This window comes from Macaca nemestrina, chromosome 15, assembly GCF_043159975.1.
Source record: "Macaca nemestrina isolate mMacNem1 chromosome 15, mMacNem.hap1, whole genome shotgun sequence".
Lineage (NCBI taxonomy): Eukaryota > Metazoa > Chordata > Mammalia > Primates > Cercopithecidae > Macaca > Macaca nemestrina.
In genome coordinates, this window is record NC_092139.1 from 106,467,145 (window position 1) to 106,595,174 (window position 128,030).

At 49.2% G+C, this 128,030-nt stretch overlaps 2 protein-coding genes and 1 long non-coding RNA gene across 4 annotated transcripts; 1 reads left to right on the forward strand and 2 right to left on the reverse strand.

Moving 5' to 3' along the window:
- Positions 1-333: 333 nt before the first annotated feature.
- On the reverse strand, positions 334-35,809 carry LOC105464551 (neuronal pentraxin receptor). The gene is made up of 8 exons (XM_071078932.1): positions 35,770-35,809; positions 32,623-32,763; positions 27,596-27,689; positions 26,396-27,413; positions 10,849-11,074; positions 9,031-9,278; positions 4,964-5,143; positions 334-4,714 (listed from the first exon to the last, which is right to left on the reverse strand). The coding sequence occupies exons 1-8, from the start codon at positions 35,807-35,809 to the stop codon at positions 4,490-4,492; spliced, it is 2,172 nt and encodes a 723-aa protein (XP_070935033.1). The 3' UTR covers positions 334-4,489.
- Positions 35,810-45,034: 9,225 nt separating this feature from the next.
- On the reverse strand, positions 45,035-55,843 carry LOC105464435 (chromobox 6). Of its 2 annotated transcripts, none has more exons than XM_011712341.2 (5): positions 55,675-55,843; positions 55,455-55,498; positions 55,237-55,302; positions 55,025-55,091; positions 45,035-50,708 (listed from the first exon to the last, which is right to left on the reverse strand). In XM_011712341.2, the coding sequence occupies exons 1-5, from the start codon at positions 55,741-55,743 to the stop codon at positions 49,749-49,751; spliced, it is 1,206 nt and encodes a 401-aa protein (XP_011710643.2). In that variant the 5' UTR covers positions 55,744-55,843; the 3' UTR covers positions 45,035-49,748. The 2 variants fall into 2 exon arrangements, with proteins under 2 accessions (XP_011710643.2, XP_011710642.2); XM_011712340.2 differs by having other exon boundaries at positions 45,035-50,762; positions 55,675-55,841.
- Positions 55,844-70,642: 14,799 nt separating this feature from the next.
- Positions 70,643-92,485, forward strand: LOC105464434 (uncharacterized). The gene is made up of 6 exons (XR_976823.2): positions 70,643-70,812; positions 85,034-85,191; positions 87,295-87,391; positions 88,953-89,084; positions 89,640-89,699; positions 91,377-92,485. It is a non-coding gene; the product is annotated as an uncharacterized lncRNA (long non-coding RNA).
- The last annotated feature ends 35,545 nt before the right edge of the window (positions 92,486-128,030 follow it).

The following is a 128,030-nucleotide window of genomic DNA, read 5'->3' on the forward strand; positions in this document are numbered from 1 at the left end:
AAACAAGTCAGGGGCCCGGATCCCAGAACTAGAGCACAAGATGTGGACGGGGTATTGGGAATGAGGCCAAAGCCCAGTTATCAGAACTGGGACACGTTCCATGTGGGACTTGGGTTCTTTACATCCTTCCTGCATAAATTCTGGGAAATGGGGTGTGTCTAAGCCTGAAACAGGGAGAACTTGACAGCTGGGGGGCATATTTAGGGACACGTGTGGCCTTGGGGCAGTTCAGGATCAGGCATCTCCTCTGCCTTTCCCTGCTGCCCTGTCCAAAGCAGCCCCCTCCTTCCTGCCCAGCACCTCCCAGGGCAGCCCCATCCCAAAAGAAGAGCATCAGAGTAAACAGCATGTTTATTTTGAACATTCAAGTTTACAAAACAAAAAGGTAACAAAACCATGACACAGATCACACACATACACACACACACGCACACACACGCACACATGTTGCAGCTCATGTCAATTTATGTACAAAACAGGGAGAGGAGAAAGGGGTGAGGCTGGGGAGGGGTTGTCAGTAGGGTGCACTAATGTCACAGTGTCAGACAACTTGACATGCTCACTCACACTCAGCCTGGGCCCACGTGAGCCCCTTCCCCACCCAGGGGTCGGAGGTCAGGGTGGGAGGTGGGGTCTGGGGTGGCAGGCAGCTGGAATAAAGGGTGAAGAGAGGAATCCCATCTCTGGGAGGGAGCCCCTTTCCACATTTACTCAGGCCAAGGGTGCTGGGACACACAGAGGAGGGGGGACTCAGTGCTTGGGAGAGGCTGCTGTGTTCTAGAGAGGGCTGAACGCAGTCAGAAGGCTGGGCTCAAGTCTCCCGTGTCCAGCTGGGTGGCCTTGAGGGTTGTTCCCCTCCCCGGGCTTCAGCTTCCTCATCTGTAAAATGAGGGCTTTGGCCTCCTCTCAGAGCCCTTCCTGCCCAAATCTGTGGTCCCAGGTGATGCAGAGTGGTGGCAAGGGGATCGGTCCCCTTGGGATGTCGGTGGGGGCACCACGTGCCACAAGATGGGAAGATCTGGCAGATAACAGCTGGGAAGCACCTGGTTTAGGGCTTGGCCCCAAGCAGGAGTTGGAGGAAGAGCAAGTTCCCTCCCATTCCCTGCCAAGGACTCTTGGGAGATGCTCAGTTTCCTCTTCTTTTTCAGCTCTCCTCTGAACTCCAGCTGAGCTAGAGAAGGGCTAAAGCTCTGGCCCATGGTGGAAGGGACACATTCCCTAAAGCAGCTGAGCCCCATGGCATAGCTTCACCAAGGGGACCCTGGCCCTAGGGCTGGCCCACTCTCTGCCTCTGTTCCTTCACTTCAAGCCCTGTGGGCTGGGGAATGGTGTCAGAACACATCTGGAGCAATGGTGCCCAGATGACACTCTACACAGTGAGTGGGTACTCGGCCCCTGGAGGTAACCCCCTTTGGTTTGAAATCTGGGCTCCATCACTTGCTAGCTGATTGACACCAGGCAGATGACATCACCTCTCTGTGCCCCAATTTCCTCACCTGTCTAACGGAGCCAAGAACGTCCTAACTTAGAACTGTGTTGTGAGGATCAACAGGACCGTGCCAGTGCCACTCTCAATGCAGTGCTGGACGGCAGGACAAACACGGGCTCCATTGTGGTTATCAGCCAGGGAGCAGCTTAGGATGTGACTGGGCCATGTCTGACTCCTCTTTCCCTGTCTGCTTGGATGTGCTCAGGGGCAGCAGAAGATAGGAAAAGTGGGACCCAAATAGTGGCGCTGGGGAAATTTGTTCCTGTTCTCTTTGGAAGGCTGAGTGGGTGAGGCGGCACGGGAACAAGGCTTGGACATCAGAGGTCTCATCTTCACTGGGACAAAGCATAAAGGACTCGAGGTCATGTGTCTGGGTGGGCTCAAGTGACCAAGCAAGTGCTGTCACCTCCTTCCTAAGACCTCATCCCTCTCCCAAGTCCTCCACAAGAGCTACCTTCTTCAAAACAACAGCAACAGATCAAGCTTGGCGTCACTGAAATCGAAGTTCTGAATTCTGCCGTCACCCCAGCAACAGTGCCATTATGATGAGACACTTGACACAGCCCTTGGGTTGATGTCATTGGCTGTTACCGTGGCAACCTAGGTCTCAGCGAGTCTGGCTGAAGTCCGCCATTGCCTTTTCTTCCAGTGGGATTGTACTGGAGGGGCTGGGCAATCTATTTATGTTCTTGAAATGGAAAGAAGGATCTGGGTGCTGGAGTCTATGCGTCTTGGAGGAGCTTCCATGGCACGGAGCTCCCTGGCCTGCAGCTCTTGCATCATGTCTCAGGCTAAGTGGCCTCAGGGAGTGGAGACAGACAGGGAACAAAAAGGCAGACAAAAGGTACAATGCCCACTTGAGCCAGGGAGCCTGCAGCTGCTCAGACACCTGGTAGGTGACTAGCAGGGGAGGGACACCTCAGCTCTCCATTCTGCCGAAGCGCCCAGGGATCACAACCCCCTCCCTGCACTTCCTGGGGGGGGGGACGCCAAGATGTTTGGGTGTTATGTAAAGGAAGATGTTCCAGGTGTCATATGGGAAAGTATCTGACCTCTCAGATGTCCACCTGCTTAGGTGTAGACTGAACTCAAAGGCCTTCAAGGGCAGGCAGCATGGAAGGAGAAGAGCACTGAAGAGGGAGTCAGATGCCCTGAGCTCTAGTCCTGGCTCTGCCCCATCGTGCTCTGTGATCCTGTGCAGGTCACGGGTCCTCCCTGAACTCTTCCCCATTTCTCACAAGCAAGATGCAGATGTGGTGCCAGATGGGGTGGCTTTTCTCATCTCTAAGATTATTATTATTACTTTCTGAGACGGAGTCTTGCTGTGTTGCCCAGGCTGGAGTGCAATGGTGTGATCTCGGCTCACTGCAACCTCCACCTCCTCAGTTCAAGAGATTCTCCTGCCTCAGCCTCCCGAGTAGCTGGGACTACAGGTGTGCACCACCACATCGGCTATTTTTTGTATTTTTAGTGGAGATGGGATTTCACTATGTTGGCCAGGCTGACCTTGAACTCCTGACTGCAAGTGATCTGCCCGTCTTGGCCTCCCAAAGTGCTGGGATTACAGGCATGAGCCACCATGCCCAGCCTCTCAGCTCTTAAGATTCTGACACTCTCTTGGAGAAGCTGGTGACGACTCAAGGGGACCAGGAAGCATCAGCCCTTTGAGATACTCTCAGACAGGCAAGGGTGCCAGGCTGGGGTGATCCAGAGGGAGCTGGTTTTTTACAATCCATGCATGAGGTTAGTCTGCCTTGAACCTTGCCCTCGATTCTGAGTCTCTGCTGACCCTAACCCATGACTGGCTTCATCCCATCTACTGCCGAGTACTGGGACCTACCCCTGCTAAGCCCAGGGTCACCAGTGCTTTCCCCACATATCCACCTGGAATCACAGAGAAGCTCACACCCAATCTGGAGAGCAAATGACCAAACTGAGGGCCTCAGCTCACGAATGAGGAACGCCAAGCCCAGAGAGGGCAGGGACTTATAGGAGGCCACACAGGACATTAGCAGGGCTGGCTAGGAACCAAGGGCTCCTCCCTCTCACCCAGTGCTCTGCCCACTGTTTCATGCTTCTCCCCTCCTTCTCAGCTTCTTCCTTCCTGCCCCAGGACCATGCACAGGGTAGGTAATGTGGCTCTGCCAAAGTCAGGGTCTCCTGAGCCATGAGGCCTCTGCCTTAGGGCTGCTGCCGCCCAGGCTGAAGTGGCCCAAGTCCTGTCCTTGGCATGGAGGGAGAGGGATGACTATCCCCGTGGCCATTGCTATGGGTGAGCACAAGGGGTGACTGCAGCCCTTTGGCCTCCCGGGGTCTTTGTTCCCTTCCCTCCAGGCTGGAGCCAGGAAAGGAATGTCCTGGAGACTGAGGTGGGGCTGGGCCAGGCATGGAACCAACATTCAAACCACTACACACAAAGAGAGGAGGAAAGAGGAGGAAGAGGGAGGCATGGGTAGGGTGAGGGAGGCTCCACTGAGATCCCACTGCCCTTGACTGGCAGCTGGTGGAAAGTGGGAGGAGGATAAGTCTAACCTCCGATGTCCTCATTATCCCCTTCTACAGCCTGTTGTGGCCCTGAAGGGGAAGCCACTGGGCCTGTTGCATGGGGTACAAGGGAGTGGGTGGCCACCCCCACCACTGAGATAGTGGGGTCCCTCTCATACGCAACCCTACCCTACTGAGGGTGCTGTGAAAATTAGTGAAATCAGATGCAATCGATGGGCAGGGAGGGGTGGGGTAAGAGACAACTCCAGTGCAATGCCAGGCGGGCAGGCTCCCACTGTTCACTTGAGATGCTCCTCCCCACCCGGGTGGGGACAGGGGACACACTCACAGGGCGGGTGTTCTGGAGGTGTGGGTACAGGTGAGGGGAAACGGGAGGCACAGCCAGGAGTGGGGCGGGAGGGAAGGCCAGTGCGTGGGCAGGCTGAGGAGGGAATATGACCCCCCTCAAGTCCCCAAAGTGGCAGGCAAAGGAGGGGTCCTGGATAAGGTGGCCCCTCATGCCTTGGCTCTCCCCTTGCAGACATCGAAGGCAGCCTTTGTTGCGCCCCCGAAGGCCTCCACCAGCTTGTCTTCCCAGGGAAGGATGTTGCCCAGCAGTGGCGCAGTGCAGTTGGCAATGCCCAGAACCTGGGCTGGTGTCAGGGCGTGGTCCCACAGATTAAACTGGGCAATGTCACCAACAAAGGCCTGGGTGGCATCAAACCGGCCACCCAGGGTATCCTGGGCCAAGACAGCAGCAGAGAAAGGAGAGATGTGGAATGAGGGAGCAGAAAAGACAGGCAGGCTGACTCAGTCAGCCTCTTGTCCCCGAGGAAGCCCCACCTTCGTCCCCACTGAAGCCCCGCCCCCAAAGCTTTAGCCCCACCTCCAAGATTCTAGCTCCTTGGGCATGTCTCTGATCTCTCTGGCCCTCAGTCTGCCCATCTGCACAATGGGGAGGTCCAGCCCCAATACCAGCCTGAGCCTTACCTGCTCCTGGCCCAAGATAAGGATCCCATGAGGCTTGATGGGGTGCCAGGCAGCCAGGTTCTCACCGGAGCCCTGCAGCTCCCCGTCCTGGTAGGCAGACCATAGGCCATCCCTTGTGGTCCAGGCGACGCAGATGTGGTGCCAGTCATTGTCTTTCAGGCTCAGGGGCAGCTGGGCCACCTGGACACAGGTCCCCCAACCCCAGGTCAGAGGTGCCCCAAGGCCCAAGGCCCATGGCTGAGGAAGCGGGGTGGGGCTGGGGAGACCCATGTCCATCCTTCCAGGGCCCAACCCCAGGCCCGATCCTCTCCATCCTCCTGCCCAGTGTCTTTCCCTGACTCCTCTCTCCTCTTTCTTCAAAGATCAAACCAGATCACAAGGGACTCTCTGGTTTTGGTTTTCAGTTGTCACGAGGTAGTTCACTCACTCTCCAACCTATTAAGGTCTATAAAAGTGGCCTGTTAAGGTCACTTAGGGTGGAAGGGATGTCTCATAATCCCAACTTCCCCTGAACACCTCACACAGCACTCAGCACACAGCTGGGGCTCAAGAAGTACTGGCAGGGGGCCGGGCGCGGTGGCTCATGCCTGTAATCCCAGCACTTTGGGAGGCTGAGGCGGGCAGATCACAAGTTCAGGAGATCGAGACCATGGTGAAACCCCGTCTCTACTAAAAATACAAAAAATTAGCCAGGTGCGGTGGCGGGAGCCTGTAGTCCCAGCTACTCAGGAGGCTGAAGCAGGAGAATGGCGTTAACCTGGGAGGCGGAGCTTGCAGTGAGCCGAGATTGCACCACTGCACTCCAGCCTGGGCAACAGAGCGAGACTTTGTCTCAAAAAAAAAAAAAAAAAAAAAAAAAGAAGTACTGGCAGGGATAGAATGAGCCTTGGACTCAGAGGCCAGGCTCCTTGGAGCCCTGGCTCTGCCACCACCCCCTGTGTGATCTGGGGAGGCTGCTCCTTCCTCCCTGGACCTCAGTTTCCTTATCTGTAAAGGGAGGTCAGACAAGGGATGGCAAATCTACAGCTGCTGCCTCTTCTCCACCCAGGGCAGACATAGCCAATCAATCACGAGCCTCGATTTAGCTCAGATCCTTCAACACAGTGCTCTGGGAAGTCACTGCTGATGGGTTAGAGCTGGCCTTTAAGATGAAAGGTGCTTGCTGTCTATGGATTTGGTGCTCCCAAAGGGCTCCCTCGTCTGGGAGAGATCTGATTTTTTTTTTTTTTTTTGAGATCACATTTTTTTTTTTTTTTTTTTTTTTTTGAGACGGAGTCTCGCTCTGTCGCCCAGGCTGGAGTGCAGTGGCCGGATCTCAGCTCACTGCAAGCTCCACCTCCCGGGTTCACGCCATTCTCCTGCCTCAGCCTCCCGAGTAGCTGGGACTACAGGCGCCCGCCACCTCGCCCGGCTAGTTTTTTGTGTTTTTTAGTAGAGACGGGGTTTCACCGTGTTAGCCAGGATGGTCTTGATCTCCTGACCTCGTGATCCGCCTGTCTCGGCCTCCCAAAGTGCTGGGATTACAGGCTTGAGCCACCGCGCCCGGCCCACATTTTTTTTTTTTTTGAGACGGAATTTCACTCTGTTGCCCAGGATGGAGAGCAGTGGTGTGATCTCAGCTCACTGCAACCTCCATCTCCCGGTTCAAGCAATTCTCCTCCCTCAGCCTCCCGAGTAGCTGGGATTACAGGCATGCACCACCACATCCAGCTAATTTTTTTTTTTTTTTTTTTTTTTTTTAGTAGAAAGGGGATTTCACCATATTGGCCAGCCTGGTCTTGAACTCCTGACCTCAGGTGATCCACCTGTCTCGGCTTCTCAGAGTGCTGGGATTACAGACATAAGCCATCTCGCCCGGCCTGTGATCACAATTTAATGTAACATTCTCTGAGGCTGACGTGGTGCCTGGTCTTGTTGTGGACACTGGGGATGTGGAGCTGGTCTGCCTTAAATGAGCTGAGTCTGCAGGAGGGGAAGGACTTTGTGGCAATGCTATAAGACAAAATAACGGAGGGCATATGGGAGGTACAGAGGCTGCGAGGCCCAGAGGTAGAGGGGATATGGGAACAGAAGCCACGTCGAAACCCATCGGGAAGGACAATGGATCCACCATTCCATTGCTAGGCAAACCAAGTGGTGGGCACAGTAGGAGTAAAGGCTTAGAGGCTGGAAAAAAACGGGAACAGTGAGCAGTCTGTGAGGCTGGCTCTCAAAAGGACTCCAGAGTATCCCAGAACAGGGCTGCGCGATGCCCTGTCCAGGGTGCTGAATTCCTTCTAATGAGAACTGAGTGCTGAACTTGGGCCAGGCCAAGGACGGCAGCCAGGGGGTGATGAAGGGCACCAGGCAGCAGGATCTAGATGTGATCCAGCCACCCCAGTGGTCGTAGGGTTTATTGGGCCACAAGGGAAAGTCACTGGTCCCTGGACTTATCTCCTCCCTCCTCCTCCTCCCCCTCCAGAATGCCATGAAATGCACCTTCTCCTCAGCTGGGTTCTGATGGGTGTCAATCACTCGTAGTGGCTCTATGTGTTGTGTGCTGGTCACAGGTGGGTACGATGTGTGGTATCTGCATTTCCAGGGGGTCTCAATAGACCACCATGGCTGCAAGGCCCAAAGCAATGTGGTAGGCGGGGGAGGAGCTTTAGGAGTGGATGACAGTGATAAGATACTCCCCCTCCTCTCCCCTCAATCACCGTGCTCCTGCCACACATCATTCTTCCTGCCTTGTCCTTGTCCTGCCTCCCAGCCAGGCTGAAGGAGGGGCATTGGGGAGGGAGGCCTGGGCGTGAGGAAGATGGGTGGCCCAAGGGCAGAACAGGGGAGGGGTTAAGAGGTGGTTTCTGGAGCCCAAGACCCTGAATCACATCACACCCCAGCAGCTGTGTGGCCAGGGTGCATTATTTCCCCTCTCTGAGCCTCAGTTTCTACATCTGCAAAATGGCAATAATGAGGGTACCTACTTCCCAGTGCTGTTGGGAAGATCAAGGGTAATAATGTGAGTAAACTGCTTATTAGCACAGTGCCCAGTATAATAAAAATAGCTCACAGTTATTGATGTCTGCTAAACACTAGGCTTTGCTCAAAGCCCTCTACGTGCATTTAAGCCACTTCTCACTACAACCCTAAGAGGCAAGAGTTCTTATCATTCCTGCTTTAGAGATAAGAAAACTGAGACACAGGGCAGGTAGATGGCTAGTCTGAGGTCACACAGTGGTGAAGATGCAGAACCAAGACTCAAACCAGCATTTGGGCCCCAGAGCCTGAGCACACCTTTCTACTCTCCATAGCGGGGAGGGCCCGAGGGGCTGGCTCCAGGGAAGTAGAAGGAACTAGGAGGCCATGAGCACTCCCTTCCTCCCTCCATCCCCAGGTAGGTCTGTGCACCTCCCTTCTCTCTCTCTCTCCCCTTTTTTTTTTTTTTTTTGGACACGGAGTCTCACTGTCACCCAGGCTGGAGTGCAGTGGCGTGATCTTGGCTCACTGCAAGCTCTGCCTCCCAGGTTCTGGCCATTCTCCTGCCGCAGCCTCCCGAGTAGCTGGGACTACAGGCACCCACCACAACACCCAGCTAATTTTTTTTGTATTTTTAGTAAAGACGGGGTTTCACCGTGTTAGCCAGGATGGTCTCGATCTCCTGACCTCATGATCTGCCCGCCTCGGCCTCCCAAAGTGCTGGGATTACAGGCATGAGCCACTGCACCAGGCCACCTCCCTTCTCTTTAAGTCCAGGAGGATGAGCAGGGCCCTGGGGGCAGACACCTCAACCCTGTCCCATAGCTGGGTCACTGGGGAAGTCACTGGATTTCCAAGAGCTTCACTTGCCTCCTCTGTAAAATGGAACAACACTTAGAGCCTCCATTAGACACAGCCTCTCTTCCGGCAGCCCCATGTCTGGCTTGTCTTTATATTCCCAGAGCCCAGCCTGGCACACAGTAGGCATTTAATGTGTGCTGAATATGCAGAGCAGAAGAATGAGCAGGAGAATGAAAGAGCCCAGTGTGGAGTGGGAGCTCCTGGAAGGGTCGCCGTCCCCACTACCAGCCCTCCCCGCCAGCCCTGCCCACCTTGTCGTTGATCAGCAGCTCCATGGGCTCATGGCCCGCCTCTAGCAGTACAATCTCGTTGGCCTGCCCAGGCACCGAGTAGGAGAAGGGGGTGCCCTGGCCGGTGCCGCTGGACCTGGACCGCAGCCACATGCAGGCAGTGAATGCGTAGAGCTCGGGCAACACCTTCCGCACGCGGGCGTACATGTAGTTGTTACGGATGGGGATGCTGATCTTGAAGGCGTCTGGGGGACTGTAGGCTGAGGACCCTGAGGGTGGGCAAGGCAGATGTGGTGGAGGTCGGTGGACACCGAAAAGGGTGGGGTGGACAGAGCACACTTCAGAAAGAAGGCTAACAGCTCCCAGGCACCTGCTGCATGCCCAGTGCCTTCGGGGCCCTCTCTGCTCCACCTCTGTGTTGAGGGGCATGATTAAAGTGCAGGGGTTCTGGACCTCAGATGTCCTGAGACCAAATCTCGCCTCCCCCACTTCCCAGCCACGTGACCTTCAACAAATTAAACTTGTCTCCCCTGACCCCTTGGGAGACTTGGGGTAGACAGATCAGAGGCAGGGCTGAGGAGGGCTGGAGGTTGTTTCTCCTGTCCCTGTGCCCCAGCCAGGATGCTGGCCCTGAGCCACCAGACCTGTCACTCCCCTGCAGCTGAGTCCCTGCAATGGCCCCTCCATTCTGAAATTTGCTCCCCACCTCTGTTTTCAAGAAGTAGCTTGAGGGCTGCCTCCTCCAGGAAGCAGCTTGGATTTTCTTTCTTTCTTTCTTTTTTCTTTTCTTTTCTTTTTTTTTTTTTGAGACAGTTTCCCTCTGTTGCCCGGGCTGGAGTGTGGTGGTGCAATCTCAGCTCACTGCGACCTCCACCTCCCAGGCTCAAGCAATTCTCTCACCTCAGCCTCCCGAGTAGCTGGGATTATAGGCATGCACCACCACACCCAGCTAATTTTTGTATTTTTAGTAGAAATGGGGTTTTGCCATGATGGCTAGGCTGGCCTTGAACTCCTGACTTCAGGAGATCCGCCCACCTCAGCCTCCCAAAGTGTTGGGATAACAGGCATGAGCCACCATGCCCAGCCCTGTATTTTCTTCTCCTGAACCCCTGTTCCCCATGTAAGCTTGTCCTAGCTAACTGCTCATCATTTCCCCTGTAAGGGGAAATTTTCTGTAAGCCTCTTAAGGGTGGTCTTCACAGGACTTCAAAGCTGAAAGGTCCTTGAGAGCTCATGAGTCCTAAACCCCCATTTTTCAGATGAGGAAAACTGAGGCCTGGGGAAGGAAATGAACTTCTGAGGTCACAGAGCAAGCCAGAGACAGATATGCAACCAGGAGCCAGGTCTCCTTATGCTCATACCTGTACCCTGCCCATTATGTTCCTCTGACCCTTGGCAGTGCCAGGCACAGGTGTTAAACAAAATTCTGACTGATTCATTGAAATTGCTATTTTGTGGGTGGTTAAATGTATGACTGTGGAGTCAGACCTTGTTTGAGGTCTAGACCCACTACTTTTGTCTGTGTGACCTTGAGCATGTCACTTGACTTCTCTGAGTTTCGGTTTTCTCATCTGTGAAAACTGTGAAGATTAAATCAGCTGATGTATCAAGTACTTCACCCTCTCCCAGGACACAGTAAGTGCCAGAAAATGAGACCTGTTAATAATGTTGATAATGATAATAATATCCCCCAATGATTCTCTCCATTGTGTGTTCCACAGCCTTCTCCCCACCCTCCCGTCTGTCCATGTTAGCCTCTGGGGAGCATGGATATATTTTTTGAGTGGCTCTGTCACCCTGAGGACCCCTCCAATGCCCTCTGCAGGACCCAGGACCCACCATGCTCCAGCTCAGCCACACGACCCTGCAGGACGTCCAACTCCTTTTCCACTTCCTGCCTCTGCCGGCGGCTGCTGTGGCTGAGGGCTGCACGCTCCTTCTCCAGTGCCAGCACCTGGGCCAGCAGCTGCCCTTCCAGCTGGTCCATCTTGGAGTGCAGGCCGGTGGGCACAGCAGAGACTGGGGCTGGGGCAGCTGAGAGGTTCACACGGGCTGGAAGCTCCTGCTGTTCACAGAGCAGAGAAAGATAAGTCAATTGAGGGGAGGAAGGAAAGGCTTGGAACACTCAGATGCCTACCACACCTGCTCAGTGACCCCAGGGGAGCATCAGCTTCTCCAATATGCAAAATGGGAATGACAATGCCAACAGCAGGCAACAGATGCATCCCGGGTCCCTGGCAGGCTCTGTTCCTGGTGCTGGCGCATGACGGTGAGCAGCAGTCAGAGCTGGCCCCGGCCCTTGAGGACAGCTCAGCCCGTGGTGGGGGTGTGGGGCCTGGCCGTGAGTACTGTGAAGGTCCCCCAGGTGGTTTCAGGGTACACTCGGGGCTGAGCACCCCACCCTAGTCCTTCGTAGCAGCAAGGCTAGACACTGATGGGCTGGTAAAGGTGCGGACTGTTTCATTCCCTTACTCAGCAAGCTTCTCTAGAATGGTCCTTGGCAAAAGGCTCTGTGTGGCCATTGGGCCCACCCAGGGAGTGAAGCAGGGCCCTGGTGGCTTGACCATACCAGGGTGGCAGGTGGTTAAAATCACATACTTTCCAGTCGGACAGCTCAGGGTTCAAAACCAGCTCGGGAACCAATCTGCTATGTGACTCTGAGAAAATATCTTGACTTCTCTGGACTTGTTTACTCAAAAGAGAACTGCACCTATTTGGAGAGTTGTGGGGAGGACTAAGGATTAAATATCAATAAACAGAGCCACTTATTGCAATTGCTGTCTAGGGCAGAGTGTTCCAGGGTAGGCTCTGACATCCCCCATCCAGCTCAGGATGAGGTCTAAGTGTTTAGAGTTCCTACCACATGCCTGTCTTATCTTAAGACCCCATGGGCAGCAGAACTGGGACAGGAGCTGGGAGGGTTTCCTTCCCCTTCTCATGCTGGTAGAAGTTCCTTCTGGGGTGGAGGAAGGCAGGTGAGGCCACGGGTCCAGACTCTTGGAGGGGACAATCTGTGACAGACATGTCACAGAAATGTCAGTAGGAGATTAATAATTCAAAGAGCTGCTAGGAGCTAAATTAAACCTTCACCATCCTCCACCATCCTCCTGGTTTCCCCCCCGCCACGGTTCCTGCTACCAGGCCCGATGCTTGTGAACTTCCCAGGGGCCTGGAAGGTTTTTGCTCAGTCAGTTCCTTGCTCCCAGGCTTAGGCCCCAGACATGAACCCATTGCATTCTGTGATTCAGTCACTGAGCAAACATTCAGAAGGCAGCTCCATTGTGCTGGGCACTGCCCCAGGTGCTGAAGTTGTGGCTGGAGGCAAAACAGAAAACCAAGAACCCCACCTTTCCTCAGTTTCCTAAGCTGCGAGGGGATGGCCTTGCAGCTTGGGACAAGTACAGAATCCCTTGCCCAGCCTCACTGGCCCAGCCAATGGCCTTCTCAGTCATTGGCTGGGTGACAGGACACTGCTGGCGGCTGCTGTGACTGAGGGCTGCGTGTTCCTTCTGAGCTGCATACTCTTCCTTAACTTCTGTGAGATTGTCTTCTAGCCATGGGACAAGGGGAGAAGTGTGCCCCCTGCGTCAGAGTGCTGGGGGCAAAGGACCACTGCCATACTCAGTGCCTGAGACTTGGGAGCTGCCAGTGTGGACAGCAACATGACCTGGCTTTGAGGAGTTGCAGGAACCAGCCTCGGCTCTGCCACTTCCCCGTGAGAGTAGGGGCAGGCGGGCTAACACTCCGGGATCATTTTTCCCCTTCTATAAGATGGGCACTTGGAATGCTCAGCCTCCAGGGCTGGTCAGCATTCAACGATGGCAGGTAAGGGAAGTGCCTAGAGCCTGGCCCGCAGTGGGTGCCAAGGGCATGGTTTTGGGTGCGTGGGGTAGGTGGGAAGACTGAATGGCAAGCTGTTGTTGCCGGCTGAGCCCCAGCAGACACCTTGCAAACATTCCCTCTCTGAATCCACTTAACAGTATCCCCATTTCAGGGGCAGGAAAACTGGGGTGAGTTAACCAAGATCACACCAGGAGCAGTAGCAGAGCTGGGAGCTGAGCCTAGCAGTCTGGCTCGTCCACCCCCTCTGCATCACTCACCACACAGCCTCTCTTGGCATCTGCCAGGCAGCCTCTCCAGAAGCCCTATTCCTTCTCTGTCCCACTTGTCCCTTGGCTCCCATGGGAAAGGTGAGGTTGCTTCACAGGGCAGGGGGTCTGGTGCCACTCACACTCAGCAACCCCCCTCTTCTGCTGGCAGTGGGGAGGGGCTAAGGATCAACCTCTCCATGACACAAGTCACTGAGGTCATCCAGGCTGGTTCTGGAAAGGGACCCATGAAAGCAGCGGGAGAGGGGGGACTCTGGCCACCATTATCCCCCCTACCCACCTCTTGTGTAAGAGGTCACGGCCGCCTATCCACGCAGATGCCTACTTGGCCCACCAGGCTGGGGTGGAGGCCAGGTGAAGGTGGGCATGGGATGGGCATAGGAGCCTTACAGTGCACTCCCCCCTTACATTCATCTTGGCTTTCCCGAGGGCTCCTTCTGTCAAGGTGCCTACAAACCCTGGCTCTGGTGCAGACTAACCACAAAGCCTTGGTTTTCCTTCCTCTAAAATGGGAACAGGCTGGGCACGTGGCTCATGTGTGTAATTTCAGCACTTTGGGAGGCCAAGATGGGCGCTTGAGCCCTGGAGTTCGAGACTAGCCTGGGTAACATGGTGAAACTTCATCTCCACAAGAAATACAAAGATTAGCCAGGCATGGTGGTGCATGCCTGTAGCCCCAGCTACTTGGGTGGCTGAGGCAGGAGGATTGCTTAAGCCTGGGAGGTTGAGGCTGCGGTGAGTCATGATCATACCACTGCACACCAGCCTGAGCAACAGAGCGAGACTCAAAAAAAAGTGTGTGGGGGGTGAAACAGGCTTCCTCTTGTCCATTCCCAGGACAGATGGAAGGATGGGAGGACAAGTGACAGGCCCTCATGGACTATAAAAGCATAATGCCAACTGCGGGGCTTGACTACATTAGCTGATGGGGCGCACATTACCTCCAGAGCCTTCAAGTGACCTTGGATGGCCCACAGGGTGACAGGTTCAGCCACCCACTGCATTTGAGATGGCTGGACTTCCAGGAAGCCTTGGACTGAGGCAATCAGCTCACGGGATGCATTTCATATCAGGGCTGGAAGGGCTGGGGCAGGGTCTCCCCAGTCCCAGGCGCTGTTCTGTCCTCAGTTCCCCACCCCCTCTGTGCCAAGCTTGAGGCCAGAGGGGCATGCATGGAATGAGGCTGTGCACCAGGCCCATCATTGGCACTTGGCATGTGTTTACTCATGAATCCTCGCAACCACTTGCTGAGAGGCTGGCACTTTTCCTATCCCCATTTCACAGATGGGAAACCGAGGCAGGAGTCCTTTTGAATTGTCTATAGCAATGGGGCTGGGCCAAGCTGATATCCCTGGAGCCAGCATCTCCTCTCTCCAGCAAAGGGAGAGAGGGGGGAAGACTTGCCAGGAAGAACAGAGGGAGGAAGACCTGCCAGCAAGAACAGCGTGTCGAGGCTATTTAAACAGACGCAGTTTGGAGGAGAAAACGTGCGGGCTGAGGGGGTGTGCGCTCAAGCTGTTCTTTTGTCAGAGCCACTGGCTCTGCAGCGGCCAGGAAGGCCATGGAGGAGGTGGGCTCGCTTGATCGTGTGTGAGTCCTTCCTTGTCCCAGTGTCTGAATCAGAAGAACACGACTCCCGCACCCCCACTTCCCATCTGCTGTGGGCGAATGCTGTGCCGCGTGGGCTCCCGGCCTGATGCCAAGTGGGCCCCTCACCTAAGATGATGGAGGGAATAATGACGCCAGCACCCCCACTCAGCTCCTGCTGGGGCAGGAAGGTGGAGGCTGAGAACCCATGGCCTGTCCCGCTGGGAGTGCAGGGTGGGGTTTGGCGTAAGTGTGCTGGGCCTAGAGCCAGAGCCCCTTGTTCTAGGCCCAGCTCAGCCACTAATGTGCTGGGCTCATTAGCACTCAATCAGAATGCTAACGGCAGCAGCTGTCTCCATCGAGCACTCTGCTGCATGCCAGGCCCCGCACTAGGGAAGCTCTGTGCAAACAGTTCTAGGCTGCTCTCAACAGCCTGGGTAAGTAGGGAGGCCCACTTGGAGATGAGGGAACTGAGGCTCGGTGCCTGCCTAAGGTCACATACCTGTGATGCTGCAGAGCCAGCACTCCAGCCTGGCCTTCCTGATCCTGAAATCTCTGCTCATTCCTCAGGCTTATACTGATGGTCTGGGTCTGTTTGTTGATCTGCCAAGTGGGCACAGTGCAGGTTGCCCTGCCTAACTCGAAGGCAAAGGAGGAGAGGTACTAATGGCCACGGGAAGTCTAGAAGGTCCAGAAGGTTGTGTGAGACCATGGCGCAGGGCAGCTTTGCAAAGGGAGACTGATGAAACTGATTGGAGGGTCCGCGGGGTGGCTGAGGCTGGGATGATGCAGGGCAGCCCCACCACCTTGACCCCACCCGGGGTCTCTTCCCTTGCTGCAGGGAGCAGAAGGCAGGTGCAGGACTCCAGAGCCAGGGCCCCATCCTCTGCACAGCCCACAGACTGTGCTCATTCCTCAGGCCTACACTGCTGGTCTGGGTCTGTTGAGGGTCAGAGTCCCACCCTCTGCACAGCCGCCCCTGCCCAGGATCACCCAGGCAGTGGTACTCCCAGCTGGCCGAGAGGCCATTCTGGGATGGCCAGACCACCAGGTTTTGCCAGGGCAGGAGTTTGGGGTCAAGAAGCTTTCTCAGAGAAACCCCATCCTGCCACCCCACCTCCCTCTCCAGGGGCAGATTGCAGGGGCAGCAGGACCAGGTGGAAAGTGAGCAGCCTTCAGGGGGAGCAGTGTGGACCATGGCCCCTCACCTCCCCCATCCAACCATCCCCTGAGTTCTGAGTCCTGCTGGGGCTCACACCTGGGCTCCATCAGTGGAGTGGCCTTGCTATGTAAGGGTGCCGTGCCTCAGTTTCCCCATTGGCCCCAAAGGGTAAAATAATAAATCTCATAGCATTGTGGTGAGGATTGACCAAGTCCATAGATAGAAAGCGCTTAGTGTGCAGTAGGCATAGGAAGCATCACAGGCGTGTCTACTATTAATGTCACGACTAACAATTTTTTTTTGTGTGTGACGCAGTTTCTTTTGCCCAGGCTGGAGTGAAGTGGTGTGATCTCGGCTCACTGCAACCTCCACCCCCCAGGTTCAAGTGATTCTCCTGCCTCAGCCTCCAGAATAGAGGCGATTATAAGTGCCTGCCACCACACCCGGCTAATTTTTGTATTTTTAGTAGAGACGGGATTTCGCCATGTTTGCCAGGCTGGTCTCAAACTCCTGACCTCAGGTGATCTGCCTGCCTCGGCCTCCCAAAGTGCTGGGATTACAAGCGTGAGCCACCACGCCCGGCAGTGACTAACATTCTTTAAAGAGTTCTTGAAGGGCTTCACCTTTCTCCATCTCCAGCCCGAAATGTTTTTGTTGCATAATTATATTGAGAGAAAAGGCAAGTTACAGAGCAGCTGGATATCACCGATATAAAGTTGTAAAACATTCAACTCGATGTGCTGTGTGGTTAAAAGGCACATGACTAGGTGCTAAACGCATGAGAAATGCGTGGGAGTGGTCAACACTCATTCGGGACCGTGGTGGCCATTTGGGGGTGTGTGATTGTGGCTGGCACTGGGGAGGCTCTGGATGGGGATCAGATGATTGGAAATGTTTGGTTCTTGAGCCTGGGCAGGGACCTAGGTAGTAGTATTTATATCTTGTTGCCCATCTGAAACACTTGACAATGATTTTCTTTTAAAAACAAGAAAACAATCCTAAAGTGGCATCTCTCCTGGTTGAATCTAACCCCGCATCTTACCCAGAGCTTTATAAAGTGGTGTCTCTCATGGTTGAATCTAACCCTGCGTCTCACCCAGAGCTTCACTCAGCTCCTAGGCTTCTCCCTAGTCCTGGCTACTGTCCGCTGGACTGGGTCACAGCTTCCACTCCCACCCTCCACACAGCAGCCAGAGGCAAATCCAGCCACGTTGCTCTCCTGCTTAAAATCCTTCCACAGCCCCCTCTCCCTGCCAATAAAGTCCCTGTCCTCCTGGCTTCAGCCTTCCCCCAGACAGAACCTAGGCCACGCCCACTGAAAGTCCTCTGCTGCTCAACTGCCCCAAACTCCTTCTCACCCTAAGGCCTCCACACATGCTGTTTCTTCTCCAAGAACATTCCTCCCGCCCCCACCCCTCCTCTGCCCAGTGCCTGCTCACCCTCCAGATGGCAGCTTCCCTGATGCCTGAACTGAGATGCTCTATATAGAGAGAAGAGGGCCCTGAGAGTTTCTCTGGCAGGGCTGCAGAGCACTCATCCATCCATCCATCCATCCATCCATCCATCCATCCATCCATCATCCATCCATCCATCATCCATCCATCCATCCATGTGTGCTGCAGCGACATGGCGTCCGTCGTGGTTGTGGACATGAACTCTCACGTTAGACAGGCCAGCGTCATTTTCAGCTCTTCGCTTACTAGATCTGTGGCCTTGGGCAAGTTGCTTAACTCCTCTGGCCCTCAGTTATCTGTAAAATGGGTGTAATAATAGTACTACATTTGGGGATATAAATAATGATAAAATGAAAGAACAGATATGAAGTGTGGCCAACCATAAGAGGCAGTATGTGGTTGTCACCATTACTATTATCCTTTGCTATTGTTGAGAGGCAGGAGAGTATAGTGCATCATGGTGCAGGCCCTGGAGCCAGACTGCCTGGGTGGAAATGCCAGCTGAGTGAGCTGGGCAAGCTTCTGAACTTTTCTCAGCCTCAGTTTCCTCATCTGTAAAACAGAGATAGTAATAGTCCCATAGTTCTTGTGGGATTCAATTGTAAGGTCCTTGACAGGCCTGGTGCAGAGGGTGAGCTCACCCCTGCTACCTCTTGCCAAGTGCCAGGTGCTGTGGCCCCAAAGGCAAATATGGCCCCATGGTTCCGCCGGTGGCAGTGCTCCCAGCTGGCGGTGAGGCAGAGGCTGTTCTGGGATGGCCAGGCCACCAGGTCTTGCCAGGGTGGAAGTTTGGGGTCAGGAAGCCTTCTCAGAGAAACCCCATGCTGTCACCCTGCCTTCCTCTCCAGGGACAGGCCCAGCAGGTGACTCCACCTCCTCCCACCCAGGCGGGGAGCAGGTGAGTGGTGGGCAAAGGACAGGGTGGTTTTGATCATCCTGGTCTCCTAATGACACTTTGAAGCTGAAGAAAAGAAGATGAACGGGGAGGAGGATGAGGAAGAGGGAGCACGGATGGGGTTGGCCGTGTACCTCCCAGGTCCGAGACCCCAGACCCTGTCTAAAGACCCCTCTGGCCCCAGGCCCCTTGCTCCTCCCTTCAAAAGTCCCTCCTGTCAGGCTGCTGCTTCCAGAAGCCCAGCTGGGAGTTCTGCTGAGGTCCTGCCTGCCCACACGCCTTCTAGGCCCCAGCCAAAATCCTCAGCAGATGGAGGTCCCCCACCCATAGCCCACTTCAGTGAGAAATCCTGGCTTGGTCTTGACTCAGCCTCTGTGGCTGTGGGCAGGTCCCTCAGCCTCTCTGAGCTTCAGCTTCCCCTGGAGTAAAACAAGGGCTGTGGAAGCACCTAAGTGCTCCCACCTTGGGTTGGTTGCTTGTATCCCTGTCCCCAGAGTTCCACGGGGATGATGTGCCCAAGACTGTCCTGGGGAGAGGCCCCCCCGCCACCGGCCCCGTGCCCCACCTTCTTCACTCTGTGAGGAGCACCGACCTCTGAGTTCATTCCACCTCCTACAGGCAAAGATTTACCAAATGGCCAATAAACATAAGAAAAGGTGCTCGGCCGGGCGCGGTGGCTCAAGCCTGTAATCCCAGCACTTTGGGAGGCCGAGACGGGCGGATCACGAGGTCAGGAGATCGAGACCATCCTGGCTAACACGGTGAAACCCCGTCTCTACTAAAAAATACAAAAAACTAGCCGGGCGCGGTGGCGGGCGCCTGTAGTCCCAGCTACTTGGGAGGCTGAGGCAGGAGAATGGCGTGAACCCGGGAGGCGGAGCTTGCAGTGAGCTGAGATCCGGCCACTGCACTCCAGCCTGGGCGGTAGAGCGAGACTCCGTCTCAAAAAAAAAAAAAAAAAAAAGAAAAGGTGCTCAACATCATGAATCATCAGAGCAATACAAATTAAAACCACAGTGAGTGCACTACACGCCCACCGAAACGGGAATGTTTTTAAAATGACCATACCGAGTTTGGCGAGGTTTACACGCGGGTGGGCGTGTAAACTCTCCCAGCCACCGTGGGGAAATGTTTGGCTGTACCTTCCGACGCTAAATATATGCCCCTCTTGCAACCCACTCCCGTGGCTCGATCCAGGGAGAAATGAGGGCTGACGGCCGCCAACAGAGATCTTAAGAATGTTTACAGCAGTCTTATTTGTAAATCAGAAACAACCCACAGGCCCATCCACAGAAAAACGGGTAAAGGAATGAAGGCTCGTCTGCACAACGGAACACCACACGGCAAGGAAAACGGCAATCCTCCGTGGGTACATGCAACAAGGCTGGATGCTACAGACGTGACACTGAATGAAAAATCACCAGATGCAAGGGTGCACAGCTGTCTGCGTCCATTTGCACGAAGTCCAAACACAGGCCAAACTGACTGTGGTGACAGGAGACAGAATAGCCGTTGCCTTGGAAGGCCAATGTCTTTGGGGGAACCAGGGAGCCTTCTGGGGGTGCTGAAAGTGTTCCAATTCCTGATCTGGCTGGCATTTTCACAGGTGTATCCATCCATACATTTTCATTGAGCTGTCCACTTACGATTTGTGTCTGTTTAAGTGACATCTGTGACCTCTCATGTATCTTGAATGTAAGATAAACCTCAAAATAAACAAGTCCCACAGGCTTTTTTATTTTTATTTTTATTTATTTTTTGAGATGGAGTCTCGCTCTGTTGCCCAGGCTGGAGTGCAGTGGTGCTCACTGCAACCTCCACCTCCCGGGTTCACGCCATTCTGCCTCAGCCTCCCGAGTAGCTGGGACTACAGGCACCCACCACCACGCTCTGCTAATCTTTTGTATTTTTAGTAGAGACAGGGTTTCACCGTGTTAGCCAGGATGGTCTCGATCTCCTGACCTCATGATCCACCCGCCTCAGCTTCTCAAAGTGCTGGGATTACAGGCATGAGCCACTGCGCCCGGCCCAACAGGTTTTCAAATCTCCATTTCAGACAGGAAACTGAGGCTGAGAAAGTTAAGCACCTTGCCTAAGGTCACAGAACTCTCAAGTGACTGAGCTGGAATTTGCACCCTGGTGATCTGGCCCTGGAGTCTGTACCAGGAACACATTCCACGTTCCACACTGCAGCTCTCTCGGGGCTGGAAGGGGCACTGTGGGGGAGGGAGGACATTGTGGGTCCACATCCTCCAACCAAAGCCCAATAGCAAAAGCCCTCTCTCCACATTCCGCAGCCCCCAGCCACTCCCTTCTCCCAAGTCCTCTTCACTGCCAAAGAGGCAGGGTCAGGGGAACCAGTGCCCACTGGGCAGAAGCTTCTAGAATGGGCAGCAAAGTCAGAGAAAAGCAAAGACAACCAATGGAATTTAGAGAAGACACCAAGAGATCCTCGAAGTCGCTGTTTATCTGCAGATTTCCCGGAGAAACATAGTTCTGGGAGTGGGTGGAAGGGGCTTGAGGGCGGCACACACATGTAACCCCCATAAACATACGCCGCACACAATCTCTGTTTAGAAACCATCTGCCCAAGAACTCAGAATGTAGAGCCTAAGGGGGCTGGTACTTAGCTCTTCCTCCTGCCTGTTTTACAGATAAGAAAACCAAGGCACTGAGAGGGAATGTGATTAGTTTAAAGTCACAAGCAAGAACTCAAGCCTGTGCCTCCCAGCCTTTCTATTTCAGAGACTATTTTATTTTTTTTTATTTTATTTATTTTATTTTATTTTATTTTTTGAGACAGAGTTTTGCTCTGTTGCCCAGGCTGGAGTGCAGTGGCACCGCCTCGGCTCACTGCAACCTCCGCCTCCTGGGTTCAAGCAACTCTCCTGCCTCAGCTTCCCAAGCAGCTGGGACCACAAGCACGTGCCACCATAATTGGCTAATTTTTATATTTTTTAGTGGAGACAGGGTTTTGCCATGTTGGCCAGGTTGGTCTTGAACTCCTGACCTCAAGTGATCTGCCGGCCTCGGCCTTCCAAAGTGCTGGGATTACAGGTGTGAACCACCGTGCCTGACCTATTTCAGAGACTTTTTAGAGCTGGAAGTGTGTTTAGGGAGTATCTGGCCTGCTGCATCATTCATTGTACGGAGGGGAAAACCGAAGTTGGTGGGGGCGGGGCAGGGATTTGCCTGGGTCTGTGTCCTTCACTCTCTCTGAGCTTCTATTTGCTCATCTGTAAGATGGGAATGCGTACAGCCTCCATCATAGGACTGAAGACTGAATAAGCTAATATGTATCTAGTAAGTGTCTAATAAGTATTAGTTATTAGCAGCAGCAGCAGCAGTAGCAGTGAAGGTCTGGCAGCAAGTCTCCTGGCTATCTAGCCAGTCAGCAGGGCAAGTCTTAAGGACTGGCCTCCACGCCTCTCACTCTGGGGTTCCGAGGCAGAAATGGTCCAGGACAGTGACTAGCACAGGTACCGCCCTCACCTGTCAATTTTTTTTTTTTTTTTGAGACGGAGTCTCACTCTGTCGCCCAGGCTGGAGTGCAGTGGCGCAATCTCGGCTCACTGCAAGCTCCGCCTCCCTGGTTCACACCATTCTCCTGCCTCAGCCTCCTGAGTAGCTGGGACTACAGGTGCCCGCCACCACGCCCGGCTAATTTTTTGTATTTTTAGTAGAGACAGGGTTTCACTGTGTTAGCCAGGATGGTCTCAATCTCCTGACCTCGTGATCCGCCCGCCTCGGCCTCCCAAAGTGCTGGGATTACAGGTGTGAGCCACTGAGCCCGGCTCACCTGTCTTTCTCATGCTCCCGAAGGTGGGTGATGTCTGACCCCTCCAGATGGGTCTAGAGTTGATGATGAAGAACAAGGGCTCTAGAGCCAGACACTGGGCACCACTGCTGACTTGGGGCCAGTTCCTTAACCTCTCTGAACCTTGGTTTCTTTGTACCTCCCCCATAGAGATTTTAGGAGGATTAAATGAGATAATTCGCAGGGCCTGCCGCATAGTAAGTGCTCAGTAAGCGTTCGCTATGATGGTTATTTGGCTCCCGCTCCAGGCTGGGCGGAGGCAATCAGCTTGCCAGGCTGGGTTAAGGATGTGGTTTATGCCAAAGAAATGCTGTTGAAATTAATCTTGAAGTTCTGTTGTATATATACATTAAATTAACACAAAAATGGAACAGGGAACATGCATGCATGGCCTGTAGCCGCATCAATGGGCCAACTCTTGGAAAGTGGCTCCTGGCCTCAGCCATAAAAAGTCAATATTGGCCAGGCGCAGTGGCTCACGCCTGTAATCCCAGCACTTTGGGAGGCTGAGGCGGGCGGATTACCTGAGGTCAGGAGTTTGAGACTGGCCTGGCCAACATGGTAAAACCCCGTCTCTACTAAAAAAACAAGAATTAGCTGGGCGTGATGGTGGCACATGCCTGTAGTCCCAGCTACTCAGGAGGCTGAGGCAGGAGAATTGCTTGAACATGGGAGGTGGAGGTTGCAGTGAGCCAAGACTGCGCCACTGCACTCCAGCCTGGGCGACAGAGCTAGACTCTGTCTTTAAAAAAAAAAAAAAGTCGATATCCTCTGACCCAGTACCCAGTAATACCACTCCTGGGAATTCAGCCTAAAGAAATCAACAGACTCAAAAATAAACAAACAAACAGCTCTCTGCATGAAACGGATCCTGCAATGAACATCTGGAAGAAAAATAATTTAGAAACAACCTACATCTCCAGTAACAGGAGCTGGTCAAGTGACTGATGGATGCGGAGCTGCAGATGAATCCCAGGATATTATGGCGTCATTAAAATGGTAATTACACAGCAGCTCTCAAACAATGGCTGCATATGGATAAGGACCGAAAGGGGGCTGCAAAAAGGGAGAAAATGACGCAATCGAATGCAGTATTCTCCCCAAAACCTTTTGACTTATTTCAATGAACAACAATAACAACACAAGTAAAAATGGAAAAGAAGACATTTCCCCTAAGCCCTTAAATGTGGCTCCCACTTGAGGCTTTGGGGAGAGGACATGCCAATCAGACCTTCCCTTCCCTTTTGTAGGAGGGAGGTGATGCACGGATGTGCCTGGTGGGGCCAGCAGGGAAGTGTGACGTGCCTGGTGGGGCCAGCAGGGAAGTGTGACGATTATGGAAGCCCAGGTGGGGATAGGAAGGGGACAGAGTGTGAACAGGGATGGCTCCTGAGAGGAGGTGTCCTTGGAGTGGACTCTGAAATGAGGAGCAGGAATGTGCTGGGGGTGATCCAGGCAGAGGCAGGAATGAACTGAGAGAGGGGTCAGGAGGGGGGACGACATCCGAAGTGGTAGCTTAGGAGTGGACTGAGGAGCTTGCACCCTAGGAGAGCCCCATGGTGGGCTTAAGGAAGACCCTTGGGGCTGCCTGGAGAAGGATGGACGGAAGCGTGTGCCGGAAGTCATGAGACCAGAGATAAGGCAGCTGCGAGCGTGCAGAGATGAGGCCAGTAAGAACTGGGGGGAGAGGGAGGGGCCAAGGATGGTTTCTCAGGGCACGTGGAGGTACCCGGTTCAAGCTGAAACACAGTGTGGTTAGGGGGCTGATGGGACAACCAGAGGGAGATGCTCAGGAGGCTGATGTGTCGATGCCAAATCTGGAGCTTGGGAAGGAAACCTGGGCTGGACACTGAGTTTTGGTTTGGGGCCCCTCCGTGGAATGGGTGTGGGAAGCCTCAGGGCATGGCTGAGTGCACCCAGGGAAAGTGAGGGCCAAGAGGGGCATACCCCTTAAAGGAGGAGGACCCTGCAGGGAGACAGAGGCAGCAGACAGAGGGAGGAGGAGGGGTGCTGAGAGAGGCGGCTGGAAGCCCAGGTCATGGAGACCTGCAAGAGGGGATGATAGGCAGGGTCAGGTGTCAGAGAGGGTTCCACCAAGATAAGGACTGAGAAGTCCTCATTTATCATCTTGGGGACATTAGCAAGAGCACTTTCAGTGTATCCTGGGAGGGAAAGGAGACCCTGAAAATCTGAGGACTTTGAGGTTACTGAATGAGAAGAGAGGGGAGAGATTGGACAGTGGCTAATGGGTGCATGTGACTCCGCTGAGCCAATTGGTCTCACCCTGTGTCTGCTGGGCTCCAGCTCCAGCCCCAGACCCTCCTAGAGGCCCCCAAAAGACTAGCTGTGGCTGTTGCCACACTCAGAAGGCAGACGTGGTGGCCAAGCAGGCCCCTGCCCTTCTCTGTCTGTGGCTGCTGCACTCAGAAAAGAGGAGAAAGTATCCATGGGGAAGCCAGGGCTCCCCCAGCCTGGAAGGCTGACCTCTTGCCAAATCCCAGCGCCCAGGATCCCCCCAACCTCAGCGGGCTAACCGGAAGGGAGGCCACCCTGCCAAGTGCTGCAGGTGCTGGGGGCACAGCTCCAAGGCAGGTCCAAGCCTGCCAGCCCCAGACGTGGGAGGAGCCACCTGTGCCATCTGGGCGTGGGGAGAGGGGCTATGGCAGGCACGAGGAAGTTTATTTAATGAAAGTCAAAAATTGTTTTTTACATGACTAAAACCTGTTGCCTAAAACCTGTTTGCTCCTATTTTGAGTTTTGACTGTATTTTTAAAATGAGTAATATTATAGCTTAATGATAAAAATAGCAATCACTCAAATTGACTGAACATACCTGTGTCCCAGACACTATTCTTGGCCTTTCATATAAAGTACTTAATCCTCCTAATATCCCAATGAGGTAGGTGCTATTACTATCCCCATTTTACAGGTGAGAAAACTAAGACTTCCCTTCATTGCATACTTTCAGCTTTTTCCTGATTATTTTCAGGCTCTTGGTTCTCTTATCCTAGAAATCCACCAGAGCTGGAGTCGGGGAAGAGGTGGGTATGGGCCCGGCTTTTCTCCTGCTTCTGCCAGACCTCTTAGGACGTTTCTGAGCTGAGTTTTCTCATCTGTAAGGTGAGGGGTTGGCTGCAATGGCTGCCTGGCTGCACTCTGACACCCTGTAGGGAGAGTGCTGACACCAGTACAGGCATCTTTGAGGGCTGTCGGACCACAACATCCTCAGCCTTGCGAGTGGGCATCACCTGTGCTGGTTGCCCAGGATTTAACTTAAACAGCCCCGGGGGTAAGGGGTCCTTGCATTTACTCCCTGCCTCTCTCCTCCCTCCAACTTGCCTGATTCACTCCACCTGGGTGGAGGTAGCAGAGGGGGCAGCGCCGGCTTTGGCCTCTTTCTCCCTCTTCCTTCCACAGATCTGATTTTTTTGCTTAACCCCCTTCCTTGTGGTCTGGAAGTCAGTCCATGGCTGGGGTGGTGAATGTGTCCCGGATGTTTGTCCTGCCCAGTCTGTCTGCCTTGCACTTCTGGGAATCCCAAATTCATTCTTACAGGGAGGAAGGTGGCCATGGGACTCCAGGGGGGAAATGACTGGCCCAGGGTCACATGACAGCCAAGAGTGGGTTCCCCCATGCTGGACTCCTTATGTCTGAGCCCCAAGCCTGAGTCAGGAAAGCCTGGAAAAGGTGACTGGAGGAGGAGGAGCTCGGTGAGGCCTTGTTCGCCATTCAGCCCCCACCCAAGAGCTGTGGGCTTCCAGGTGTGTGAGGCTGGGTGCCTGGCACCTGAGCTCCTGCGGTTTGGGTCGTAGTCTGAGCCAGAGGGGGAGATTCAGGGTAGGGAAGTGATGAGGGGCACCCAGGTTTGTCTTATGGGGCACTCTGTTCCCGGCTCTGTGTAATGAGGGGAGGACCCCGAGTCCCTTGGACAGCGCTTCCATCTCCTGGCCAGAGTGTGAGGGTGGAGCTGGTGCTGATTTGGGGGTGTCCGAAAGAAGGGACATTTAATGAGGTCCTAGTACGTGCCAAGCATTTTCACACCCCTACATTTGATTCCATTTCCACTACAGGTGGACACTGTTATACCTATTTTACAGACACAGAAACGGAAGCTCAGAGAGGTGCCTGGAGAGGGAAAAGGGTGGGGAGCGAATCTTTCTGGCGCGTCCCCTGTGCCTCAGTCACCGTGCCAGACGCCTGCCCGCGTTCCCTATCGGAATCCCCCCGCCTTGCCAGCGAGGAAGGCGCGATCGTCCCCGGAATACAGACGGGAGACCGGAGACTCGGGGACCGCGGGGCGACCGCGGCGGGGCGGCCCCTCACACCACCCGGGCGGCTCCCCCGACGGCGCGCGGCGCTCACCTCCAGGCGGTCGATGCGGTCCCGCAGGGCGCGCACGGCGTCCTCCAGCTCCAGGATGAGCGCAGGAGAGTCCCAGGGCCCGTCGGCCATGGTGTCGCGGCGGGGTCCGGCACCCTGGAGGCCGCGCGGCAGGCCGCTCTCGCAGCGGCCCAGCTTGCCGGTGAGCTCACGGATGGTGTCCTGGTCGGCGCGGATGCGCGCCTCCTGCTGCAGCGCCGTCTGGCGCAGCTGCTCGGCCGTGTTCTGCAGCAGCAGCAGCTCTTCGCGCTCACCCGGCGCAGCGCCCGCCGCGTCCCCCTGCTGGGCCCCCGACGGGCAGGCGGCCGCCAGCGGCGTGCACAAGAAGCGGCTGAACAGGGGCCCGGGCGGCAGCGGGTGCGCGCTGGCCGCGGGTGCCCCGGGCAGCGCGGGGGGCCCGGCTGAGCCACCCGCGCCGTGCAGCGCGCTCAGGCTCCGCTGCGGGCCCGGGGACGCGGCGGCGCCCGAGGCGACCGAGGCGTTGTCGGCGCCGCCGGGCAGCGCCCGCGCTGGGCTGGCCGCCAGGGGCACGCTGGCGATGATGCAGATGACGGCACCGAGGAACGCCAGCATGCCCGCGGCCAGCAGCACGGCCAGGAACTTCAGCGTGAGGCGGGCGGCGGGGGAGCCCGAGGCCCCCGGCAGGCGCGGCGGCGGGGTTGGGGCGCGGAGCCCTGGCGCGCTGGGCCGAGCGGGGCAGGCGCTGGAGCCGGAGCCGGAGCCGGAGCTGTCGCCGCGGCCGCTGCTGCCGCCGCTCTGAGCCCGGGCGGCGGGAGGAGGAGAAGGCGGCAGGCGGCGGGGAGGGGGAGCGGGCGCGGCGGCCCCGCCCCACTCGCTCCCCCGGGCCGGCCCTGGCCCAGCCCCGCACCCGTTCCGTGCCGGGCGCCGGGCTGGGGGCGCCGCCGGGGATGCGGCGAGGAGCGAGGGCAGCACCTGGGACCTTATCTTGTCGCGGTCACAGCGCAGGGGGCGGCGACCCGAGGGCCGCGCGGCGGGGCTCCTGGGTGACCCCCATCCCAACCCTCCGGTGCTCTGGCCCCCTCCCCAAGCCGGTTATGCTCACAGCCACCCAGGAGGGAGCTCTCCTCCGGGAGGGGCTCTGCGCTGGGGGCGCCACAAGCTCGGTCGCAACTGAGCTTCGCCCTGGACAGGCTCACAATAGAAATAAGGAAACTGAGGCACCGGAGGTCAGGCCGCTGTCCAAGGTCACCAGGTGGCTGCGTTGGAGCCGCCTGCGAGCTCAGGCACGTTTCACTGGACCAGACTGTGGATGGGGCTGGAGTGGGAGCGGTTAGAGGAGAAGAGGCCAGTTTTGGGGGTTGGGGGAGGCGCGGATTTTGACCTAAGTTACTGACCTAACTTACTGAGATACTGTGGCCATCTGCCCATCACCCCCACCTCCAACGTTCTGAAGGAGCAGAGTTCACTCCCCACCACCCTCATTACAAAATCTTCCTGTGATCTCAGAGGCTGATGGAAATTCTCTCCTCTGAATCCTTGGGGGCTTAGAGCATCACAGGTCCAGAGAACGCCTCCCCGCCCCCCACTGCAGTCTGCCTTCGTTGGCAAGCGATGCCACGTGCCTGGTGGGCATGTGGACCAGGCCCAGAAGGAACAGCAGGAATGGGAGTGGGCTGTGCTGTGGGGGTGGCGGAGGAGCGTTTTACTTTCTCCTGTCAAAAATGTCTATATATATTTTGTTGAAAATTAACTTTGCAATTAAAAACTTAAAAACAATCCTACTATCCTCCACAATTTATCTCCAGCTCCAATTTTCCATGAGGCCTTTCCTGACCAATATGGATTCCCAGGGCTGGAAGGGCGCTGGGAGGGCTGTGATTATTCCCAGCCCTGTCTCTCTTCCAAGCCTGCATTTTTGACTTGAAGGGAAGGAGCAAACCAGGATCTCTGGTCCACCACGGCTACCACTGTGGTTTCGAGTGGACTTCACATAGCACTGGTGGTGCGGAGAGACCAGAATGTTTCCCAGGAGGCCACAGCCCTGGGGGACACTCTGCAGCCACTGAGATTTTGTCCAGTGTTCCCAGGCACACGTGCTCCACCTCCCTCCACACACGTTAGGATGGTGTCCACTCTGCTCACCCATCTCTAGGAGCCAGGGATTTTCATCCATACCTGAGTTGTGAAAGAGGAGCGAAGCAAACACAAGCGCTGCATGCCAGGAACCCGAGTGCTGTGTGTGCGTGGATGTGTGCTGGCACTCACTGAAGCTGTGACCTCAAAACCCAGTGCAGGCAGCTGGGCTTGGAGGAAGCGTCTTATGGACAGAGAAATGGGCTGGGCTCTTGGAAGGTAAAGGCCAGCGGTAGGCCCTGCTAAAGTCCTGGGGATGCATGAGGCATCGGGACTCCTGGTATATCTACACGTGTGCTGTGAAGACAGAAGCACAGAGATAGCATCTCCAGGAGAAACTGTCATAGGAAGTCCAGGGAAGGACAGGAGATGCCAAGAGAGAGGGCTGCTGCCAAGAGCAGCAGAGCCACTGTGACTGGGGCACCAAATGGTGCTACCTTTACCTGAGCTGCCCCCTGAGACTTTGGGGACAGTTTGGATAAATGGGTCCAGAGGCTGGAGTCAAATCTTGTTTAAACTGGTCTGTTGATCCCCTAGAATGACTTTATTTATTTTTATTTTTTTGAGACAGAGTCTCGCTCTGTCACCCAGGCTGCAGTGCAGTGGCATGATCTTGGTTCACTGGAACCTCTGCCTCGCAGGTTGAAGCGATTCTCTTGCCTCAGCCTCCCAAGTAGCTGGGACTACAGGTGCACACCACCACGCCCAGCTAATTTTTGTATTTTTAGTAGAGATGGAGTTTCAACATGTTGGCCAGGCTGGTCTCGAACTCCTGACCTCAGGTGATCCACCTGCCTTGGCCTCCCAAAGTGTTGGGATTACAGGCGTGAGCCATGGCGCCCGGCCTCTCCCTTCTTCCTTGACCCATCTCTATCCCCAGCACTAAGCATGAAGCCTGCTCAGGGAAGCTTCTCGGTGAATGTTTGCTGAACTAGTTTCCTGATGCCGCTGCTGCAGGCAGAGGAAGGAGGAGAGGACAGAGAGGTCCCAAAGCCCATTTCTCCTAGGTCTTGGGAGAGACCCCCCCTTAATCCTAACACAGGATTCCTCAAGGGATGGTCAGAGAAGTATTCTCGGGGGAACTTCCCTAAAACTGGAATAGTTCCTATATTTTCCCTCTGAATTGTCATGACTCCTAGTTTTTTTTTTTTTTTAATTTCTTCACTTTCATTCCATTCTTAGGCTAAGGGAATTCTGCCATATATAACAAATATAGGAATTCATTTTAGAAAATATGTTTTGAGACCTACATTGTGCCAGGCATAGTGCCAAGCCTGGGGAAAGCTGGGAACTAGACAAGCTCACACAGTTTATATTCCAGTGGGGAGGCAGGCAGTAAACAAATGAATAGCTAAGTAAACAAGTTAATTTCCAATAATGATGAGAATGACAAAGAAAAGTCTTAAAGTGATGTTATAGAAAGTTACAGGAAGTGGGAAGCGGGGAATTGGGAAGTGGGCAGTATTTATAAGGTGGTCAGACCTAAATGACCCGGGAAAACAGCCATGCAGAAGTCTGGGGGAAAGATGGTGTATTCCAGGCAGAGGGAACAGCCAGTGCAAAGGCCCTGGGGCAGAAAGAAGCGTGGTATGTTTCAGAAACAGAAGGAACAGAGTGGGGCTAGAGCAGAGTGAGATGTAGGGGAGGGAGGAAGCTGGGCAGGAAGGTGGGGGCCGTGTAGAGATTTACAGGCTCTGGGAAGGGAGTGGGTCTGATTCCTTTACCTGAGCTGCCCCCTGAGACTCTGGGGACAGTTTGGATAAATGGGTCCAGAGGCTGGAGTCAAATCTTGTTTAAATTGGTCTGTTGATCCCCTAGTATGATTTTATTTTTTATTTTTGAGACAGAATCTCGCTCTGTCACCCAGGCTGCAGTGCAGTGGCGTGATCTCGGCTCACTGGAACCTCTGCCTCGCAGGTTGAAGCGATTCTCTTGCCTCAGCCTCCCAAGTAGCTGGGACTACAGGTGCACACCACCATGCCCAGCTAATTTTTGTATTTTTAGTAGAGATAGAGTTTCAACATGTTGGCCAGGCTGGTCTCGAACTGCCAGAGTGGTCTTTTAAAAACACAAAGCAGGTGATATCACTTCTCTACTTCAGCCCTCCAGCTGAGTTACAAAGAGATAAGAGAGGGTTGGGAGCGTTGGCTCACGCCTGTAATCCCAGCACTTTGGGAGGCCAAGGTCAGGAGTTCTAGACCAGCCTGGCCAACATGGTGAAACGCCATCTCTACTAAAAATACAAAAATGAGCCAGCTGGTAGTGGTGCATGCCTGTAATCCCAGCTACTCGGGAGGCTGGGGCAAGAGAATCATTAGAGCCTGGGAGGCAGAGGTTGCAGTGAGCCGAGATCACGCCACTGCACTCCAGTCTGGGTGACAGAGACCCTGTCTCAAAAATGAAAACAAAAAAACAAGAGGAAATGTGGGAGGGGGGTGGACAATTGGAGGGCTATGCCTCCATCCAGGTGCTTCTCCAAGTAATGGCAACTTGGAGTTGTCAGTGGTAGAAAGATGTGGATGGATTGCAGATTTGTTTTACAGGTAGCGTTTATCAGTTGGACTCTCCAGGAAGCAAACACTGAGATGGGGCCAGAAACAGAATCGGGCAGGGAGAGTCTCCGACTTCAGTGCTGATCTAAGAAAGTGTTGGCCACCCCAGTAGGGAGCTCTGGGGCTGAGATTGCCCAGGAGGGAGTTTTTGCATCAGGCACAAGTGGCTTGTCTCTGTGGTGCCCTTTTCACCCTGAGTCATTGGCTGGAAGCTTCCCCAGAAGAGCAAGGCTTCAGCTCAGAAGCTGAGGTGGATCACAAAGTTGGAGAGCATCTGCTAACTGCCCCATCTGCTGCTGAGTGGCAAATTTGTGGTTAAATGGAGAGCTGAGGGGGCCCCTCCCTGGCTGCCATGGTCCATTCCTTACACCAAGGTCCAGTTCTCCATACACGGTCAGGAGTAGTCCCTCCAAGGTCCCCGTGGCCTCTCTTCCTGAGGGACATCTGGAAGGGGGAGGTTAGTGGGAAGAACACCAGCCTCCGCTGCTGCAGTTGGTTTCAGTCTGCAAGAGGCATCATGGATTCCTCCCCTGTCCATCTAATCATTCTCCCAGTCATTGACTCTGCTGATAAAAGGGGCAAGAACATTCTTTCATTCCCCAGAGCCTAGGAAAGTCTACGGTACAACATATTTTCTCAATAAATGTTTTTTGAGGCCAGGCATGGTGGCTCATGCCTGTAATCCCAGCACTTTGGGAGGCGAAGGCAGGAGAACGTCTTGAGTCCAGGAGTTCAAGACTAGCCTGGGCAACATGGTGAAACCCTGTCTCTGCAAAAAATACAAAAATTACCCGGGCATGGTGGCACGCACCTGTCGTCCCAGCTACTTGAGGGGCTGAGGCAAGAGGATCTCTTTAGTCCAAGACGTCGGGGCTGCAGTAAGCTGTGCTTGTGCCACTGCACTCCAGCCTGGGTGACACAGCGAGACACTATCTCAATACAAAAATAAAAATAAAAGTTTTTTGAACTGAGATACACTTTTAAAAGAGGGGAAGAGAGAGAAAGAGGAATTGCACAGGAAAGGCCTTTAGACTGTAATCAAGTCATTTCTAAAAGATGGGTGATGGGATGCTAATTAGGTAACTGGTGGTTTCACCAGGCACATGGCAGAGCCAGGATTTGAACACAGGCTTTAGGTGATGAACTCATCCCAGCTGGCCTGGAATTTTCCCAGTGTCAGCACTGAAATGCTTGCATCCTGAGAAACCTCTCAGTCCTGGGCAAACACGGACAGTTGGTCACCCTGGCTATCTTCAAACCCATTCTCCCACCACACTCTCTCAGTGCTGGTATATATCACCTAGCAATGAAACACACACATCTTTCTCTTCCCTCGACCCCCATCCTTCCCTCTCCTCTAGCATCTGCCTCTTTCCCTGCTGCCTGCAGACTGTGAGCTCCTTGAGGGCAGGGACCAGCTGCAGCACCCTCCTCTCTGTGACTCCAGGGCTGGCACTCGCGGGTGCTCAAACTCCCAGTGAAGGAGTTTGGGGAGACTGGTGGGATTACGGATGTGAACCACCACGCCTGGCCTCAAAAAACATTTATTGAGAAAACATGTACCTCTTGGGGTGTACTTGTGAACAAAGGGTCCTTTTCCCCAGGGGGTGGTAAAGAGGTTGGGGACAAAGAGAGTGTCTGTGTCCGTCCTGAAGTCTCCAACTAGGTCCGGTCTCAAGACCTGAGCTGCCTCAGTCTCCTCATCTGTAAGGTAGAGCCAGTGGTACCTATGTGTAGGATTATAATGGGAAGGAAATGAGGCCAGGTGAGACGTGTGTATAATCTCTCCCAGGGACTCAAGGCAGTGACCATTTCCTACCATACTGCTGTGTATTACCGGTGCAAGGCTCAGTACTTGCTATACCTTCCTTATTTATTCCTAGCATATATTAGGTGCTCAATAAATGTTCATTCCCTTCTTGATGTCTTTGCCTTTGATTGCCCAGGCTTAGTCCCTAGTTGCTCTGCCCTTTCTTGGTTCTCCTCCCGCCCCCGTTCTGAGCAGAGGTGGGGAATCATTCAGATGAAGGATCGTACGTATATTCAATCAACACACGCCAGTCTGAGGGCTTCCAAGTGGGGTGCAGGGTTCAGCTGGGGCCCAGAAGTGTTCACACATCAGTAGTGGATGCTGATATTGGGAACCCAGACCAGAGAGGAGGGCAGAAGCCAGGAAAAAGAGAGCTTTCCTCTCCAGGGAAGCCCAGAGATTTCCATCCAGAGTTTCTGCCTCCCTGGAAGCAGCAAAAGGAGCCAATCCAGCTCGCAGATTTGGGCAGGAAACAAGGACATCTGTTCCCACACAGGCTCAGGAGGGGCCGAGAACCGAGGAGGAAACGTGTGTCCACCTTGTGGGGGGCCCTCGGTGTTGGCTGGAAAGTGCGTGCCTGAGTCCAGGCCCGGGAAAGAAAGACCAGGAGGAGTGGCCGGCCAAGGATGCTGTAGGGGTGGGGTGGGGGTGCCCCTCACTGTCTCAAGGGCCTCCTGCAGCCCCTGCTTGCTGGTCTGTTCCTCCTGCCACTTTTTACTGTACTGGGCTCTCGCCTGTGGCAGCCCTGGAACTCTACAGTATAATCTTTCCACGTCACAGATGAGAAAATCAAAGCTCAGAGACATTCAGTCATTTGCCCTGAGGCCCCTGGTCTGTGGGGGTACTGCTGGCATTTGAACCCAGAAGTTGTCAGACTCAGGTTCCCCAGCTCACGTTCTGACACTCCCCTTCAAAATGTCTGTGGACTGGTCCCTGCTGGGTGAGGAGGCAGCCAAGTCCATCCTGGGAAGCCCCGTCCTCCCTTTACTCTCCCCCTTCCCCTCTGGAGCACGTCTCAAAACAGCCACCATGGCCCCCCGCTTGGCTCACCAGTGGTCCCAGCACCAGTTTCTGTTGCACTATCTGTAATGTGTTTCCCCGACGAGGCTGTGGACTCCTCAAGGCCTCAAACCTTATGTTCTCCATATGTGGGTCACTGGCACCCAGGGCATGTCCAGGGTACATTTGATTCCTGCCCAATGGACCCTAAGGAGTGGTGGCCACCTCTGCAGCTCCTCTAGGAAAGGCATTTTCCGGTGGCCCCCAGGGTTCTGCAGCCACTGCACTCGGAGGCAGGGAAGCTGAGTCCTTGGGCTCCGGGAAACTTCCTTTCCTCATATGTAAAATAGGTACGCATAAACCTAACCGGCGTATGGTGAGGTGGAGGCACCTGAGATCTCACCTGGGTGGCCATTTGTGTGTGTCCAGCGAGGAACCAAGGGTACCTGGCAGCTCCTCCTCAAATACCATCTGTCTCCCGATCTAGCTTAAGTATCCAAGGCGAGCCCTAGAAGTGGGGGGTAGGTTGAGAGATTCTGCAGGCTGGAAGAAGGGACTACACATGAAGCCAGGGTGGGGTGGGCAGTGCTGCCAGCCGGGCCCCTCCCTGCTCCTGCCCCTCGACCTTGCCAGCCCACAGGCCCATCTTGGGCTGGGTCCAGGCTTGGCTCTTTCTCTTCTCTGAAATTTGCCTGCCACCAGCACTAGCCACAGCCACTTACAAAGACACCTCCCTCTCCAGCCTCCCACCACACACGTGGCTCCCTAGCCACTCAGCCTTGAAGGGGTGAGGGACCAGGAGCATTTTTTTTTCTCAGCCCCTTTGCAATGCTACACTTTGGAATGGGTACTTGGTCTCCATTGTCCTCAGCTTTGGGGGTCTAGGCTGGAGGGGGACAGCAGGGTTGGAGAGGAAGGAACGGATCCGAGTGACATTTCCATTAAGGGGTCAGTTAGTCACAAACGCTGGTGGCTGGCTGGAAAGGAATGAGTCAAACACAAGGCCTGGGGTTCAGGTCCCATCGGGGAAGCAGATGAGTAAGGCAGCCTGTCGGGGGGTGCACTTTGCAGTCGGGTTTTAAATGTGGAGTCTGAGGGCATTGCATCAACGTGGAGTGGAGTAATTGAAATATGGACTTTGAAGTCAAGGAGTTGGATTTTAATCCCAGCTGCACAACTTACTAATAGAGTCACCTGGAGCAAGTGACTCAGCCACTCTCTCCGGTTTCCTTGGCTGCACCATGGGAGGATTTATGCAAGAGTGAAATGCGAGTGTGCAGCTCAGAGCCCGGCTCGTGGAGCGCTCAGCAGAGCCCCCTGCAATTTCAAAAGGAAGGGGTATTATGATCCTTTCTCATTTCATATATGGGGAAACTAAGGCATGGAACAAATATGCACATATTCCCAGGGCCCTGTACAGCCAGGCTGTCCAGCCCCAATGACTGTGCCCTTAACCATAGTGCTATGCACAGAACAGTGTTGGTGTGGTGGTTAAGGATGATGGCATGGGGTCAAATCCTGGCTCTGTCTCTCCAGAATTTCTAAGCAAGTAATCACATTTCGGAGCCTCAGTTCCCTTATCTGTATATTGTGTGTACTGTGCTCTCTGGTGCTATGGTTAGAATATTTGTTCCATCCAACACTCATGTTGAAGTTTAATCGCTAATGTGGGGGTATTGAGAAACAGGGCTCTTAAGAGACGATTGGGTCTTGAGGGCTCCGCTTTCATGAATGGGTTAATCCATTCATAGATTAGTGGATTAAGGGGTTACCATGGGAATGGGGCTGTGGAGAAGCTGGCAGGAGGGAGACATGAGGTAGTCCTCTCAGCCCCCTCACCCTGTGATGCCCTGTGCCATCTCAGGACTCTGTAGAGTCCCCACCAGCAAGAAGGCCCTCACCAGACACAGCCCCATTGACCTTGAGCTTCTTAGCCTCCATAACTGTAAGAAATAAGTTCCTTTCCTTTACAAATTACCCAGTATCAGATATTCTGTTTTAAGCAACAGAAAACAAAACAGACAAAGACATCTGGGTTGTGGGGATTTAATGAATCGGTTAGTGTAAAGTCCACTCAGAACGTATTAGCTATCCTTAGAGTAATTCTGAGTTCAAAAGGATAATTAGAGGGAGCCCCCTCCCCCATTTTACAGGAGATGATACAGAGACCAGAAAGGGTGATTGACCAGGCTGAGGTCACACAGCTGGAAGAGCTAGGACTCAAGCCACTGTTTTCCTACTCGCCTCAAGCTGTTACATGGGAGGAGGACACCGAGAATTGGTGAGCAGATAGCTGGGATGCCAGACTGGAAGTCAGAGTTGTGGTCACGTCTGGACAGAGATCTAGAAGGTGTGTCTTCTTACTCACCACCTCCTTTAATCCAAATAAACCTGCCAAGTAGGGGGTCCTAGTCTCCTTCCCAGCTGAGGAGCACTGAGGCCTGGAGAGGAGAAGTGACCGAGAGGCTTCAAACCAGGCCACCTGTCTCATGGACGAGGGTCTCTTTATGGTGCCTGAGTTTGAAAGGCAGGCAGGCAGGCAGATGAGCTCCCCGGAGGGAACCAGAGATGATAAGAGCAGAAGCCTTCCACAAGGGCACCAGAGCACACAGACCAAACCGTGTGTGCTGGCAGAGACTGCCAAGGGAGCTAGCGAGTGACGATCATTTTAATGAGTCCCCTTGGGGGACAGGGTCCACATTTGCCTTTTCCAAAGTGTGTCCTGTTTCCTTGCTCACGGCTGGGAGTATCTGAGCCTTTACCGAGAACTCCTAGGGATATCCAGATCTCCTCTGAAAGAGCCTGTTGCTGGCGCTGCAGTTTCAAACCCTGAGGCGTGATAGGCAGGAGAAGCTGGTGGGGGGCTTGTCCTTATTTCACAGGACTGAGGACCCCTGCCACCCGGCTTTGTTCTGTTTCCATCAGCCCACCCTGGCTCTGCACCAATGTTTCTCAGGCCCTTGTGTTCATAAAGGCTGATTGCTGGCGGCTGTCATTTAAATGGAGGCTCATGTCTTTGTCAAGCTCTGAGCTCACTCATCCTTTGGAAAAGACAGAAAAGACTTTGGTGCCAATTTGTTCTAATGAAGGCCACATCCTTTCTAGAGGGATCAGAGGGATCTGTTCTCATCCAGCTTTAAGTCAGATTGACTGTGCGCCCCTGCGTGTCTGCCCGCTATTAGGAATGTTCACATTCATCCTTGAATCTCACTGTCCTAAAGATTTCAGAAGGTTGGGGAGGGAGCAAGATGCAGGGGAGACAGCTCTGGGTTACTGTCCAGATAGATGAAGTTTTGGGTTTTAGTTACTTTTTTGCTATTGATTTTGTTTTGTTTTTCAATTTTTTAATCATAGTAAAATATGTTACAATAACAAAATTTACCATCTTAACCACTCTTTATTTTTTAGAGGCAGGGTCTTGCTCTGTCACCCAGGCTAGGGTGCAGTGTTACGATCATGACTCATCGCAGCCTTGACATCCTAGGGTCAAGTGATCCTCCCACTTCAGCCTCCTGAGTAGCTGGGACTACAGGCACGCACCACTATGCCCGGCTAATTTTTCTATTTTTTGTAGAGATGGGGTTTTGCCATGTCGCCCAGGGTGGTATCAGACTCCAGGCCTCAAGGGATCCACATCTCAACCTCCCAAAGTGCTGGGATTACAGGCATGAGTCACTGCGCTCAGCTCCATCTTAACCATTTTTTAAAAATTTTAAGTTCTGGGATATATGTACAGAATGTGCAGGCTTGTTACATAGGTATACATGTGCCATGGTGGTTTGCTGCATCTATCGACCCCTCATCTAAATTTTAAGCCCCGCATGCATTAGCTATTTGTCCTGATGCTCTCCCTCCCCTCCCCACCTCCACCCCTTGACGGGCCCGGTGTGTGTGGTTCCCCTCCCTGTGTCCATGTGTTCTCATTGTTCAACTCTCACTTATAAGTAAGAACATACAGTGTTTGGTTTTATGCTCCCATGTTAGTTTGCTGAGGATGATGGTTTCCAGCTTCATCCATGTCCCTGCAAAGGCCATGATCTCATTTCTTTTTATCACTGCGTTAACCATTCTTAAGGGTATAGTGGAGTGGCATTACACACATTCACATTGTTGTGCAACCATCACCACCATCCATCCCAGAAATCTTTTTGTCTTGTAAAACTGAAATTTCAGACCAGGCACAGTGGCTCACGCCTGTAATCCTAGCACTTTGGGAGGCCGAGGCAGGTGGATCATGAGGTCAGGAGTTCGAGACCATCCTGGCCAACATGGTGAAGCCCTAGCTCTACTAAAAATACAAAAATTAGCCGGTCATGGTGGCATGCGCCTGTAGTCCCAGCTACTTGGGAGGCTGACGCAGGAGAACGGCGTGAACCCAGGAGGCGGAGCTTGCAGTGAGCCAAGATCACGCCATTGCACTCCAGCCTGGGTGACAGCGAGACTCCATCTCAAAACAATAAATAAATAATAAATAAATAAAAACAAATAATAAATGTAAAAATAAATACATAAATACAACTGAAACTTCATACCCATTAAACACTAACTCCACATCCTCCCTCCTCCTAAGCTCCGGACAACCACCATTCTACTATCTCTGTATGATTTTGGCTACTCTAAATATCTCATGTAGGTGGAATCATACAGTATATGTCTTTCTTATGACTGGCTTACTTGACTTCGCATCATAGCCTCAAGGTTTATTCACATTGTAGCATGTCAGAATTGCCTGTCTTTTTGTGTATGTGTATTGCCTTTCTTGTATGTGTATGTCACCTTTTGCTTCTCCATTCTTCCACTGATGGACACTTGAGTTCCTTCCACATTTAGCTATTGTGAGTAATGCTTCTATGAACATGGGTATACAAATATCTTCTCCAGACTCTGCATTCAATGCTTTTGGGTATATATCCAGGAATGCAATTGCTGGATCACATGGCATTTTTAATGTTTTGAGGAACTGCTATACCACAGCAGCTATTCTATTTTATATTCCTACCAACAGTGCACAAGGGTTCCAAGTTATCCACATTCTTGCCAACATTTTTTTTTAAATAGTAGCCATCTTAATAGGTATGAGTTAGCCGGGAGCGGTGGCTCATGCCTGTAATCCCAGCACTTTGGGAGGCTGAGGTGGGTGGATCACTTAAGGTCAGGAGTTTGAGACCAGCCTGGCCAACCTGGTGAAACAGCATCTCTACTAAAAATACAAAAATTATTTGGGCGTGGTGGTGTGCGCCCGTAATCCCAGCTACTTGGGAGGCTGAGGCAGAAGAATCACTTGAACCTGGGAGGCGGAGGTTGCAGTGAGCCAAGATCACGCCACTGCACTCCAGCCTGGGCAACAGAGTAAAGATTCTGTCTCAAAAAAAAAAAAAAAAAGGTATGAGTTGACATGTCATTGTAGTTTTGATGTACATTTCCCTAATGGTTAGTGATGTTGAGCATCTTTTCATGTGACCTTTGACTATTTGTATATCCTATTTGGAGAACTGTCTATTCAAGTTCTTTGCCTATTTTGAATCAGGCTTTGGTTTTTGTTGTTGTTGTTGCTGCGTTTTAATTCTCTACATATTCCGGTATCAATCCCTTATCAGATACATGATTGGCAAATATTTTCTCCCATACTGTGGGTTGACTTTTTACCCTGTTAATAGTCTCTTAATGCATAGAAATTTTAAAATTTTCATGAAGTCCAACTTATCTACTTTTTTCTTTAGTTTCCTACGTCTTTGGAGTCATATCCAAGAAATCTTTGCCAAATCCAGTGTCGTGAAGCTTTTGCCCTATATTTTCTTCTCAAAGTTTTTTAAGGTCTTACATTTCAGTCTTTGATTCATTTTAAGTTTTGTATATGGCATTAGGTAAGGATACGACTTCCTCCTTTTGTATGTGGATATCCAGTTTTCCTAGCACTGAAAAGACTGTCCTTTCACCACTGAATGGTTTTGGCACCCTTGTCAAAAATCACCTGACCACACATGTGAAGGTTTATGGTGGGGTCTCTTTTCTATTCCTTCGGTCTATAAGCCCATCTTTACGCCAGTACAACACTGTTTAGAGTCCTGTTTCCTATTGATTTTTAACTAATTATACATGATCTGAGATGCCAATTTCTTGAAAATTATTGAGACTTGCTTCATCTCCTGCCACATGATATACACGATAATTTTAGAAATTTTTTGTTTGTTTTGTTTTTCCCTGAGACGAAGTCTCACTCTGTCTTCCAGGGTGGAGTACAGTGGCACAATCTCGGCTCACTGCAACCTCTGCCTCCTGAGTTCAAGTGATTCTCCTGCCTCAGCCTCCCGAGTAGCTAGGATTACAGGCATGTGCCTCCATGCCCAGCTAATTTTTGTATTTTTAGTAGGATGGCATTTTGCCATGTTGGCCAGGCTGATCTCGAACTCCTGACCTCAGGTGATCTGCCCACCTCGGCCTCCCGAAGTGCTGGGATTACAGGCATGAGCCACTGTGCCTGGCAGTTTTAGGAAATCTTCAATGCATGTTTGAAAATAATGTGTTGGGTGCAGGATTCTGTATGTACTGTTGGCTGTTTTGCTATTTGTCTTTGTGGCTTGTGTGTTTTGTAATTTTGGATAGTGAGCTCACATTTACAACGGTTTTATCTGTGAGAATCCTGTGTGGCCTTTACTGTGGGTAGGGCCATCCACAGAGGCTTGCATTTGCTACTAGTAGTCACATGTCTGTGATGTAACTCACCCCAGGGTTTTTTTTAATATTAATTTCTATACTTGGGAGTCCTGGGACCATGTGGGTAATACAAATTCAAACCTTAAATTCGTGTTAGTGAAGGTCTAGAGTTAAAATTTCTCAAGAGATCATTCTTTTTAAATTTTTTCCAGCAGAGCCAGAAACAAGACTACAACTTTTTCCTCTTCTCCCTTTGTGACAGGCTGATCTTTCCCCACCATTTGCTTTTTCATTGAGGATATGGGTCCAGTTTTATTCTGGTTCCAGATTTCTGTTGGCAAGAGTCCCAGGCCTTGTCTCCTATCCCTCCCTCCACAGGTGTAAAATCCAAGCTCCTTTGGTTACCAACATTAGCAAAAGCCACCACCTCCCACGCCCATCTCCTGCCTCCCTTTGCCACCCATAGGCTCACCCTGCAGGACAGCCAAAGAATAAACATCTGCCTGTCACTCTGATTTTTGGCTTTTGTCTTTGTTTTTGGTACCTGGGGATTTTTTTTTTTTTAATCTTGGAAACTCAGTTGGGTATTTGAAAGAATGTTTATGTTTTATCCAGTCTTTAAGTATAGACAGAAAGTTAGCAGGACAGAAGGTTCTATCTTTTCATGCCTCAGACCTGGGTTCCATTCTCTCTGCCTCTGAGTGATTTTGCGGAGCATCGCCACCCCACAACTCTCAGGCCTCGCCTTGCACCTATCCGATGGGATTAATCATTCCCCAGCCTCACCTCATGGTGATGCTCATGGAGATAAAAGGCATGAGATTGAGGAGGTAGAGGCGGGAGGCAAGGGGCTGGACATTATCCCCTGGAATTTCCAGTGGCATCCAGAGCTAAGCACCTATGTCCCTGGCGGTGCTTCCAGGATGGCTGGTGATCAGTCATCTCAGAGCTGAGGTGCACTAAGGGACAAAGACCCTTCAACAAACTTCTCCAGCAGTGCCTATATGGGCAGGAGCTCGCTCTGAGCCTCGAATCTATAGATAAAAATCCCTCCAGGACCCTATGGCTGATTTACTCCCAACGTGTCCCAAACCGAACTCATCTTCCCTGCAAGCTGTGTCCTCCACCAGCTTCTCCACCTGAGAAGAGTGCACCCACTCACTCCTCTGCCTATACCACATACCCAGGTGCTTCTTCAAAAAGGCAGTCCCTCGGCCGGGCGCGGTCGCTCACGCTTGTAATCCCAGCACTTTGGGAGCCCGAGACAGGCGGATCACAATGTCAGAAGATCGAGACCATGGTGAAACCCCGACTCTACTAAAAATACAAAAAATTAGCCTGGCGCAGTGGCAGGCGCCTGTAGTCCCAGCTACTCAGGAGGCTGAGGCAGGAGAATGGCGTGAACCCGGGAGGTGGAGCTTGCAGTGAGCCGAGATCGCGCCACTGCACTCCAGCCTGGGGGACAGAGCGAGACTCTGAGATTCCGTCTCAAAAAAAAAAAAAAAGGCAGTCCCTCACCAAATCCTAAATATTCCAAACAGCCCTCCACTCTGACCATTTCCTGTTGTCCCCACCCACCACCTCAGGCCTCATTATCCTCACCAGGGTCATTTCAAGTCTCGCCCTAGAGTGGCCTCTGTTCCTCCTGGGACTCCCTCCTGAGCTCACAGCTTCCCTGGCTGATGCTCAGAGAATGTGGATGTCTGGAGGCCAGGACGGCGCCTCTCCCCTGCCGCTTCCTTTGTGACCCACCACTGTGGATCAGGTGTCCTTGTGCTCGGCCTCTGCAGGCCACCAGGCCTTTTTGAAGTCTGTCCTCTCAGAAGTCAGCAGCCTGAACAAAGAGCGCGCAGAATCAGCTCACAAGCTTGTTAGCTGGCTTGGGAGGGTGCTGGGCAATTTGATGTGGCCTCTGTCACCTCCTTATTCACTCCAGGCACAGCTTGACATGAACCAAAAAATTTCAACTTTTAGCTTTTAAAAAGCCACCAAGGGTCGGGCATGGTGGTTCACGCCTGTAATCCCAGCACTTTGGGAGGCTGAGGCAGGCGGATCATGAGGTCAGGAGTTCAAGACCAGCCTGGCCAACATGGTGAAATCCCGTCTCTACTAAAAATACAAAAATTAGCTGGGCATGGCGGCATGTGCTTGTAATTCCAGCTACTTGGGAGACTGAGACAGGAGAATTGCTTGAACCTGGACCCGGGAGGCAGAGGTTGCAGTGAGCCCAGATTGTGCCACTGCACTCCAGCCTGGACTATAGAGCAAGACTCTGTCTCAAAACAAACAAACAAACCAACCAACCAACCAACGTAACCAAGTAATTTTGCAAAAATAGTCATCCTCATCTCATCCCATTCCACCCCCCACTTCTTAGCTTGCCACAGCCCTGAGCTTCACCCCACTGCTGACCCTTAGCCCTGGGAGGAGGTCCGGGAATAGGACAAGGAAGGGGTGGGAGCCAGGCAGGCACCCCCCCTCTCTAAGCCCAGTCAGCTCGCTCTTGGGCAATTGCTTGGTCTTGCCCAGTCCTCATCACAAACCATTCAATTCCTTGAGAAGTTGCTACGGCCTCCTCACTCATTAACCTTCAACTAATAAGGAGACTTACCTGCTTAGCAATGGCAGGACTTGTGACCAGGAACATGGTGACTAATTTCGGCATGAACTTACCTCACACGGCCTGCCCCATGTCCTCATTCCCAAGAGCTTGGGATTCAGGGGCAAACAGATGGGGCTGGGGTGAATGTCGACTCCCCTTCTTCAAGTGTGCCCCCTTGGGCAAATGAACAAGTTGATGACTTCGCCTCTCTGGCCTCTTCCTCCCCGTGACATTCGCTCATAACTCATGGGCTTGCTGGGCATGGGTGAGGGACATGGGCTAGGGCCAGTGATGTGCTCACCAGGGCTTGGCCGAAAGTAGGTGCACTGATAATTCGGGGTTTAAAAAAAAAGTACAAATGAGGGCTTTCTGGGAGCAGAACACCAAGACAGGTGTTCAAGATGACGAGGAGGTGGCCGTGAAGTGCAGCAGTGGCACTGAGCAGGACCAACCCTGGCTTACTGGCTGCCCTGTTGGTGCTTCACTGTGGGTCCCTTCCCACCCACCTGCCCAGTGGCATCCCCGTATCTGGGACAGGGACACACTCCCATTTGTACTGCTGGCTTCTGCCTGGCCTGGGCCAGGCCCACTGGTAATGCTCAGAGGCAGTTGGTTGATTGCATTGAGCTCCAAGTCTACCTCTCAGCCACTCCCAAGCCTCACTGTCCCCGCCAGTATAGGAAGAGGACTGAGCTTGGTGACGGAGATGATCTGGGCCTACCATGTGCCAGGCACTGATGTGTGGGCAGAGAGGGGACGAAGAAAGAGGAATCCTTAGGAAGAGGAATGGACAAAACCATAGGTCAATACCGAGGGAGGAGCCAGGGCAGGGCCTGGGAGGGCAGGTGGCAGGGGAGGGGCTTCAGAGGGAGGCAAGGAGGAGGAGGGTTGGGGAGGTGGAGGCTGGGGGAGACTTTGCACCTCAGCCATTTGCAGATGGCACACAGGCTGTGTTGAGCTGTGGGAGCTCTGGGCATTGCAGCCTGGAAATTAACAGCAGCGTCTGTCTGCACTGAATATCCCCAGCGCTGGAACCAGGCATGACAAGGAAATAGATCGGATTCCTGCCTGCCTAGAGGCCGTGGTGCCGGGGCATGATCCTGAAGGCGGTGGGCTCCCTGACCCATATGGCACTGGTGTGGAAGACACAGGGGGCAGGCGCAGGCCAGGATGGAGACCAGTGGACCAAGCAGGAGCTGCTGCCACAGCAGAAGCACTCAGGACCCCAGGGTGCAGGGCAGGGAGATACTAGAGAAGCCAGACAGGAGGTGGGGTGGTGAGGAAGGGGAGACCAGAGCGCCACCTGTCCGAGGCCTGGCAAACAGGTGGCCGCGGGAGGCATCGGGAGCTTGCAGGTGGAATGCCAGGCAGTCAGGGAAGGCATGGAAGTTTGCCTGGGGCTGCTGCTTCTAAGCCCACCTATGTGGGGAGAAGGTGCGTCATCTCACGAGAGAAGGCACATGGCGCCCGGAAAACAAATGCCAAGACCACCTTTCTCATGACTGGAACATGTGGTGCCAAACTGTGGGACCCAATGGCAGGAGCGGCTGGTGCCCCATTCTGGCCTGCTCTCTCCTGGGCTCGGGGACCACAACCCCATAGGCCCCTTCCTCTCTGCGGGTGCTGTGATTCCCACTGAGGGACAGGCAGTGGTGAGACCTCCACCCTCCCACTCTCACCTACCAGTTATTCTCAAGGGTCCAAGAAGCAGCAGGCACCTGCTTCTCCCACTGAGGCACATGTGAGCTGGGGGAGTGTGGGAAATAGGAACCGGGAAGCAAGTGAGTGCCAGCGGTGGGGCAGGGCTTCCCCCCTTCACCTGTCACTGGAGGGGCATGGGCCTGCTGCTTGTGAAAAGCCAGTCACAGCTGGAAGAAGACACAGACACACCCCAACCTAGGGGCTAGGCCTCAGCTTCGGAATGTGACAATTTATTGGGGGGTAAAAGAGGCTTTTCACCCCCCTTTCCTGGCGTTGATACAATATTGAAGAGCAGCAGAACAAACGTACAAGACAGAGTAATCGGCACAGACCCACCCCTCCCCCGGAACCGCTGAATCCAGAATGGAGCCCAAACCCACACCCCCAACTAGGCGTCTTCTCCACCGGGGGAGGGGCAGGGTGGACTGGGGGACCTGCCCCCCATGCCGGGGCGGCACCTCCGTTTCCCATCTCCTGCCAACCCCACTGTTTTTCCATCTTTGACCACTGGAGGCAAAGTTTAGCCAGCTGGGAGCTGGATGGTTGAACCACATACAAAGGCAACAACACTTCATTTTAAAAATGAGAGAGAAAAAAGAAACAGTGCCCCTCCCCAAATATAGAGCTATATATGTATATTTTATATATATAGAATTCATTCGTGCACAATTCATTAAATGAACTTCTCAAAAATTAAAAAAATTATAAGATACGTATTTCTTTAGGCCTTTGTGTTTTTAAATTAAAACCAACGAAAAGAAGTCTCCCTCTCCACTCCCCCCAGCAGCAAGGGCGGCCGGAACGCTTCGCTCCCGCTACCTGGCCTCCTGCAAGAGGGTTCCCCCGTGAGACCGTCCGTCCCCCTTTGCCTGGCTGACTACCTGCATACAGTAGACACTCACTGCTGGAGTGAGACACTGACTCCTCCAAAGACTGCAGGGGGCGGAGGAGGGAACCCCGAAGGCCTGGGAGGGGGCATCTTTGGCCCCCACTAACCGTCTCCCTATTTCTGCATCCTGGTGACTGTCAGCAAGAGATGAGTCGGGGAGACCCTCTCCTGGAGTTCTAGCCCCTAATTCTGGGCTTTCTATATGACAGGACGTGCAGATAGGGAAGAAACTAAAACCTTTCAATGTCTTCCTTTTTTCTTTAAAAGTGATTCCTCAAACCATCCCTGCCCCAAAGAGGCCACCTTGGACAAGTGCATGGGAGCCCATAAGTGGAACTGACCAGGTAGGGCTCCACTGTCCCGTGTGGGCGAAGTGCAAAAAAAAAAAAAAAAAAAAAAAAAAAGAAAAAGAAAAAGAAAAAAGAAAAACCACCACAAACCAAAACAACAAAATGACACAGAAAAGTGGGCAAAGTGGGGATGTGTCCTCTTGGGTCCCCAGAGGCCAGAGAGGCTGGTAGCAGCCCTGCTCCCTGGCCAACCCAGCTCCCCATTGGGGCTGACCCTCCAGCCTCGGGCAGGCCCACCGGCCTGGCTCTCCTCCAGGACCTCCTGGCTCAGGGGCTCGCTGCCAGTCTTGTGCTGGCTCCAGGGCCTGGGCCCTGCCTTTTAAAGGGCTTTCCCCACAGGCCGAGGCATCCTGGGCCCTAGTCCCTGCCGCATTCCCCCAGTGAAGCAGCTGCGCTTCTCCAAAACTATTTCCACTTCTTTGAAAAGGGGCCATCCCCCCAACTCTGTCCCTCACACTGAAGTTGGGGACTTGATCATCACCTCTTCCCAGATTACAGGAAGGATGAGGCTCATTTTGACCTTGACCCCTTTGCAGGGTGAGAACAAAGAGGGGTTGTAGGCAGCTGGGGGCCCCAGTACCAGCAACCTTGACCCCCACCTGGTACTGGGCAGCTGCTCTGACACCAGCAGCGCTTTCTGAAGGGCCTTGCTGCCCAATATACCCATTTTGCAGAAGGGCAAACTAAAGGTCAGAGTGGGGACCGAGACAGGGATGGGTCCCAACTTACGGTCTCAAACCAGAGACACCAGACCTCACCTGTTTCCTATGATACGTGGGTGGGGAGGGGGTGCACTTAAGGGGAGATGACCGATGCCCCAACCAATATTGAACATGGGAGATTGGGCTTTGGGGGTTATTTCACATACAAAAATAAAGCAAACCAGATTGCAACTTCTGCTTGGTAATTAGGCAAATGGAAAGCAGCAAGGGTGGAGGAGGGGCCCATCGAGGCCGATCTCCCAAGGGAGGCCGATCGGAGCAAGTGTGTGGGGGGCGGGGTTACTAGAGAGGGCAGGACGGAGGCCTCCGCTCACCCTCGGTTCCAACCACTTGGGTCCCCAGGGGCACTGCCCACCTCAAAGCGGTATGCCTGGTGCCTCTTCATGCACCAAGGCCGGCCTGGGCTGCTCTGCTTGGAGCTCAGGCCAGCAGAAGCAGACTACCTGTGGCAAGGGAAATGCATTCCCTCTCCCCAGCCACTCCCAGAGCCCAGCTTCTTGCCTCCTGAAGCCTGCATCCCCTTTCAGGCTAGGGAGGCTCAGAGAGGTCGTGGGCTTTAGAGTGACCCGTGGGGAGGGAAGTCTCCCCCACAGGGTGGCGGTGGCAGGGACCAGATGGCCCAATGACTGGCAAAGCAACGGAAGGGAGCAAGAAACCAAACAGCCCACTCACCAGCCCCCTGGAGAAAATCACCAGTGACAACCCTACCCTCCCAAACCTCAGCTTGCCGGGGCCTGCAGCTTGGGTTAGCTCCCCGGGGACCCGCTGTTGTCCTTCCCTTTGAACAAGCATGGGTGTGGAGATCTGGGTCCAGGCCCTCTCCACAGTGCCTGCAATGCCAGGGAACCTGCCAGCTGGGTCCAGGCCTCTGCCCCATCCTGACATTGCCACCTCACCTGTGCAATCACTGCGTTACTATTTTTTCTTAAATATCTCTTTCTCCCCCCACCCCCCATAGGAATCCCATAATATTTTTTTCTATTTCTTTTTTTTCCTCTTTTTTTGTTTTTTTTTTTGCAAAACTAATTCTTTCACTTTCCTGTCATAAAATCACCTCTGAAAACACAACTTCTTTACAAAAAAGTCACGAATGACACGAACTCTCAGGAAAACACATTTCTATGGTCTCTGGAAACACCTGTAACTGGCACCCAGGTGATCATTCACCTAGGGGAGGGGGCCAGGGGGAAATCACCTCCAAGGACAGAGGAGAAATACCAGCCCTTATTTGGGGGAAAAGCCAATTGGCACTTGGACGGCCACAAAGCCAACACACAGGGCAGGGCAGGGAGGGCTGAGGAGGATCAGCCTCCGCCCCGACCCTGCGAGGCTCCCCGTTCTGTATCCAGGGGAGGGGAGGGCTAGGGCCACAACTGCGGGCCCTGGCAGGGAGATTGGGAAGGAAGGCGACCTCCCATTCTTAGGACCAAAGGCGCTCGGGTTCTGATTGGCCTCCTGCCAACGTGCTTCTGAGGGAGGGGCCCAAGGCAGCACAGCCAGGAAGCCAGCTCCAGTCACGCCTGGAACATGCCACCCATGCACAACAGAGACCCGGGAAGTGGCCCAGGGCTGGCCAGTGGGGCAGCTGGTCCCAATCCTGGGACCAACACCCTCATTCTTCTGGAGAACACAGCCCCTCTGGTCTTGCCTTTGCCTGCCTGCCCTCCCAGGTCCTGGCCTAAGGCTGGGGCTGTGCCCTCTGCCACTGGCATGGGTGCCTCAGCTCCCTGGCAGCAGAGGGAAAAGAAGCTGCCCAGGACACTGGAGGCTCCTTGCTTCAGGCAGGCTGGGCTATGAGAAAGCCTCCGTGGTCAGAAGCAAAAGAGGGGCGGGGAGAAGCTGGGAGGCCCTCGGGAATGGATTCTTCGGCGTCCTCCCCAAACACCGGGAGGAAGGGGGAGCTTGGAAGGGGGTCTCCCTCTTTATCTCGGTCCCCACCATGATGTGAAGGTCCGACAGGTTGGGCTGACCACCCCGAGGAGGGCAGAGGGGTAGGGGGCATGGTGCCCCCAGCACACCTGGGCCAGGAGGAGAAGCCTGGTGACTTCCACAGCAAACCTCCAGACCCAAGCCTGGTCCCCAGCCCTACTGAGGCGAGGAGCGGTCCAGGCCTTCAATGCCCCTGTTCAAAGGAACTGTAAAGGATGCCACCTGGCAGCCTGGGGCCTAGCACCCAATGCACGTATGAACCCACGGACAAACACGGCAAGTAGGGCGGACGCACAACTGAAGTTTCCACGGCAGGTTCTCGTAGCACCTTTGGTCAAGAACTGAAGAGGCCTTTAGATGCTGGGAGGCTGCGGTCAGGCGCACCCTCTGCCAGTTCCTCCCACCGTTGAGGGGGTTAGGAAAAAGACAGGGCTGAGGCAGGGCATAGGGGGTCTACTTAGGCCTCATCCAAAATCGAGCAGGGAAGACCCCGCCCTGGCCCAACTTCTGATGCCCTGGCTGATGTGGAGGGAGGAGCCGAGTCTGGCCTCATCCTCGGCCTCTGCCTGGGGCTTTGCCAAACAGGCAGGAAGCCCTCCTCCTGCCTAGGCATCTGCAGGAAGGAAAGGGACTGTGCCCACCCTCAGTGGGGGTCTCCTAAGGGCCCCACAGCTGCCAGGTTAGCACCGAGAAATCAGACGCCGCACAGGAGAGCAGGAAGCAAGCTAGAGAGACGGGTGGGATGTGGAAGGGGCAGAGGAACCGTAGGTTCTGGGGCTTTCCAGAAACCACCCAGTGGGCCCTACCATGCATGGGCAGGGGGTGTGCCCTTCCCCTGCCCCATTCCAGGGTGGCCCCTACCCCCTAGTTTTCTGGGACCCCAACTACCCAGCCCCATCCCTGGGTCAACACCGAGCCATTTGAAACAAGCAAAGCACAGGGAGAGAGGGCTGGGGGCAAGGGCGGGGTGGGAGCAAGAGTATGACTTTGGGCAGGAGGGCCCCCCCAAGCCCCCCTCCTTGGTGGAACCCCCTCACTTGCTCGCCCCACTGCTGCCACCACCCCCAGCGGCGCCTGCTACCCCAGCAGCCACCTTCTCGAAATCCTCAGGGTTGCAGAATTCCTTGATTGTGACCGTCAGGAGGTTGCTGGTGACATCGGTGACGACCACATTGGAGCAGGGTGACATCTCGGGGCGCCAGTCCCCAGCCTCGGGCTCGAAGGAGGCACCGGCGGGCTCAGGGGCCGTGGGAGGCGCCGGGCCGGCAGCAGCTGTGACCTCGGGCGGTGCCCGCTTGCTGGTGGCTGCCGACTCGGGAGGGAGGGACAGGTCGAGCACCTCCGGCTCGCGCCAGCTGGAGGCGGGCGGGCTCACGGTCTCGGGGAGGAGCTTAGGGGGCGTGTCGTCGGGGTCAGAGGACTGTGGTGCAGGTGAGGGGCAGCCGGAGGAGCCGGAACTGCGGGCGTCATAGGGGGTGGCGGGAGCAGCCAGGAGCAGCCCAGGGCCCGGGGCTGAAGCATCAGCCTTGCCGGCGGGCGGGGCAGCCAGGGGGGCGGGCGGGGCAGCCAGGGGGGCGGACGGGGGCTTGTACAGCGCAAAGGCGCCGAACTTCATGTGGCGGATCTGGGTGCGCAGGACGCTCTCACTGAACTTCTTGCTCTTGCCGATAACGCGGTTCCGTGAGGGGACTTTGGGGCGGGCCAGCGCCCCAGCCCCCTGCCCGGTGCCCCCGCCGCCAGCGCCCTTGTCGATCACCTTCAGGTTCAGGATGATGCGGTTCCGCTTGGGCTCCCGCGGCTTCACCTTACGGTTGATGATGCGCACCGTCTCCGAGAAGGGCGAGATGGGCGGGCGCAGGCCGGGGCTGCCCCCCTGCGGGTCCGGGCGGGGCAGGGGACGGCGGGACATGCGGTGGCAGCGGCGGATGTCCTTCTTGAGCCGGTGCACTGCTGCGCTGGAGTGCAGCTTGGGCGAGGAAGCACTGGCAGTCGGCTTGACAGAGAAATGCACATCACTGATGCGGAGGGCCTCGGCCTGGGCCCGCGCCTGCGGGCAGAGGGAGGGGTGGGTGGGACCTCAGAGCTGCCCGCTGACCTCCCCTGGATGTCCCTGCGCCAGCCAGCCCTAAGTAGAGCCTCTCAGCCAATGATCTCAAGACCATGCAAGAGAATCACTGGTCTTCATGACCTCGACTTAGAAAAGGAAACAGAGGTTCAGAGATGAATCAATTTGCCTCCGACTCCAAGGTGTGAGTCAGGACACCCTTGTCCAGGCCCAATTCCAAAACTGTGTTTTTTTCTACAACCCATCACCACTGCAAGCTCCACAGAGGGCCCTGGGCCACTCCATGGCTGCCCTTGCTGACACAGGGGAGTATGGACAACTGGGACACAGTGTTGGGAGGGCAGCCCTTTGCTCAGAAGTCCCTGCCAAACCCCTGCTCTGTGCCAGATCCAGCCCAAGCGGGGACTCCTCCACGGACTCATTCCTGGTGACCGAAAGGAGGAGGTGGGTCCTCCCTGCTCCGCCGCACCCAGTCCTGCTGAGCCACCATGTCCCCGGTGCCCCGTACTCTCTCACCTGTGAGCAGGCTGACCTCCGGCTCCAGCCTGCCTCCTTAGCTGGCAGCACCTCAGCCACCACACTTCCCTGATGGGTCTCATTTACTTGTCTGCCCAGTGCCTGGCTCAGAGTGAACTGGTGCCAATGCAATCCAAGCCTGCACCCCAAAGCCTGGGCTGGAACCCAACCTGGTCAGACGTGAGTTTGGGGGGGACAGGCCTAGAGGTGGGCCTGACCACTCCCTATTCTCTGTGCCAAGATGGTCTGGGGCAGGATGGTGGTGCAGAGGTCGTGGGCAGCCAGGAATACTGCCCCAAGCTCCTAGGCCTGTCCTTCCAGCTGTCCTTCCAGGCATGAAATCTCTCTAAAGCCGCAGGGCTCTCAAGAGACCCCAGGTTCCAGTCCAACCCACCCGTTTCAGATGCCACTAAATGGAGAAAGGCTAAGGGACTCGTAAGGTAATGTAAGCTGTCTGCATGGCCAGTCCTTTCTTTACTAAGGAAGGAACTGCAACATCGGGCACCAGCTGCTTGGGGTTACAGCTGCACACACAGACTCTCCTGGAGAACTGCTCTATCACAGGGAGGATGGTGGGCAGCAGGAACAGGAAGTGATTTGGTGCAGCGAAAGAACCACAGAGCCCAGAGAAGTACAGACCCCAGGCTTGAAGAATGAAACATCAAAGCCTGGCCCTGACACCTAAGTAGGAGAAAATCCTGGTCCTTACTGAGACCTGACTGCACCCCAGACAGTTCCAGAGGCCCCGGTGCCCTGCTCAGACAGACAGATGGTAGAGGCAGAGAGTCCTGTGGGCAAGGTCTCAGTGGTGTGAGAAGACGGCAAGGAGTCACAGGACTGAAAGCAAGGGCTGGGGACGGAGGCTGGGGTGTGTGGGGGGTGCCACAAGGGGCGTGGGTTTTACAGATTCTCTGGCTCCTACTGGGGAAGGGAGGCTTGTTAGGTGACGGCTGCCCTCAATCTAGGTGGGAGATGGTTGGGACCCAGAGGAAGGCCATGTCCCCATGGTTGGTCTGTGAGGTCCTTGAAGGTGGGATCTGTTGTGAGGTCTCTCTACCTCCCACTCCCCACAACACTGGATGCTTAACTAGTACCTGCAGGTAGCCCATATGCCCCTTAGACAAGACTAGATTACACTGGACCACAACTCCCAGGGGAGGTGTTCGCTGGCTTATTTGTTGGCTAAGCAAGATGTCTTCATTTAGAACGTGGCCTTCACCCCCATGGGAGAAGGGACTGTGACTCCACGTGGTCCTCCCAGCCCAGGCTGGGGCCTCCTGGGGCTGCTTGGTTAACAGTCCCTTCCGCCACTAGGTGGCAGCACATGAAGCCGGGCCTGCCCACGCCAATGCTGCCAGCCCAGCTCCCAGGGATCGGGCCCCTCACACCCCTTCCCACACAAAGGCAGGGAGAAGCCCCGACTTTTTCGGCATGGTAGGCAGACATTCTGCAGGTGCATCCCCACACTTTCTGACTCGCAGAAAGTTAAGTGTTTACTCCTTCTGCAAGCTGCCTGAGCTTCCTGACTTCTGCAATTATGCTTCCAAGAGTCCAGTGGTGATGGACTGTCCCTGGGGGAGGGGCAAAGAGTGTGGGCAAACAGCAGGCCCAGAAAGAAACCCTGGCTCAGTGAGTCTCCTTTCCTTATCTGCTCGACCATCACAGGGCCTACTTCAGGTGCTCCTGTGATGATCAGAGAGTACATGGCACCTGCTCAGCACACTGCCTGGCATGCAGCAAATAACTGAACAGACCTACCTATGGGTGGTGGACTTATAAGCAGTGATCTTGTTCCAATGTATGCTTGGCATACATTGTTATTTCTTACTTTATACTTTCTATATATTATTATTTTTTAAAGGGTTCACCCCTCCTCTTCCTCCCCACATGGAGAACTCCTTGAAATCGGGGACTTGGGTCTGCCTGGTGAATTAAAAATAACTGTAGCCAACATGGTTATTGCACCCTGACCAGGTGACAGGCATAGCTCTGTGGGCTTGGCATGCACTGTAGATGGTGTAGATGGCATGAACTGTACCTTGGCCTCTCCCCATGTCTGTGGGCAAGTTACTGGACACCTCTGACCCCGTTTCCCCATGCGTAAAACGGGGGATGGAAGCTATCTCGTGGGCTCCTGTTTGCTTCACAGTAGTTCCTGGCAGAAAGCACGGAGCGTAATTTGCTGACTGCCATACTGCCTCCCACGGAGTCCCAGAGCAATGTATTCGGCCCAAGCTAATCTCCATAGCCCCTCACAAATATCCACATCTCTCTCAGGCTACCTGTTTCTTAGGGTCCAGATAAAAAAGTTCTCCTATCTGCATCTCTATCCCCTGCCACGCCAACTCTACAGCCTCCATAGTTTCCTGTGTGTATCTGCCGTTCCCCCTTAACCTGACATGGACTCCTCAAGGCACAAGATGAAGAAAAGGAGACAGGATGAAGCCAGGACGCTGGACCTTGGGTAAGTCACTTTCCCTTCCTAGGCCTTGATTTTTTATCTGTGAAATGGGGATAATACTCCCCACTTCTTGGACTGTTGAGGGCTCAGCCCTGTATTAGGCCCACAGCCAGCTCAGGAACCAAAAGAACTATCAAGAAAAAAGGCGTTTTGTGTATCAATGTTCATGGTCATACTCGCTTCACCGCTAGAGGGTGCCCCAGCTGCACTGAGAGACTGTCACACAGCCCATCAGCCTTCCAGCTGCTCCGCCCATCCCTCCCCAGGAGAAGCATCAGGGTTAAGGTTACTCCCTGGATCCCCTAGGATGTGCGTCGCTTGAGGGTGGGGTTTATAAAAATATGAAATTCTGGAAACCCACATTTCTTTCACTTCTGCTTCTCTTCTCCAAAAAAGAGTCCTCCCACAAAGTCACCAGCTGTCGGGTGGGAGGGGGCCCTGAGGCATGTGTAGCACTACAGCGAGACAGGTGGCCCAGTGAGTTCCACCTGCAGCCTTGCCTGCCACCTAGGGCCATCTTGCCCTTCCTTTCCCAGACTCTGTTTTTTCTTGTCAAAATAAAATAAAAACCCAAATCCTCCAAGATGGCTTCCTCTGGAAGTTCTTCCCTCCCTAGCAGAGGCTAATATGCTATGCTCTCACTCCCACATCCTCATCCTCCAGAAATGGCCGGGAGTGGGGGGAAACTAAGGCTCAGAGCCCTAAAGTTAGTGGCCCAGCCTGGGTGATAAATTCAAAGAGAAGTGATTTTGAGGTCAAATTCAAGTTGGATCCCCAAGAAAGGAGGGGAGCCATGAAGAACAAATCCTGAAAGACAGGGAACGGAGGAAGCTGGGGGCAGGGAGGCAGGTGGTCCCCCAATCCTCTCCTTGTGCCCTGACAGGAGGTGGGACCCCACTCACTCTCCCCCTGGGTTCCAACTCCCAGCACAGTCATAACAGCTCAAACAAATGCCCCCTTCCCATGGGCATCCCCCACCTTCCTCAGCCACCCCCTTTCCTGGAGCCCTAAAGGCACCCTCAGACTCTGGTTTCAACAGGGAAGATTATCCCCAGTCCCAGGACCCTCTTGTTGAAGGTGAAGCTGGCTGAGGCTTGCCATCAGGGGCTTCTGGGGGGGCTCACAACCACCCCCTGCCCAGCTGGGGCCCCTCTGGAAAGGCCCGCCCGCTTGGGCAGCCGCGTATCTGTCCCTCTCTTCCAGGCCCCGTGCTGTGCCGGGGCTGGGGGCCCGAGAAGGGGATGCTGCTGGGGCTGGGCCAGGTTACCTTCAGAAGGAAAGTTTTGGGTTTGGGTCCTCTCTTCTTGGGCCCATACAGCTCACGCTCCCTCTCCCTGCGGCCGAAAAACACCAGAGGTTAAAAAGAGCCCCTTCCCGGGCCCCACTCCGCGATGCCTTCCCCGGCTCTCCCGCTTCCCCGCGCGGCGCCCCAGCCAAGCCTCGGCCTCGCCGCCCCTGCCAGCTTCCCCAACAACTCACTTTTGCTCGAAGGCTGCAATGAGCCGCGAGTCCAGGATGTTCTCCTCGGGCTCCCAAGTGCTGTACCTGCCGAGTCACAAACGCTCAAAATCAGGATGAAGACATGAAGACCAGAGAGGGACAGGCACGCGGCGAGAGCAAGCGCGCGCACCCCCACCCCAGGCCCCGGTGCCCGCTGCCTCCCCCCCCGCGACGCCCCCGGACCCCGCGACACTCACTTGATCGCCCACCCCTTCCATTTCACCAGGTACTCGATGCGTCCCTGAAAAACAGAGGGGAGAAAAACGGGGGTGGGGGTGGGGAGGATGCGGGGACGCGAGGAGGCGGCGGCGCGGGGCTGGGCGAGGGAGCCGGGCTAGCGGGACCGCTTCGCCCCGAGGGCTCCCGGCCCCGGCTCCGGCTGCGGACAGCGGCGGCCCGCCCCGGGCGGCGGCTCACCTTTCGGATCCGCCGTTTGATGATGGATTCGGCCGCGAAGACCCGCTCGCCCACTGCAGACAGCTCCATCTTGCTCAGCGGCACCCACAGCCCATAATACTCCCTGCGCCCGCGGCCGGTGCGGCACCGCTCGCGCACGCGCCGCAGCGCCCAGGCCCCGGCGGGCGGGAGCGCGGCGGGGCGCGCGCTCGCGTTCCAGCTGCGGGCCGTCACGTGATCCTCGCGGCAGGCGCGCGGTTGCCAGGACCTCCCCCTCTCCCGGGGCGGTTGCTAGGGAAAGTCGGCGCTAGCGGGGCGGGGGCGCGCGCTGGCTCTTAAAGGAGCCGCGCCGGCGGAGGGAGCAGCTGCCGGCGGACCCGATGGGTACCCGGCTTGTGGGCACGCTGCGGCCTTACGCTTATAACCCCCTCCCCCGTCTTGCTGGCGCCCGATCGCTGACACCCTCTCCTCGCCTCTTAATCCCCACGCGAGTCTCACCAGGCCCCGGGCGGAGAAGGGCTGTGGAGCCGGAGTCTCTCCGCCAACGCGCGTCTCCCGCAGTAGCCTGCAAACAGTTAAAAATGATGCAGCAGAAATGCAGTTGCTGTTGCCTTGCCAGGCCTTGCGGGAATTTCTTTAAAACATCGCCCCCCATCCATTATTTATGTATTCGTGGGAGTGTGGTTTTGTAACCAGTTCAGAAGAGTTAAAACAAAAACGCCACCGCAGGAAAGGGGTGTGCAGCGAATGGGGCCGAGGAAGGCCTGGGTGACCGTGGGCATCTGACTGCGGCCGGGGTCTCGGGCGACACCTGCCCTCGCCCGGGAGACCGGGGAGGACTCGGCGGGTCCGGTGTGGCAGTGAGGGAGGGAGAGGGACCGCGGGCAGGAACGGGTCTCCCTGCACCCCACCTTGGGCCCACAGCGGGTCATCATCTGGTTATTCGGCAGAAGCCGCCTTCGCGGTCATATCTGTGTTTTCCGATTCCCAGCACCCCTCCCGGCCCCCCGACCCGGCCGCGTCCCTCTCCCCGCCCGCAGCTGCGCGAAGCTTCCGCCATTGCTCTGGGGAGCCCAGACCCCAGCTTCCTACTTGGGGAGGGGCGGAGGATCGAGCTGGGGCTGTCCGGGAATGGACACGAAAAATAGCCCTGCCGCGCAAAACGCTCCACTTTTTAAATGTTGAAATTACTTGAACTTTATTTCCCATTATGTTAGTAGTCTTGTTCTTTGTAAAACAATTTTTAAAAATACAGATAAAAAAGCAACTGTCCATAACTCCCATAAAACCATTGTTAACATCTTCACCAATCTTCCAGCCTCTGCTTTATGCCTACATGAACTTACGTACACCTGTGTACGTCTGTGTATGTATATGTATATACATACACATTGTCTGTAGATTTGATTTTTTAACAAAATGGGATCACGCTATTCACACTGTTCTGGAATCTGCTTTTCTCCCTTAATGCTATAAAGTGGACATCTTTCAGTGTCATTAAATACAGATTTCCCCATCCTTCCAGTGACCACCTTGGGGTTGAGATGGGGTTGGGAGGAATGGGGATTGTGAAGAGTCAGGGTTGTATCTTGTGAACATCAATGGCTCATTAGGAAAGATTTTTACGTTTCTGTGCTACGATGCCAATTCTTGGGTTTCAAATCCACCATATCAAAATGTTAGTCTTTTCCTCCCGGCAGATTTGTCCAACTACTACCTTGAAAGAAATCCCTCTCCTCACTTAAAATAAGTATGTTCTAGGGAAACACCTATTTGCTGGCCAGCCCAAGGTGAGCTGCTGTGGTAAAAATAGAAATGTCCTCCTGGGAGATGTGGGTGGTGGTGGATGGGCAGGCGAGTGGAGTGGGTATGAGAGTGTGTGTGTTTGGGCTGAGGGAGACATGCGGGCGATGAAGCAGGTGAGTTCACTTGTTGATTCATTCAGCAGTGTTTGTGAGCCCTTGTGAACCCCCGGCTTTGTGTTAAACCATCAGGAAACAAAAGCGCCCCAGGCTGAGGAGTTCTCAGTGGAGTGAGAAAAGCACAGTGTGACTAATGCTAGAATAAAAGTGTAGGAGTTTCGTGTTGCTGCTGTCACAAATTAACACAAGCTCAGTGGCTTAAAATGACTCAAATTTGTTATCTGATGACTCTGGAGGTGGGAAGTCCCAAATCAGTGTTACTGGGCCCAAGTAAAGGTATCCTTAGGGCTGGTCCCTTTTCGGAGGCTGGAGGAGAGTGTCTGTTCCATGCCTCATCCAGCTTCTAAATGTTGCTGGCATTTCTTGGCTCATGACTTCATCACTCAAATCTCTGTTTCTACGATCCCTTTGCTCACTTCCTGCCTCTTTTTCTTTTCTTTTTCTTTTTGTTTTTTGTTTCGTTTTGTTTTTGATATGGAGTCTTGCTCTGTCACCCAGGCGGGAGTGCAGTGGCACAATCTCCGCTCACTGCAACCTCTGCCTCCCGGGTTCAAACAATTCTCCCTGTCTCAGCCTCCCGAGCAGCTGGGATTACAGGCATACGCCACCACACCCGGCTAATTTTTGTATTTAATAGAGATGGGGATTTCACCATGTTAGCCAGGCTGGTCTCGAACTCCTGACCTCAAGTAATCCGCCCGCCTCAGCCTCCCAAAGTACTGGGATTACAGGCGTGAGCTACCGCATCTGGCTTCTGCCTCTTTCTTATAAGGACGCTTGTGATTACATTGGGTCTGCCCAAATAATTGAGAATGATCTTTCCATCTCAACCTCCTTAACTTAATCAGATCTGCAAAGACCCTCTTACCATAGGGTAACATGGATGGTAAGTAAGGTATCCTATCCACAGGTTCTGGGGGCTAGGGCATGGACATCTTTGGGGGAGGCATTGTAAGCTTACCATAAGAGTCTGAACAGGATGTCTTGGGGGTGGACATGGGGGAGCAACCTACTGCCTGGAGGTGAGACTGGGAGGCCTTCTCAGAGGTGGAGACCTCTGATTTGGGGCTGGAAAGACAAATGGGAATTGGCCTATGAGTGAAGAATGGGAAGGGTGTCCTGGGTGGATGTGTCAGCTTGAACAACAGAACACATCAGAGCCTGAGAGTGTGTTTTGGGGATGGGAAAGAAGTCTGCTATGGCCTGGGTTGGTGCAGTATGGCAGAGGATGGCGGTGGAAAGATGGGTTGGGCCTAACTTGGGAAGCGCCTTGAATGCTGGATAGGTTTGGACTTTGCCTCGGGCAGTGGGAAGTGTGAGGGAGTTTTGAGTAGAGGAGGGACGTGATCAGATGAAGTGGGAATGCGGGCAGCCAGGCTTGGGTCCCTTTTCTTTTGGTAAGCGTATGATGTTGTCCAAGTCCTTTTCTCCTCTCTGGATCTTAGTTTTTCAACTTCAAAAATGGGGGAGGAACTGGCCCTTTTTAGTGCTCTATGACATTTTTTGGCAGATGACTTTGTTTTTTTTTGTTTTTGGAGATGGAGTCTCGCTTTGTTGCCCAGGCTGGAGTGCAGTGGTGTATCTTGGCTCACTACAACCTCCGCCTCCCAGGTTCAAGTGATTTGTCCTGCCTTGGCCTCCTGAGTAGCTGGGACTATAGGCACATGCCACCATGCCAGGCTAATTTTTGTATTTTTAGTAGAGACAGGGTTTCACTACGTTGGCCAGACTGGTCTCAAACTCCTGACCTCGTGATCTGCCCGCCTTGGCCTCTCACAGTGCTGGGATTACAGGCGTGAGCCACTGCGACCAGCTGCAGGTGACTGTTTTGAAAATCTGTTCTTTTCAAGTCATTCCAAAATTTCGGAGAGATTTATGGACCTCCCACATGCCCTTCCCTTGTTTATGAGCCCCTGGAGAAGATAGTCTCTATGCTATGAGAAAAAAATCCCCTCTACCTCTGACAGTCTGTAGTTCTGAGGTTTGGTAGAACATCATGAAGGAAAAAAATTGATCTCTTAGCCTGTGGGGCTTGTTGCCCAGACAGACGGCAAATCAGTTTCCTATGAAATTGTGAACCAAAACTATATGAGACAAATGTCAATCAATTTAGAAAGTTTATTTTGCCAAGGTTAAGGACGTGCCTGGGACACAGCCTCAGGAGGTCCTGATGACATGTACCCAAGGTGATAGGGGTGTAGCTTGGTTTTATACATTTTAGGGAGATATGAGACATCAATCAGCACTTTTTTTTTTTTTTTTTTGAGACGGAGTCTCGCTCTGTCGCCCAGGCTGGAGTGCAGTGGCGTGATCTCCGCTCACTGCAAGCTCCGCTTCCCGGGTTCATGCCATTCTCCTGCCTCAGCCTCCCGAGTAGCTGGGACTACAGGTGTCTGCCACCACGCCCGGCTAATTTTTTGTATTTTTAGTAGAGACGGGGTTTCACCGTGTTAGCCAGGATGGTCTCGATCTCCTGACCTCGTGATCTGCCTGCCTCGGCCTCCCAAAGTGCTGGGATTACAGGTGTGAACCACTGTGCCCGGCCCAATCAGCACATTTAAGATGTACGTGGGGTTCAGTCTGGAAAGACGGGACAACTTGAAGTGAGGGTTTCCAGGTCATAGGTAGGTAAGAGACAAAAGGTTGTATTATTTTGAGTCTGGTCAGCCTTTCACTGAATACACAATTTACATGTGAGGAGGGGTAGAGGAAGAGTCACTTATGCCTCAGCCTGTCTTACTGAATCTGCGTTTTTACATAAGCGACAGGCCAGAGGAAGCAATCAAATATGCATTCGTCTCAGGTGAGAAGAGGGGTGGCTTTGAGTTCTGTCCTTGTCCCACCATCTGTGAAGATAAACCGTCAATTTACATTGCCAAGGCGAAATTCAACACAACGGTTTCAGGGTGAAGATCTTGAGGCCCACATGGAAATTCCTTGGGGGCAAACTGTGAAGGAGATATGTAGTTTTTTAATCTTTGTAGCTATCTTATTTAGGGAAAAAATGGGAGCCAAGTTTACCTGATGCAGTCCCCAGCTTGACTTAGTGATTTTTGGGGTTCAATTTTCAACCCCAAGAAAGGCAACAACTTTCTTTCTTTCTTTTTTTGAGACGGAGTCTCACTCTGTCGCCCAGGCTGGAGTGCAGTGGCGCGATCTCAGCTCATTGCAAGCTCTGCCTCCCGGGTTCACGCCATTCTCCTGCCTCAGCCTCTCGAGTAGCTGGGACTACAGGTACCCACTGCCACGCCCGGCTAATTTTTTGTATTTTTAGTAGAAACGGGGTTTCACCGTGTTAGCCAGGATGGTCTCAATCTCCTGACCTTGTGATCCACCCGCCTCGGCCTCCCAAAGTGCTGGGATTACAGGCGTGAGCCACTGCGCCCAGCCAACAACTTCCTTTTCGGCTTCGTGATTTGGGGGTCCTGAGACTTACCTTCCTTTCATTAAAAAAAGTCTGTAGTACAACAAACAAAAATTTAGTGGCTTAAAACGCAATAATCTATTATCTCTCATGATTCTGTGTTTGATGGGCACCTTGGATGGTCCTCTTTCCTGCTCTTGTGTAGGGTAACTGGTGTGGCCACAGTCACAGACAAGGCCAAGGCTTCACGCATACGTCTGGAGTGATAGTACTGGATGCTGGCTGGGCTTCTCTCTCCTCCTGGTCTCTCATCATTCATAGTCTAGTTTAAGCTTCCTTACGTGGTTCCAGGAGTCACATAAGGTGAGAGACACACAAAGCCTCTTAAGGTCTTGCCTTGGAAGTTACACAACGTTGCTCCCACTGCATTCTATTGGTCAAAGCAAGTCACAAGGTATGGTGAGCAGATTTCAAGGCCACCAAGGTTCCTGCCTCCCCCAACCCCGTGTACATACCCTATATAATCCCTTCCCTTTGAGCATGAGAGGGACTTAAGGAATGTGTTGGGATTTTGCTCCCATGACTAGGTTATATTGATTAAACAGGCTGGGCGTGGTGGCTCCTGCCTGTAATCCCAGCACTTTGGTAGGCCAAGGTGGGTGGATCACCTGAGGTCAGGAGTTTGAGACCAGCCTGGCCGATATGGTGAAACCCCATCTCTACTAAAAATACAAAAATTAGCCGGGCGTGGTGGTGGACACCTGTAATCCCAGCTACTCGGGAAGCTGAGGCAGGAGAATCACTCGAACCTGGGAGACGGAGGTTGCAGTAAGCCAAGATTGTGCCACTGCACTCTAGCCTGGGCGACAGAGCAAGACTCTGTCTCAAAAACAAAAACAAACAAACAGGGTTTTGTAGACATCATTAAGGTCCTTTCAGTTGACTTTTACTTATTCAAAAGGGAGTTTATCTTGGTCTAACCTAATCAGGTGAGCTCTTTGAAAGACAGTCCAGGCCTCTCCCAAGGGGAAAGGTTGGAAGCAGCAGAATCACTCTCCTGTTGACTTTGAAGAGGCAAGAGCTGCCATGTTGTGGAGGGGGCCATGCGGCAGGAATGGTGGTGGGTGGTTTCCAGGAGCTGGGGACCGCAGTCCTACAATCACAGGGATCTGAATTCTGTGACTAGCCACTGAGCTTGGAGGAGAACCCTGAGTTTTCAGATGAGGATGTGGCGCCAGCTGACACCTGGATTTCAGCCTGTGAGACCCTGAGGAGAGACTCCAGTGAAGCTGTGCCTGGACTTCTGAGCCACAGAAACTGAAACGATAAAGGGGTATTGCTTTAAGCAATTAGTGGTAGAGCACAGCAAACTAATATATCAGGCCAGCCCAGATTCAGGAACAGGGAAAGAGACTCCATGCCTGGATGGGAAGAGTGGCAAGGTCACACTGAAAAGGGGACGCACAGCTATTATTGTAATAACTGACCTCAAGGGTCCCTAGTTGGCACACAGCTCATGCTTAAAGCTGATGGGATCCCTGGGCCAGACACTCCTTTCACAAAGGCACCTGCAGAATTCTGAGCATCTTACCTTATGTGACTTCTGCCAGTTGGGTGTGGTTGGGACTCATGGGCTATGCCTCCATGTCCTTAGCATCAGACACATGTGGGTGCCTCATAAATGTCTGTGGGACAAATCAAGGAATGAAGGTGCTGAACTGGGCTTTCCAGGGATGGAGAGTGAGGCCTTTGCCAAACAGGGTTTGTCTGCACCTGGGGCAAGGTGGGTCTCAGGGATGGGAGGAGGTAGCTTTGTCCCAGGCTTCGACTGTCAGCCTGGCATAGTTGAGGCACAGAGTCTCTTAAGGCTGTGGACAGTGTCAGAATCGGGAAAGAGTGCTTTAGCTCCCGTCTTATTGAACATCTATCCAAGTCCACTTTCCAGAATGGACTGTCCTCTCCCTGATGCCAGGAGTCAGTGCCTTGAGCTTGGAACCACAGGCCACAGGCCTTCATTCTGTCCCTGATTTGAGGTCCTGGAGTGCTGGGGTGTGGGTTAGAATGTGGAGGGTGTAGCATCAGCTGGACGTTTAACTCAACAGAGAGTCAACTCTGCACTTGTCTCCATCATTTAGAAAATGTAAAATGATATTCTGCAGATGTCCTTATCACTATACACTGCACATTGCTGCAACTCAACCCATTATGTGATTGTCTTAGTCACATGTAAGTGACTTATTAAGGAACTGTTCCCAGGGGAGATTGCTAAGGGAATGAGTGAAGCAAGATAGGAAAGTGAAGGAAGCAAGCAGAGAGCAAGGCGTCGAGCTAAAGTCCTGCAGTGGGTGGCCCCAGCCTCACTCCTCAGGGGATCTGGAAAGTAAGTTATTCCTCAATATTTGCCCCCACCCACCAGACCCTAGTTACAGGCTACAGGGCAAGGGTGGGGGGAATGTTGATCCCCCAGACACATGCTGCTTTCTGCCTCTGTGTGCAAAGTGGCTTCAGTACCCTGGGGATGGCCTTTGGAAGGAGAGCTATAGATGCTGGCTGCTGGAGGAAAGGCACGTGGCTGGGCTTGGGGGAACATAGAACAGGGACCCCTGGGGATCTGAGCTGGGAACAGATGTTACTGTGGAGGGTTGAGGCACAGCAGCTGAGTATGGTACTTTATAGGCTCTATAAACTCCAAGCTGCTCCCACCCCAGGCCCTTGGTCCTTGCTGTTCCCTCTGCCTAGAACAGTCCCATCTTCTCCCAGGGGTGGCACGGTGGCTTCTTCAGTTCTTTCAATCTCTGCTCAGACGTCACCTCTTCAGAAAGATTTCCTCTGACGACCTTATGTAAAGGAGCCGCAACTCCTACGCACCACCCTCTCTTCCCGTAGATGGGAAAGGAAAATGCAAACTCAGGACCCAAATTCACTATCTTCCAGGTATGTCCCTGACCTTGGCAAAATAAGCTTCTCGATTGCTCGAGGACTGTCTCAGACACTTTTTGGTTTACAATGTCTGTTTTTTTCCCCCTGGTCCTTAACACTATCTGGCATTGTAGGAATGGTTTGTTTAATGTGAACCATTTATTTAATGCCTGACTCCCTCACTAGACGCCAGGATCCACAGTGGCAGGGACTTTGCCCATCTGGTTCCCACTTTCTCTCCAGTGCTAGCACAGGGCCCTGCACACAGTGTGTATCCCATATATATATATATACACACACACACATATATATATATATTCAATTAATATTTGTTGGATGTGCCATTGAAGGGCCTGTTAAGAGTAATTTTGACCATATAACATGTATAGGGATTCAGGCCCAGCAACTGCTCACTGCGTCTCTCTCGCCTTCCCTGCAATGGGCTCTGGGAATGCAAAGTAGAAAAGATGGGATTCCTGCCCTGGAGGAACTGAGATGCACGGACAGATGGATGTGCACACGGATGAATTTCAGTGGTGCAACTTTTCATCATCAACCTCTCTGAGCCTCAGTGTTCTTCATCTGTAAAATGGAGATAATCATTCCTATCTTGTAGGATTATCGTAAGGATAACAACATATGATATATATCAGCATCCGCAACTGTGTTGGGCACACAGCAAGTCTGCAATGGTGGAAGTGTATGTTTATCTATGCCCTGAGCCAGGTTATACCTCAAGAGAGATGAACATCACACCCCTATCCCCACGACACACACACACAACGTATACACTTACATATTTTTCTTTCACTGAAAGTATATTGGACCAATTCTAGAAATTGAAGCTATATTGGCCAAAAATAACAACAGCTAACGCTTTGTATAGAACTCCTTATAGGGCTCATTCCTGTAATCCCACCACTTTGGGAGGCTGAGGCAGGAGGATCATTTGAGGTCAGGAGTTTGAGACCAGCCTGGCCAACGTGGTAAAACCCCGTCTCTACCAAAAAAATACAAAAATTAGCTTGGTATGGTGGTGGGCACCTGTAATCCCAGCTATTTGGGAGGCTGAGGCAGGAGACTGTCTCGAACCTGGGAGGTGGAGGTTGCAGTGAGCCAAGACCACGCCACTGCACTCTAGCCTGGGCAGCAAGAGTGAAACTCTGTCTCAAAAAGAAAAAAAAAAAAAAAAGAGCTCATTATGTTTCAAGGACTCTTCTGAGAGCTTTACATTCAGTATTAATAATTTATTTTATTTATTTTTTCTTCTTTTCTATCTCTACCTGATCAGAGAAAAGGTGTTAATAATTTGATCTCAAAAGGATCCTACGAGGTGGATGCTGTTATTATTCCATTTTACTATTGAGGATACTGACTTTCTACCAAATGTGGAAGACTCAGAGATGAATGAAACTTTCATTCTTCCATTTAATGCCCTTCCCTTATCTCTTCCTGCTGCCCAACGAGACCAGCCACGTGATGCTATTTGACCTAGGAAGCTGTGGACAAAGAAGCCAGAGACGAGAGTTCAGGGGACAGTGTGAGCTCCAAAGAATAGAAACATGTAGAGTTCCTTCTGAAACGTTGCGCTGTGAAATTCTGTGCCTCTGAAGACAGGCTCGCTATTTTTAGAAAGAGGGCAGCAGAGTTGTTGGAAATATGCCCGAATACGGTCATGATTGGGCAAGGGACACGGGAAACGCCAATTTTGGCAAAGGGATTATTTGGAAGTGCAGTTCTGACCAAGTCATTCCTCTGTTTAAGATGTTTCAACATTGAAGGAGCCAAAATATCAACAGTGAAAAAACCTCTCAGTGGCTCTTGCTGTCTCTAGAGGAAACCTGAGCTCTCTTTCTCGTGGCAGAGCGGCTCTTCCCCATGTCCCTACGCCCTGTACCCTCAACCTGCACACCTTCTTCCTTGGGTGTCTTTGACCCACCTGCTGTTCCAGGGTGGTCCCCGCTTTTCCACACATTTGTACCTTCACCAGGGATGCACCTATACATCTTTCAAAACTCAGTTCTGGGGTCTCCTGTATGAAGCCATATCTGGCCCTCTCAGGTAGAACTGGGAGAACGGCCTTCCTGTGCCCCATTTGGGTGTGTATAGAGTGTCAAGAACACTGGAGAGTTCTTCCTGGTGACTTGCCACCTCCCTGCAAAGCATGAGCTCCCTGAGCGCAGGGCCCCCTGTGCCTCCGGTTCACTGGACAGGGCCTGACACTAGGTAGCCAGTCAAGTAATATTTACTGGGCTTCAATCATATGCTTGTACTATTCTAGGACCTGGGGACATGGCAGAGAACAAGACGGACAGAGTCCCTGCCCTCAAGAGTCTTGGATTCTTATGGGGGCAGCAGACAGACAAAAACACACAAGACAAGGTGATTTCAAGTCAGATACGTGTTGTGAAGAGGCTGAATAGGGTTGCACGGTGGAGAGGAACAGGAGAGGAATGGGTGCGGTGCTCAGCAGGGTGGCTAGGGCCGGCCTGTAGAGCAGCCACATCTGAGATGAGACCCACACCAGGAAAAGGAGCCGGCTGCATAGATCTGGGAGAGGAGCTTTCCTAGCAAAAGGCCCTGAGGCAGGGACACACCTGGCATATCTGAGGGACAGAAGGAAGCCAGTGGGGCTGGAGCCGAGTGGACACAGAGAGTGAGGTCAGCGAGGGAGGCAGGGCCCTGCAGGCTGTGGAGGAGAGCCTGGGCCTTGATCCAAGTACAGGGAGGAGGCCCCCGGTGACAACTCACTGCAGAGGCAAAGGGGCCTGGCACAGCAAGCTGGATGCAGAGGCTGAGCCCTGGGTGAGGTTCCGAGGGCCAAGAGGCAGATGCATCTCCAATCTGCTGCAATGCAGCCTCCTCGATGTATATTCAGAGAGGCAACAGGCTGTACATTAAAACGGAAAGAGCTGGAAACTCCATGCCTGGATACCGTCTCACAGACGGGTGCACAAGACAGAGGGAGCCATTGCCCTCTAGTCTGCTAGTTACTTAGGGCTTCTCTACAAAGACACTTGGAAATACAATGATTTAAAGAAGAGTGTTTGTTTCTTTCTTCCACAGCAGTCTGGCTTGTCAGGCCAGGGGCCCCCAGCAAGGTCTGCGGGACTGACGAGGGGTGGCCAAGGCCACGGTGGGAAAACTGACACCTGGGCAATTGCAGATAAAATCCAGGGGCGCTTCTGGCTCCCGCGGGCCCCTCGCCTGGACACCTCTTTCCAGGGAATGCAAAGCAGATGTGAAGAGATGCAAAGCTCTGGTGTGATGTCTGTCATCTCTCAGCTCTGTGCCAACTTGTTCTCTTCCTGCTCTTCCTGTTTTGCTGGGAAGCAGGTTTTTTTTTTTTTTTTTTTCTTCCAACTACATTTCAGTGGTTTAGGGGGAATGCTAGTTTCTCCAGCTTCTTTTTTGCTTTAAGGAAAGGTTAGGGCACCCTGACAGGGGGGTGCTGGGAGGCTGGTGCTCGCTTGGGTTCCATTCTGCCAGTTCTTTTTTTTCTTTCTGTCTTTTTTTTTTTTTTTTTTTTTTAATGGCGTTTTGCTCTTGTCGCCCTGGCTGGAGTACAATGGCGCTCACTGCAACTCCGCCTCCTGGATTGAAGCACTTCTCCTGCTTCAGCCTCCTGAGTAGCTGGGATTACAAGTGACTGCCACCATGCCTGGCTAATTTTTGTATTTTTAGTGGAGACGGGGTTTCGCCATGTTGGCCAGACTGGTCTCGAACTCCTGACCTCAAGTGATCCGCCCGCCTTGGCCTCCCAAAGTGCTGGGATTACAGGCGTGAACCACCGCGCCCAGCCCCATTCTGCCAGTTCTGCTGAACTGTGTGGACTCTTGCCCTGGAGCAGAGGGCTGGCATATGGCCGGAGAAGGCTGGCCACTGACCCGTGCTGCTGACCGCCTGCCCTCCCCAGCATTCTGGCCCCGGTGCGGTGCCTATCCCTGCTCATAGCGGGAACCGGTGTCACCTGGAGCCTGCCGCCCTGGCGGGAGGAGGAGGGCCCCTCACTATGCATCCCCTCACCTTTGCCTTTTCCTCCTCATCCCCTTCCCTGGGGTCTTGAGGGGGCCTCTGAGCGGGAGTGACAATATCAAAAGCTTGCTGATAGGAGATGGCCTATGTGGTTCCTGTTCCTGTTGTGACACAGCAGTTCTGGAATTGTTTTAGGAGAGAAACTTCAAGAGGTTAAATGAGAAAGGAGCCTTCTAGTGGGTTCATTGAGCTCTGCTTCCAAAGCACACACCCAGCAGAGAAGCCCCGAGAAAGTGCTGGGCCCAGCTAAGCACCCGAGATCCTGTGCTCAGGGACACACCTGGGCCTCCCAGACAATCCTGGGAGGGATTTTCCAGGGGTGTGGAGTTCTTGGTGAGGCAGAGTCAGCCAATAGAAGAATGCATCAGTGTGATTATGTAGTTAGTTTAGAACCAAACCCAATTTCGGGAGTCCCCGGCTCTGGGAGACTGCCCCCACCTTCATCACCACCAAAATGCATCATCTTTCTTCCGTCTCTCTAGTGTCGTGTGTATGACTACAATTTGTGATGTATCCCCCACCGCCTGGAGAGGCAAGGACGGCTGTTATCCACCTGGGAAGTCCGGCTGTCCAGGGTGGGCGTCACCTGTCGGGGGTGCCAATAAGGACGCCGCCTAAGGGAACCGCATCCTGATATTCATGTTCTGAGCCATGGGGGAACCCTGCTACACTCCAGCCTCAGCCTCTGGGACAGGTTGGAGCCCCAGTGACTCTCACATGGAGATAAGACATCCCTCTGGGGGACACTGTGCGCCACAACCTCAACCCATTTGGGCTGGGGATTCTCTGTCCCTCGGGTCCTGTGTGACCTGCAGCTACTGAATGGTGTGTAGAATTGGAAGAGTTATGACCAAAGGCCAGTTCCTGTGTGAATTTAAGGGTAGTGGGTGGTTAGTCCACGGGCCTACTGAGAACTTGTCTTATTCTTTTTTTTTTTTTTTTTTTTTTGATGGAGTCTCGCTCTGTTGCCAGGCTGGATTGCAGTGGAGCGATCTTGGCTCACCGCAATCTCTGCCTCCTGGTTTCAAGAGAATCCCCTGCTTCAACCTCCTGAGTAACTGGGACTACAGGCGCGCACCACCATGCCCAGCTAATTTTTTGTATTTTAGTAGAGACGCCGTTTCGCTGTGTTAGCCAGAATGGTCTCAATCTCCTAACCTCGTGATCCACCCACCTGGACCTCACAAAGTGCTGGGATTACAGGCGTGAGCCACCACGCCCGGCCCGAACTTGTCCTATTCTTGACCCCACATAAACAGAAATAAGAGGTAACAGTACTGTCTCAACCTCATATACACATTAATGTGAATTTTTTGGATGCCCTGAAAGGTAGATTTTGTGTGCAGAAACAATTATCCAGGGGTTTTCTTAAGTTTAAAAAATTAATATTTAATTTTATTAAAGTTGTAAATAAAAGGAAAAACCTAGTTTGTCCTTACACTTTTAATTTCAGCTGAAATAACTTATTATTTTAATTATAGATCTAGCAAATTTAGCAATCACTTCTAAGAAGGCTCCGATTAATTTTAGTATCATTTATGAAATTAAACTCCTTTAAACTTTTCATATTGCATTATTCATCACATATAATATATTTGCTTAACTTCCTAAGTATAATTGGTTGACAAACCTTCTTAAGCGCTGAAGCGATTCTTATAAATTGAATACATTTAGCATATAAATATGAACTTGAAGTCTGACTGGCTGTTCCAGTACTATGTGTAAAAGAGCAAATCCCAAGTCCAGATCATTTACTCAGTTACACATTTAAAATTGTAATCATTTACTCAGTTACACATTTAAAATTGTACTCATTTACTCAGTTACACATTTAAAATTGTAATCTATTATTTTAATAGACTGAGTTCTCTTAAATATTATAAGAATATAAAATAGAAAAACCACCTTAATATAAAAGATGGCCGGGCGCCGTGGCTCATGCCTGTAATCCCAGCACTTTGGGAGGCCGAGGTGGGCGGATCACCTGAGGTCAGGAGTTCGAGACCAGCCTAGCCAACATGGTGAAACGCCATCTCTACTGAAAATACAAAAATTAGCCGGGCGTGGTGGCAGGCACCTGTAATCCCAGCTACTTGGGAGGCTGAGGCAGGAGAATCACTTGAACCTGGGAGGCGGAGGTTGCAGTGAGCCAAGATCGAGTCACTGCACTCCAGACTCCACGACAGAGCGAGACTCCGTCTCAAATAAATAAATAAATAAATAAATGATTAAGATTTTGTTCTTTTTACATTTCTGTACATAATTCAAGTCTTCCTGGGGGTAAAAACTACTTACTCACTAAGGGAATAATTCAGTCATTTCAAACCACTTTTGAGGGTCTCTACTCAGCCGTTCGATGCTGCATAATGGTTCAGGATTCTTGCCTGTGACCCTGATGGGACATTCCGGGGTCTATTTATAGATGCTTATCTCAAGACCTTCTGTGTGGGTCATCTCAGAACCCTTGGGACTGCCTTTGTCAACAACGTTGGGTTTGAGTCATATCACTACGGAATTCTTCCCTCTGTTCATGGAAATCTGGTAACTACGTCAACGAGGTAATTTCTACAGAACTATTGGGTTTTTTGTTTCTTTGCCTCATAAGATATAAAAATGTCTAAAGGCCCTGGAACGTCACAGTATTAACAGCTGATGCGTATGGAAGGCCTATTATGTACTGGGTATCATTCTCTGTGTTCTTCATTTGTTAATTTGCTCAATCCTTTTTTTTTTTTTTTCCAAGATGGAGTCTCACCCTATCGCCAGGCTGGAGTGCAGTGGCATGATTATATTCACCTAGAAGTTTGTGAACACTGTTCCTCTTTCAGCAAATCTATGTTATAGATGATGCTGGATTTTAGGCATCCAGAAAGGCCTGAGATTGGCAGCTATTTGTTGACAATTCAATGGCCATAAAAGGTAAGCACTTAAGATAACCAACTATTAAAAGACTGAGAATGAGGGTGGTGGGGAGTATTCAGGGGACAGGAGAGCAATACATTCTGGTGATGCCATTTTGGTTCATTATTCAGCAATTTTTTTTTTTTTGATGGAGTCTTGCTCTGTTGCCCATGCGAATCTCAGCTTGCTGCAACCTCCGCCTCCCAGGTTCAAGTGATTCTCCTGCCTCAGCCTCCTGAGTAGCTGGGATTACAAGTGCTCGCCACTATGCCTAGCTAATTTTTGTATTTTTAGTAGAGATGGGGTTTCACCATGTTGACCAGGCTAGTCTCGAACTCCTGACCTCAGGTGATCTGCCAGCCTCGGCCTCCCAAAATGCTGGGATTACAGGCGTGAGCTACCATGCCTGACCTGAATTAACATTGTTAAAATGTCCATACTACCCAAGGCAATCTATAGATTCAATGCAATCTCTATCAAAATTTCAATTGCTCCTCTTTAAGTGGAGGCCTCTGGCAAATAAATAAATAAATAAATAAATAAATAAAGGAAAAAGAAAAAATCCAATGGAATTCTTCACAGAAATAGAAAAGAAAAATCTAACATTTGCGTGGAATCAAAAAAGGCCTTGAATACCCAAGCAATCTTGAGAAAGAATAACAAAGCTGGACACATCACAATCTTGCTTTCAAACTATATCACAAAGCTACAGTAATCAAAGTAGCATGGTACTGGTATAAAAAGACACATAAACCAATGAAATAGGATAGAGAGCCCTGAAATCAACCCATGCTTATACTGTCAACTAATCTTCTGCAAAGATGCCAAGAATACACAATGGGGGAAGAGTAGTCTCTTCAATAAATGTGTTGGGAAAACTGGATATCCACATGGAAAACAATGAAATTGGACCTGTATCATACACCACACACATAAAAATTAACTCAAAATCAATAAAAGACTTAAATGTAAGAACTGAAACTGTAAAACTCTTAGAAGAAAACAAAGGGAAAAAGCTCCTTGACATTGGTGTTGGCAATGATTTTTCATATATGACACCAAAAGCATAGGCAACAAAAGTAAAATAAAGAAGTAGGATTACATCAAGCTAAAAAGCTTCTGCACAGCAAACAATCAATAAAATGAAAAGATAATTTATGAAATAGGAGAAAATATTTGCAACTCATATATCTGATAAAGGGCTAACATCCAAAAATATATAAGGAACTCATACAAGCCAATAGCCAAAAAAAAAAAAACCTGATTTTAAAATGAGCAAAGAAATAGTAATAGACATTTTTTCCAAAGAACACAGCAAGTATGTGAAAATGTGCTCAGCATCACTAATCATCAGGCAAATGGAAATCAACACCACGTGAGCTAGCAACTAACATTTGTTAGAATGGTTCTTTTGAAAAAGACAGAGATAGTAAATGTGGGCTAAGATGTGGAGGAAGACAAGGGAACCCTGGACACTGTTGGTGGGAATATAAATTGGTACAGCCATTATAGGAAACAGTATGAAGGTTCCTCAAACAATTAAAAACAGTGCTACCATTTCATCCAAGAATCCCACTTCTGGATGTATATCCAGATAAAATAAAGTCAGTATCTTAAAGAGAAATCTGCTCTGTCATGTTCATTGCAGCATTATTCCCAATAGCCAAGATATGGGAGCAACATAAATGTCCACTGACGGATAGCTAAAGAAAACGGTAAATATATACACATTGGAATATTATTCAGCCATAAAAAAGGACGTCTTGCCATTTGTGACAACATGAACCCAGAGAACACAATGCTAAGAGAAATAAGCCAGACATGCAAAGAAATATTGTATGTCTCACTTATATGTGGAATCTAAAGCGCACACACACACACGTAACAATGTGAGGTAATGGATATGTTAATTAGCTTGGTTATGATAATCATTTCACAATATATACGTATATCGTTGTATCATATATGAAATCATCATGTTGTATACCTTCAATATATTCATTTTTTTTGTCAATTATGATATCAGTTTTCTCAGTAAAACTGAGAACAAACAAAACCAAATGAAATAACAATGGTAAGAAAGAAGCTAGTAAAATATATCCTGTAATTAAATCCAAATAATCGATGGTGCAGCTGACTGTAAATTTTAAGCAAGAGTCAAGTAGAAACATTTATTGAGGGCTTACTTTACACCAGGCATTGTGCTAAGTGCTTTCTGCACCTGTATCACTTCATACAATCCTCACAGTAGCCCTATGAGGTTTATACCACTATCAGCCCAAATTAGTCTTCTAAAAATTTATTTATTTATTTTTGAGACAGGGTCTCACTCTGTCACACAAGCTGGTGGAATCTTAGCTCACTGTAACCTCAAACTCCCGTATCATCCCAAATTTAAACGAGTCAAATGGCAGTTAAAGGACCTATCTGGGATCACAGAACTAATGAATAACACAATCCAGATCCAGACCCAAGCCCAGACTATCTGGTTCCAGCACCTGGTTCTCAGGTTCTCAGCCTTTGCAGTGTGTAGCGCAATTTTTACCAAAGAGTTCCTGAAATGAAAGCAACATAACTTAAAAAAAAAAAAAAGGCCGGGTATGGTGGCTCACACCTATAATCCCAGCACTTTGGGAGGCCAAGGCAGGTGGTCAGGAGTTGGTGAAACTCCGTCTCTTCTAAAAAAATACAAAATTAGCTGGGTGTGGTGGCACATACCTGTAATCCCAGTTACTTGGGAAGCAGAGGCAGGAGAATGACTTGAACCCAGGAGGTGGAGGTAGCAGTGAGCTGAGATCGCACCACTGTACTCCAGCCTGGGCAACAAGAGGAAACTCTATCTCCAAAATAAATAAATAAATAAATAAATAAATAAATAAATAAATAAATATCACAGATGGAAGCCTGAGGTGATTTTAATGAAACCTCTGTGAAGCAGTGAGGAAAAAAGGTGTGCTAAAATTATATCATTTTTAGAGCAGATAATTTTATACATATTGATGAATTCTTTTTAAACTTTTCAAAAATGCCAACAGCTAATTCTATTTATCCCAAAATGGGAATCACTTTGTTTTTCCTGATTATAAAAATGATATATAGTCATGGTAAAAAATTAAACACTCCGGCCGGGCGCGGTGGCTCAAGCCTGTAATCCCAACACTTTGGGAGGCCGAGACGGGTGGATCATGAGGTCAAGAGATTGAGACCATCCTGGCTAACACGGTGAAACCCCGTCTCTACTAAAAAAATACAAAAAAACTAGCTGGGTGAGTTGGCGGGCGCCTGTAGTCCCAGCTACTCGGAGGCTGAGGCAGGAGAATGGTGTAAACCCGGGAGGCGGAGCTTGCAGTGAGCTGAGATCCAGCCACTGCACTCCAGCCTGGGCAATAGAGTGAGACTCCGTCTCAAAAAAAAAAAAAAAATTAAACACTACATTAAGTCCAAAGAAGATAAACGTCATTCTAATTCCCACTACCCAGTGATAAACTATGGTGCAGTGTGGTGAATGACCTTCTAGACCTCTTTTTTTTTTTTTTTCACAAATATGTACACAGATGACTATGTGTATATTGGATCGGCATGTGGGTGTGGGTATAGATGTATCCACCTATCTCCATGTCAAGAAATATAGATCTTGCCTGGCACAGTGGCTCATGCCTGTAACCCCAGTGCTTTGAGTGGCCGAGGGGGCAGGTGGATCACCTGAGGTCAGGAGTTTGAGACCAACCTGGCCAACATGATGAAACCCCATTTCTGTTAAAAATACAAAAATTAGCTGGGCGTGGGCACGCCTGTAGTCCCAGGTACTCGGGAGGCTGAGACAGGATAATCGCTTGAACCTGGGAGGTGGAGGTTTCAGTGAGCCGAGATCGCACCACTGTACTCCAGCCTGGGTGACAGAGCAAGACTCTGTCTCAAAAAAGAAAAAACAAACAAAGAAAGAAATATAGATCTCCATTGTCCCTTTAACAGTGCAGAGTAATCCACTGTATGGCTGTGCCATTATTCATGTATATAATCAAAAGTTAATGGATCTAAATGTATGGTTTTCAGTTTTTTGAAATTACAAAGAGGCTGCAATGAATATCCTTAAACACATGTTTTCATGCACTTGCCCAGTTATCTTCTTGGGATACCTTTAGTGGAGTTTAGGGAAAATTCACTCACATTAGGGACATTATACACTGCTGAGTTTGACCCATCACATTCAGTCATGGATTCTCTGCAAACCCAGGGGCCGCCCAGCTCCCCTGAACAGTGGTCTTATTCTGCTGGGTCCTTGTGAGGGCGTAGCATAGCCTCACATCCTAAATTAAATTCAGTTCACTGGCCATTGCTCTGAAAACTGGCGAGAGAAAAGAGCCTTTGCCTCTCCGCAGCCCGGGAATTTCCAGATTCTGAAATTGTCCTGTCCAGACACAGTAAATAGTTTGGCCACAACAATCTCTGCGTCCGCCTCCCTCCCATCTGTCTGGGCTGCACATGCCCGTAATAAGTTTTTCATTCGTGACAGGCTCAAGCATCCTTTTCTGAAAGGAGATGAAGGAGATAAAAGGGTCTGGGCTCAGAATTTTGCAAACAGAACCCACGGAGGCTGTGCCAAGACAGAGATGGCGGCTCGATGGCCAGCTAATTCTTGTTTATCCAACAAGCCACGCTAGTTGCTGGGGAGACCCAGAGAAATGAGACACAGTCCCTGCTCATGGGAGTTAGCTGTGTAGTAGAGTTGATAGACCCATGGGGCCACGGAGCGGGTGTTGGAGATGGGGCAGAGGCTACTCCATCATCACAGACTTCAGAATGTCTTTCCAGCAAGACTAGCCACATAGTCTGCCTTTAAAGTCCCCTGGTAAGTCACTCAAAATGATATTTTCAAGTGTCTACCATTTACATCTTCTGGGTGTTGGGGATCGACATCTGTTATCACAGGAAATGGTGCTTTTATTATCGTTGGAACAGGTGGATGAGGATGTCAGCCCTCCTCTGGCAGGACCAAAGCACTGGTCATCTGCAAAGGGAGGACGTTTGGGTGTCCTCAGACTTGGGCAAGGTGCACGCTAGGCTTTAGAGAGCCCAAACCAATTATCCTCCAAATGTCCTCTATACCTGGTTTTTCTATGTTAGGGTTTAGGACCCAATCTGCTTACATCCACAAATCTCTTTTAATTTAGAACAGTCCCTATTTTCATATCGTGAACTGAAGGAATTAAGCTACTGTCCGATAGAATATTCTACCTTCTGGATTTCACTGATTGGTTTCTTACTGTGAATTTGGATAGTTCTGTCTTGTCTAACATACCTCACTGAGTAATTCAGAAGGAGAAAGTAGAAAAAAAAAAGTCAGTGAGTGTAGAAAAGACGAGAGATGAGAATTGTGGAATTACAAATTTTACTTAATGGGAATTTCCAGAACATTTCACCAAGTAACTGCAGACATTACATTATTTTCAAGCACGTCTGGAACATTTATGAAAATTGACCATTTATCTTGCCAAAAAGCAATCTTTTGTTAATGCCAAAAGAATGGATTGAACAAACAGTACTTTCAGACCACTGTGTACTTCAATAAGAAATAAATAATAAAAAAAGCATAGAAATAGAAAAAACTTTTAAATAATTCATGAGTAAACAAAGAAAGCATAACAGGTTTTAGAATATGCTTAGAAGCGAACAATAACAAAAATTCCACGTATGAGAACATACGAGAGGCTTATGCTATAGGAGAAAGAGGCTGAAAATCAATAAGCCAAACATTTAACATGAGAAGTTAGCAAGAGAACAGCTGAGTAAATCCTAAACAGTAGAAAAAAGAAAGTTTACAGGTAAGAGCAGAAATAAATGAAACAGACAGCAATCATAAAAGAGACGTAATGAACAGAGTCAAATTTTGTTTTTTTGAAAAAACTAATAAAACAGGCAAACCTTTGGCAAGACTAATTAGGAAACAGAGATGGGACCCATAAAGTATAGCAGAATTGAAAGGAAATTGGCTGGGCGCGGTGGCTCACGCCTGTAATCCCAGCACTTCGGGAGGCTGAGGTGGGTGGGTCACCTGAGGTCAGGAGTTCGAGACCAGCCTGACCAACATGGAGAAACCCCATCTCTCCTAAAAATACAAAATTAGCCGGGCATGGTGACGCATGCCTGTAATCCCAGGTACTCAGGAGGCTGAGGCAGGAGAATTGCTTGAACCCGGGAGGCGGAAGTTGCAGTGAGCTGAGATTGCGCCATTGCACTCCAGCCTAGGCAACAAGAGCAAAACTCCATCTCAAAAAAAAAAAAAAAGAAAGGAAACATGACTTCAGATGAAGAATCAATTTTTAAAATGTGATAATATGATGCAACCTTCTGCCAATAATTTTGAAAATGTAAATCAAATTGCACGAATTTTACATTTAAGATATTTTAAATGTAAATAATGTTTTAACCATTTAAAAAATTGAATTGGTGATTAAAAATCTTCATATCAAAAAAACAGCAGGACTAGATTTTTTTTTTAAACAGGAGAGTTTTACCAAACATTTAAAGAATGAATACTTTCAAATACAAACTATTCCAGCAAGTAGAAAAATTACCAATACTCCCTAATAATTTTTATGAAGTTGGCTTAATCTGCTTGTTATCCCAACCAAAGACTGTTTGAAGAAGGAAAATATAGGACAATCTTTTCCATAAACAAAATATCAGTAAACTGATATAAAAGATGTATTCTTTTATAAGCCATAAAAGATGTATTCTTAAAAATTCCCCACAGTGAAGACTTTAGTAAATGTTAAAAAATCCAAGATAATGCATCATGGCCAAATTGGATTAGAGTACACTAGAATAGATTAGAAAATTAAGTAATGTAATTTTTCACATTAACAGATAAAAGGAGAAAAACCATAGGATCATCTCAATAAATACAGAACAGGTGTTTGATGAAATTCATCCTCTATTTATGATTTTAAAACTAAACAAATTAAGAATATAAAGAAACTCTTTTAACCTAATAAAGGATGTCTTTTTGTTATTTATTTGTTTATTTATTTTATGAGATGGAGTCTCGCTCTGTCACCCGGGCTGGAGTGGAGTGGCACAATCTCGGCTCACTGCAACCCCTGCCTCCTGGGTTCAAGAGATTCTCCTACTTCAGCCTCCCGAGTAGCTGGGAATTACAGGTGTGTGCCCCTACACCCAGCTAACTTTTGTATTTTTAGTGCAGATGGGATTTCACCATGTTGCCCAGGCTGGTCTTGAACTCCTGACCTCAGATGATCCACCTGCCTTGGCCTCCCAGAGTGCTGAGATTACCGGCATGAGCCACCACGCTCAGCCATAAAAGATGTATTCTTAAAAATTCCCCACAGTGAAGACTTTAGTAAATGTTAAAATGTTAAGGTCAGTAACAAGCCAAGGACACTTACTTTCACCATTCTATTCAACATTAAAGTATAGTAGGGCCAGGAAAAATGAATGAAAGATATAACATTGGGACAGAAGACACAAAACTGCCATAACTTCCAGATAATATGATTACTCTGTCTCATAGTGGAACTGCCTAGAACAATGCCTGGCATGCAGTAGGCACTCAAAAAATATTTGTTGATCATTATGTCGTGACTTACTTTATCTTGAGTTATTTTATTTATTTATTTTTGCCTTGAAGCCTTCTGTTTTTTTCCCCAATCTGAATACTGAAAGATGTATATGTGCTTTTTTCCTTCTTTTTTTCTTTTTTTGGAAACAGAGTTTCACTCTTGTCGCCCAGGCTGGAGTGCAGTGGCGAGATCTTGGCTCACTGCAACCTCTGCCTCCCAGGTTCAAGTGATTCTCCTGCCTCAGCCTCCCAAGTAGCTGGGACTACAGGCATGCACCACCACACCCGGCTATTTTTTGTATCTTTAGTTGAGACGGGGTTTCACTATGTTGGCCAGGTTGGTCTCGAACTCCTGACCTCAGGCAATCTGCCCACCTCAGCCTCCCAAAGTGCTTGGATTACAGGCATGAGCCACCATGCCCGGCTGATCCTGGACTTTTGTTGTTGGGAAATGTTTTAGTACAGGTGCAATCTCTTTCCTTGTAAGATTTATGTTCAGATTTTTTATTTCTTCTCAAACCAGTTTTGGTAATTTGTGTGTTTCTAGGAATTTGTACATTTCATCTGGGTTACCTAATATATTGCTGTATTATTCTCCCATAATCCTTTTTATTTCCATAAGGTTGGTAGTAGTGTCCTCGCTTTCATTTTTGATTTTAGTTTTTGGCATTTTTTCCTTTTTCCTTAGTCTAGCTAAAGCTTTGTTAATTTTGTTGATATTGTTTTTTCAAAGATCAACTTTTGTTTTTGTTGATTTTCTCTATTGTTTTTCTATTTGCTATCTCATTTTTCTCCATGCTAATCTTTTATTTTTATTATTTCCTTATTTCTGCTAGCTTTCTGTTTAATTTGCTCTTCTTTTTCTAATTCCTTAAGGTATGAAGTTAGGTTATTGATTTGAAATCTCTCTTTTTTGATGTAGGCATTTACTGTTATAAATTTCCCTTTGAGCATCACATTTACAGCATGCCATTATGTCCTTGCCTTTTAACAGGAAAGTTTAATTAATTCAAATTTATTATGATTACCTATATATGAATTTATGACTACATCTTGTTTTCTTGTTTATTTATTTTTTTCCTGTTGTTTATACCTTGCTCTTTTTTGGACTGTTTTGAATAGATAAAGATTTTTCTCTCATTGCTGTTTTTCCACTTTGTTAGTTTGGAAGTTTTATATTCTGTTTTTATTCTCTCAGTGACTACCCTACAATTTATCATATACATTGCAGCCTGAAACTCCTGGACTCAAGTGATCCTCCTACCTTGGCCTCCCAAAGTGTTGGGACTAAAGGCATGAGCCACTGCATCTGGCCTATCATATACATTCTAATGTTAACCAATCTCTTTTCTCTATTTTATCTTACCTGTAACAGAAATTTTATGTTTATTTTGCTTCCCTTGCAAACTTCATATTATGGAAAATTTCACATATATACACAAGTAAAAAACAATATAGTGATATGGGTGTGGTGGCTCACACCTGTAATCCCAGCACTTTGGTAGGCCAAGGTGGGCGGATCACAAGGTCCAGAGATGGAGACCATCCTGGCAAACATGGTGAAAACCTGTCTCTACTAAAAATAAAAAAAAATTAGCTGGGTATGGTGGCACGTGCCTATAATCCCAGCTACTCTGGAGGCTGAGGCAGGAGAATCGCTTGAACCCAGGGGGCGGAGGTTGCAGTGAGGCGAGATCATGCCACGGCACTCCACTCCAGCCTGGTGACAAAGTGAGACTTTGTCTCAAAAAAAAAATATGTGTATATGTGTGTGTGTGTATATATATGTATATAGTGAACACCCATGTTCAACAGAGTGAGAGTTCATCTCAAAAAAGTATATATATATAAAATATGTGTACATATATATAAAATATGTATATATATAGTGAACACCCATGCACCAATTATGTCTCCAACAATTATCAATATTTTGCCAATCTTGTTTCATCTATTTCCTTATTTTTCTTTTTTTGTTTTCTATATTATTTTAAAGTAGATCTCAGACATGTCGTTTCACCTGTAAATACTTCATTGTGAAACTTTAACTCATAAGGACATTTTGTTTTTATATAACCACTGTCTAATAATTACATTGTTTCTTACTGTCATTCAATATTCAGTTCATATTCAAATTTTTCTGTTTCAAAAGCATCTTTTCAGGTTTTTTTCCAGATCAGGATTCAAACAAAGGCCACACATTGCATTTTATTGCTGTTCCTTGTCTCTTTTATTCTATAGGGCACCTTGTTTTATTTTCCTGCCACTAATTTATTAAAAATCTGGTCATTTTGGAGTGGCATGTCCTACATTCTGGATTTAGCTGATTGCTTCCTTGTGGTGCCTTTTACCTTGTTCTTCTATCCCCTGTATTTTCTATTAACCAGTATGTATGTCTAGCTAGCTAAATTAGGTTTAGATTTATTTACGTAGGAAAGAACACTTCACAAGTGATGCTCTTACTTCCTGTTTCATCACATCATAAAGCATATACAGTCTGGTAGTCTCCATTTTCTAAATGATAATTTTCATAAATGGTTTCAGGTGCTATCAGCCTAATCTCTTCCTTATGAAGTTCCCTATCCATTTTTCACTTAACAGATTTATCATTCATTGATGATCGTTGGCTACATCCATCGTTTCATTGGGGATTGTAAAATAGTGATTTCCTACCATTTTTCTGCATTTAGTAGCTGAAATTCTTCTATAAAGAAATTTCCCTCATGCACTATTTAAATCGACCCATCTTAGTAAAAAGAAAAAACTCAAACAACAAAGAACTCTTCAAGTTGGCTTCTGTGTCCTTTGATGTGATCCCAGCAGTCTGTGATAGCTTCCTTTTTGTCCAACACAACATATTCTAGGCAATTTTTACAATTCCTGCCCCAGACCTGGAATCAGCTGTTTTGTTAAGAAACACTAGTTCTTTAGGGGAAAATGATATTTAGAGACCACAATCTGGGGACTGAGAAGTGATCATTACTAGTGTGTTTTCATGCCTCCCAGGATTTTCAGTGCACATATTGGGAAATGACCACATTCTAAAAGAAAAGAATTACGAGTTCATACTGATATTTCCAGTTCAAATTTATGATTATAAGAGTTTAACTCAAAATATTTGATTTAATACTTGTATATATTTTCTTCTTTCACTGAAAATTTTTGTTTTTGTTTTGTTTTGTTTTATATTTGGAGATGGGGGTCTCTCTGTGTTGCCCAGGCTAGGGTGCAATGACTGTTTACAGGCACAATTGTAGCACACTACAGCCTTGAACTCCTGGGCTCAAGCGATCCTCCTGCCTCAGCCTCCCAGTCTATAGGTGTGCACCAACGCACTCGACTGAAAATTTTGTTTTTTTTAAATGAGCAAACGTATGTATTATTTGGCTTATCCTATAATATACCTATAGGTATTCCAAAATTAATAATTTCAAAATTACTACTAACAACAAGACCCTGAATATAGTTTGACATTTCTATGTAGTTCTTTTTGTCTCTAGAGTATTTCCCACTAGGAATGTACACTTAAAATACTGTGTTTTAAAGTAACATGAAATAATTTTTTAATGTTCTTATGCTACTAACTTGATATATTTTAGTTTAGCTTGTTTAAATTTGTTTTCAATTTTTAGGGATTTTTTTTTTCTATTTTGATTTAATTTTATTTTGTATTTATGTAAAATTTGCTTTATTTTAAAATGAAAACTGTAAAACAAGGCATCTTCACAGAAGTCTCCTTTCCATCCTACTTTACCCTGTTTACTGCCTTCCTCTTCACATTGTATAGATTTTTGGTTTGGTTTGTCCTCACCTTGCATTGCTCCCTTTTTGGAGACACGTTTTTTTTTTTTTTTTTTTTAAATCACATATAACACCTCTTTATCAACTTGATATATCAGATTTTGTATGATAACATCAGGGTTTCAGGCTACAAATCCAAATTATTCTCCCAAGTAGTATTATCTAAATCCAAAACCATCTTGAATCTTTACCCGACCTCCTCCGTACACACTTAGAGAATTTTTTTTCTTTTTTCTTTTTTTTGACAGTCTCCCTCTGTTGCCCAGGCTGGAGTGCAGTGGCATGATTTTGGCTCACTGCAACCTCCGACTCCCAGGTTCAAGTGACTCTCATGCCTCAGACTCCTGAGTAGCTGGGATTACAAGCATGCACCACCTCACCTGGCTAATTTTTTTTTTTTTTTTTTTTTTTGTAGTAGAGACAGGGTTTCAACATGTTGGCCAGGCTGGTCTCAAACTCGTGGCCCACTTAGAGGAATTTTATTTTAAAATTCTTTATTTATTTGTTGAGATGGAGTTTCACTCTTGTTGCCTGGGCTGGAGTGCAATGGCGCAATCTCGGCTCACTGCCACCTCCGCCTCCTGGGTTCAAGAGATTCTCCTTCCTCAGCCTCCCAAGAAGCTGGGATTACAGGCATGTACCACCACACCCAGCTAATTTTTCTATTTTAGTAGAGACAGAGTTTCATCATGTTGCAGGCTAGGTTTTAGGGAGAGATGATGATGATGATGATGATTATTATTATTATTATTTTCTTTTTTGAGATGGAGTCTCACTCTGTCACCCAGGCTGGAGTGCAGTGATGCGATCTCGGCTCACTGCAACCTCCGCCTCCCAGGTTTAAGCGATTCTCCTGCCTTAGCTTCTCTAGTAGCTGGGATTACAGGTGCCCACTACCACACCCGGCTATATTTTGTATTTTTAGTAGAGATGGTGTTTCACCATGTTGGCTAGGCTGGTCTCGAACTCCTGACCTCAAGTGATCCTCCCACCTCAGCCTCCTAAAGTGCTGGGATTACAGGCATGAGCCACCACATTGGGCCCACTTAGAGGAATTTTAAAAAGAATACTTAAAATTTTGGAGTGCCATGTGGTTAGTATGTGAAAATATTTAGGTTTGCCCTAAAACCTTCTAATTTATGGGTGAAAATGCCTGCTTCAATCCATATGTGTTTGTGTTTATATTTTAATTGCAGGTGATCCTAATGTAAAACTTCTAATTTATTACAGAGCTTTTGATAAAACCAAGTATCTACTGACTCATGTTTAAAATTCAAATTTCTCAAAGCATATTATGAAATATGCCCACATTATATTTAAAAAACTAAAAATAAATAATTATTGAAAAAAACTATTGTGTCTTTGGTTCTTTACCCCAAAAGTTCAAGTGGAATTTTAAAAATAGATTTACATAATGTTCTATTTATTTATTTTTTTATTGAGACAGAGTCTCACTCTGTCGCCCAGGCTGGAGTGCGGTAGCTTGACCTTGGCTCACTGCAATCTCTGCTTCTCAGGTTTAAGCATCCTCCCAGCTCAGCCTCCCAAGTAGCTAGGACTACAGGCGTGTATGCCAACACACATGATTAATTTTTTTTTTTTTGTAGAGACGGAGGTTTGCCGTGTTGCCTAGGCTGGTCTTGAACTACTGGACTCAAGTAGAAGTCTTGCCTCAGCCTCCCAAAGTGCTGGGATTACAGGTGTGAGCCACTGTACCCGGCCTAGATTTACATAATTTCCACTAAAACCAATTTATAAAAGACAGTAGGCTTTATAATTGTATCACATTTCCATTGTAGTACACTTCAGTTGTGGTCCTATGATAATACATTTGCAAAAGGTTTTGCCTGTTTAGTTTTAGTGCAAAAATTCAGGTTTTTGCATGGAAGCAGGCTGTGCTATGCGTCCAATTCCCAATGTTGTATTTTGTAGTAATTGCACTTAACCTTAGGGAAACTAACAAAATTACTAAGCTTTAAAATTCAGATTAAATGTAAAATGTTGGCTTTCATTATACATTTCCTATAACTGTAATTGAGAACACATACCATCTCTCAAATTTGAAAAAAATTTAGAAAAACAACAAAATTTATATATGCTTTACAGATAGTCATACCTGAGCTCTTGAGATTATCTTTGAAATTTAATACACCAAGCTCTTTCCTTGAGGAAAAACTTTCTATCCGTAAAATAATCTGAAATCAGAGTTGCTTCTAATCAAACACACTTAAATTTCAGTATCTATTTAGTGTCTTCTAGTACAGTAGGATTCTTTATTGGAAATAGAAACAATTTTTGGCTGCAATATTCTGTGTTTAACCCGAGGAAAAATATTCATTTTGATTAATTTCTGATTTTTCAGATGTTCTACTTTCAATAGACTAGTGAAATGCTGTCGTTTCTGACCTTTTATTTTTTTAAATGTGATATTCTCTTTATTAAATGCATAAACTCAAAATCCTAGTTATTTTTGGGATTTCAAGTTCATTTTACACTTTGTATTATTTAAGAAGAGCACATTTTAACAAACTCTTGCTAGAGATTTGATTCATGCTTGGTTCCATTTACAACCCCTTTATTCTTTAAGTTGCATTTATACATTTAGCATCTTTAATTTCCTTTGCTACTATTTTAATTGCCTGACCACAATAGTGACATGTGACCTGAGACCACAAACTTCTCTCCTTCTTTCTTGTATCTCTGAGATAAACTGATCATCCTAGCTACAGTATCAGCCAAGGAGTAGTGTAATCGAGTATCCCAACCTCAAAATGCATTTTAAAACTTTTTTTTTTTTCCTTTCTTTCTTTCAGCCTTGAAACATACTTTGAAATTCTTTGTTTCTCTTTTTCCCACCAGGTGCTCCCGTGCACGATGCTGGCATATCCGATTACATGCTTGCTTAGAAATTTCAGGGGGCAATTTTGAAACAAGCCAGGCAGAGAGACCCAGCTGCTGAAGTTAGTCCACCACCACTGGGCTGAGGACAGGATGACACAAACCAGACCTTCAGATGGGTAATTATCTGAGATAGCCATCAGAACAAGACATGCAGACCTGCATTCTCCTACACCACTCCCGCATGTTTTCTACACCTTTTTCCTTCTTAAATCCCTTCGCTCAGCCCAGAAGGCAGCGATGGTTCCTTTGAAGATTGAGCCTGGCTGTGATCCCATTTGCTAAAATTTGACCAATAGAAGTCACTTTCCTTTCACTACATACCAAGCTTCTCATGCTTTGACTTCTGAGCAGTGAGCAGCTGGACTTGAGCTGATTACAGACTTGGTGCCTGAGTGAGGAGCTGTGTGTTTTGTGCAGCTCAGCCTGTATGCCTGGTTTCCAGCGAGTGGAACAATTGGCCAGGCAGTGGGCTAGGGCTTACCCACTCATGGTACTAGGCAGGGCAGGGCCATTTGCAAATGCTAGCTACTTGTGGCCAGTGGACCCTGCTACTGGGGCCTCGGGAACTCCCAATAGATGCAGAGACTGCCTTTGTCTGGGGTATTTTCCTTTGCCTCCCTTTCATGGCATCAGGTGCTATCATGCTCTGATGGTGTAAGGAAAGCAGCATTCAGTAAGTTGATGGCCTTCAGGACTGGGTAAGTGAACCAGAGTGCACCTGGGGTCGTCTGTCTCTGCCATCTGGGCTGTCCAGCCACCTGGACCTAGCATAGGTCATCTTGGTGCCATCTGAGCCTCCATGCCATCTGCACCTAACACAGGTCACTGTGTGGTGCCTTCTGGGTTTGACACAAGATCTCAGGACTTTTCTCCAGTTTCTTCTCTTTGGGGATTGGTTTGGAGTGCTCTGTCTGCATGGGATCTGTCTGTGTTTGTGTCTCTGTTTAGAGTTACCCCTTTCTCCAAGGGTGCTTTGGACCAGTCTCCATCTCACCCACCAAGACTAGGTCAGAAAGTATCAAGATAGGCTGCTTCTCTTCTCGCCAGGGGAGAAAGTTTCCAATATCCTAGCCCCTAATGTTGTCATTCTCTCTGAGACTTCCAGGGTATTTCCTGAATCCAAGTCAAGCTTTGTGGGGGGAGAAAGCAAGTCAACTCTCTTTTCTAGACAATCTGAAACTCTACCTGGTTACATATTATGGCCAACTTTTGTGTACATTTTAAGCTGATGGGCAAATTACAGTAAGGGAAATTCAGAGGTCAAATAGTTAACCTGCAACTCTACAGTTAAGCAGAGTCTTCTAAGGCTATTTCTCTTTTCTTTTCTGCCTTCTTTGAATCTGCTGTTATTAAGCTACTGGTGTTGAGATAAAAATTACTGTTTCCACGTTACTTGGAGATTTTGTTTTTCTTATACATTTCAGCCAGTTCTAGCTAAAATGGAAACGCTAGAAACTCACTTGAAACTGCAGAAAAAAGAAGGGTAAAAAGGTTTTCAAAACCAAACTGCCATAGAGACTGCTTTACCCAAATTTTGGTTCACAGCTTTCCTTAAATTGGGGTAAACAGCTTTCCTTAGCCATGTGAACAGGTTCCAATTTCATGGGAAAAATAATTTGGATCCAGCTATCTTTTATAAAGTGGTGAGTCTGTACTGCTATCTTATGGCTGGAGTACCAAAGTAAAAGCCATCAGATCTTTGTGCATGTAGGTGTACATGTTTAGATATGCTTGTGTGTACATACATGTATTATGTTGTATATTGTGTTTAGCATGTTGCCAAATTGGATTATAAGTAAATGAGTACTCAATAAGTCCAGATGCTTTTCAAATTCACGTGAATCTTTGGTAAATAAAACTAAAATTTTTGATAGAAATGTCTTCAGAACTGTCAGCATACGTTTTTGTCTGAGTTTATTAACCAAATAGTTTTATATTTGTCTCTGTCTACATATTAAGGTGTCAGAGTTTAACATAAAGGTTATAGGACTATAAACCCAAACAAAACCAGAATTATCTTTGTGTAATTTTTTTCGACAAAAAGACTAATTTAGATTGTTGGTTTAATTAAAACAGCTGAATCTTCTGAGTTATTGGCAAAATGTGTTTACCTTTAAGGTTCTTGGGTGTTCACCTGCTATTCAGACTTTTTAAATGGTTAATAAATAAATAACTTTATTTATTTATTTATTGAGATAGGGTCTTGCTCTGTTGTCCAGGCTGGAGTACAATGGTGCAATCTTGCTTCACTGCAACCTCCTCCTCCCAGGCTCAAGTGATCCTCCCACCTCAGCCTCCCAACTAGCTGAACTACAGGTGCTAATTTTTGTATTTTTTTGTAGAAATGGAGTTTCTCCATGTTGCTGAGGGTGAAATAAATTTAAATAATGACTAGATATGTTTAACACCTCAGTTTTCAGAAGTAATCTAGATAAACTGTTAAAAATGGAAAAAATTGAGTACATGAAATTGAGATAAATTCATGTAAGTGAATTCTTGTATAATTTAAAATCTTAACATTATTTTCAATTGAATAATAGATGCTGTTTTGGATGTCTGTGTCATTTCCAATTAAGAAAAAAATAATGTGTGTGAAAACATGTTATAATGTTATAATATGGGAAAATGTAATATTATGGAATGGTTTATAATATTATGGAATGGTTTGTTTCATCTATAAAATACTAATATCTGACAAACAGTTCAGGATTTCTTGCTTCATAGGTTTTTACTAAAATTTAAGGTTACCAAGAATAAAAATTCTAGTTAATACATGATCCTGTAAGTTGTGTTATTGAAAACTAACACAATACTTTTATGTAATTTGGGTGTTATTTAAAAGTTACTTCTAAAAGAAGGTAGAAAGGACCAGTAAGTAGGAGAGAGATGTTAAGAAAGTTGTGGTTATGAAGATGTATTTTTGGTAAGAAAGGTTATAAAGAAAATAAAATGGTTTTGTATAAAAATATAGTCTCATATGATAAATTTTTGTCCTAAAGAAAAATGATTATTTAGGAAAGAGAGAATTATAGGACAAGTCAGAAATGCTAAGCATGTCATGTATGGTCTGTGTAAGTCGCAAAATGCTCATGAAGGGGAATTTATAAAAGGAATTTTGTGGGTTTTTTTTTTTTTTTTTTTTGAGGTGGAGTCTGCTTTGTCGCCCAGGCTGGTGTGCAGTGGAGTGATCTTGGCTCACTGCTACCTCCGCCTCCCAGGTTCAAATGATTCTCCTGCCTCAGCCTCCCAAGTAGTTGGGATTAAGGGCATGTGCCACCACACCCAGCTAATTTTTGTATTTTCAGTAGAGTCAGGGTTTCACCATGTTGGCCAGGCTGGTCTCAAACTCTTGACCTCAGGTGATCTGCCTGTCTCGGCCTCTCAAAATGCTGGGATTACAGGCATGAGCCACCATGCCAGGCCTATAAAAGGAATTTTGATTAAGTTAGCTATGATTAAAAGGGAATTATTCATAATAGTCTTTCTAAAGAACAGTCCCCTATGTTTAAATGGGGTTTTCTTAAGGTATTGATTTGCTCTTAATGAAATTACAAGAAAATTTGCTTTTTAATTCTATAACCTGTTTCTTTTGAAAACTTCTCAGATTCATATCTCAAAAGTTCAGCTTTTGTTGTATCTCACTGCATTCAACTTTTTCTGACTTTTTCTCCTGACCTTTTTTCCTGACCTTGTGATCCGCCCACCTCAGCCTCCCAAAGTGCTGGGATTACTGGCGTGAGCCACCGTGCCCAGTCCAGATAAAAATATTCTTTAAGAAAAAGTCATTACTAAGGATAGAGAGGGTATGTACATAAAGATAAAGTATTTTAATTCACCAAGATGATAAACTGATTTAAAATTTGTACATATCTTATAGCCTTAAAATGAATACAGCAAGAATCAACAGAAGAAAGAAAAGAAACCCAAGAAGAACTTGACAAATCCACCACCATTATGGAAGATTCTAACATATTTCTATCATTGGTAGATCATGCAGAAAAAAAACCCTGTCAGAGTGTAAAAGATTTGAATAATACTGCTAACCAGCTTGATTGAATGCTCATTTATAGAATGTTTTGCATAAGAATTAGATAATACACATTCATTTCAAACTCCTGTGGAACATTTGTGAAAAATGACCATATATTATACCATAATCAAGTCTCAACAAAGACTAAAGATTGAAATTATGCAGTTCACCTTCTGTGATTATATTGTGTAAATTATAGATCAACAACAAAAAATACATTATTAATACATTTGGAAATGAAGATGTTCACTTTTTATACAATCCATTAGTCAAAGACAAAATTCTAATGGAAATTAGAAAAATGTTAAACTGAAAGATAATGACAATATCACATATTAAAACTTGTGGCATGCAATTAAAATAGTACTTAGAGAAAAATTGATAGCCTTAATTTCATACAATGGAAAACAAGGGAGACTAAAAATTAATGAGCGAACCATCTATCTCAAGAAGTTAGGGAAAAAACTGCAGCAAAATAAGAAGAAAGAGAAGGAAGCTAATTACTATTGTCTGAATGTTTGTGTCTCCCCCCAGAACCATGTGTTGAAGTCGTAACCTCCAATGCGATGGTATCAGGAGATGGGGCAGTTGGAGGTGAGTAGGTCATCAGGGTGGGGCCCTCATGAATGGGATTAGCGCCTCTTATAAGAAGAGGCACAAAAGAGATGATCTGTGTCTGCCATGAGAGGGCATAGCCAGGAGGCACCCTCCATGAACCCGAAAGTGAGCCCTCATCAGACACTGAATCCGTTAGAGTCTTGATCTTGGACTTCCCAGCCTCTGGAACAATGAGAAATAAATTTCTGTGTTTATAAGCTATCCAGTCTACGGTATGTTATTATAACAGCCTGAACAGACTAAGACAGAAATAATAAAGGGTAGGCCAAGTACAGTGGCTCACACCTGCAATCTCAGCACTTTGAGAGACCAAGGTGGGTGGATCGCTTGAGTGCAGGAGTTGGAGACCAGCCCGGTCAACATGGCAAAATACCATCTCTACTAAAACCACAAAAATTAGCCAGGCATAGTGGCGTGTGCCTGTGGTCCCAGCTACTTGGGAGGCTGAGGTGGGAGGATTGCTCAAGCATGGGGATCAAGGCTACAGTGAGCCATGAATGCACTGCTGTACTATAGCCTAGGTGACAGAGTGAGATCTGGTTTCAAAAAAAAAAAAAGAGAGAGAGAGAGAAAGAGAATACCTTAGTAAGTGGCACAATCCATCTTTCTGGCTTCTCAGCATTTGTATCAACACAAATCTGACTTTCAAACAAGAGGACAGGCTGGGTGTGGTGGCTCATGCCTGTAATCCCAGTACTTTAGGAGGTTGACATGGGCAGATCACTTGAGGCCAAGAGTTTGAGACCAGCCTGGCCAACATGGCAAAACCCTGTCTCTACCAAAAATACAAAAATTATCTGGGTGTGGTGGCACACACCTGTAATCCTAGCTACTGGGGTGACTGAGTCAGGAGAATCGCTTGAACCCAGGAGGCAGAGGTTGCAGTGAGCCAAGATTGTGCCACTGCACTTCAGCCTGGGCAATAGACAGAGTCTCCGTCTCCAGACAAAGAAAAAAAAAAAGACAACTCTATGTTTACACTTAACGGGATGCAACTATCCTTCATGCAGATGAAGACATTCTCAGTCTCTCCCCAAAATGGGGAGATGCAAAGATTCCAACAGCATTGTATTCATCCCTGGACAATGTTAATAACCCCTCAAATCCAGTCACAGTGCTGGCTAAAAATTCCATTATCTAGATACTGAATTGGAAAGTTAACTTCCAACAAAACTTATCAAAAAATAGATAATAGGAAGGGGGAGAAAGAAGGAAAAAAAGTGGTTAACATATACAAACACATACACACACACAAACACAGCAAACAAGGAAGAAAAGGTTCACAACTGCTACAGTCCTTGTTTCTGTAATAGGTCATGTGGCTGTAGTTGACATTTCAATTCTGTCTTCCACTCTTCCTTGTACATATCTTTTGCTCTCAAGTGACTAGGGCTCTTTGCATGATGGAGTGACCTAAATCTTCATCCTGAGGTGTCTGGGTCCTTAGTGGTCCTGCCTTTTTTGACTGTCACGCTTTTTTCACTTATTTTTATGGTTGGACATGCAAGTCCTAAGGGGGGCATCCTAGAGCATCCTTGGGGGTTCAGATGTGGTCCTCCCTACCTCCACCATGTGGCAGCAACCCAATTTTTCCTTGTAATAGGGATCAGTCGCCCCAGGCAGTAGAGTAATCCCTTTCTTCTCTTGGTTCAGTGGCATGAAGACTCCCAATGGCCAACAGCAGTCTCAACATCCAATTCAATGGAGCTGCAGTTGTGTCCTCTGGTGGAAGCATTTGTCTCTTGGGAGCTATGACCGTGACCTCCAAACCTGCAGAGCTCAGAGCTGTGGAGATGGGAAGAAAAATTCTGCAAGCAGGTTATTAGGTGTTCAGTGAGAGGAGCTGCTCCCATGTCTATCTGGAATCCTATATTCTGGTGATGAGAGAAAAAGCATCACATTCTGACTGATTTGTGATCCAAAGCATAAACTGCATCCTGTACAATAGAAGTCAAATCCTTTCAAGTTCTTCTTTCACCCTGGACGATTTTCTCTTGAGAGATCATTTATCGTACCAGAAATCTGGTATGGTAAAGCAGATTTTGGAGGCAAAGACAGGGAGGTGAGGCCTGAGTCTTGAAACAGAAAGAAAAGAGGACCGTAGAGAGAAAGCACACAGAGGGGCCCAGACTTTGTGTTGTTCATGTCCTTGAGTGAGGGGTTAAGAGGGAGAAGAGTCAGTAGAGGAGTTCTCATAAGAAGAACTCATAAGTGCCACATGAATTGCTCTAAAGACAGAGTCTCAAGGAGAGAGGCTCAGCACTTCCAGGCACCACAGGTTAGCCAGCAGAGAGGGATGAGCTTGGCTCTGGGCATCCCTTGCTAGGGCACCCATTCTCTGTGAACTCTTGTGCCTCAATCTCATTGACTGGCTTTCGAGGCTTAAAGCAGAAAAGCACCGTGTAACTTGGCTTAGGAATTGCTCTTAGGCAAATCTATAGATCCTTGTCTTTTTACATCTACTCTCCCCAGAAGCCAGCAGTGGGAGCTCCACTGATGAGTCCAAATGGAAAACGTTCCTGGGTATTTTTGGTTCCCAGCCCCATCTTCCAGCCTGGAGAGGAGGGTTGTAACAGTTCACAACATGAGTTCTGGTCAAAATTCAGTTACTCCAGCAGCAAAAGCCAAACCTGTGAGAGGCAGAGGGGTTGTGCCTTCAGACTGGCTCTTGTACAGGGTGAGAAGACCTTGTGCTGATAGGACTCACCTGTTTGGCACAGGCGGCACCCATTGGCGCTGTTCATGGTCCTGAACTACAGCTGCTGGTCTCTCTCTCTCTCTCTCTTTTTTTTTTTTTTTTTTGAGACGGAGTCTTGCTCTGTTGCTCAGGCTGGAGTGCAGTGGCACGATCCTGACTCACTGCAACCTCCGCCTCCGGGTTCAAACGATTCTCTGCCTCAGCTTCCCGAGTAGCTGGGATTACAGGTGCCCACCACCATGCCCAGCTAATTTTTGTATTTTTAGGAAAGATGAGGTTTCACCATGTTGGTCAGGCTGGTCTCAAACTCCTGACCTCAGGTGATCCGCCCGCCAAAGTGCTGGGATTACAGGTGTGAATCACCGCACCTAGCCCAGCTGTTGGTCTCTATTGCACTCTCCTTCCACTTTCCATAGAGTCAGGGGTGACTTCAGTTCAGCCCTTCCCAAGAATTGGGAATCAAATTAGCAAGGACGTGAGAGGAGAGGGGAAAATGGCTGGAATCCTTTGGAGAATACTGCTGCTGAGACCTTTCCAGGGAGAAGAAAATGGGATTTTTTCTTTTGGTCATCTTTGACAAAGTTTTACAATTATCAAGACCTCTGAGTAGCTGGGAAGCACATGACAACACTACACCACATCCCTCTGCTGGTAAGTTTATAGAAGGGAATGGAGACCCAGGACTGTGAGTTCCTGGAGTGCAGGGTCCATATTGGACTCCCTTATCCCTTGCCAGTGTACAAGGCAGGCATTCAATAAGTGTTGTTTGAACTGATAAGATGTTGGGTATAAGAGACTAAGTACAAGAATACCTCAGAGATACGGTAGGTTTGGTTCCAGACCACCACAATGAAGTGAATATTGCAGTAAAGCAAGGCACGCAATTTTTTTTTGTTTCTGATACATATAAAAGTTATGTTTATACTGTAGCCTATTAAGTGTGCAATAGCGTTATGTCCAAAAAAGTACATACCTTAAAAATATCTTATTGCTAAAAAGGCTAATGATCATCTGAACCTTCAGTGAGTTGTAATCTTATTGCTGGTGGAGGGTCTTGCTTTGATGTTGACAGCTGCTGACCAATCAGGGTGGTGTGGTTGCTGAAGGCTGGGGTGGTGGTGGCAATTTCTTAAAATAAGACAACCATGGGCTGGGTGTGGTGGCTCACGGCTGTAATCCCAGCCCTTTTGGAGGCCAAGGTGGGTGGATCACCTGAGGTCAGGAGTTCGAAACCAGGCTGGTCAACATGGTGAAACCTCGTCTCTACCAAAAATACAAAAATTAGTCAGGCATGGTGGCAAGTGCCTGTAATCTCAGCTACTTGGGAGGCTGAAGCAGGAGAATCACTTGAATCTGGGAGGTGGAGGTTGCAGTGAATCAAGATTACACCACTGTACTCCAGCCTGGGCGACAAGAGTGAAACCCCATCTCAATAAATAAATAAGACAACAATGAAATTTGCCACATCGATTGACTCTTCCTTTCATGAAAGATTTATCTGTAGCATGTGATGCTGTTTTATAGCATTTTACCAATAGTAGCACTTCCTTCAAAATTGGTGTCAGTTCTCTCAAACCTGCTTTATCAACTAAGTTTCTATAATATTTAAAATGCTTTGTTGTTATTTCAACATGTTTACAGCATCTTCACCAGGAGTAGATTCCATCTCAAGAAACCACTTTCTTTGCTCATCCATAAGAAGCAACTCATCATTCACTCAAATTTGATCATGAGATTGCAGCAATGCAGTCACATCTTTAGGCTTCACTTCTACCTCTAGTTCTCTAGCTATTTCCACCACATCTGCAGTTCTTTCTTTTACTGAATCTTCAACTCCTCAAAATCATCCACAAAGGTTGGACTCAACTCCTTTCAAACTCGTGGTAGTTTGATATGTTCATAATGGCACTTAGAATGATAAACGCTTTCCAATAGGTTTCAATTTATTTTGCCCAGATCCAGACTTGAAAGCTGAAAGGACTCCTTGGTCCATGGGCTGCAGAATGGACATTGTGTTAGCAGGCAGGAAAGCAACATTCATCTCCTTGTGTGTCTCCAGCAGAGCTTTTGGGTTCCTAGGTCCATTGTCAATGAGCAGTAATATTTTGAAAAGAATATTTTTTTCCAAGCAGTAGATATCAACAGTGGGCTTAAAATATTCAGCAAACCATGCTGTAAACAGAAGCGCAGTCATCTAGGCTAGAGCACTGGCAGAGTAGATTTAGCATCATTCTTAAGGGCCCTAGGATTTTCAGAATGGTAAATGAGCATTGACTTCAACTTAAAGTCACCAGCTGCACTAGCCCCTAACAAGATAGTCAGGCTGTCCTTTGAAGCTTCAAAGCCAGGCATTGTCTTCCCCTCTCTAGCTGTGAATGTTCTAGATGGCATCTTCTTTCCTTTGAAGCTTCAAAGTCAGGCATTGCCTTCCCCTCTCTAGCTATGAAAGTTCTAGATGGCATCTTCTTTCAATAGAAGGCTATTTCATCTACATGGAAAACCTGTTGTTCACTGTGGCCACCTTAATCAATGATCTTAGCCAGATCTTCTGGACAACTTGCAGCTGCTCCATCAGCACCTGCTGCTTCACCTCACACTTTTATGTTATGGAGACAGTTTCTGTCCTCAAACCTCATGAACCAACCTCTGCTAGCTTCAGACTTTTCCTCTGCAGCTTCCTCACCTCTCTCAGCCTTCATAGTATTGAAGAGAGCTGGGGCCTTTCTCTGGATTAGGCTTTGGCTTAGGGGAATGTCATGGCTGGTTTGATCTTCTATCCAGACCACTCAAACTTTCTCCATATCAGCAATAAGCCTGTTTCACTTTCTTATCTCTCATGTACTCATTGGAGTGGCGCTTTTAATTTCCTTCAAAAGCTTTTCCTTTGCATTCACAACTTGGCTAACTGCTTAGTGGAAGAGGCCTAGCTTTCGGCCTATCTCAGTTTTTGACATGTCTTCCTCATTAAGCCTAATCATTTCTAGCTTTTGATTTAAAGCAAGAGACATGTGACACTTCCTTTCACTTGAACACTGAGAGGCCATTGTAGGGTTATTCATTGGCCTAAATTCAATATGGTTATATCTCAGAGAATAGACAGGCCAGAGCAGAGGGAGAAAGATGGGGAACAGCTGTTGGTGGAGCAGTCAGAACACACACAACATTTATCAACTAAGTTTGCTGTCTCATGTGGGTGTGGTTTGCAGTGCCCGAAAACAATTACAGTGGTAACATCAAAGACACTGATCACAGATCACTGTAACAGATAGAATAATAATTTAACAGTCTGAAATATTGTGAGAATTACCAAAACGTGACACAGAGACCCCAAAGTGAGTATATACTGTTGGAAAAATCATGCCAGTACTCTTGCTCCATGCAGGGTTACCAAAAACCTTCCATGTGTAAAAAAACACAGTATCTGTGGCTCAATAAAGTGAAGCCCAATTAAATGAGGTGCATCTGCACTCAGGATAAGTTTTGCTTTCATCCCTCCTCTAAGGAGAGGAAAAGGGCTCAAATTCGAGGTCCAACTATGTGTCAGGCATTTGATATTAGGGTCTTTCACTTAATTCTCATAGGAGATTTATCACAAATTTCCCAAACAAGAATCAGCCTCATAGAAGTGAGCCTCCTGAGTGAGACTCTATGGCTCCTAAGTGGGGAATCTAGGGCTCGAACCCAGGTCTTGCTGATCCCATGTTTTTCTCACTATCACTGGATACTTCCTTCTTATGCAAAGAGAGAAATGCAAATTCTACAAGAGAAAAATGGGCTCGCAGTCCAGACAAGCATCTTGATTAATGTCTGGAGGTCATGTTAAAAGGTTAGAAAGTTGGTTTTGTCTGCTGGGCATGGTGGCTCATGCCTGTAATCCCAGTACTTTGGGAGGCCGAGGCGGGCGGATCACCTGAAGTCAGGAGTTCGAGACCAGTCTGGCCAACATGGTGAAACCCTGGCTCTACTAAAAATACAAAATTAGCTGGGCGTGGTGTCATGTGCTTGTAATCCCAGATACTCAGGAGGCTGAGGCAGGAGAAGAGCTTGAATCTGGGAAGCAGAGGTTGCAGTGAGCCGAGATTGCACTGTTGCACTCCAGCCTGGTCCAGAAGGGCGAAACTCTGTCTGAAAAAAGAAAAGTTTGTTTTGTGATGGCAGCTGTTGCTAATCAGGGTGTGGAGTCAGGAGCATACGTCTAGGGTTGGAGAGCTTAAGAGCTTAGGTGTAGGAGCTTCAGTCTAGTCAAGAGCTTAGGTCTAGGGTTGAACTCAGATCTCGACATGGACCAGGCTTTCCCCCTGTCTCAGTGCCTCATTTTGGTTCAGTTTTAGGCAGCAAAAGTAACGAATGATTTCCAACTACAGAAGCCATCATTCGGAGAGCCAATAAAGATACAACAGATCTGGCAGGAGAACAAGATCCAGCCCAGGTGATGGGGTGTGAGGCTCGAGACTAGCTACAGGTAGGTCATTTCCCTTAGCTCCTGGATGACTCAGCTTGGCAGCCACCCAGACTTCTATCAGGACTCAGAGGTGCAGCCAGCTCTGGAGCCGTGTCAGGTCAGCTTTCTCCCCATGTCACCAGGGAATGGAGATTTTTCTGGTCTGCTGGGGCTTTTCCTAATTCTGCATGGTCTGCTTGAGTGCTACTCTTCACCTATCGCTCTGCCTAGGCTGCGTTGCCCTTATGAGCCGTCTTCACAAGGTTGCGTTGCCCTTATGAGCCGTCTTCACAAGGTACGTTGGGAGGATGTCAGGATGTCTTCCAAAGGATCTGTAGGCATGCTTTGAAGTACCTATGGAGCCAACGTCCCCTTTGCTTCAAGCTTCTCTCCTGCTGTAGGAAATAGTGTATATGGTGGTCAATTTCCAAGGCAAAGTGCCTCGAATAGGCTTGGGTCCACAACCTGAGGAAGGACAGGATATACAGGAAGGACAAGGCCCCTGCTTGTTGGAGGCCCCTTAGTTACACTCACTCGAAGCAGAGTTTAGTCTAGGATGAAAGTTTACTAGCCTGCAAAATAGCTCGCTTTGTCTATTCTTATCAGCTTGCCTGACCACCTGGGTCATAAGTCAAATACTTGAAGAGCACCTTAGCTGACTATGATTGCAGTGCATTATGGGCCACAGCAAACTGCAGCGAGACAACCCTAAAGTAAACACCTAAAAGTCCCAACCCAATGACCAATAGGCGACCTCTGGGAAGATAGTGACCCCATAGTACTCAGCCTATGAGGAACCAGGGGAGGGACTTGCCCACTAGGGGACACATTGCTTGTTGTAACTGTACTGGGTGTGCCTGCCTACCAGACACCAGATCTTGCAAGACTGTCATTAAAAGTCTTACTTCTGGCTGGGCGCAGTGGCTCATGCCTGTAATCCCAGCACTTTGGGAGGCCAAGGCAGGCAGATCACCTGAGGTCGGGAGTTCGAGACCAGCCTGGCCAACATGGAGAAACCCTGTCTCTACTGAAAAACAAAACAAACAAACAAACAAAAAAAAAAACTACAAAATTAGCTGGGCATGGTGGTGCATGCCTGTAATCCCAGCTACTCGGGAGGCTGAGGCAGGAGAATCACTTGAACCCGGGAGGCAGAGGTTGCGGTGAGCTGAGATTGCACCATTGCACTCCAGCCTGAGTGACAAGAGTGAAACTCTGTCACAAAACAAAACAACAACAACAACAACAACAACAAAAGCCCCACCTCTGCAGTTCTCTGTATCTCTAAGTTCATCCTTTGGGTTTGGACAGGTGAGCATGTTTCTCGTACTACCCACACTAGTGGGCCCTGCAGGCTTCCTGGTTGGTCCGGAGGTGGATGCCTGATGCAGGTTGCACAAATCAGAGTCTCCCTTCTGGAGATTTACAATCGAGAGCTAGTGGTTCTCATAGGTTAGCCTTGGCTGTCAGACCTGGAAGGTCAGGAGACCTGGGGCTGAGGGCTCCCTTTTGGGACAGGTGTCAAGTCCTTGTACAAACAGAGAAACCAGACTGACAAGGGGGTGGGATGAAGGACCTGAAGGAGAAGCAGAGCCACAGAGGACCGGGCAAAGAGAGGGGCTGCCTTGGTGGGGACAGCCTGTAGGCAGCGCCAATAATGTGGGGCTGGTGCTGTCCCCACTGTGGTCTCAAACACCGGACTAGTGCCCGGTCAGCACAGAGTTCAGGACAGTGGCGCAGCTGACACCCAGAAAGACACCACAGTGGAAAGTCTGGCCTGACTCTCCCAGCTCTCTCCCTGCCAGGCACTGATTCCATGCCCTGTGAGGAAGAGATGGGAGGAGAGTTTTATTAGGGGAATTCATTTGTAATAATTGCTTAAGTATTTGCTACTTAGGAGAACATGGATCTGCAAACGGTATTTATTTATTTGAGACAGAGTTTGCTCTTATTGCCCAGGCTGGAGTGCAATGGCGTGACCTCAGCTCACGGCAACCTCTGCCTCCCAGGTTCAAGTGATTCTCATGCCTCAGCCTCCCAAGTAGCTGGGATTACAGGGGCACACCACCATACCTGGCTAATTTTTGTATTTTAGTAGAGACGGGGTTTCACCATGTTGGCCAGGCTGGTCTCGAACTTCTGACCTCAAGTGATCCGCCCGCCTCGGCCTCCCAAAGTGTTGAGATTACAGGTGTGAGCCACCACACCCAGCCTGCAAGGGGTATTTTTAGGTGTTAGAAGCATCTCGAGGCATCCTTTCTCAAAGTTTTCACACCACAGACCACTGAGTGGGCATTTGGCACATTCATAGATCATCAATTTGTAGTTAAAAAAAAAAAAGTAGAGTTTCATCAATGATTTTAAGTCTAAAGAGAGTGTTTGAAACATTAATAATGATCTCATATCCATGAAATCTTCATTCCTTTCTTCCTCTCTCTCTCCCTCCCTTCCTCCTTCCTCTCCTCCCTCCTCCTTTCTTCCCTCCCTCCCTTCTCTTCTTCCCTTCCTCTGCTCCCTCCTTCTTTCTTCCCTCCCTCCCTTCTGTCCTTTTTGCTGCTGCTTTGCTGTTTGTCGCTGTCAGGGCAGGGGTGGAACAATAAGTGGGTTCCACCCCCAGCCACACCGTGATTGGCTCAGGAGTGGACACTGTGCCCTAAGCCAGTCTACTCCACGCGAACCGCAGGACCTTCCCGGGAATTGTGAGACACAGACACTCTCTGTTGGTCCGGATAGGCGGGGTGTGCTGTGGGCTTGGCGCTGCTGTAACAATTTTTCTACCACAGAAGACGCTGGTCTGAAAGAAGGCAACGTGAGGAAGAGAACAGAGCCAAGGCACCTGCAGCGAGCCAGAGCCAGAGCCCTGACATCACAAATGCTCTAATTGGATCCATTTATTGTTTAATCCACTTGTAATTGAATTTCTGTCATCCCCGACTGGAAGTGTACTGACCTGTATACTACCTGTGTTTCCTCACAGCAGGCTGAAAAGCTGTGCCAATATTGAGCTCATCCAGAATTAGACGAAGTGTGTATTCTTTTTATAACTTCCTCTAACCCTGAATCAGGGTCCAGAAGCATTTTGTTGACCACTAACTCTTCTCTGTGAATAAAGCAGCATGAGGAACAACATCTTTCATTCGCAGAGCAAAGCTCTTCCCTGCTCAGCCACAGCGGCTTCAACTCTGGCACGGGTCCTGAAGTGCCATTTCTAGCACATGACTCACAAAGTAAATAATCTGTAAATGAAAAGCCTCTTATCATACTTTGGCACGAAAAACAAGGCGACAGGCCAGGCAGCATTTTTCATGTTTGAACCCCACATGCACCAAGGGCTGTTTTATGCCTTGCACATGAGTTCGGGTTGCTCAAAAGCAAAATGTTGGCTAACATGTGTGCGCACTAGTAATTCTGTTTCTGCTTTGTGTGCTCTGTTATCTGATAGAGGAGCTTTGTCATATCCTTTGGGTGTCTCTCCAAGCATAGTCTTCGTTATGATCTCTGAGCTGATTTACGGGTTTCTCAGCAATTTTACATCTGATATCTAGGTGCATTTGCTAAGAGGAGAACAATTTAGAATGATGTTTCTGTAGCTTCAGTCTCCTCTGCACCTTTAATAAGAAGAATAATCAATCTTACGTTAGAAACTTATTTTGTGCTTGTTCTGGAAAAACGGAATTGGTTGCTTTTTCTAAAGATAATGAGAAACATTTTTTATGGCTCCAGACTGCTATATATCAGCATTTTCATGTTAACAGTAATATATCGAGGACTAGGGGCAAATGGATTGCTTGTCCAATAAATGAAATGTCCAAGTATTCTTCACTGAACTTAGACTCACCATTTTCATTTATGGTTGCATGTGTAAAATCACCACCCGAGAATTTGTTTGTCCTTGAATATAGAGTTTTGTATTTCATAGTTATATTGCAGAACTATTTGCTCATTATGTTTAGAGTACCCTTCTGAGGATTTATGCTGCCATTTTCATCATTACTTTGCATTTCATAGAACCTCTTTTGAGTCATTGATCCATTTTGGTGAATTGGAGACACAGTGTGACACATCTACTACAATAACCATGAAATTAAAAAATAACAAATATAAACTATAACTTGCAAGCTAGAAGCCCTATGTGAATATGATTCATTAATACTTTGTCTTAAGTCTCTTTCCCCCGGTTCTCACCTATTGAAGCCTTTTGCTTTTCTGTTGGCCAGGAGGTGCCAGGTAGGTAAGGAGCATACTGGGTAACTGTGTACTGCGTGCCCAGGCCTACTCGTGCCTCTGTGGGCTGGGCACTGATGCAAACTTCTGCCAGGCGTGGCCCTCTTAAGTGGACAGATGATAGAAAAATAACCTAGAAATGATGACAAATGTGACTTATTTTCAATGATCACACCTCTTCCCTTTTCCTTGGCTTACTTATTGGTTCAGACCTTCACAGAGAAGTTGATTAAGTGCAGTGACAAGATGATGTGCTGGCCCTCGTGGCTGGTGGCAAACGTCCCTTTCTCCCTTTTTGGGCCCCTGGTGGAGTCAGGCTTTCCTGCATCATTGAGGTTAGGTGTGAATGTGTGATTTGCTTTGGCCAATGAAATGGGAGTGAAAGTGACACATCCCTCCCAGGCACAAGCTTTAAGGACCAGGGAACAACGTGCATCATCACTGTCTTGACCCTGTGGTCAATGCTCCAGACACGGGTCTGTGTCAGCCTGTGTCCCTTAGTGAGGACTGGGTATAGACTGCCCCTCCCCACTTCATAGATATTTAACTTAAGCAAGAAAAAGGCTTCATGAGCTTAGGCCACTGAGATCATGGAGGTTTGTTTCTGCAGCATAACCTAGCCTCTTCTGTCCAAAACAAGTGGGTACACAAATCCGAAAAGGACACAAATCCCTTTGCCCGGTTCCCTTCCTGAGAGCTGACACTGACTGGCACCCAGCCTCAGCCCCCAGCCCAGGGCCCTCATTTATAGACACTCATCTGTGTTCAAGTTTTATTCTTCAGGTTGCCATTCTTCCGTTTTCCCTTTGCCAGTAACATGCCAAAAATGAGAGATTTTCTCAGTATTGGTACGGATTTTCTTTTCTTTTTTTTTTTTTTTTTGAGACAGAGTCTCGCTCTGTCGCCCGGGCTGGAGTGCAGTGGCCGGATCTCAGCTCACTGCAAGCTCCGCCTCCCGGGTTCACGCCATTCTCCTGCCTCAGCCTCCCGAGTAGCTGGGACTACAGGCGCCCACCACCGCGCCCGGCTAATTTTTTGTATTTTTTAGTAGAGACGGGGTTTCACCGTGTTAACCAGGATGGTCTCGATCTCCTGACCTCGTGATCCGCCCGTCTCGGCCTCCCAAAGTGCTGGGATTACAGGCTTGAGCCACCGCGCCCGGCCTGGTACGGATTTTCAATTAACAAAAACAAAATAGGATTTTTTTTTTTTTTGAGACAAATTTTCACTCTTGTTGCCCAGGCTGGAGTGCAATGGTGTGATCTCAGCTCACTGCAACCTCGGACTCCCAGGTTCAAGTGATTCTCCTGCCTCAGCCTCCCAAGTAGCAGGAATTACAGACGTGTACCACCACATCCGGCTAATTTTTGTATTTTTAGTAGAGACGGTGCTTCACCATGTTGACCAGGCTGGTCTCGAACTCCTGAACTCAGGTGATCCACCCACTCGGTCTTCCAAAGCGCTGGAATTACAGGCATGAGCCACCGCGCCCAGCCTCCCAATAGGAGTGTTTAAAAACACTCTCGTTTTTAAAAACAAACGAGAGTGTTGGGTCTAAGGGCCACAGTGGTAATTAAAACACAATGCACTATTCAAAGATTTCCGGTACGTGGCGCTGCTAGAGTCCCTAAGTTCTCACAATCCGGGCTCGCGCGGGCGGCGGTGGGAGTGTCGCGGCCCGGGGTGGGTGGGATTCAGGCTGCCGGCAGGCGGTGGGGGGCTGCCGCGGAGGGAGCTGGGGAGGGCGGCACCCCTCATTACCCGCCCTGGGCCCTGCGTCCCCTGGCGGGCTGCGGCCAGAGCGGGTGGCAGCACCAGCGCTGGAGGTGGGAGACCCCCGGGAGTGAGCATCGGAGTAGATCACCAGCAGCAGGGCAGGGGGCGCCGTGAGTCGTCCTGGCCGAGCTGTCAGAGGGGAGGTTATTCAGCAGATGGTAGTGAAAGGAGGCGCCTGGCCAGATTGGAGCAGAATCAAGACTCAAAGCCAGGGCTGAGGTGCCTGTTCTTACAGTCACTGACCCCGACCTGTTCGAAGACTGGCAAGATTCCGTGAATATGGGGAGGAAGAGTCAATGATTCCCAGCAGAAGACACAAAATTCTCCAGTGTCATAAACTGGATAGTATATGCAGAGTATATGGAAAAACCCTAGCTGAGTTGTTCCCCAAGCAATGCAAATACCCTTGTCTCTTCCCTCCAAGCCATGCCTTGTCTGTACCAAGAACTGCACAGAATTTGGGGTGTCATCGAGTGAGAGAAAAAGGACCCAACAAGGCACAACCGCTCAGTCCGAGAGGCGGGTGTATTGTCCTCGGCCAACATCTGAATGACTGTTGCAAACTGAATTTGCCATGTGGGGTTTCCAACAACAGGCATGTTTTCCAGATGCTTTGAAATCCTCTTTTAAAAAAAGTGTACAAGAGGCCAGGCACAGTGGCTCACGTCTGTAATCCCAGCACTTTGGGAGGCTGAGGCAGGCAGATCACAAGGTCAGGAGATGGTAGACCAGTTTGACCAACATGGTGAAACCCTGTCTCTACTAAAAATACAAAAATTAGCTGGGCGTGGTGGCACGTGCCTGTAATCCCAGCTACTTGAGGGGTTGAGGTAGAAGAATTGCTTGAACCTGGGAGGCAGAGGTTGCAGTGAGCTGAGATCACACCACTGCACTCCAGCCTGGGTGACAGAGCAAGACTCTGTCTCAAAATAAATTAAAATAAAAACCTACACAAGGCTGGCTGCGGTGGCTCACACTACTCAGGAGGCTGAGGCAGGAGAATCGCTTGAACCAGAGAGCTGGAGGCCTGGCAACAGAGTGAGATTCCATCTAAAAAAAAAAAAAAAAAGTCAGATCCACTTACTCGTGAGATATTTTCCCCCGTAACTTATTTTTTCTTTCATGGCGCTGATGTGTTTAACAACATCGGAATAGTGGGAACTGGTGAAAAGGATCATTCATGGACCCAAAGAAATTTTACATCCATTCCAAAACTTGTTTTATATAATCATAATTTTAATTATAAATTTCAGATTTGGGCTAGTTTTGTATTGTCTAATAATTATTTTGACAAACGATTTACTTTGCTTTTCTTAGGAACTCATTTGTCTCATTTTTTTCTTTAAAAGTTTTTTTTTTAAAATTAAAGACTTTTTTTCAAAAGCAGTTTTAGGTACGCAGAAAAATTTGGGAAGAAGGTACAGAGATTTCCCATATGTTCCCTGCCCCACACATGCAGAGCAGCAGTTCTTAATTTTAATCAAGTCCAGCTCATCAACTATTCCTTTCATTGGTCAGGACTTTGGTATTGTATTTACAATGTCATTGTCACACCCAAATTCATTTAGGTTTCCTTCTATGTTATCTTTGAGGAGTTTTATACTTTTGCATTTTACAATTAGATCTATGATTCTTTTTTTTTTTTTTGAGACGGAGTCTCGCTCTGTCGCCCAGGCTGGAGTGCAGTGGCGCAATCTCGGCTCACTGCAAGCTCCACCTCCTGGGTTCACGCCATTCTCCTGCCTTAGCCTCCCGAGTAGCTGGGACTACAGGCGCCCGCCACCACACCTGGCTAATTTTTTTGTATTTTTAGTAGAGACGGGGTTTCACCGTGTTAACCAGAATGGTCTCGATCTCCTGACCTCGTGATCTGCCCGCCTCGGCCTCCCGAAGTGCTGGGATTACAGGCGTGAGCCACCGAGCCCGGCCCTATGATTCTTTTTGAGTTAGTTTTTATCAGTGGTGTAAGGTCTGTATCTAGAATCTTTTTTTTTTTTTTTTTAAACATATGGATGTCCAGTTGTTCCATCACCATTTACTGGGCCAGGTACGGTGGCTTACACCTGAAATCCCAGCACTTTGGGAGGCTGAGGCAGGCAGGTCACCTGAAGTCAGGAGTTCAAGACCAGCCTGGCCAACATGGTGAAACCCTGTCTCTACTAAAAATACAAAAATTATCCAGGCGCGGTGGTGGGCGCCTGTAATTCCAGTTACTGGTGAGGTTAAGGTGGGAGAATTGCTTGAACCTGGGAGGTGAAGTTTGCAGTGAGCCAAGATCGCGCCACTGCACTCCAGCCTGGGCAACAGAGTAAGACCCTGTCTCAAAAAAAAAAAAAAAAAAAAAAAAAAAAAAGATGATCTTTGTGTCTTAGTCCATTTGTATTGCTATAAAATAATTCTTGAGGCAGGGTAATTTATAAAGAAAAGACATTTATTTGGCTCATGGTTTTGCAGTCTGCAGGCTATACAGTAAGCATGGTGCCAGCATCTGTATCCGGAGAGGGCCTCAGGCTGCTTCCACTCATGGCAGAAGGCAAAGGGGAGCAGGTATCACATGGCAAGAGGGGAAGGAACAGAGAGAGGGGAGGGAGGTGCCAGGCTCTTTTTAACAATCACCTCTTGAGGAATGAGTAGAACAAGAACTTATTCATTACCTCAAGGACAGCTGCAGGCTTTTGAGGAGGGATCTACTCCCATGATCCAAACACCTCGCACTAGGCCCCAACTCCAACATCGGGGATCCAACTTCAACTTGAGACTTGGCTTTCAACATAAAACTTGGCAGGAAACCAAGCAAACCATAGCATTTGGCTACATTGTATTGCCTTAGGTTTTTTGTCAAAGATCAGTTGACTGTTTATGTGGGTCTATTTCAGGACTTTCTATTCTGTTCCATTATCTGTTTGTCTATTTCACCAATACCACATGGTCTTGATTACTCTAGCTTTTAAGTTAGTCTTAAAGTCAGCTAAAGTCGGGCCTCCAACTTTGTTCTTCTCCTTCAGTGTTGTGTTGCTATTCTGGGTCTTTGGCCTCTCCATATAAACTTCAGAATGTTTCTTGATATCCACAAAATAACTTGTTGACGTTTTGATTGAGATTGCATGGAATCCATAGATCAAATTGGAAAGAATAGACATCTTGACAATATCAAGCTTTCCTATCCTTAAACATGAACTATCTTTTATTTTCTGTCCTTTCTTTCTTTTTTCTTTTTCTTTTTCTTTTTTTTTTTTTTTTGAGACAGAGTCTCACTCTGTTGCCCAGGCTGGAGTGCAATGGTGCCATCTCGGCTCACTGCAACCTCCGCCTCCCGGGTTCACGCCATTCTCCTGCCTTAGCCTCCTGAGTAGCTGGGACTACAGGTGCCCACCACCACGCCCGGCTAATTTTTTGTATTTTTACTAGAGATGAGGTTTCACCGAGTTAGCCAGGATGGTCTCGATCTCCTGACCTTGTGATCCACCTGCCTCGGCCTCCCAAAGTGTTGAGATTACAGGCGTGAGCCACTGCGCCCGGCCTATTTAGTTTTGTATTTCTTTCATCAGTTTTATGGTTTTCCTTATATCTATCTTGTACATATTTTGCTATATTTATATCAAAGTATTTCTTTCTTTTGAGTGCTAATGTAAACGGTATTGTGTTCTTAATTTCAAATTCACTCGCTCATTGCTGGTATAAAGGAAAGCTATTGACTTTTGTATGTTAACCTCGTATCTGGCAATCTTGCTATAATGCTTATTAGTTCCAGAACTTTTTTTTGGACAATTCTTTCAGATTTTCTATGTAGACAAACGCTATGTGGTATGAATGTTTGGATTCTCTCAAAATTTATTTATTTATTTATTTATTTATTTATTTATTTTTTGAGACGGAGTCTCGCTCTGTCGCCCAAGCTGGAGTGCAGTGGCCGGATCTCAGCTCACTGCAAGCTCCGCCGCCCGAGTTTACGCCATTCTCCTGCCTCAGCCTCCCGAGTAGCTGGGACTACAGGCGCCCGCCACCTCGCCCGGCTAGTTTTTTGTATTTTTTAGTAGAGACGGGGTTTCACGGGGTTAGCCAGGATGGTCTTGATCTCCTGACCTCGTGATCCGCCTGTCTCGGCCTCCCAAAGTGCTGGGATTACAGGCTTGAGCCACCGCGCCCGGCCTGGATTCTCTCAAAATTTATATGTTAGAAACTGATCCCCAATACAGTAGTATGAAGAGGTGGGGCTTCTGGGAGGTGATTAGATCATGAGGGCTCCACTCTCATACATGGGATCAGTGCTGTTATAAAAGAGGCCAGAGGGAGCATGCTTGCCCCTTCCACCATCTGTGAGGAATGAGCCCTCACCAGATACCAAATCTGCAGGCATCTTGATCTTGGACTTCCCAGACCGTATCTCTGAGAGCGATGCATTTCTATTGTTTATAAATTACTTAGTTTAAGTTATTTTGTTATAGCAGCCTCAATGGACTAAGACAATTGTCATGTTATCTGCAGACAAAGACAGCTTTATTTCCTTGCTCCTCATCTGTATACTTTTATTTCTTTTCCTGTCTTATTGCATTAGTTAGGACTTCCAATATGATGTTGAAAAGCAGTGTGAGACGGGGGGCATCCTTGGTTCATTCCTGATCTTAGTGGAAAAGCTTCTAGTTTCTCAATTTGCGTCAATTTTCACAGCTGGTATTTTGTCACCGGCTACTGGCTACCTGTTATGACTATTTCCCCTAATAAGTTAAGATTCGTTTCAATACAGTGTGCAACTCTTGAAGCTGGTAACTTTTAGGGAGGCATTGTTAAACAAATGCAAATAGTAAATCCATTTTATCATGAAAGCTGTATTTGATTTAGCATGCTCAGTTGCCAACGCCCTTTATCCATAATCTCCCTTTGCATGGAATAATTTTGAAACCTGTTTGCTTCAATGTTATTTTTTTTTAAGTATTTTCAGTTTTTGAATTTAGTGACACCTCTTCAGTTAAATTTGCCTGTTTACCAATGACCACAGGATTGGACCCTAACCTTGCAAACTATCTGAATTTGCCTAGTGTTTGTATTCTAGGCAACTTGCAAACTTCCCAGGACTTCTGTTTGTATAATGAAACAGGAAATGGTTGTCACACTTTGAATTTGTGGTTATTTAATTTGATTCTGGAGCCCACTTGAGCACAATTAGAGGAAAGACCCTAAGGAGATTTAGTTCTTTTTTTTTAAGAAAATGAGTCAAACATTTCAGGCTACAACAGTCAACCCCATATAGATAACAAACAGTGTCTACTATCCAAGCCTCCCACAGCTGCAATGCCGGGACTACCATTTGTGCTCTCTGAGTGATGGTTGGACAAACTTGGGCAGCTAACCTTTACAATCCTACGTGCCTTCCAAATTAAAAAAAAAAAAAAAAAAGAAAAAAACAAAACAGACAAGAATTAGTGATTATAAACTCATATTTGCAGGCTTGAAGTAGACACTATCCTGCGTGTTTTGTAAACAGTTGACATTTTACCAAGGGCAGAGGTAGGAGGAAATGGAAAGTTGGTGTTTAATGGCTACAGAGTTTCCATTTACGATGATGAAAAAGTTATGGAGATGGATGGTGATGATGGTTGCACAACACTGTGAATGTACTTAATGGTGAATTTGATGTGTGTATCTTACCACGCATTTTTTTTTTTTTTTTTTTTTTTTTTTGAGACTGAGTCTCACTCTGTCGCCCAGGCTGGAGTGCAGTGGTACAATCTCGGCTCACTGCAACCTCTGGCTCCCGGGTTCAAGTGATTCTCCTGCCTCAGTCTCCTGAGTAACTGGAATTACAAGCACATGACGCCACATCTGGCTAATTTTTGTATTATTAGTAGAGACAGGGTTTCACCATGTTGGCCAGGCTGGTCTCAAACTCCTGACCTCAGGTGATCCACTCGCTTGGCTTCCCAAAGTGCTGGGATTACAGCATGAGCCACCGTGCCTGGCCCGTACCACACTTTTTAAAAAGGCCTTCTGTGTGCTGATTCTGCTGCCTGCTCAGCCCTGTTTCTGCTCCTCTTGGCCCTAAGGTCACCTCCCTGTAGCACCAGCAGTGTGTAGTTTCTGGCCTCTCCTCTCCCACACCTGGCTTCTCTATTCGCCTCTCACCTCTGCTCAGCTCTGCTTCCTGCCTGCCCTGCCCTCCTCTTCCTCTTCACCTGCTCATTCCACTCCCATCTTTCTGACTTATGAACTGAACATTTGGGAATCACATGCCTAATGAAAACCAGCTGTGGGAGTCATAGACACTCTCAGCCCTTCCCCTCTCTTTCCTTTTCATTTGCAGCCAAGTAGCCATTAAGTCAAAAGGCACAGGGCAGGATCTGGAGACCCTGGAATTAATTATTGACATTTACCTTGGCTTGGCCCCAGCAGCTTTGATGCAAACTCCACCCTTGTTGGGAGCCCCATCCCCTGCCCCACACCACCCAAGAACATTTCTTTCCTTTCCTTTTCTTTTCTTTTTCTTTTTCTTTTCTTTTCTTTTTTTTCTTTCTTTTGAGACAGAGTCTCGCTGTTGACGCCCCGCCCAGGCTGGAGTGCAGTGGCGTGATCTTGGCTCACTGCAACCTCTGCCTCCTGGGTTCAAGCGATTCTCTCTGCCTTACCCTCCCGAGTGGCTGGGATTACAGGCGCCCACCACCATGCCTGGCTAATTTTTTTTTTTGTATTTTTAGTAGTGATGGGGATTCATCATGTTGGCGAGGCTGCTCTTGAACTCCTGACCTCAGGTGATCCGCCCACCTCAGCCTCCCAAACTGCTGGGATTACAGGGGTGAGCCACCGTGCCCAGCCCTTAATAATGTTTTCTGATGATAAAAACAACAGTCACTCGTCATAGGCAATTTGAAAAGCAGTGAAAAATTACAAAAGGAAGTGATCCCTATTATCACCTAGAGATGGTGAATATTTGAATTTTTTGTTTAAACTTTGAATTTCATTTCAAATTGACAGAAAATTGCACAAAAAGAGGATCCGTATACCCTTTACCCAGATTCATCAGCTGTGGACATTTCCCCGGTTTGCTTTAACCTTGTGTTTGTTCTGTCAATCATGTATTTCTCATTTGGATTATAAAATTGACACTTTGCTGTATTCTGGTGTTCCTCAGCTTTGGTCTCTTTGGTGTTTGACCACAATTATGTGACAGAACGGGCCTGGCCACTGTGTCCCTGGCTGCACCCCAGGTCCCAGCCTAGCCCTCATTTGCACCATGGGGTGTGATCATCCCCAGCTCCTGGGCACCGTGCCATGCCAAAGTCAGGTGTGGCCATGCCAGGGCTGTGGGCAGCCTGCCAACAAGACTGCAGGTTCCGCCTTTATAGCAGGGCGTGCACCAGGGCTTCACTGTTCATGCCTTCTGTCCTTGTGACCTTGTAAGATAAAGGTGTTAGGCAAGGAAAGTGCAGGTAGCAGCATGGGAAATGAAGGAGATGTGAATAAAATAGTTTGGTTCAGGTAGATCTGGGCATCACCAGGCCCGAAGAAAGGTGTATTTTCACTGATGAAAGAAGCCATGTTTTTGTTTGTTTATTTGTTTTGTTTTGTTGTTGTTTGTTTGTTTTTTGTTTGTTTGAGACAGAGTCTTGCTCTGTTGCCAGGCTGGAGTACAGTGGCCTCAGTCTCCTGTAATCTCGGCTCGCTGCAAACTCCACCTCCTGGGTTCAAGCGATTCTCCTGCCTCAGCGTCCCGAGTAGCTGGGATTACAGGGGTGTACCACCATGCCCGGCTAATTTTTGTATTTTTAGTAGAGACAGGGTTTCACCATGTTGGCCAGGCTGGTCTTGAACTCCTGACCTCAGGTCATCCGCCTGCCTCGGCCTCCTAAAGTGCTGGGATTACAGGTCTGAGCCACTGCACTTGGCCGGAAACCATGTTTTAAGACAGGTTTTAAACGCTGAAACCAAATGGCCAACAATTGTATCTAAAAGGGAAGATATAACCAGAGATTTTGAGACACTTTTAGTTCCTTAGGAATGGAATCCTCCTGAAAATATGGAAGTTGAGTATTCTTTCTTTTTAGCTTTTTCAGCAACATTGTGGATACAATTTCTTCAGACTTGTTCTACTTTATTCATGTTCTACATCATCAGAGATTCCATGGATGCATCACTTTAATGACCAAGTTATAATATTTTAAGCATTGCTAAATTAGATGGCAGTTAGAATAGCAACAATCAGTAAGTTGGACTTAAGGGTTAGTAGAACACTCTTCTCACAGTGGACAGTATACTCAGAGGAAACGGTAGAACGTTGGCTGAGGTATCTGCTTTTTGAGTCATAAAATCTGAAATAAGGACATTTTCCGTACATTTTTGTAAAGTTTGCTGAAGTGGTTGAAAACCCATTTTGACATAGTTTCAGTTCCACCTGAATCAGCATTCTGAAAAGAACATTCAAGAGGTTTCCTGAAACTTACAGAGCTGAAAAGCCAGTGTGCCTCCCGGAGTCAGGCTGGAGAAGCGGATTTGAGGGCTGCAGCAGAGCTGTCATGGCTGGGGTGAACGGCAGAGCCAGCTCCTGGAGGGAAGGAGCCCAGAGAAAGGGCGGATGGTCAGGGCTGGGCTAGAGAAGACCTAGAAAGACGACACGAGGAGATGAGGAGACTTTAGGGGAAGGAGCCGAGTTCACCACCTGGAGGTTGCAGGAAGCAGAGAAAAGGTGACACTGACCCACTGCTGCAGGGGTCGGGAGTACCTGGGTCTCAGCTCTGCCCTTGAGTCCATCACCCTTTGCCTCTGTCTCTGAGTCTGACCTCTGCGTCTTCCTGCTCCCATTCCCAGTTTCGTTTGCATTTTCTGTCCCAGGAAGCTCTCTTTGGTATATCTGTAGACAGCAGACCCTGCTGCCACATGGCTGGGCCTACCGCTTCTGTGGCTTGGTCACACTCACATGTACGCACGTGTGCATGCACATGCACACACATGCATACACGCACACACACCTGCATGTGCAGGCACACACACACGCACACGTGCATGCATGTACGAACACACATGCACACACGCATGTACCATGCAGAATCAGAAAAGGATCCTGCCCATAGCTCACCCCAGACTCCCCTGGGTGTCGCATCTTGTACCACCCAAAGTCAGGGTGTCCCAGCCCTCTCCAGGAGGCCTTTGCTCCCCACGCGCTGTCATTCCCAGAAGCAGGGATCTAGCATGTGACAAGGAATGCTCAGGCTCAGGTATGGTCAGTCTGGGCAGCAGGGACCAAACCCCGGTGGAAAGGCGCAGGCCAGTGAGTGAAGGCCTGGTGTCCATCTAGTGCTTCCAGAGGGCAGGGGCCAGCCTGGACTGATCTGCACCCGACAGAGCCCCAGCCCAGGGCTTCCCACGGCATAGGTGAACCGGGTCAGGTGGACTTCACAAGGTGCGGGGAGAGAAAAGACGCTGGCCTGGGAATCGATCACCCGGCTTTCTTTCCTGGACCTATGGAGGGAAGGAAAGGAACATTGAACTCCCCCATTTCGGGCCCTGGACCGAGTCTCCCACTCAATCGTAGATGCCATCATGCTGGGAGGTGGTTTTATCCCTGTTGAAGAGAGGAGGAAGCAGTTCCACTGAGAGGTGAGGTCATGATGAGTGTGTGCATGTGGGTGTGCATGTGTGCATGGGTGTGTGCATGTGTGTGCATGTGTGCATGTGTGTGAGTGTATGTATGCATGTGTGTATGTGGGTATGCATGCATGTGTGCATGTGTGTGCATGTGTGCATGTGTGAGTGTATGTATGCATGTGTGTATGTGGGTGTGCATGCATGTGTGTATGCATGTGAGTGCATGTGTGTGCATGGGTGTGAGTGTATGTGTGCATGTGGGTGTGTGCATGGGTGTGAGTGTATGTGTGCATATGGGTGTGTGCATGTGTGTGCATGTGGGTGTGTGCATGTGTGGATGTGTGTGTGCATGTGTGCATGCATGTGTGTGCATGTGTGTGCATGCGAGTGTACGCATGTATTGAGGGGCTGGGAAGTCTAGTCAAGGTGGAGATATGTCCTGGTTCTGTTGAAAGGCTCCCTGCAGCACCTCTGTAGACACTGATTGTAGGGAGAAGATTGAGAGTCAGAAGGTTCTTCACCATCCCAGTGAGAGGTAATGCTGCAGGCTGTGGGGACAGAGATTAGCAGGCGAATAGGGGTAAGTTTGGAGGTGGCATTGGCTGGACTTGCTGATGAACTGGATGTCAGGAGAAAGAAGAATCCTGGTAACACCTTGGGCTCGGGCTTAAGCTCACTGCTCGCTGGGTGAATGCTGGTGTCCTGTGTAAAGTTGGTGAAGTCTGAGGAAAAATATATTTTTGGGGGGGGAACCCACAAGGAGTCAGGAATGTGAATTATGACGCCCATCAGACGTCGAGGGTGGATGCCCAGTAGGAAGCGGGTGTCTGAGTCTCAGGCTCAGGTGAACTCCAGGACTGGAGAGGTGAATGGTGTGCACGTGGGGCGGGCTGGGGTCTCCAGGGAGAAGGTGGGAGACACAAGCGGGGAGGACCCTCAAGTCTGGTACTGGTGTCTACAGATCCTGGAGAAGAGGAGGAGCTACTGGGTGAGCAGAAGAGAGAAAGCCACGGGACGGGGGTGTCACCAACAATGAGAGAGGAGGCGGCTCGGGAAGAAAGTGTGCTCAGCCGGGTCATCTGCTGCTTGTGGAGGGGCAAGATGAGAACTGAAAACTATCCCTTTCTCCTGGCAACCTGGAGGTCACTGGTGTTGTGGCCAAGAACAGTTTTCTTGGAGTGTTGTGGACAGGAGCCAGATTGCAGGGGGGTGAAAGTGAACAGGAGGCAGGAAACTGGGACAGAACATGTAGAAAGATTTTATATCTATAAATCATATATAATTTTTTTCTATGAAGGGATGCCAAGAATGGAGGAAAATGTGACTACACAGGGTGGAGATTGCAGTCCATGTGGCTTGCTGATGGAAAGGAGCCTCCAGTAGGGGAGATGGTGTGGAAAGCTACAGAGAGAAATCCACTGAAGGAGAGGCCCAGCCCTGAGCAGGAGCAGAAGGCTGGGCTTTGACAGGGCACAGACTATGGCAGACCGTGGAGTGAGGAATTGTGTCTGTTTTTGTTTGAGTCTGTTTCCACCTCCTAGAATAGTACCTGTCACATTGTAGCTACTCAGTAAAAACAATGTTGCACGAATGAATATGGACACCGAAGGAGGCAGGGTTTTAGAGGTGGAGTGAAGGTGAGTGTGATCCTTTCTGCTTTTTGGTGCTCAGTGACTGCTGAGGTGGGGTCATGGGCCGAGGACTAGGAGGCGATGGGCTGGGAATGGGTGGCGGCGGCAGTAACCGTGCGGGAGAGGAGCTGTGCTCACCGTGCCCCAGGAATGCCAGAAGGATTCATTTCTCGTCCACTGGACACCACCAGCTGAATCGAGGCCCATCTTTCCACCCCTGAATTGCAGCTCCACCTTGATTATATACCAGCTTCCCAAATATCCTTGATTTTATTTGTGTGTGGCATTTTCCTCATCTCTATTTCTGCGACTAGTGCGTATACGGGTCTTTTGATTACAGTAGCTTTATAGCTTTCCTAGTTTCTTTTTTTTTTTTGAGATGGTGTCTCACTCTGTTGCCCAGACTGGAGTGCAGTGGCACAATCTTGGCTCACCGAAACCTCTGCCTCCTGGGTTCAAGCAATTCTCCCGCCTTAGCCTCCCTAGTAGCTGGGATTACAGGTGCACGCCAGCATGCCTGGCTAATTTTTGTATTTGTAGTAGAGGCAGGGTTTCACCATGTTGGCCAGGCTGGTCTCAAACTCCTGACCTCAGGTGATTCCCCCGCCTCGGCCTCTCAAAGTGCTGAGATTACAGGTGTGAGCCACCATGCCCGGTCAGCTTTCCTAGTTTCTGATATATTGTAGGTACCCCCTCATTTCCTTCAATCACAATTATTCTGTCACTTGGACTTAAGTAACCCACTTACTACTTTAAAAAAAGAAAGAAAGCTAAGAGCAATCATGCTGATTCTATTTGTATTTGTGCTGTATTTCTGTCTATCAATGTATTTGGGATATTGTATGTCCGTTAGTAAAACTGTTCCCTTCTTAAAAAATACAGGCTTTGAAACTGTGTTTTCTTTCAAAAATGTTTATATTGGAGTATAACTTAGAGTTAACTGCAAAAGCTTAGGTTTGCAGCTGATGTAACCATTGGCCAGATGGGGTGGAGGCTCTCACCAGAATCTCAGGTGGCTCCTGCATGTCATTCGACTTGTTCCCCGGCACGGGAAACTGGTGTTCTGACTTCTATTATCATCGATTGATTTTGCCTGTTCTTGAACTTCATATAAATTATACAGTATGAATTCTTTTATGTCTGACTTCTTTTGTTCAATATTACTTTTGTGTGGTTCACTGATGCTTTGTATGCTAGGAGTTCATTCATTTTTGTTGCTGTGTAGTATTCCATTGATGGAGAGAGTACAATATATTTACCATGTATAACATATTCACAATAGATTTTAATATATATCTTAAATTATAATATATTAAAATTGCATTATATATAATTCATATATTTAAATAATTTTATATATTATAATATATTTTAATATATACCATTGTTGCTGGACAGACCGTTATTTCGAGTTTTTTGGCTGTCATGAATAAAGCACCATGAATGTTCTTTTTTTTTTTTTTTTTTTTTTGAGAGTCTCGCTCTGTTGCCCAGGCTAGAGTGCAGTGGCACCATCTCCGCTCATTGCAACCTCCACCTCCCAGGTTCAAGGGATTCTCCTGACTCAGCCTCCCAAGTAGCTGGAATTACAGGTGTGTGCCAACATGCCTGGCTAATTTTTGTATTTTTTTTAGTAGAGATGGAGTTTTGCTGTGTTGGCCAGGCTGGTCTCAAACTCCTGACCTCAGGTGATCCGCCTGCCCCAGCGTCCCAAAGTGCTGGAATTACAGGCGTGAGCCACCGCGCCCAGCCTGTGAACGTTCTTATGCAGCCTTTGGTGGACATAGCATCCATTTCAGTTGGATATTATAACACCTAGGAGTGGCATTGCTAAGTCATGGAGTAGATGCTTGTTTCGCTTTAGTAGCTGCAACCAAACATTCTATGCTGCCCCTTTTATGCTGCCATCAGCAGTATAAGAGAGTTCCATCCTTGACAATATTTAGTGCTGTCAGTCTTTTGGATTTGAGCCATCCTGGTGGGGAGGGGGTAGTGGTATCTCACTGTGGCTTTACTTTACATTTCTCTGATGATTAATGACGTTGACCACATTTTCATGGGCTCACAGGCCATTTTGATATTCACTTTCGTAAGCTGCTTCTTCAAGATTTTGGCCCATTTTATAACGGGCTGTTTTTCTTACTGATTTTCTGGAGCGCCTTATGTATTTGGGAGATAAACCCTTGTTAGGTAGGTGTGGTGCAGACATCTTTTCCCAGTCTATGACAGGCCCTTTCACTCCCTTAACTGTGCTTTCTGATGAGAGTCTGTGCTTTTCTTACTGATTCCTGGTTATCAGGTATCGTTTTATTTCCCATTGTGGATGAGGTTAAAAGTTGTTAATATAACACACACTAGTTAAGACAACATATGGAGAGGGGAACGTGGCGCGGAGGATTTTCTCCTCTAGGCTGCTACCAGTTTTCGGAGTCAATCATATTGACCCTCTGGTTTTAGTTCCTTGAGTGGTTTCCTCCAGGAACCACTATTTCTTGATTTATTAGTTCTTGATGGTATCTACTGCCTTCCCTCCACGAATATGAGAGTTTTGCTCTTATGATTCTCCAGAGCTTCCCCTCCCCTTCTCTCCCCTCCCCATGTAGCTGCATCACTGCCCTCAGGTCCCCTGTGGGCAAATGCCCACAGCTTCAAAAGCTTGCTGAAACTCAACCAGAAGCAGAATCACTTGACTCAATCTTGTGAATCGGCCGCTGACACTTCCCTCACTCCTCTTCCAGCCTTCCTCCTCATCCCATCTGCTGACCTCTTTCACTTTTGCCTTCACATTATTAAGGTTGAAAATGTTTATATTCATTTTGTGAACATATCTCAGCCTCCCATGTCCTGTCTATAGATTGAATCTAAATGTTGAAAACCCAGTCTTTGAGGTTTCCATCACTGTACTTATAGGAACTTGCATCTCACCAACCTCGGCCATGATGACTTCCCTCTCCCGGACCTTCCTGTCTTAATGCTGTTCCAAAGAAAATCTTCTTCGTGTGGCCTGCAAATGGTTCTGCCTTTTTGATTTTCCACCGATGATGCATACAATCATGCCGTGATCTTGTTGGCCTCCTCCTTGGACCATGGCTGTAGAATGTGGAAAGGTGTTAACTCTTCAACCTTTTTTGTCTGTCCAGTGCAGAAAAGGGTTAACCTTTCCACTCTGTGAGCTCTCCCCATGTTCCTTTTTTTTGAGATGGAGTCTCACTCTGTCACCCAGGCTGGAGTGCAGTGGCACGATCTCAGCTCACTGCAACCTTCGCCTCCCGGGTTCAAGTGATTCTCCTGCCCCAGCCTCCCAAGTAGCTGGGGTTACAGGTGCCTGACACCACACTTGGCTAATGTTTGTATTTTTAGTAGAGACAGGCTTTCACCATGTTGGCCAGGCTGGTCTCGAACTCCTGACCTCAGGTGATCAACCTGCCTCGGCCTCCCAAAGTGCTGGGATTACAGGCGTGAGCCACGGCGCCCGGCCTCCCCCATGTTTCTAGGTAGCCATGGTTAGTTTCTTTTGCTTGCAACCAAAGATCTCTAATAGGTAGAGAAGGTGATCCAAGATTCCAGGAAACAGGAAACAGAAGGAACATGCCATGGGGAGATGAAACAGGAGGAGCTTGGAGTGAGGCTAGGGCAGCACGGACCGCTCCACAGCACCTGGCTGTGTAGTTGCTCTCAGTTGGACTTGCCTGTCCAGCATCCCTTCCTCCACTGCCTTCGGGGAACCACTTCTCCTTTGATTGTCATCTTAATGGATTCGTGGACAGACACCCCAGGCCCCTGCCCTCTCCAGGACTAGGGCCAGTTCAGAACCCAAGTTCAGCCAATCTGACTCCCCTGGAGCTCTGACTCTGAACAAAATAAGACAAAACCAGAAAACACTGTCACAGCAATGTGGATCCCAGTAGTTGAGCCCTCCAGGACTGTGCATGGGTTCCTGCTCCCGGACCCTGGACCATCACTCGTTCTTGTGCTTCCTGAGCCCAGATTCTGTAATTTACCCTTCAACCCCTTGAGCTCTGTTATGTTTCTCATTAGCTGTGGTCCACTTATTTTGCTTGAAACCGAAGATCCCTAATGGATAGAGAAGGTGATACGAGATTCCAGGAAATGGGAAGCAGAGGGAATGTGCCGTGGGGAGACAGAGGCGCCACAGCCCCCATCAGAGGCACCTGGCTCCAGGCAGTTTTTTTCTCTGGTTCTTGAGCTTCTCTCCTCCCTGACTCACCCTCCCTCCCTGAAGGTGCCTTCTCTGCTCTCACCCTTGGGATGGCCTCTTCCTTCCCCTTTTCTGGTCTCCTTCCCTCTGGGTCCCTGCCCTGTCCGAGGCCTCAATGCTCCCTTCTCAGCCGATGCCTCCCAAGGTTGACTCCAGCTGAGCTTCTCAAAGCTCCATCTCCTGGCCAAGAACATTCGGTGTCACCTTCTAGCCTGTGCTGACTCCTTCCTGCTTGGTCCTGTCACCTTCCTGTTTGACCTTTTTTTCACACTTGTCTTTCCTCACTGGGGGCTTTGGAGCCCAGCAGACCTAACCTCAAGTCGGGTTTCTGCCTTTTCCGGGCTGTGTCTTTGGACAGTGGCTTCACCAGTAAAATGAGGGTCATGACGCTTGCCTTCTCTGCAAGGAGACTGTAAAAGTTAAATAGGAGCCTGTGTGTGCAGTGTGGATACAAAAACTGATCAGTGTTCCTCTATGAACAAAAACAGAGAAAAAATCCTCCCAAGACCCTTTACCTCCACCTCTTATGAATCTAAAGGTCTCTTGCTGCTGTGTTTTTGAGCATAAATCTATGTTTATTAATTTATCTCTAGGTCATTTCTCTCATTTCCTTTTTTCCTTCCTTCCTTCCTTCCTCCCTTCCTCCCTTCCTTCCTCTCCTTCCCCTTTCTTCCTTCCTTCCTTCCTTCTTTTTTCCCTCCCTCCCTCCCTTCCTTTCTCCCTCTCTCCTTTCCTTCCTTCCTTCCTTCCTTCCTTCCTTCCTTCCTTCCTTCCTTCCTTCCTTCCTTTCTTCCTTTTCTTTCATCTCACTCTGTCATCCAGGCTGGAGTGCAGTGGCACAATCGTGGCTCATTGCAGCCTTGACCTCGTGGGCTCAACTGATCCTCCCACCTTTCAGCCTCCAGAGTAGCTGGGACAAGAGGCACACACCCGGCTAATTTTTGTATTGTTTGTAGAGATGGGATTTCACCATGTTGCCGAGGCTGGTCTCGAACTCCTGGGCTCAAGTGATCCGCCCGCCTTGGCCTCCCAAAGGACTGGGATTACGGGTGTGAACCACCACGCCCAGCCCTCTCTAGGAATTGTGTGTGAGCTGACGATATTTCAGTGTGTGCCTAGTCCATCATTTTGAAGGCTAGGGTTGTCGGTCGTTCTCGAAGGGGGTCCAGCCTCTTGACACCTTGGTCTTAAAGCTCAAGGATCTCGAAGAATTAAGCCCATTTAGGCCGATCCTCTGTGTGCAATCAATGTCCTACTCACAGGGGCTGCTTACTGCCCATGCTTCCCTTTTGCCCTCCTTCCCATCTCCTGGGATTGGAGAGCTCATGGAAGCACCGATTCTGCATCTCCTGAGGAGACCTGCTGGAGACGACTCAGGAAGGGTGCGGGAAGGTGCCCTTCGGCAGCTGGTTCAGGTTTGACTCTGAAAGCATGGGGGTGGGGCAACCTCGACTCTCTTTAGAACACTGTCTGCTGTGCCGTCAGTCTCCTGAAGGTCACACAGGTGGCAAATACACGCCCCTGTCTCTGGGCTCACCTGTGGGTGAACAGAATTGACTGTGACTCGTTCAATATCATGCACTCAGACGCCTCTGCATAAGAGACCCTTTGTGTCATGATTGTCTCAGCCATTCATCGCCCTCCAACCTGGCTGACCCCTATCTGCCCTTAGGATTCATTTCAGGGACCACCTCCTCAGGGAAGCCTTCTTAGCTAGCCCTGTCCCCTCTGGGTTGTGTGAAACGCGCCACCTCTAAGCACCTCCACCTCCCCAGCACATTCCCCTCATCGTGTGGTGGCTACCCGTTGTGCCCAGGGATGAAACTCTCAGTGTCTTGAGGACAGAGTTGGTGGCTATTGATCTGTAGGGAGTGAAGAAAAAACTTCCCCTTCGTCCTCTGAAGTTTTGCTGAAAGAGAAGCTCACGAAAGGCAGACAAATTGGCCGGGTGCGGTGGCTTACCCCTGTAATCCCAGCGCTTTGGGAGGCCAAGGCGGGTGGATCACCTGAGGTTAGGAGTTCAAGACCAGCCTGGCCAACATGGTGAAACCCCCTCTCTACTAAAAATACAAAAAACTAGCCAGGTGTAGTGGCAGGCTCCTATAATCTCAGTTACTCGGGAAGCTGAGGCAGGAGAATTGGTCGAACGAGGGAGGCGGAGGTTGCAGTGAGCTGAGACTGCACCATAACATTCCAGCCTAGGCAACAGAGCCAGACTTCTCCAAAAACAAAAACAAAAAAACAATGACAACAAAAAACAGACAAATTGGAGAAAAGGCACGCACATTTTATTTAACGTCTATGATGGAGCCTTCAGAATGAAGACCAAAAGGTATAGGGGAAGTCATCCATTTTAATGCTTAGTTTCAACCAGTTTTGGGCAGCCGTGTAGAAATATAATTGGACAAAAAGGGTTTGATCGAATGCTAATAGACTGAGGGGGAAATCCAGCAGGGCTTGTCTCTCTAGATTCTTCTTGGCCTCTCTGAGCAGCGTTCCTTCCTTCTGGGTGTGGGGTAGGGCCCTCTCTGGACTGGGAGTCATATGACTTACAGTCAAAGTAGGTCAGAGAATTTCTTTTTTCTTTCCTTCTCTCTCTCTCTCTCTTCCTTCCTTTTTTCCTTCCTTCCTTCCTTCCTTCCTTCCTTCCTTCCTTCCTTCCCTCCTCCCCCCTTCCCTTCCCTTCCCTTCCCTTTCTTTTGAGACAGGGTCTCGCTATGTTGCCCAGGCTGGAGTGCAGTGGCACGATCTTGGCTCACTGCAACCTCCACCTCCCAGGTTCAAGCAATTCTCCTGCCTCAGCCTCCTGAGTAGCTGAGATGACAGGCACCTACCACCATGCCTGGCTAATTTAGATATTTTTAGTAGAGACGGAGTTTTGCCATGTTGGCCAGGCTGATCTCGAACTCCTGACGTCAGATGATTCGCCCACCTTGGCCTCCCAAAGTGCTGGGATTACAGCTGTGAGCCACCGTGCCCGGTCCAGAGAATTTCTTTATGAACAGTTTTTATACAGAAAGGCAGAGAGAAAGTTACAATAATATTTTGGCTGGTTTGGGGACAGAAGTAATATTTTTGGGTTTTATGGCTGTTTGCAGGGTGGGGGTAGAAAGGGGGTTCTAGTTCCTATGGCCAGCTTAGCAAGAGAATGAGACTGAGGACAAAAGGGCAGGCAAAGGTCAGAGAAAAACTATTGCTTCTGAGGCTGCTTCTCAGGCCTTCATTTTGAGATACTGTTTTCTGAGTCCCAACACGTTCTTTCACTGAGTTTTCCCCAAACATTGAATAAGCACTGACCATGTGCTAGGAGTTCAAAACCAAAACGGAGGGGTGATTTTAGTCAAATGGGAGATACTTTCAAAATGTGTGGCTCACAGCAGGGAAATGAGAGCACTGGGGACTACTGGAACAGAACTGCCTGGCCTGGGAGAATCCAAGGAAGGCTTCCTGGAGGAGGAATGGCAGAGTGGACCTCTGCTACTGCAGCAGGAATGCCCCCAGCTGCTGCTGGGGAAAGGCTTATGTTGGCTGGGTTTGCATTTGGGGCAGAGTGACTGGCAGCTCCCCCTGCCCAGCGAGGGTAGTTCTGGGGAGAGTTGCCACGCTCGGATCCCATTTCCCATCATCCCCAACACTGCATTGGTTCTTGCCAGCAGAAGTGAAAACATAAGAAGCTGGCAGGACTTCCCAGTCTCCTTCCCCTTCTATCCCTGTGTGCAGAGGCCTCCGAGGAGCCTGGACCTTGATTTGCGACCTGGGGGAAATTGCCCGTGTGCTCGGAGGAATGCCTGCATGACACTCTTGTGTGAGAGAGAAATAGACATCTGGCTGGGCGCGGTGGCTCACGCCTGTAATCCCAGCACTTTGGGAGGCCGAGGCTGGCAGATCACAAGGTCAGGAGATCGAGACCGTCCTGGCTAACACGGTAAAACCCTGTCTCTACTAAAAATACAAAAAGTTAGCCCGGGGTGGTGGCGGGTGCCTATAGTCCCAGCTACTCGGGAGGCTGAGGCAGGAGAACGGCATGAACCTGAGGGGTGGAGGCTGCAGTGAGCTGAGATCGCACCACTGCACTCCAGCCTGGGAGACAGCGAGACTCCGTCTCAAAAAAAAAAAAAAAAAAAAAAAAAAAAGAAATAGACATCTTTTCTATTAAACCACTGCAGTTTCGGGGTTTATTTGTTCCCTATGCAGTACCTCTTACTTCACCAGCACCCAGCCTATCAGATCGCTTGAGCTCCCAACCTCTGGTGGAGCTGGTCAGCGGGATTAGGAAGTGATACCTAATACAGTCTTTGAAAGTCTCTGTCACTGAGTCACTTGATCCTCATTCACTCAATGCTCATAAGCCGAGTACCTGATGATGCAGAGATGACACTGCCCTGTTCTTACAGGAGCCACAACCCAGTGGAGAAAACAGGCGGAAAGTCCAACAGCCACGCCCGCCTCTGTCTACTCGCTTTCCCCCAGGGCCTTCCTGGATTGATGTTTCCTAGAGAGTTGGGGGAGACGTTCCAAGCTGAGCAGGTGAAAGGAAGAGTCCCAGGGAGAGGGCCGTTGGCCAGAGAGGTCAGCAGCAGGTGGGAGCAGGGACATGTCATAGGTGGAGGAGAGAGACGTTGGTCCTGGGGCTGCTAGGGGCTGAAGTGCTGATGTTAACTGCCAGGATCACTGTCAGCCAATCAGGGCTGCCACGTACAGTTGCTCAGCCTTGCACTGCTCAAGGAGGATGAGTAGAGGCTGGCACGTAGGGAAATGTGTCTGTGCAGAGCAGGGGTACTTTTTTCTGACTATCACAAAGGTGCCAAATGAGTCGGGTGCCCCGATACCAGTGAACTCAGGATCAGCACTTCAACTCATTGCTTGTCAGTGATGAGACTTCACAGATGTGGGGGTGAGAAGTGGGGGTGAGGGTAAGAGAAATAATGGAGCCACTTCTGCTGCTGCACAGGAGTGGCACTTTCTCGCTTAAGCCTCACGGCACCCACGTGGGCAAGGGGTTCTTCTGGTGCGGGGGAGGGAGTTAAGGTTAGGTGGTTTGCCCAGATCTATGTTCGGGACATCTCAGAGCCTCAACCTCCCCGTCCATGTAATAGCAATTGACAGACTCCCTCTGAATAGGGTGAACCTGTGTCCCTTTTGCCCTGGATGGGGCTGCTCTAGCCTGCTGTCCCTGCCATGGGTGACAGCACCCCTGTCACTCTTGAAAGGGTCCTGGTTCAGATGAAAAATGCCACAGTGACCCTACTTCGCAGGCAAGGTATGAGGCTAGAAATGATCAATTGCCAGAAAGATCTTGACAGGGCAAACGCATCACCTGACAGCACAGTCAGGGAGGACAGAGCCTGTGGGGGAGGCGCTGGGGCTGCCCAGACAGGCATCTATCTGGGAAGCTGCACAGAAGGGGCTGAGGGTGCAGCTGAAGGACAAGCACCTGAATTCAAACTCTGTCATCACTCACAGAGCTCCCCACTGCTGGCCAGCCCCGGTCAGAAGGGACAGGCCAGGCAATAAGAGCAGAGCCAGCAGTGAGTCTCCCTGGTGGAAAGGGCCCACACATGTGCAGTCAGGGGGACTTGGAAGCAGCCCTGTCCCCACCCCTTCCTGATCCCACCCCCCTAGAGAGGAAGCCCAGAGGTGGGTGAGGGGCCTACCATGCCTCTTGCCACTTCCTCCTGTGTGTCCTTAGCCAGGAGACACACCCTGCCTGAGCCTCAGCATCCACATCTGGAAGTTGGGGGTAATGAGAGTTGCTCACCTAGGGGGATGGGGTGAAAATTAAACAAGATTCTGCCAGCAAGGTCCCTGGGTTTGCCCCCAACTCCTCACAACCTCCCTCTCTCTCCCACTTCCTGCGTCCCTCCCTCCTCTCCCATCATTGTCACTGTCCCCAGGCCTCCTCCCTGTGCCCTCTTTCCACTCTTTCACTTCCTGTTCCATTCAACACCCCCGCTCTTCCAGAATCAGGGAAACTGAAGGACGAGCCTCAGTCTCTAAGGAAGGCAGAGACCTGGGTTGAGCAGCAGAATAAAAGATCTTCTTCCAAGAAATGCAAACAGGCCGTTCACCACCATCTCCAGCAGCTCACAGACACCAGCAAAGCAAGGCGCTCCTGACAAGTAGATTTTTTAAAAAATCAGAGTGAATTAATTTTAATTAAAAATGTGTCTTGGCCGGGCGCGGTGGCTCAAGCCTGTAATCCCAGCACTTTGGGAGGCTGAGACGGGCGGATCACGAGGTCAGGAGATCGAGACCATCCTGGCTAACACAGTGAAACCCCATCTCTACTAAAAAAGACAAAAAACTAGCCGGGCGAGGTGGCGGGCGCCTGTAGTCCCAGCTACTCGGGAGACTGAGGCAGGAGAATGGCGTAAACCTAGAGGCGGAGCTTGCAGCGAGCTGAGATCCAGCCACTGCACTCCAGCCTGGGCGACAGAGCGAGACTCCGTCTAAAAAAAAAAAAAAAAAAAGTATCTTACGTTTTCGCCGGGCGCGGTGGCTCATTCCTGTAATCCCAGCACTTTGAGAGGCCAAGGCAGGTGGATCACCTGAGGTCAGAAGTTCAAGACCAGCCTGACCAACATGGTGAAACCCCATCTCTACTAAAAATACGAAAATCAGCCAGGCGTGGTGGCATGTGCCTGTAATCCCAGCTACTCAGGAAGCTGAGGCAGGAGAATCACTTGAACCCGGGAGGTGGAGGTTGCAGTGAGCTGAGATCGTGCCACTGTACTCCAGCCTGGGCGACAGAGTGGGATTTTGTCTCAAAAAAAAAATTATATTATATTTCAAGCATTAAATTATAAGATTATGGTTAATACTCTGGGAATAGTTTTCAATTTATTAATGAAATGATTATTTTAATTGGCTTCAAAGCTACACTTCTAAAATAAAATGTGAAGAATCTTCCATAATTTGTTAGGTAATTGCACCACGAATTGCAAGTGTGTAAATAAACATTAGGAAATGAATAAATGTCATTCCTTTTGGAGTAGACCTTCATGTAGGGCAAGAGTCACACTAACTCCTTCTGGGAAGAGAAAACACAGCTAACCCTTCCGGGACAAGCACCTGAATTCAAACTCTGGCCTCACTTGCAGAGCTCCCTCCTGCTGGCCAGCCCTGGTCAGAAAGGACAGGCCAGGCAATAGGAGAGCCAACAGCGAGTCTCCCTGTTGGAAAGGAGCCACACATGTGTAGTCAGGGGGCCTTGGGAGCAGCCCTGTCCCCACCCCCTTCCCGATTCCACCCCCTAGAGAGAAAGCCCAGGAGGGAGGGTTTCCACATGGAGGATGGACTCTGCCCCTGGACAGCAGCCCCCTCCTCCCAATCTCAGCCATGGCGGGCACTGGCACTCTCTTGCCTTTCCATCTGCAGAGCCTGAAGCCCTTGGGTCCAGCCTCCCGGCCCTGGTCACCCTGGAAGACAAGATTGTCCAGAAAGGGCAGCCTTCCCCAGGTCTCCTCTCAGCAAACTTCTGCTCACATATCTGGGGCCAAACTGTGCCACAATGTTGACAGTGACTGTATGGGCCTGGAGGAAAATAATTAGTGGAGGGGATTAGGAGAAGCAGGGAGAGGGGTGGCGCAGGAGGGCAGGAAGAAGTCTGGCAGCCATGTAGGCCCGAAGGGAAGAGCTAGCAGACTCTGAGTTCCATGGAGACATGGAAGGAAAGGAGAAGAGAGGAGGGAGGATGGGGCGGGGCAGGGTTGCAGGCAACTGCAGGAGGACGGGAGGCAGAGGACACGAAGGAGCCAGGAGGACAGGGGCGTGGGAACAGAGGGCGCTGGAGGGAGGTCTGTGACTGTAGGGACCATCAGAGCTGCCCGAGGGACTGAGAGTAGGGTTCTGTCACTACACACAACAAGACTCAGGCCCGTGGCCATGCTCAGGATCCAGGCTCTGCCCCCACATCTGCTCCTGCAGATGCAGCTCTCCTGCTGGTCACCTGGTGGCCCCCAGAGGGATGGCTGGCCATCTCCAGGCACTGGGCCTCATCCCAGGGAGGAAGAAAGAGGTTGTGGCCAAGCTGTGAGTGAAGCCCCAGGGGACAGGGGGCCTGGGCCCTTGGAAGGTGGGGTTCTGGGGGACGGTGGTCAGGTCTCCCTGGGACCTGCCCTGTGACATGACTAACTGTGGGGTTCTTTCACCAGGGTAAGCCCCTCTTGCCTCCCCTACACTGGCCTCTTTGCCCAGAATGACCGCACAATTTTCATCACTTACTTCCAATGAGTGGAGTCAGGGCTGTTGTCAAACCCAGAGTCACAAGCAAAGGGCAGGGCGTCACATCGGGGTGGTGAAGGCTCCTCTGGGGACCCTCCAAGCCTGGCTGCCATGATGTGCCAGGACAGGAAGCACACTGTCCTTCCTTAAGCTCCCACAGTGTGCCCAGCCTTTGATGGAAGTCTCAATGTAATTATAAATGCAGGCTTGAGGTTGCCAGTATCAATCATCTACCCCACTAATCTATAAATGAGTGCAATCACATTAAAAATGTTGATAGGACTTTACTGGAACCTGACAAGCTGGTCATTGCATTCATAGGACTTTGATCCACTCATCTGATTTAGAAAACTACAAAAGATAAGGAGAGTTGAGGTAGAAAACGTCAATACGTGGCTGGGCACGGCGGCTCACACTTTGGGAGGCTGAGGCAGGCAGATCACCTGAGGTCAGGAGTTCAAAACCAGCCTGGTCAACATGGTGAAACCTCATCTCTACTAAAGATACAAAAATTAGCTGGGTGTGGTAGCACATACCTGTAGTCCGACCTACTCAGGAGACTGAGGCAGGAGAATAGTTTGAACCCAGGAGGCAGAGGTTGCAGTGAGTCGAGATCACACCACTGCACTTCAGCCTGGGTGACAGAACAAGACTCTGTCTCAAAAAAAAGAAGTCAATACTATCTTAAAGCTATAGCAATCAGAAGAGTGTGCACGGGCTGTACAAAGTCTCGATACAATTATAAAGCTATAACATTCAGAAGAGTGTGTGTAGGAGGGTGGACCGGTGCTCAGAAGGCAGCTCTAAAGCCACAAGGAAAAACTTCACCCCTTTGGACTGGAGATGGGCTGTGTTCTGGCAAATTACACAATGCAAAGTGGTGACATTCTTGCCCACTAGGGAGTCATCGAGGAAGGTCACATTGCCTAAGAGTAGCAATTTATAAAATCTCATTAGAGAGTGCCTGTGTAAATTCTTTATTTCTGGGCCCCCTGTGTACTTCCTCACTAGTAAGGAGGAGAATCGGGTGAAGCTTACGGTTGTGGATTGCTGCAGTGTAAACAGACTTTACAAAAAAGAGCTTCAACTGGTGTCCTGCCCCTCTAGGGCACTCACTGGGGCCTTCATGCTGGCATTGGAAGAGTGGGCATTGGCAAGGACAGTGGCTGAAGAAGACAAAGAAAAACAAGCTTTCACCTGCCCTGGGTGACCCGTGAATTCTAAAGTGTCTCCCAAGGAATACTGGGAGACCCCAGCAGTTTACACTTGGTGGGTTGAACAGGGAATGTTAGTATGAATTATTCATCCAATATTGAGCACCTACCTGTGCACAGCACGCTTGCCCAGTGAGAAGGGCAGGGCTGCTGCTCCTGCTCTGTGCCCGGGAGGGAGGCAGACACACGGGCTGTCATGGGAGAAGCTGAGCTCAGCCCATGAAAAGGCTCCCATTCACAGGCACAAAATCCCTGAGGAAGAAGCCAGCTTGGTGCACTTGACGGAACATCACCCACTTGGCTCAACA

Coding starts and splice junctions, on each gene's coding strand:
- LOC105464551 (XM_071078932.1), bottom strand. CDS start 35,809: ATGGAGGCTAAGAAGCTCAAGGTCAATGGGGCTGTGTCTG. Junction 32,764..35,769: donor GGTCAATGGGGCTGTGTCTG/GTGAGGGCCTTC, acceptor TCTACCTTACAG/ATGAGGAGACTGAGGCAGCT. Junction 5,144..9,030: donor AGCTGCTGATCAACGACAAG/GTGGGCAGGGCT, acceptor ACCTGTGTCCAG/GTGGCCCAGCTGCCCCTGAG.
- LOC105464435 (XM_011712340.2), bottom strand. CDS start 55,743: ATGGAGCTGTCTGCAGTGGGCGAGCGGGTCTTCGCGGCCGAATCCATC. Junction 55,499..55,674: donor TCAAACGGCGGATCCGAAAG/GTGAGCCGCCGC, acceptor TCTGTTTTTCAG/GGACGCATCGAGTACCTGGT. Junction 55,092..55,236: donor ATTGCAGCCTTCGAGCAAAA/GTGAGTTGTTGG, acceptor TTTCGGCCGCAG/GGAGAGGGAGCGTGAGCTGT.